This window comes from Lacerta agilis, chromosome 5, assembly GCF_009819535.1.
Source record: "Lacerta agilis isolate rLacAgi1 chromosome 5, rLacAgi1.pri, whole genome shotgun sequence".
In the NCBI taxonomy this organism is placed as follows: domain Eukaryota; kingdom Metazoa; phylum Chordata; class Lepidosauria; order Squamata; family Lacertidae; genus Lacerta; species Lacerta agilis.
Genome location: NC_046316.1, coordinates 10,693,424 through 10,825,545, shown reverse-complemented (window position 1 = coordinate 10,825,545; position 132,122 = coordinate 10,693,424). Strand labels below are relative to the sequence as shown.

Below are 132,122 nucleotides of genomic sequence, written 5' to 3'. Positions count from 1 at the left end.
TTAGCGGAGGGGAAGAAGAAGTGGAAAATTCAGTCTCCCCCCTCAAAAAAAAAAGCATATGTCTGGTTCAATTGTATATTCCACTCCTGGATCAGTTGGGAAATGTGCATGCATCTTTGCATTTATGCATTCCCTCATTCGGCTAGAAATACTCATCTGCTATGGCAGGCATATTGCCTTACAAGGGAAAGAGTGATTTAAAAAAGAATTCACCTTTCTTAAGTGTATCTGACATGTCCGGTAAGGAGTCTGGAACATGGTACCCCAGGAGGCCCAAGTCTGATCCGCAGATCCATGGGGAACCAGCCTCGCATGTCAAGATCCCAGTGCACCCATCATCATAGGTTGCCCCATAACAGCTATGAACTCTTCACAGATGGTTTACAGGGATGGTTACTTGAGTCCACTGGATTGACTGCAATCCCAACAGGTTAAGGTTATGTGTGCCCTTCTAATGGTGAAGTGTATTGTTCCTCTGTGGACCTGACAGTATCTCTGCTGATAATGGGGTCCAGGCCTGCCCTCCTCCTCTGCTTCCTCTCTAGATTTCATCTTGGGGTGGGGACACACACTGAACGTTCCCAACCCTGGTGTTGGTACCTCCACACCACTTTCAACCATGCCTGTCCACTTTGTTTGTAGCCAATGCTGTGGCAGAAACGCGAGCTAGCCTTGAGCGGTGTGCTTACAAAGATTTTAAACATGACTCGAAAAGCCCAGCAGAACTGATGTTCGTGTCAAGTAAGTGATATGGTTTTGTGTTCCTTTCCTCTGTGGCTCAGCAGTTTCATGGGACCTGTGCATAGTTGTGGTAATTGCAGGATACACAAAGTGGGTAGGCCACAGCTGGTTTATACGGCTTCCTCCTTTGTTCTCCCCGTCTCCCTTGTGCTAACCATTTGCTAAACCTGAGATTTTTTGGGGGGGGGCGACTGAAGAATAATGTAACCAGTGGGGGAAGGGGCAAACCTAGGAACTGAGAATTAGGTGCATCCAGGGGACTAATTAGGGATTTGAGAATAAAAGAACGGGAAAATCAGTGGGAGTGTACAAAGAAAAATCAGGAAAGGAAGTTCTGGGCTGGACTGATGGTGGCAACAGGAAGAAGTTGTAGGTCCCTAGCTTACGGGAATACTGTACACATTTTGACAGGCAGCTCTTAGGGAACTTTAACCACTGTTGATTTTTTTTTTTTTCAAATTCCAAATGAGTGCTGTGGCCGGGGGAAGGGGAAGAGTTGGGTTGGCACTCATGTTGAGTTTAACAATTTTGCTGTTGAGGGGTGGGGAAATTCTTGAACAGATGTATTTGTAATAAAATATCAGACAGATTTCTTTTTTTAATATAGCACTTGCTCTGAGACTTTGCAACTTTGTTTTGACTTTAAAAAGAAGAGAAAAGCCTACAGGCAATGGAATGGATTGTTGATATGCTTAACTGCTTATTGCAAAATGTAATAAAGCTGATTTTGGTGGGTGTCACTTGTTGTAAAGTCCCCCTTCCCCTCTTGTGTTGAAGCCTTACACAAACACTCTTTGCTTTCAGAATGGCCCTACATAGTGTGTGTTTTTGCATGCCTGCAGTCTCCAAATGCAAATATAAAATGGAGTATTTTCCTTTTGAAGCAGTTGTGACTGATGGGACTGCTAGATGTGGGGAAATATGTAGTATTGCTCAGCAGTACGCATCAAGGAAATTTATGCAGCGGCAAGAAAACATGCATATCTATTTTGAGTGTTGGATCCTGATATTCTGTGTTGAAGTGCTACAAGTCCCAGACAAAGTGTCAATGTGGTCTCTCATTGTCTTGTGCAGCAAGCAGAGCCCAAGAAACATTCCTAATAAATCAAAATCAGGCTTTTTTTAAAAACAAAAAACAAAAACTTTGCAATTTTGCATTCTCTTGTGCTGCTACAACAGATGTGTTTTATTTGAAGCTCTGGGTACACTTTGGTGGCAAACTCTTGCATGAGTTCTATAAATGAATGGGAGCTGAGCAGGAACATAGTTTACAGTGTTGAATAGAAATCATTCTTTGCAGCTGAAAGAAAAATGCCTTTTTCTCACAAGGTGCGGGGGGGGGGGGCTTAAAATACCAGATACTTTGTCTTGAGCCCTATTATGAATGGAAAATTCCTCTGCTGTTTAGGAGACATTTTTCTAGCTGTCTGCTAAACTGTGGTCACTGTGTAGTTGTTGAAAGGGTCTTAGCAATTATCTCGTCTTTCAACCAAGATTTCTTCGGTAAAGGTTTGTGGTTCTGAACACAGGAATCAAAGATCAGCTTGAGTGTTGGAGCCTGACTTTGGGTTCAGGGAATTCCATCGCAGAAACCCCCTTACCATTTCACATTCCCGTAGCATCACATCATGCAGAGGCAACCCAATGTTTACTCTTAAGTCTACCTGCAACATGGCGAATCATAGCTCCTCTATCAGGGTACCTGTAAGATAATATTTTCAAACGCATGCTTTTGATGCATTTACACTTCACAGCTTTAAAAATATACATTAATGTATTAAAAGGTCCTTTTGGTTATCTCCTCATAGTTGATGAATGCCTTGCAAGATTCTGCTGAATCATTACTTGGAGTCTTTTGTGTCAGCCTCTTTTGCAAAGTTGCATCAGACGTCGGAGGCAAAATGAGCAGGTGAAAGTTTTTGTTGCAGGAAAATTGCTAGAGAAAACCGAGGCGTAAAGTTCAAAGAGCTCTTGTTAATAGGGAAAATAGGTGGCCGAGAAGTGTATGTGTAATTAACGTTGAAATGTAAAGACGTTGACTGTATTAACAATGCTTGGCAAAAGTTTTAGATTCTCGTTTCATCTTTCTTGGACCCTGGTCACTAGGAGAAGTATTTCAATAGGGGATCTAGAAACTGGGATTATTATTATTCAATTTTATTGGCTCTACCCAATGACCTAGGCGTGAGCCTCCCTAGTACCTCCTGTTGTTCACGTTGCTAGAAGCATCTGTGCCTTATATGGCACAGATTGGTCCTTAATCATGGGCTGGACTTGCTTAACTTACACAAAAGTGCAATTGTTGTTTCCCAGAATGAAAGGTCACTGGAAAGTGTGGAACATAATGGATGGAGGTGCTGGCTGTGTTCATCACAGCTTTTAGTATTTCAGCTCTCATGCTGATAAGAGTTATAGAGCTTTCCCTGCCAAGGTCCCTCATTTCCCTACCTTTGCAGGGGGGGGGGGCAAGACCCCCTTCACAGAGCACTTAGTACCATGAAGTGAAACAAATCGCCCTGCCTGCTAACAGGTGAATAGCACTTTAGCACCGTTTAGTCCTTTTTTGATTAACTCTGATATATGGGAACCCAAAGACCTGTAAATGACATAAACGGCTGTTAAAGAGAGCCTTAATTGCTTGGGGTGCAGGGAGAGTTGTACGCACATTGGAAGAAACCCAAGACTAGGTTCACATATAGCATACTTTTTGCCACGTAACTTGGTTTTTTGGTTTTTTAAGTGTGGTTCCTAGATGACCTCTCCGTGACCAGCTCGGCTGCCTTCCCCATCCTTCAGGATTATGAAATTCACTGTTATGACCTAACAATACTTCAAACATCACCAGCAATTACTGATATCCCTCCCTCCCTCCCCCCCCTCTCATAGTACCAGTTGAAAGTGATGCATGGTATCAGTGGCAATGTTCCTATCCTTTCCAGTATTGTCAGGCCAGAATACATGGTGCATATAAATCATATTTTTAAGGAAGTTACACTAAATTAGAATGGTAGGAGGATCAGTGACTAAGTGAAGGTCACAGTAGACAGAAGGCAATACCTTTTGTATGGAGAGAGGGCCTTGGTGTAATGTGGGGAACTCTTCATGAAGATGTGGAATAAAAGTGAAGGAGACTTTTTACTGTAGATCTTGCAAACCCTTCAGAGGATGTTAATCTTGGATTTATAAGAAGCTGTTTTCTGGGAGATGTTCTGGATTTAATTTGAAGCTACCAGCGTTGCAGATGCTGGACAGCTGGTTAGAGAAGACCTCTGAGTAGTGGTTGCCCAGATGGTTTTGTTTAAATCAGAGGTGGTCAACATGGTATTCTCTGGATATTGTTTGACTACAACTCCCATCATCCCTGACCAGTGGTCATGTTCACTGGGGCTGATTGATTAACACCCACCATCATCTGGAGGACACTACATTAGGTGCCCCAATCCAGATACGTTGTAGCTTCGTTGAAGGCTGAAGCCAAGAGAAGTGGTTGGAATTGTAAACTATGCTTGGGCATATATTGTGTTCCATTATGGAATGTGTGTTTCAGGACTGGAAGATAAAAGGTTCTGTTAGTGTTACCAGCAGCCACGTGCAGGGTTGAAGTCACCCCAACAGTTGTGGATGTGAGTCCAACACACATATTTAGGCTGCCTTTGTTTCTTCAACTATGCAGCTATCAAAACTGGTACTGGGAAGGAAACACAATGGATGTACAACTTTTGCAATGGGCTCTAAACTTGTCCTCCAAAGAGGGCATTGTGGAGACGACAACATTGTGCTCCTAGTACTTGAAATTAGAGTATGCACCCTCCTGTGGGGTGGAGGACCAGTTAGGGTGAAGATTTGTGTGGACAGCTGCTGTCAAATTTGTGCTGGGCTTTATCCATTGATTTCGGTCCCTCTGCTAATGGCCTTATTGGCCCCTGCAACATAGCCTTAATAGGACCCTGACCAGGATAGGCATAGTCTCTGAACATTTCATTCCCATTGTCTTTCCATACAGATGATGGCAGGCAACACAGCCCACTATGTTCCTAGTTTGATGATAAGATGTATGCTAAGCTGCTCATGCTAATGCAGAGAGAAAGGGATTTGCCAATAGGCTTTTAAGAGTCACTGCCTTTTCCCACAATGGAAAAGGTGGTCGCTGACCATTTTACGTGCTCATTGGAGTCTGTGCAAATAACAAAATAGTCTCTTACACTGTTTTTGAGGGTGAGATTTGAAAGAAGTCCATCCAGGAGACAGATGACCCAGCCAGGTCCATCTACCAATGCTATCAATATTTGTGTGTGTACTGAAATACAGAGATGCCCTTTTCTGACCATACGCTAGAGCAATCGCAGGCCTCCTAACCCACAAAGTTAAAACAAGTGACAGACAGTTTCCAGCAGTGACTCTTTGTAAATCCTGTTTGGTCCTTTCTTATGCACTGTCGATTGACTCTTTGGGTGACTGGGTTATCAGGTTTCTTCCCAAGCCCCCTCCTCTGTAAAAGAAAGCTCTGAAAAACAGCATGAAGGAAGCTTTCTCTGTGTATTTCAAGTTCCCTATTCAAGTTTCTTTGAAGACCTCCTACCATGTTAGTGCATTTTCAAGCTGAAAATACTCTTAAGGCATTTGAAGTGCTACTGAGTCTCTTCCCTGCCCCCACTCCTCCAGCTTTACTTGGTAACAAATGATTCCCTTGGCCTAATTGTTTTCAAGTTTCCCATTTCTTTTAAAAACTAATTCTTTTCTAGAAAATAGGGAATGTTAGATTTCCGTCTCTGTGCTGGCCCCTTGGTTACACTCAATCCCGTTTGTGGCTTTGCTCCTCTCCAGGGCCAGCTTTATGTCCAGTTCTCTGAGCTGTTTCAGGAAGCCACGGTTGGGGAGAATGCACCGGTGCTTGAGCACTTGATCAATGGCATCAACCACGGTCATGTTCTTGTAAATCATCAGATACGCCAAGACCAAGGCAGCTGAGCGGCTCCGACCCATGGCACAGTGGACCAAAATCTTGCCTGTGGAAGTGAAGAAAAAGAGAGAAATCATTCAGATTCTTTGCCACTGGCACTTCCCCATTTGCCATTGGTGTTGGGCAAATCCAGGGGAGCGGGTGGCGCTGTGGTCTAAACCACTGAGCGTCATGGGCTTGCTGATCAGAAGGTTGGCGGTTCGAATCTGCGCAACAGATTGAGCTCCAGTTGCTCTGTCCCAGCTCCTGCCAACCTAGCAGTTTAAAAGCATGCCAGTGCAAGTAGATAAATGGGTACAGCTGCGGCGGGAAGGTAAACACCATTTCCATGCGCTCTGGTGTTGCGTTGTGACAGAAGAGGTTTAGTCATGCTGGCCACATGACCTGGAAATCTTGTGGACAAACGCCGACTCCCTCGGCCTGAAAGCAAGATGAGCACTGCAACCTCATAGTCACCTTTGACTGGACTTAACCATCCAGGGGTCCTTTACCTTTACTTTTATACTTACACAGGGTCATATGTGAGTGATGGGTGTGGATACCCCCACACTCTTGTGTGCAGGCACAGCACACATGCACAAGGGCCCCCATGTGATCCATGCAAATCGGCAGAGGATAAAGTTATCACCCCCTTCTCCACTTATCAAATGGTGACTGAGGAAGGGCAGTTAGCATCCTCATCAGGCTGTTTGGGTCACCCAACTCAGCGGCACACCTACTTAATATCCCCCCCTTTTTTACTGGCACTTCCAAAAATTGGGTTCTTGGAGGAGGGGGAGAGAAAAAAGCCAGATCAGGCCTTTGCTTGGTCTGGGACGTGGGGGTTAACAGCCCCTGGTTTAACAAGGAGAGGGGGTTTGGGAAATTGGAGGTGGGTGGAAGGGAAGGATGAACGATTTGGATGGGGTCAGAAATAGCTGAGTTATTTTTTGTATTTAGATCGGCTTATGATTTGACATGAATTATTCTGCTATGGCACTGTTCTCTTTCTTTTGCAGTTTGACTTGAGAGGATGTGGTCAGACTTAACCCTTTAAGCACTCTGCTAGGCTCATAAGCACTGCAACTAAAGGAGGATTTCCCCCCCCCCCCAAAAAAAAGATCATGAATGTGTGGTGGGGGTGATTGATTTTGAAAAGCCCACCTGGAGTCAAGGACTGTCCTAGATGAGCAGCTCAGGTACATGGATTTCAAAGTACTCTTGTCTTATTCTGGTCTTGTGGAGGAGCCCTTGGAGAAAGGCAGGTTGGCTGTTGCAGCACCACGGACAGCACCTAGTGAGCAACTGGCTCTTGCAAGGTTTCAAAGTGGATCTAGGCTTATGGAGACGCTGTCCCAGACTCCATTCATTTTTGGGAGAACTAGAATCTCTTAAAGGGGCACACTAATATGTGACAAATGCGTGTATCCAGTTCGCCATGTCTACATGTGGTGAGGAGCTCCAATAGGTGAAACAGTTCTATCCCTTGACCACAGTCGCTTCCACCACTGCCCATGAAAGGGAGTGGGCAAAGCATTCTGGCAGGATTGGAGCGCTTGCCATGAGCTTATGCTATTTTCAGGTCCTGCATTAAGGCAGGTGACTCCAATGCTTAGCATTTAAAACAAGAGGTGCTCAAAGCGGGAGATTTGTTGCCTGCTTCAGAAGGAACTCGCAGTGTTTGGGAGCAGACTGTTTATGCTCTGCCTTCTTCATATACTCAGAGTTTCTTTGATTGCTTGTTCTAGTTTGTGTCCTTAAAAAAAAAAAAAAGCAGCATAGCCACACATGGGAAGGAGTGATGTTGAATGGGGGCAGTTGGGGACGCAACATCCGTAGTAGCTGCAAGAGATTACCTCCTCCCACCCATACGCACACAGGATCACAGGGTTAGAGAAAACACCCATGCCTGGTCATGGTCTTAGGTGTGGCAGGCTCACACACCATGCCAGTTAGGCCGTTGCAGATAATGCCAGGACAGAAGCCCATTTTCCTTACTTGTTTCATTCCGGAGTGCTCTATCAATGAATTCAGCAGCAGAGTAAAAGAACTGGCTAAGATTGAAGGTGGGCAGATCATCTGCCTCCACCCCGTGGTACTCGATGTCCATGTCCCTGTAGTATTCTGGTCCTGTATCTACGTTCCACCGGCCATGGGCTGCGTTGAGGATGTGGGTGAAGCCGGCTTTCTCGAGGCTGTAGCGGTCAAGGGCTGTTTTCCTGTGTCAAAGCAATAAAAGGCTGTTAGGCAAGGGCACTTTGGCTACTTGCAGAGGGCTGCTGGCATAGCTCAGTTGGCATGGCACGAGACTTAATCTCAAGTTGTTGTGTTTATTTATTTATTTATTTATTTATTTACTAACTATACCCTGCCCAACAGAATATTATTAATAAAAATAAAAAGTGATAAAATATCAAACATTAAAAGCTTCCCTAAACAGGGCTGCCTTCAGATGTCTTCTAAAAGTCAGATAGTTGTTCATTTCCTTGACATCTGTTGGGAAGGCGTTCCACAGAGTGGGTGCCACTACTGAGAAGGCCCTCTGTCTGGTTCCCTGTAACCTCACTTCTTGCAGTGAGGGAACCGCCAGAAGGCCCTTGGAGCTGGACCTCAGTGTCCAGACTGAATGATGGGGGTGGAGACGGGCCTTCATGGCTTTGAGACCCACGTTGGGCAAAAGATTCCAGTATTGCAGGGGGTTGCACTAGATGACCCTCGTGGTCCCTTCCAACTCTACAGCTCTTGATTCTGTGCTGCTCCTTTCTAAGGCTGAGCCGAAGGGTGGCTGTTGCTGGAGCAACACCAGAGCTCTCTGGATTTTATGATTCATCACTTTCGTCTCTCCCCACCTCAGTGGCACGCTGAACACAAGCACAATATATTTCTACAACTGTTTGTGTTAAGATGGTTTTCACAGCTCAGCTGTGGCTTATGCAGGTACCCGGATGACACACACATTGAATGTAACTTGTGTACATCCTTTTGGTATTGGATGGGATGGCTTACGCTTTTCAGTGGAGACTGTTCCCGTCAAGTGGCTGGACCGTGAAATTGCCTGTTCAGGGACGCCTGCACTAGCTAGCAAGGGCACTTGCTCCACAAGTTAGAGCAGGGGTCAGCAAACTTTTTCAGCAGGGGGCCGGTCCACTGTCCCTCAGACCTTGTGGGGGGGGGCCAAACTAGATTTTGAAAAAATAAAAATAAAAAATGAACGAATTCCTATGCCCCACAAATAACCCAGAGATGCATTCTAAATAAAAGGACACATTCTACTCATGTAAAAACACTAGGCAGGCCTCACAAATAACCCAGAGATGATTTTAAATAGGACACATTCCACTCATGTAAAAACTCGCTGATTCCCGGACCTCCGCAGTCCGGATTTAGAAGGCGATTAGGCCGGATCCGGCCCCCGGGCCTTAGATTGCCTACCCATGAGTTAGACAGAGCCCCATCAGGCAAAGTGCCATAGCCTCAGCTGACAAAGTATCACAGTGAGTTAGGCAGATGGGCAAACATTTATTTAACTAAAACATATTAAGGGCACAGGAAGGTGATTGCCTGCTAGCACCCAGATCCTGCAGGAACTTAAAATTAAGGAAAGGTGGGACATGCTGGCATCAAATCAGAAACTGGGATGGCTTCTGTAAATCCAGGACTGTCCCTGGAAAATAGGGACACTTGGAGGGTCTACAGTAGCAGGCCATCCAGATTTTCTGTTTGCATCATCTTGCTGTTTAGAGGCAGTGCAGGGAGAGGAGTCTCTTATTGTATCAACTGTAGCTGCAAAAATACTTTCCCCTGAAAACCATTAGATTAGGTAACAGCCACAATAACCTGCTGGTAACCCCATCTTTGGGCTTCCTTGTTGTTAGGGGTTCCTAATAGAAATATCTCCATCCTACCCCACCCCCCAAAAAAGAAGTTTGCTATATTGTGTCTGAATTGATGCTTTCTGTTAGTCACCTGGCTCTGGCCTTTAATTAAGCTGCCGTGTAGTGAAATCCATGTGTTCTTTTAAAAATACATTTTTAAAAATAAGTTTTTCATGATAGGACACCCACTTTTAAAACTTAGGTTGAAAATATAAAGCAGTTTTTAAGCATTCCCGTACAAGTTCAATGTGAGTATTGGTTCCGAAAAGGAGGAGCCCTGCACCACCTATTTTTAAATCTCTGCTTTTTCACAAAAGTGTCCCAATTCCTGGCATTACATTCTTGCAGCTCCCCAGTAAGAGACTTTGGTAGGGGTAGCATCCCATGAAACTCGAAGCTTTGTTTATTACATGTCTGAAAGCGCTTGTAAAAGTTTCATTCCTTCTGGGCAGTGTCTACAACAGCATTCTATTACAAAAGGAATGAAGGGCAAATTAGATGTTGCACCGAAATGCATGCAAGTTTTTGGTGGGTTTATTCTTCTCTTTTTAATGTAAAGCAGCTTTGGGGAGGCTTTGATTTGGAGCACAGACGCAGCATCAGGAGTGTCTTTCCCACCAATGCTCTCTCACTCAAAAATAATCTCTCGCCAAGCTGCTTTTTCTCCATACACAGCTCTGCAGGGGGATCAGTATGTGTACAAATTTCAAGCAAATGCTGACAGAAAACAGGCAGGGAGTGGTTAGAATTGTGAAGAAGGGACAAATTCTCTGATGGGTCGTTTTAAGTCCAAACCTCTAAACCCCCCCCCCCTTTTTACCTCCTGCCCCATAAATACATTTCAATTACCCTACACAGAATCTGCACTTGCGTGTGCACAGCATAATAATAATAATAATAATAATAATAATAATAATAATAATAATAATAATAATAATAATAATTTATTATTTATACCCCGCCCATCTGGCCGGGTCTCCCCAGCCACTCTGGGCGGCCTCCAACAAATATCAAAATACAATACAGAGTCACAAATTAAAAACTTCCCTAAACAGGGCTGCCTTTAGGTGTTTTCTGAATGTCAGGTAGTTGTTTATTCCCTTGACTTCTGACGGGAGGGCGTTCCACAGGGCGGGCGCCATTACCGAGAAGGCCCTCTGCCTGGTTCCCTGTAGTTTTGCTTCTCGCAGTGAGGGAACCGCTAGAAGGCCCTCGGCGCTGGATCTCAGTGTCCGGGCTGAACGATGGGGGTGGAGACGCTCCTTCAGGTATACAGGACCGAGGCCGTTTAGGGCTTTAAAGGTCAACACCAACACTTTGAATTGTGCTCGGAAACGTACTGGGAGCCAATGCAGATCTCTCAGGACCGGTGTTATGTGGTCCCGGCGGCCACTCCCAGTCACCAGTCTAGCTGCCGCATTCTGGATTAATTGCAGTTTCCGGGTCACCTTCAAAGGTAGCCCCACGTAGAGCGCATTGCAGTAGTCCAAGCGGGAGATAACCAGAGCATGCACCACTCTGACAAGACAGTCTGCGGGCAGGTAGGGTCTCAGCCTGCGTACCAGATGGAGCTGGTAGACAGCCGCCCTGGACACAGAATTAACCTGCGCTTAGCATAGCCCACAGAGGGTGATGTCAGAGCCACATTTCCACTGTGATCCAGTCATCACAGGCATAATGATCTCCGTGACTACTGGAGGCCATGTGTCTTGGCATAACTTACTCATCTCCTATGTAGAGGTTGGGCCAGACTTCATTGACATGGGTGTACTTTGGGCTGCCTTTCCAGAAGAGCCTCTCCAGGTCGAATGCTCCAGGGGTGCAGTAGTCCCCATTGGGGTCTACTTTGACGGCTGCGTAAGCACTGATCTTCCCGGATTTCAGGGCCATTGAAGAGCTTGATGGATGACGGTGGAAACAAAATCCAAAAACCTGCAACACCAAGCAGAAGGTGAGGTTGCTGTTAAAAGATCCAAGTGAACAAAATTCTCCTCCCTAGAGATGATATTCTCATTGTCGCACCTTACAATAGGCCTATTAGGACTGCTTTTTTTAAAGGGAGGGATAAGGCTATTTATATGACCATTTTTGACGGATGAAAAGCACCTCTCTGGGTGGCACTTTTTTTTTTGCAGCACGGAGGGGGGTGTAATTTAAACTGGAGATTATGGATGAGAGGCATCTCAGCTTCACTCTGCCCTCAGGCAGAACATATGTTTCTGCTTTGACTCTGGAGGAGCTTAGAATGAAAAATTTAAAATATTGGTCAACTCAACCTCTCGTCTCTGGAATGAAAAAGCCGAAGCAGTGGTATTGCGAGAAAGGTTAGTCAAATATTGAGGACCTAACATCCAAATCCTTTTTGTGTTTCTGAAGGCTTGAGGTACCTGGCTCTATTCAAAACCTTTTTTAAAAAAGCAACAACAGCACCACACATACCGTGGAGCAATTAGGGGTTGTATTTGCCAAACTTCACAAAGTGCTTCAAGTGATTAAAAAGAAATCCGATCCCAGCCCCATTATTTGCACTCGCCCCTGTCTAGGGTGACATTTTAATTTGGGGGGGGGGGGAGAGGAGAAAGTGCTCATTCCAATAGCTGTCTAGGATTGTACCTTTCTGGTTCCCCCTTTCTGAAGTAACCTCCTGGGCCAGAAGTTAGTCAGACTATCTCCATATGTGAAATATGGCTTCCTCCAAGAGAAAGAGAGCCTAACCGGTAGGGTGGCTTATGGCTTAGAATGCTCATCGTGAGGCAGTTAAACTGGTCATTTCCACAGCAAACACAATAATATGACCTACAGCAAGGCTGCTGCTGAGGTAAAGCTAACACACCCGCTTACCTTTCTTTATGGACCCAAACAATGTCAGACAAGCTCTTGGTGGCTGGACTTGTATGGCGAACCTCCTCCCCTCACAATAATGCCCATCTACAAACATGGAATTTTGGCTGTGTCTGCCAATAGGTAGAACTGAATAAATAGGGTTTCCTCACAGGCAGGCAGGGGCTCTGAGCATTGCGTTGAGGTTTCAAAACTCCGAAGCAGTGGCTGGGTTTAAGGGGCTTTGTAAGAAAGAAAGCCTCTTTGCTTGTCCATCGTCTCTCCCCTCGCTGTCTTGTTGAGCTTCCATTAATTTTGGTGGGGATTGAATAGGGCAACTTCCTGGTAGCGTTGTGCCCTTGACTCCTGTAATGGAACCAGATTTCTGGTGCGATGATAATATGATAATTATAATCATATTACAATTATGGAGCAGCTTTTCAGCTGACTTCCAGAGAAAAGCCTAACGGAAGCCGAATGGCATCCCGTTCAAGATGACTCATCCGCTGGGGGAAGATGATCTAAAACATTCTGAGCTGCCATTAGGGCCCTAATTGCTTTGAGTGCCTTGGCAGGAAAATGGTATATTTACAGACAGGCAATAAATCAATGAAGAGAGGATAGAAGTTGACAGTGAGCACATGGAAACTAATGGCAGACAATAAAATAGGCTGCAGTGTCACTGGGAAAATGACGCACCATGAAAACATTTCAAGAAGGATAACACAATGTATGTGTTTCTATGCTAATGCTAGAAGATTGAGCCAAGTTGGGGGAAGAAGGGTGTCTGACATTTGCTTACAGAAAAAAATAAGGCTTCTCCCGGCTTATCAGAGAACACTAGCAGAACAAAAAGATGCTTATCTCTAGATTTAAAATCCATGAAAAGGGCAGAGTTAAGTTGTATTGGGTTGGGAGTTGCATTGATATATATGTCAAGGAAGGCACAGAGGGCCATAAATCAGAACTTGTACAAGAGACAGGTTTAGCTGTAGAATCATTATGTGTAGAAGTATCAGGCCGAAACAGGAAAATGGTAATACTCCCCTAACCCAAGTTCTGATAGTGATTTACAGATGTTTAAAAAGGAGATCTTATGAGAATGACTTCCACTCTCATCAAGTTGATTGCGTAAATGCAAATTTAGTTTATGGTCAAGAGACACATTTGTGTGAGCAATACCCAGGATCTCGGAAGAGACCTCAAATCACTTGGGAGCAATGACTTGAATGCTCCCAGATTTAAAAGGTACGGTATGTGGATGGGAAATTGTTCAAAAAATTTCATACACTCTCAGCTAATTTCAGAAGAGGAAATTTTTCAGATCTGGAATCAAATCTGGATCTAGTCAAAAGAGAGCTGAGTCGCAGATGCTATATTTAGCATAGTGTTCAAGTCGACTCTGGAAAAGCATATATTTAAATACAGTAAAAAGACAGGAAACCGGCAAATAAGAGAGTGGGACTTTTTGAAGAATAAGGTATGAAAGAAATACCAAAGGAAGATGCTAAAATTGAATACACACACAAAAAAATCTGTCTCCATCTTCACTGTAGAAGATGTTTGGGAGAGCCCAGCACCTAAGCCATTGCTTTTGGGGAGTTCACAAAAATAACTGTCAGAGGTGTGATAAAGGATGATGTTTTAAACAAATTTAATGGACAAATTAAAGTAAAATAAATACATGGGTTGGCTGGTGGTCTCCTGGGGTAGGTTTTTCATACCTTGGTAACCAAATTCTATGATACTTGGTTACCCATTGGCTGGTTTGCAGAAAATGCATGGGAATATTGAAGTGTGAATGAGCCCCAATACAAGCTATTGACCAGCAATGGTCTCATGGCCCAGAATTTCTCAAGTTATTAGAGAGAGACCCATCAGGATACAAAACCCAGCAGTTTTAGATAGAGTGAGAGCTGAAGGTTTATTTCTAGAGATAGTTGAAATGGGGGTGGGGATGGCGTTGGGGAGGGTGCTATTTTCTGGGGATTTGCTGTCTGTTTTTAGAAGTCAGCATGCTTCCTATAAACTTATTTATAAATACATTGCTTCCAGGCAGCCTGTTTATTGGACATTCATCCCGATCTGTTTGCCAAAGTTTGCTAGGGAGTTGCTGTTGTATTAATTACCCACCCTTCACCCTAAGATACCAGGGTGGGTTAGAACAATTAAAACACAGTATGAAAAAGAGTTTAAAACAACTTACAATCACAGAAATAAGGTGGGTCCTAAAAATGTACATCTCAAGGGTCAAGGGCCTGGGAAAACAGGTGTGTCTTCAGCATTCCCCGAAAGCTGTGTAATGAAGATGCCACGTGCACCCCTGTGGGGATGGAGAGCCACAACTTAGGGGGTGCCACAGAAAATGCCCTTTCCCAGGCCACCACCCCACGATCTTCTGAGGGTAGTGGAATAAACAAGAAGGCCCGCTCTGCTGATTTCAGCACCTGAGAGGGTCTGTAGGGATGAAGGTGGTCTTTCAGGATTCAGCTTAATGGCCCATGTCCAGCCCATCACCTCCAAGCAATGGTCTAACATCTCAACAGCCTCTCCTGATTCAGGTGGAGATAGAGAGATAGAGCTAGGTGTTATCTGCAAATTGATGACACTTCCAAATCTCCTGATAACAATGCCCAGAGGCTTCATTTAGATGTTAAATAGCACAGGGGACAAGATGGAACTCTGTGGGGCACCACAGGGCAACTCCCATGGCACTGAACAGCAGGCTCCCACGACCACATTCTGGAAACATCCCAGGAGGTAAGAACAGAACCACTGAAGCAAAGTAAACCCCTGGACACTTAAGTCCAGTCAAAGGCGACTATGGGGTTGCAGCGTTCCTCTCACTTTCAGGCCAAGGGAGCTGGCATTTGTCCACAGACAGCTTTCTGGGTTATGTGGCCAGCATGACTAAACCGTTTCTGGTGCAATGGAACACCGTGATGGAAACCAGAGCAGACAGAAATGCCATTTACCTTCCTACCTCAGCGGTACCTATTTATCTACTTGCACAGGTATGCTTTTGAACTGCTAGGTTGGCAGGAGCTGGGACAGAGCAATGGGAGCTCACCCCATTGCAGGGATTCGAACCACCAATCTGATCGGCAAGCCCAAGAGGCTCAGAGGCTTAGACCACAGCACCACCCACATCCACCACTGAAGCACAGTGCCCCCAACCACCACTTCCCTGGGCCGCTGTAGAAGTATATTGTAGTTACCAATATCAAAAGCAGCTAAAACAGTGAGTAGAACAAACGGTGCCATACTGCTCCATCTCTCTCCTGGTCAAAGCAATCAACCAAGGTGACCAGTGCATTTTCAGTGCCATGACCAGGTGTGAAGCCAGACTGGAATGGATCCAAGTCATCAGCTTCTTCCAAGCATGCCCAAAGTTGAATCACCACCACTTTGCCCCCCCCCAGGGGATATTTGACTCTTGGTAGTTGTTTAGCCACCTCCACCAAGGCAGATGGTATCTCCCCCTTCTCCAATGAAGCTTTAATCACTCCCTGGACATACCTTAGTTGGTCTCTAAGGTGGTACTGGAAGGAATTTTTTATTTTTTATTTTGTTTTGACTATGGCAGACCAACATGGCTACCTACCTGTAACTAGACCTACCCAATCAGCCCCCTATGGCTAGCTCTAAGAAGCCAAGATGGACAAGGGTCAAGGAGCCAGGTGGCCAGCTATACTTCTTCAAACAGATTGCCCTCCGCATCCCCAGGTTGCAATAATCTAAACTGATCCAGTATAGATGGAGCAAACCGTGCTCTAAACACCACCATTGGACTTGCTCTAGCTGTGGCATCGAGTGATTTTGTCCCTAAAGCACCTTGCAAAATTGTCACAGCAGGCTTCTGAGGGTGCCAGAGCGATGCCCCGTGCTAAGCACAATGGCCATGTTTAGTCGGGTTCAGACCAAATCTTATGCCACCTGCTCTCTTATGCCAACCCTCCAGGTGGAAAGATGGCTGTTGTTACAAAATGCATTGGCAGGAAGGATTTTGTAAAAGCAGCCTTCTCCAGCATGGTATCTTCCAGGAGTTGTTAGGTTTCCAGCTACCGTCAGTCTCCAGCTAGCATGGTCCATGGTTAGGAAGAAGGTGGGGTCTAGTCCAACAACATCTGGAAGTCACCAGGCTTGGGGAGGCTGGTGTAAAGCACCAGGAGGGATGCTTTACACTGAACTTGCTCCACAAGATAATCAGCTTGGATGGCTCTGTTGGTTAGAGTGTGATCCCCAAGTACCTGTAAAGCTAACTTCACACCTCTTTTTCTTCAGCAGCATTGACTCATAAAAGTCTAGCTCTTTGCACTAGTCCTACACTACTAGGGCAAGGTAGACGGGAGGAGCCAACACAGGGGTGTGTTGTGTCTGCTTCCGTGCCCCAAATACAGATCAGAATGCATGTTAGCTGCTGAACCTTCTGTTGAGGCAGGACGGAGCACCGCCATAGGATCCATCTGTGCCAAAAGAATTCTGTGGATCAGGCTGCCCATGTGTAGCACAGCGGATCAGATATCAATAGGATATGGAGAGAGACTGTGTGTTTGAATGCATACCCTCCAACCTCTTGAGTCCCCAAACGGGGATGTGCATCTGTGATCTGTGTGAGATGATGGAGTCCAAAAGACATGCTTTGGGGGGCGGGCGTCCTTGCGCATTTTGGAGCGCTGCACAGGGTTGCATAATTGCATCTCCCCCCCCCCAAAAAAGTGCATTTTGGGGGGGTGAGATTTCGGCGCGAAATCACATGAGATCACAGTACCCCCCCCAATGGCCACCGTGCTCTTGCATGAGAAAAATGGATGTCCTGTCCCATTTTTTTCTGGGACACTTACAAGGCATGATGAATGGGGTGGGGTGAGAGAGCAAGATTCTCAGTTAAGGTCCTCTTGTATATATTTGAGTTTTAAATGGATGATGCTGAAGCACTGCATTTTTGGAGTATTTGTTTTATTTACTTTTTGTTTCTAGCTCATAATAACTATAGCAACATTTTGTCAACACAGATCAGTTACCCAGTTTCTGTATTCAAGCGGAACCATAGGCATGGCAGGAGAAATAGGAGCAGGTGCAACAACCCTGCTGCCCTCTCAAAATGGCACTCCTGCTGTGGAGACCTTAAAGTGCTACTCTGGTTACATGATATTTTGCAGATCCTAGCAACCACCCAAAGGAGCCTTGTGGCTCACTATGTACCTGTCACTTATTAGGAGAGAAGGAAGGCCCTGGATTTCAATATGCTTATCTGACCAAAGATGTAATATTTGCAAACAATGTAATTTTCATGGCGCAGGGATGACTTTACTTCAGATGTCCCACTAAAACGACAACAACTAAAAATTAATGGAAGATCGATGTCTGAAAACACACTGCTAAGGATCCTGCCAAATTGATTTTGGGTTGATTTAATGGCAAGAAAAGAATCCCCTCTTTCTTAAAACAAAACAAAAAAAGTTAATTGAATCCTTATCATTGGAATCTCTCATATATTGTTTTTGGTTGTTTTTTTAGGGGGAGGGGAAATTCTGAAGAGATTTTTCTGTGTGTGTCTCGTGCAGTTGTAGTTTAAAACGAGTTTGAGTATAATCTCTTTTATGTCACTATTCCTTTACCCTCTGTCCGCATCTCTTCTCTACTCACTTATATATTCTCCAAGCCAGCAATTTCTTTTTTAAAAATTGTTTTCGCACTTGGTCTTCACTGCCAGTGCAAGTGGTTAACGTGAAGCCAGTTCAGCTGGGTTAGCTGACATAAGGCATTAAAATTTCCTGAATGACAGACATAAGCCATCTATAGTAGAAGCAGGGCAACAGAATTCGGTGTAAGTGAAGGGGAATTGAAAGAAAATAAAGAGCTGATGAGCAGGGGAGAAAGGAGGGGAGAGCATCTAAAAGATCCCCAGAGTAGATTTTAAAATTCTCCAAAACAGATCTCAGTTTAGCATAAACAATAAAAAAGGTTTGTCCAATAGGAAAGAAAGAAGTGCAGCTCATTGTATAATATTTTGGAATGCTGAATGACTTCACTGTATTCCCAAATGAATGAATCTCTAATGTTACTCGTGCCTCTGCCCTGAAATGATTTTAAGAAGCCACCAGTTCCTTTGAAAAGACAGCTTAAACGCTCAGTTTTCCCCCTTGCCTGACTGTCCTCTCCCAGTATTTTTTAAGGGAAAGGGCGAAAAGGGAGTCCAGCATTCTCTCATCTTGTCTTACCTGTGACTTTATCCAGGAGCTGTAGGTAGCGTGGATCTTCGGAGTGTGACAGGGACGGCAAAGGAAATCTTTGCCAACTTTGAAACTGGCATCTATTTTTAGAGCAGGATTTGCTGACTGACCTTGTGTGATACCCACTCAAAGGGGAGAATCTTTACATCTGCTACTAAAACGACTCCCTAATGTGACCTGAAACCGGTGGCCTCGGCAGTTCAGCAACTCCAGGCTGCCGGAGCAGATCAGGGTTCAAGTCAGAGAGGCTCGTGTGCGTGTCGTGCAGGCTCCAGTTGTGTGCAAAAAGGCATATTTGGACCTATGCTAGCCTCGGGTCAGAGGCCATATCAGCTATCCCTTTCACAGTACCAACAGTATGTAACTCGTCGGAGCTGCCAGCGTTGTTGCTCTGTTCTTCCTAACGCTATAAGTCTTTATTATTTATCTAATGTAAGAGTCCTTATACGAGCTGGCCCAGTATTGTCTACTTAGACTGCAGCAGTTATCCAGGGTTTCTCCCCAGGGGTCCTACCCAACCCCAGAGCTTGATTCTTTTTAATTTTTTTAAACATTTATTTATTTGGTTTTTCAGATTAAAATTTTACAATCCCACATACAACATAAAAACAAGGTACCAAAGAATCTCCTGGACTTCCCTCCTCCACTTTGTGGGCCCTATTGTTAATCATTTCCTCCTGCATCTTTTTATTATAATCCAAATCTTTTACATCTCCATTACATCCAAAATTCACCATTAAACTACAAATGTTATTCCAACCCTACTAACAATTTTAAGTGTTTACAATGGTTTTTAAGGTAAATTATAAATTTCCCCCATTCCTTATTAAAATTTTGGTCTTCCTGATTTCTGATTCTTCCGGTCATTTTTGCCACTTTGGCATAATCCATCAACTTAATCTGCCATTCTTCTCTGGTAGGGACTTTATCTTCTTTCCATCTCTGGGCCAACAGAGCTTGATCCTTTTTAAATGGTGGCATGAACTGGAGTGAACGCAGGTTCAAAGGCGTGCCAATATATTGATTGTGGGTGTGATGGTACTCTTGAGGCCTTTGCCTACTGCCTGGAAAACCTCTGAGACCACTCACACTCTTCCCCAGGGGAATTACCTCCCCCGCCTCTCCTTGACAAGGAAGCTGTTGTTCAGCTTCTTTTTAAAACTGAAGTGTGTGCCTATGTACATCCTCTCTTTCTGTCTTTTGGAGAGGGGGGTTCTGATCTGGGAGAGGGAGGAGAGAAGCAAAAGAGGGGTGGCACTCAAAAAATATGTGTCCGTGGTCCTAAAAGGGTTAGCAATCCCCACTCAAGAATTTAGACCTGGCGTTTTGACCCCAATAATAATAACAATTTATTTATACCCCACCCATCTGACTGGGTTTCCCCAGCCACTCTGGGCAGCTCCCAACAGAATATTAAAAACATGATAAGACATCAAACATAAAAATCTTCCCTAAACAGGGTTGCCTTCACATGTCTTCTGAAAGTCAGATAGTTGTTTATTTCAAATCAAATACGATTGAATGAACGCACCCACAAAAAGTGTGCCATTTTCCTCTCCTTTCTGCTCCATTCTTGTAGCCTGTTTCCCATCCAGGAAATAAACATTGCTGAATGTGGTTTTGAGCTGCAGCTTTTCGAAAAGCACAGCCAGGTCCATGGTGGAATTTTAAAGTTTGATTAGACGTTCTTGGGTAACTGTTACGGTTGGTTTACTAGCCGATCTTCCTTCAGAAGCCAATGCCGAATACGCCAAGTCTAGGGTCAAGTAAATTGGCTCAACCAGTGAGAGGTTTCAACTCTTACCCGGGTTCCGTTGTTTTTTTTTTTACCAGTCACTGGAGGCTTATGGCATGTTGAATTTATATACAAATATACAGGCTGAGCGTAGGTAGAGGGACAGCTTAAACACTCCAAAGTCCAGTGCTTCCCACATCCAAGGCAGCCAGCACCCCGAAAATGCTGGCAAAGCCCAAAGTCAGCTTTATCTGTGTGTGTCTGTTCAGAACTGCTCTCTGACTCACCCAGCAGATACAGCCCATGGATGCACATCGCAAGAACAGCCCAAGCTATTAGTCTTCTTTTGTTAAGCCCAAGACTCTGGTCAGCTATTATTACTTCAAGGCAACCTGAAATCTGAAAGCAGCATTCATTTAACTCTGCATACAGTAAACCACTGAGCCTCTTGGGCTTGCTAATCAGAAAGTCGGCGGTTTGAATCCCTACGACAGAGTGAGCTCCCATTGCTCTGTACCAGCTCCTGCACACCTAGCAGTTCGAAAGCATGTCAAGTGCAAGTAAATAAATAGGTACTGCTCCAGCAGGAAGGTAAACGGCGTTTCCATGTGGTGCTCTGGTTCGCCAGAAGCGGCTTGGTCATGCTGGCCGCATGACCCGGAAGCTGTCTGTGGACAAACGCCAGCTCCCTCGGCCTGTAGGGAAACTTGTCGTTTGGGCGTATATGACACAGACCACTAACTGCCCTTATCAGAAAAGACCATGCACCAACGTATACCACACCTAACTGGGTGCAGTGAGAATCACAAACACACAGGCCCATTTACTTACGTAGACATGGCATGACTACACCCTACCCATATATGGTACTTTCATATCTTATGGCTGATGAAATGTAGTCCAAATATGATGAAATGTTCCTGTATGCTTTTGTATAAATAAGGCTCTTGCAGCCCCAAAAATCATCAGACCCTTTCAACCCACACTGTTGTGAGACTGATCATTTCGCACAAGACGAGCAGGCTCTCGTCATCGGCCAGTAAAGCAAGATGAGCACCGCAACCCCAGAGTCGTCCACGACTGGACCTAATGGTCAGGGGTCCCTTTACCTTTACCTTTACATAGTGAGCCATGAGGCTCCTTTGGGTGGTTGCTAGGATTTGCAAAATATCATGTAACCAGAGTAGCACTTTAAGGTCTCCACAGCAGGCGTGCCATCACTCTGGTTTCCATCACGGTATTCCATTGCACCAGAAGCAGTTTAGTCATGCTGGCCACATGACCCAGAAAGCTGTCTGTGGGCAAACGTTGGCTACCTCGGCCTGAAAGTGAGATGAGCACCACAACCCCATAGTCGCCTTTGACTGGACTTAACCGTCCAGGGGTCCTTTACCTTTTACCTTTTTTACAGTAAGTATACTACAAAAAAATGCAAGCAGAAAATGGTGGCTATTAAAAAGCTGAAGTCCCCCACATACGACATGACTGCCAAAACATAGGAGCATCCATAGCTCAATGAAAGAGGACATGCTCTGCATAAAGAGAAACCCGGATTTGGAAAGCCCTGGCAAATGGAGGAGCTAATACAGGCTAAATGAACCAACAGAGTCTCAGTTGGTGCAAGGCACCTTAATGTGTTCGTAAACTGAGTGTTTCTGAAATTCGCTGTATTTCCCTCTCCATTTATCTACAGCCCTTTGTTATGACATTTAAATGACATATTAAGTAAACCACAATTCAAATTAAGATAAAAACATTTTGAAGAGTTGCCCAGATTTTAGTAACCAGCAAGTGGTTTAGTTTAGCAAGTTGCAAAACTGGTGTAGGAAAATCACAGAAAAGGCAAATTTGCCGTGGAAGAATTAGAATGTGTTTGGGAGACTGGAGAGCAGTGCAGAAATGCTTCAAACAAAAAAAATATAAAGTATGGTCTATTTTTTACTAATGATTGGCATCAATTACAGAAGGGTTTGTCCTTGTTTTGAAGTTGTTGTAGTTTATTAAACCATTGTCTTAACGTAGCAACCACATTTAGCTAAAATATTTTTACTAACTTTGCTACTTTTTCAAAGCTGCTGCTGCTCTCTGTAATATATATATATTAAAGTCGAGCATTGGTCATTCCAACGGGGTGACCAAAGCAAAAGTGACTCTTTGCCACTTAGTATATGCAGGATCCAGCCTCTTAGTCTGAGAGTCAGACTGGATGTTCTTTAGATACCTGTGGCTTTATTTATGTGAATGATGAAATGTTCCCATTTTCAGAGTTGCTGTATAAATTTTGCTTTTGGAAGCCAGTTGGATGGTATGAGCATGAATAGATTGTGGCTTTTTGTTGTTCTGTTACTGATACCTTCTTGAGTGTCTGGAATATTAAGCTGAAATGGATACTCTTGTTTATCCCTTGCTGTCAAAACAATGCATGCTCCTTTTGCCTCTCTAGAATTAAACCAAATGTTTCCGAGTCAGTCTTGGCTCCAAGGGATAAGCATTCTGCTTCGGAGACAATGCTGTTTATTACAGCGAGCTCTTTCTCTCTCCACCTCTCCTGTTGCTGCCTTGAAAATATGAACAATTTAGAATCCAAGCTGGTCAAGCGACTATGTTATGCCATGTGTTTCCCATTTTTCAGTAGAGTACCGGGATCTGCTTTGTCAGGAAATGCTCTCAAGATCTACACTTTCTGAAGTTGGACACCAGCAACTGAAGCATTCTGGCCTAGCTACCTGAGGTGCCAAACCTGAGCCTTGGTTGTTCCTCTTCAGACTCCAGGTCAGGATGCACATGACTGAGTACCCTTCTATAATTACATAAATACAGTGGTACCTCAACTTACGAGCTCCTCGACTTACGACGTTTCAACTTTCGAATGAGTTCCGGAAGGAAAAAAAAATGGCCGCCGCTTCCAAATTTTTCAATTTACAAAGCGGCGGCGCGATACCTCGACTTATGAGTTTTTTAATGCAGTTTTCTCGACTCACAAAATCTTCGGAGATAGCACCTTTCAACTTACAAAAATTTCGACCTACGAGGGCAAGTTCGGAACGCATTATCATCGTAAGTCGAGGTACCACTGTACTAAGAAAGGCAGTAGTCTTTATTATTATATTATATTATATTGTTCAGATGGCACAGGTATATAGGTCACGACAAAGTAAAAGCACATAAAGGATTTCTAGACCACATTGTGATGAAGGCTTTATATGATGCTTGGGGGAGAAATAAACCGATAATGGTATCAAGAACTCCTTGGTGGCTTTCTCCCCTTGAATCAAGAGCAATTCACAGGGAAAAAAAATATGAATAATGATTGGTTAACCTATAGGGAGTTGGTAGAAGAGATAAGTAACTATCCAAAGCTAAGGAATTTTGAAGAATTAAAAACGGGATTAAATTAGCTAGAAATTCATCAATTAAATGCTGTTTTCGAGAAAGACAAAATAATGAAGGGTTTTGACAATAAAAGATCAAATTTGGAGGAGGACATTCTATATAATAACCAAAAGACTCTTTCAAAAATTTATAAGCTGTTGATAAACTGGAAGCTGAGGAATGAGGAAATTAAAGAGGTTATGAGAAAATGGGACCAAGACCTAGGTTATATGATTGGACAAATGGAAAGAGCTCTGGACAAAACACTTAAAGTTTATGGCCTGCTACTTAATAAGGGAAAATTTCATGAAAATGAAATACAGGTGTTATCTAACCCCTGTTAAGTTGGCTAAAATAAATAAATAAATCTCATAACAATAATTGTTTGGGGGGGGGGAACCAAATAGGAACGACTAAGAAACCAGAGGCCTTTCTGCTGGGCATGACCAATCATGAGATCCCCAACAAAGATAGAATATTTTTTATGTATGCCACAACAGCTGCTAGGATTTTAATTGCTAAAAACTGGAAAACTGAAGAACTACCAACAGTGGAAGACTGGCAGATGAAGTTAATTGAGTATATGGAACTCACAGAACTGACCGCGAAACTCCAAGACCAGAGGGAGGAGAAGGTGCAAGAAGACTGGAAGAAATTTAAAGAATATTTGAAACGACGCGAGAAGTTAGATATCTGAAATTGAAATCAGTAGATATTATAGGCGATAGCATTAAAATGTTAGTTTAAAGTAGAATATAAGAAGATAGAATTGTGATTTTTTCTATTTTTTGCATTTCTGTTAATAATAAGGTGATAGATATAAGATATAGATAAGGATTAAGATTAGTTGTAAAAGAAGAGTTAAAGTAGTTATAAAGTTACTACAGTATATTTGAAATGAATGCAGAAGAGAGGGCGTGAGGAAGTCCCGCAAGTAAGATTATAAATAAGATTAAAATAGTAAAATAGGTGTTTGAATGTAAGGTTTGTTTTTGTTTTTGTTGTGTTTTTATGTATTGTATTAGTTTTTTGTATTGTATTTGGTATTTTGTATTTTGTATGTATTCTTTTTTTGTATTTTGTTTAACTACCAATAAATTCTTATAATAATAAAAAACCAAATAGGAACTTCTTATCACATGTGGTGGTCATGCCCAGAGATAAAAATATTCTGGGACATGACTTACGAGGAAATAAAAAAGTTACTGAAAATCACATTCCTTTTGGGAATCATGACAATTAATATCCCTAAAGTTAAAATAAGATTATTCCTTTATGCTACATCGGCGGCAAGGGTCTTGGTGGCTAAATATTGAAAAGAAAATCATATACCCATCAAAGAAGAATGGTTATGCAAGCTGACCGAGTACTTGGAACACGTGAAGCTAGAACACAAATCTACTACAATAGTTAAGAAAGAATGGAATCATTTAAACAACTACCCAATGAATCAAGGTTCAGCACCTAAGATCTGGTTGTGCCTAGAATAACACTGCAAAAGCAATAGTGTCCTGATACCAAGATGAGAAACCAATTGAAATACAGGAAAGTATCTTTACTAAGAATAATGAACTGTTGTGGTATTGGCGGAAGTCTTTATTTGTTGTTTTGTAGGTAGCTTTGTATGTAGTTCTCTGTGTTTTAATTTAAGAATCTGTAAAATATTAGTCTAACAATGAATGATTTACTGTTATCCTACTTATATATAAAGGTAAAGGTGAAGGGACCCCTGACAGTTAAATCCAGTCGCGAATAACTCTGGGATTGCGATGCTCATCTTGCTTTACAGGCCGCAGACAGTTTTTCCGGTCATGTGGCCAGCATGACTAAGCCGCTTTTTGCCAGGGAAGTGTGTACTGGAACAGAGAAAGCTGTCTTGTATTGAATCAGAACATTGGCCCATCTCATGGAAACGCACCGGCATTGCAGCGCAAATTTCTCCTGATATGTAAGTAAACATTCTAAAGCAACTTTCCCATATATAATGAATTTGTGCATGCCGCCTTCACTATCATATGCATTTTTATTCACAACTTACCCCACCAAGTGGATGTTTGTAAACATTGACTGGAGAATTGCATTACAAAATTCAGAGAACTGTGAGCTTTGGAAAAGATGCCTGTGTTTCTGTTGTTCCATTGTTTTAGACTAGGTGCAGACTAGGTTGGTTCACCTTTCAGTGATAACCCACTTAGATTTCTCTCCATTCCTACACATGCGCGCGCGCGCACACACACACACCCCCATTTAAAATAAATAAATAAATAACCACAACAAGCTGCTCTGGGAAACTGAGGAGGGGGCAGATGGACCTTCGATATAATGAATTCTTCTTCTTCTTCTTCTTTGGCGATCACTTGTAGCCAAGTAAGATTGTCTTCCATAAACATGGCTTTAACAGTGTGTCCTTTGGTGATTGTGGAGGCCAATTCTGGATCCTTCCACAGTGGGGACATAGGTTTCTGGGTGGGAGTTGAGCATGGTGAGGGTTTGCCAAGTGTGCCTTCCTCTTAGCATGTTTCTCCTTTTCATCCTGAGTTTGAGCATCTTCAAAGTCCATGACACATTTGGTAAAGGCTGTTCTCCCATTGGAGCTCTCGCAGGCCGGTGTTTCCCAATTGTTGGTGTTTAGACTACATTTTTTAAAGATTTGCCTTGAGAGAGTATTTAAACCTCTTTTGTTGACCACCAGCATTACGCTTTCCATTTTTAAGTTCGGAATAGAGTAGTTGCATTGGAAGATGATAATCAGGCATCCGCACAACAGGACCAGCCCAAAGAAGTTGATGTTGAAGAAGCATTGCTTTGACACTGATGATCTTTGCTTCTTCCAGTACACTGGCATTAGTTCGCCTGTCCTCCCAAGTGATGTGTAAAAAAATTTGGAGACACCATTGATGGAATCTTTTGAGGAGTTGGAGATGGTGTTTATAAGCGGTCCATGTTTCACAAGCATACAGTAAGCTTGGTATTACAATAGCTTTGTAAACAAGCATTTTGGTTTCCCTGCGAATGTAACAAGTAGCAGCCAATTGGCACTTGGCACAGTCTGGCTAATGCCTCAAACTGGCAGAACTGGCTTTCCATGCACCAGATTCTGGAGAGAACATTTAATGAATCAAAACAAAATGTGGCGAATGAACCTCTGCAATGAACATCTGGATGCACCCAAGGCCTCCGAGTGAAGTTCTGATTGCAAAGATTATTTTTCTCTGGCTGGCAGATTTCCCTTTTTGTATTGCAAAATGTGCTGTTATTTGAGGGGGAAACAATCCCCCCTGCACAACTGCATAGGAAGTTTTACAACTAGAATCACATAAGCTTATCTTAATGGATGTTTATAGTGGCATGGCAGTGCAGATAGCATGCCAAAACCATTAGCCTGAAAAGCATATATATACATGAACTTCCTTATCTTCTGCTGAACGACGGTCAGGTTAAGCGTAAAGTAAATCCATATGCATCTCCAGCGCAGACATGCTGGCTTCAGACTCGTCATGTTACTCCAGCACTGCTATAACTTTCCTGGATTATTGCAGATGAACCCAAGAGCCAAGAGTATTGGTTTTCAAAGAGCCCCATTTTACAAGGTACTCGCAGCTTTCCATCTGGAAGATGTTCATTGCTCTCCACACCCAGTAACATCCCCCTTGAAGTTCTGCCTTAGTGAGCCGAGGATTTCTAGAATTTAATTGCATCATCCAAAGCAATGTTATCCTCGCATCTGAGAGCCATGAGGCTTTTTTTGTGTGCGTCTCAAATAAAATTGAAGGCACACTTGCATCTAAAAGGGTGTGTTTTGGAACACTCTTGGATGAACTGCACCCTATGATTCTGAATGCGTCGCTCAGTCAGAAATAGTATAGGTGAGCTGTGACCAGCTATCTAGACAATTTTTTTTCTTTGTTAAATAAAAGAAGCCTTGAGGTTGAATATATGGGGAATAATTGTGTGTGGTGGACTTGTAAAAGAGTATTGGGAAATGATCCATAATGAACTGGGGGGGGGTGTGTGTTTAAAAGTACTTTCCCCCAAAAAAACCACAGAGTCCTTTCTGTTGGGGATAATTCAGACTGAAATTCCCAGGTGTCAAAAAAGGTTATTTATGTATGCTGCTACTGCGGCCTGTGTTTTGTTAGCCCCAAAATGGAAAACGAGCGAGGTCCAGTGCTGTCAAGTATCCCGTTTCCCCCGGGATTCTCCCTTATTTTAAGCAGTTTCCCGCTGCTCTCCCTTATTTTTTATTTCCCTTAAATTTCCCGTTTTTAATGGAAGCAGCTCCTCCCCTGCTGGCCAGGGACTGGGTGGGAAGACCTCGCCTACTTGGAGAGAAAAGCCTCAGCCCTCAAAGCAAGTGGGAGCCATTCCTGTGCTTACAGGGGGGTGTATTCCTCCCCCTGTATCAGCCCCTATCCGTTGCCGCCGAGCCCCTCAGCCGGCCAATAGGGTAGCTGGTAGGCGGAGCCTGGCTGCCTTTGAGCAGCTGCTGCTTCCTGTCCGGTTTTGATGGAATCAGACAATAAAACAATGGGGCTCCATTGCGCGGAGCACATGGCTGCCCTCCTCTTTGCTGGCTGCCCTCCTATTTGCTCCGCTCCGAGCCCGAGCCCGCTTGGAGTTTACATTGCTGCTCTGCCCACTTTTGCTTCTGGCTCCGCCCACCACTGACATGTGACTGTCCCCGGGATAGGTGAGACTGCTGATCCCTTATTTTCAAATCCGAAACTTGACAGCTATGGCGAGGTCCCAACTAAAGATGAATGGCAACTTAAGCTGACAGAATATGCACAACTTGCAGACTTAACATATAGAATAAGGGAACAAGAAGAGCATACGTTTGAAGGGAACAAGAAGAGCATACGTTTGAAGAAGATTGGAAAACATTTATTTATTTAATAAAAATTATATATATATATATATATATATATGAAGAATCCTTGAGGAAAGGCAATTTGGGTTGGAGCTCAGTGCTGAGGGGGAAATTAATTCTCCCCTTCCACACCACAGTCTTGATCTGGACTGATCCCATCTTTCTCCCTGTGTTGCAGCTACTAGCATGGTATAAGATGAAATATTTATTCTAGGGCCTCTAATTCACTGGCTGCATTTTTGTTGAAGTAAGAGTAGCGAAATTGCAGCTAAGAAGCTCAAATCATATATATGACTGATACCCTTCTTTGGAATTTAAACCAATGTTCGTACTTTAACATTCAAAAACTTTACTTGCATAGATGAATTAAAACATAGTATTTACAGGCACATGCTTTTCTAAACATGGGCTTGCAGTCTCTTCTTCTAACTTCCAAACAGCTGTATTTTCCTCTCTTTCCAGAGCTCAGTACTCAGCCTTCTGTATCTCAGTTAGGCTATGCTTTGCAGCTCCTAGGAGAGATTTCCACTTTTGCCTTTTCCTGCAGCTTTGCTCTTTTTTTTTTCAAGCAGAGAAGAAGCACTCCAACACTCTCTTCAACTTAGCAGTGTTCACAGTGGACTCTAAAACACCGTGATCTTGCTTCACATAAATGGAGTCTCTCCTCCACTAGATACCTCCCATGTCATCAATATTAGCCAGTCACAGAGAGAGAGAGCTAGAGAACTCTCTAGAATTCAGTCACCAACAGATCAATTTTAAATACATAGGAATGCATACAAGCATTTACAATTTCAGTGAATTAAATTACTATACTGAACAATTTTCACTGCGCAGATTGCAGGGGGGTGGGGTGGGGTGTAACTGGGAACATAGCAGGGAGCAAAGGGTTAAAGCCATCCTATCCCCTATGCCATGCTCCTGATCAGAATTGGGGGCTCCAATTCTGGAAAATATTTTGGTAAGTTGGCTCTCAAGGCCAAATGCATTCACAATATTCTCAACTTAAATTACAGGCAGAGGAACATTTCTGGGGCAACAAGCTCACCTTGGAATACAAGGTGCCACGGTTAGTTGGATAAGTTGATTTCTGTGCCATTTATATTCAAATTCTGATGAAATCTCTATTTTTTTTTATATAAGTTAAATTTCTGTGCTGTCCCTCTGTCCCCAAAGGAGCCCAGGGCAGCAAACATCAGAAAGTTAAAACACTACAGTTTTTTTTGGGGGGGTGGCACATATTTAAAACATTTAAAAACCAACCAGAAGTGTTTGAAAACAATTAAAAGACCATCTAAGTACATTTCAAACATCTAAAAACATTTAAAAGCAAACCACAGGTCTGGTGGTTTTATGGTATCTGCAGTTGGGGGATGGGCAACGGGTTATCCCCTTCCTTATCTTGGGTTGCTGTTGAATATAATAAATCCTGGAAGTGGGAAAGAAATGGTTTTATTGTGAAAGACAGCAAAACTGTGAGAGGAGATAGCATTCAAATGCAGCTGTTAATGCATCTTAGCAGAGTTGGCCCACAGAGCACATGCTCAGCATGGGAATTTCAAAGAGCTCAACATCGCTGCGGGGGCTTTGAAGTAGTAATTATCATCCACACACATAAAGATGGGAGATGCTCACAGCTCCACCAGCGAGCAAGGAATGAGTTACTTTGGCTGGCACACACATCAAAGGTCTCAGCTCGTAATTTGCTTAAAGAGATTAGAAGCAAAAAAATATGAGGGTAATATTGAGGACGAGCAAGTGAAGTACGTTTCTCTCTGTACAGAAGGGGCGAGCAATTGAATATCTACTCTGTCTGCAAGTGATTATTGCAAATCTATCTGGAAAAACCTTGAGCAAAATTGCACTTGCCTTTTGGTTTCAGGGAAATCAAATAAGAATGGAAGCCCGATTGTAGAGCAGTTTTCTTTTTAATCTCAGAAGAGGGTACTTGGTTGGGATCCAAATGAAATGGAGAGCTTTTCTCATGATTAACTGAAATCTCTGAAGCATTATCTTGCTGGACCATATATTGCACATCTGTACCTTGAAGCCTGAACCATTTGCACTTTTACTCAGGAAAATAAAAACCTCACTCAGTTCAGTGAGACTTACCCCAAAGTCTCACGGCCCCACGGCCTTTGTCTTAAAATTGTTTAATTGATAACAAGGGGGAGACAATTATGTAAGGACTAGGAAATGTTTGGGACTGGCTAGGAAAATACTGAGAAATTTAAGTAACACCAAGTAAAGGAGAAATTGTAACAAAATAATTGTGCGTTTAGACTTTTACCTTTCCCCATAAATAAATTCACACAGGAGTCAGATTTTTGGCAGAAATTTAGGCCACAACTTTATTGATTACAATCAAGTGAGTGGTTGCATAGGTTCTGGTTCGACTAGCTCCCTGCACCCATGCAGGCAGCACTGTCCCAGAGCCACATTCATAGGACAGCCAAGGATGAACACCAGGGACAGCTGATGGAGGGAACACAAATCAGCCACCCTGTGTTGGCGTATTTAAACTGAGTAACTGCGCAACAAAAGGCATTCTGAGGAGACTGCAAAGTATACTGCAAAGTATAATTAGGAGTTGTTTTAATTAAATAAAAATAACAGAAGTTACATTAACTACAAGAACGCTACAGGAACATGACCCACCCAGGGTACTGAGAGAGGTACACAGACCTCCTTATATACTGTATCCGATTGCTGAAACGCCTTAAATCAATACAAACTTAATATCACCTGCTGTACTGCCCCACAGCTGCAAAACTAGGTCATTTCATTTCCTTCTTTCTTTTAAAGAGATACACATTTCTGTGGAACAGTAATGAACCTTAAACTGTAACCACTCAACACCCTGATGTCCCCTGGACTCAGGCATGGTCCGAACCCCTTTTGGGGTTCGCCAAACCATTGAGTCCCTGGATTCCTTTACCGGAATACCCTTCATTGCATAGGTGTGGCCACGGTCACATGCCACGCCTATCACCTGAACCAGAGCCTATCCGCAACCTTACAAGTTGTGACGATTTGCTACGCAGCAGACGAAATCCAGATGGCACCAGCCAATCAGCCAAGTGGGAAAATTCCTACCGTGCCCCTGCCCCAAAAGCAGGCGACACATGACGGCATAGCAAGGTCAAGCACAAGCCCTAAATATAGGGAGAAGTGGGTGGGTGTTCTGATGCAATAGCCCCAAAGAGGAATCTCGTAAGCCTTGCATGGGTTTTATAAGTCCTGCGATGCTCCTTTGCTGAGGCACCCCATTGGTCAGATTGCACCCCGGCAATGGCGGCAATCAGGGGTTGTGGCTGTTCCAGGATTACCCACCCACAACACTGGGTCAGGTGACCAGGTTGCACCGCAACACGTGCCCTCTTTGAGGGAGGACCCGATTTGTTTCAGTTGAATGAATGAATTAATGTTTATGCCCATTATTGAGACAGGAGATACAATCAAATCTATAAAGAGCCTTGTGGTATGTTAAAAAGTAACAAACGTATTGTACATAAGCTTCGGTGGAATTAAGTCTACTTCATTAGATGAATTGTCACAGGATCAGAAAAGAATTGGATCAAATGGCAATGAAATGGGAAAAGTCAGGTCCCAATTCTGTGTGAACCTTACGATAAGCAAAGTGATCGTTCACAAAAGAAGTAATTGTATATAATGTAAGAATCCCAGTTTTGCTGTGTTAACGGACACCTGTATTGGAATGTGAAACCATGGTCTCTAACACTCCTGTCTCTGGAAAAAAGCTCCTGCTAAAATATACCAGCTAGTCTTTAAAGTGACACAAAACTCTTCATTGTTTTCAGCTGCAACAGATTAGCATGTCTAATCTGAACATAAACCCTTTGAGGAGCTTTATATTCTGGCTTTGTCATTAGGCATCATCCGACGTAATCTAATACCTCATATTAGTTTTGTGCAACACCTTTTGTAACTTGTGTGGCGTTTCACCCCTAAGGGTCCTCCAAGGGTTAACTTGGCAGGGAGGAGATTGACCAATGGGAGCTCTCCAGGCAATTAGGATGACAGAGAAGATAAAAAAGGCAGTTAGAGGTTGGAAGTTAGGCAGTTGAGTCAGGGTTGGAGAGGGATAGAGAGAGGGAGATAGAGCTAGAGCAGGTTGAATAATTAACAGGAGGCATTAGGGATAGTTATTGGAATACTAGGTAGAGAGTTGAAATATACTTATCTGAATAACCATACAGTTACATATACCAAGTCATTTGAAACCATTACGCTTTGTACAAACAATAAAGAAACTTATGTTTATTTTTACCACAATCCGAATCTGAAGTGAGTTATTCATTGCCAGAGTGAATACTGGCTGGTGGCAGCGGATATACCGTATGTCGTTAGGGCAGTTACCAATAGACCGTTAAACGTCCGGGGGTGCTCCTCAGGTCTGAGAGAGTGACCGCGACAACTTGTGGCTCCCATTTTCTCCTAACCAATCCAATCCATGTGTTAAACGAACAGTGACATCAAACCTTAAATAATTCCGTTAAGAGCAACGCCGCAATTGGCCCTGGTTCATGTTAAGTAAAAGGTAAAGGTAAAGGTACCCCTGACTGTTAGGTACAGTTGCGGACGACTCTGGGGTTGTGGCGCTCATCTCGCTTTACTGGCCGAGGGAGCTGGTGTACAGCTTCTGGGTCATGTGGCCAGCATGACAAAGCCGCTTCTGGCGAACCAGAGCAGCGCACGGAAACACCGTTTACCTTCCCGCCAGAGTGGTACCTATTTATCTACTTGCACTTTGACGTGCTTTCGAATTGCTAGGTTGGCAGGAGCAGGGACCGAGCAAATGTTAAGTATAGTAATTTAATTCATCGGAATTGTAATTGCTTTTATGTGTTACTATGTGTTTAAATTTGATTGGTTGGTAACTGAATTCTAGAGAGTTCTCTAGTGGATCTCATGTGATTGGCTAGCATTGGTCACATGGGAGGCATCTAGTGATGGAGAGACTCCATTTTATTTGAAGCATGATGACTGTGTTTTAGAATCCACTGTGAACACTGCTTAGTCGCATGGAGTGCTTCTTCTCCGCTTGAAAGCAGAGAGCAAAGCTGCAGGAGAAGGTGAAAGTTGAAGCAACTTCAAGGCATGGGCTAATTGAGATACAGAAGGCTGAGAAATCCTATATCGTTGAGAAGTAACATTGGTGTTAATGGGAATGATGTTCGCAGTCCTAAGAATTGTTCTGGATGGAGTGAGAATCCAAATCTTGCAAGCAAACTAAAAAGTACTTGATGGAACAACAAAACTTTGGTGGAGCACAGAGGTGGTTGCAAACAAAGAGCAGATGGAGAAACAAAAAAGACGCGCAAGTAATATTCTTATTCTGTTAAGTGGAGGGATGTGGTTTGCTTATTTTCTCCTTCTGATGTTGGCTCCAGAAGAAACTGTTTAGCTGTGCTGCAGATGCCTCAAGGACTGATAAGGGGTGGTCCAAGAATGGCTAATAAGGATCTAAAAATAGTTATGATTCAAAAGTATTAAGTGATGACCAGAATGTCCAGCATAACAATAACTTTGCTGTCGCAAGCAGATGCCAGTTGGGGATGGGGAACATGGAATGAAAATTCGCTTTTGTTTTTCACATCTGTAAGCTGAAATAGCCCAAGTGGAAACAGATGTTGCCTGAAAAACTCTGTCAGAATTATCAAGTAACAGCCAGTTGCCTGGAAAACCGAGCAAGTAATTCCTAGCTAAGGATGGTCGGATCATGTTAAATGAAAAGAGCTTTTTCCCCGCTGGAAAGAAGCCCATTTTGAAAATCATTAAAAGTTGTCAGTTTTGAAGAACTTTTTTTTATTGCAAAGTATTTATGTTACCATATAAGTATTTGCACAGAAGAGGAGCTACAAAGATGTCTGAAAGGTTTACTATGTTTGATGTTTTATTCTGTTTTTAGTCCTCTGTTGGGAGCCTTCCAGAGTGGCTGGGAAAACACAGACAAATGGGTGGGGTATAAATAATAAAATTATTATTGTTATTATTAAGCTACTCCTCGTAGTTTTCATAATGACCTTCAGCTTCTTGGTGGAAAAGTGGGATATAAATATAATAATAATGTTACAAATGTTGGGTGCCTTCCTCTCTCTCGGCTGAGCGGTGGCAAGAGTCCCTGGGGTTTCAGGCATTTACCCAGAGTTTGTGGAGATTTGAGACACGCCAGAGACTGTCGTAGCTATAAGAAATATGCTTTATCCACCCATTTACAGCTTCAGTCTGTATGGAGGGAGTCGAGATCTTACAGCAGGGTCATTTCAGGAGGGGCTTGTACCCCACAGCAGTACAGCCATGGAGTCCAAGGCATCTCTCTCTCTTTCTCTCTCTCCTTTTCAGGTTTATACATTTCACTAATTTTACAATCATTTAACATTTCAAAACTTGACTTCCTTCCCCCCTCTTTTAATATCTTTTGCATATCCAAATTAACTCATTCTGCTCATTTATTCATCTGCTTTAAATATATACTCTTATGAAACTGCAGGTTATTACAATAATCCTGCCAATGTTCTTATCTGTTTACAATTTATCCGTAAATATTCCATAAACCATTTCCATTCTTTTATTTTTAAAAAAATTGTTATCTTGGTTTCTTATTCTTCCAGTAAGTTTGGCCATTTCTGCATATTCCGTAAGTTATTGTATCCATTCTTCCTTTGCTGGGACTTCTGCTTCTTTCCATTTTTCGGCAAGTAACATTCTTGCCACTGTAGTAGCATACATGAATAAGTTTCTATACAGTTTCGGTAGTTCTGTCCCTATAATTCCCAAAAGAAGAGCTTCTGGGTTGTTGTTTTAAACATCCTTTTCAATTCATTATATATCATATCCCAATGAGCTTTAACCTTACTACAAGTCCACAACATATGATAAAGCAACCTTCTTTCTTTTTACATTTCCAGCACTTACTTGATTTAGATTTATACATTTTTGCCAATTTACTCAGTGTTAGATACCATCAATCTATCATTTTCATATACAGTAATTTTCTCTTAGACTATAACATGCTGTAAATTTTATATCCATATTCCACAATCGTCCCAATGCTTCCATGTCTATATTATGACCAATATCTATTGCCCAATGTACCAAGGCATCTCTTCCAGCCAGCCTTCAGCTATCCTGCCCAACATAGATCCCAAACTTCCTTTTTCTTTCCTTGCTCAAAACTCTTTTGCTGTCACCTCACACCCAGCTACCCCGACAACTGTCCAAATCCCCAGGCTCTGTTCACACCTCAGGGCAAGGGGGAAGTACAGTTCTCTTGCATTTCCAATGGCTTTCAATGACCCTGTCTTGTTTCTTAATGGCCCTAGCTTGGCCAGAGAGTTTTGCATAGGCTAGCCCAAGAATTCCTCTGCAGCTTGCATTTCTCCCTTCACATCCCAAATAATCAAAATCCTACCATTTATTAATTTCTAGGGTTTAGGGGGAGGGGTCCCCCCTCAGAAAAAAATCTGTAACAACAATGAAGTCGCCGCAGCTAAACGGTAATGCAGGAGGAAGGCTCGTTTTACAAAAATGCACACGTTATATACCCAATTTAAACCACAATGGTTCTTGATAACTTCTTTAACATCCTAATGGATCTTGAACAAGAGAAAACCTTTCCAGCTTGGGGTTTTAAGTTGCATTCTCGATCACAAGCGAGGTCAAGCAAAGGTGGTCAAAAACAAGAAGACTGGCTTCTGGAAGCAGCCCTTTTGATTAAATAGTCATCATAACCAGATATTGGATCCAGCACCTGAGCTCACATGTAGTTCTCCACAGGTTTGGAATAGGGCATGCAAGAACAATTGCAGGGAAATGATGAACGCTGTTCAGTGCTGTTCAGTGTCTGGAGGCTTTTGGAAGATGGATGGCAGCTAACAGATTGAGGTTGAATCCTGACAAGACAGAAGTACTGTCTCTGGGGGACAGGGGGTGAGCAGGTGTGGGGAACTCCCTGCTCCTGAATGGGGTAACTGTGCCCCTGAGTCATTTTGGACTCACAGCTGTCCATGGAGGTGCAGGTCAATTCTGTGTCCAGGGCAGCTGTCTACCAGCTCCATCCGGTCTGCAGGCTGAGACTCTACCTGCCCGCAGACTGTCTCGCCAGAGTGGTGCATGCTCTGGTTATCTCCCACTTGGACTACTGCAATGCGCTCTACGTGGGGCTACCTTTGAAGGTGACCTGGAAACTACAACTAATCCAGAATACAGGAGCTAGACTGGTGACTGGGAGTGGCCACTGAGACCACATAACACCACTCCTGAAAGACCCACATTGGCTGTCAGTATGTTTCCGAGCACAATTCAAAGTGTTACTGCTGACCTTTAAAAGCCCTAAATGGCCTCAGCCCAGTATGCCTGAAGGAGTGTCTCCACTCCCATCATTCAGCCCAGACACTGATGTCCAGCTCCGAGGGCCTTCTGGCAGTTCCCTCACTGTGAGATGTGAAGGCAGAGGGCCTTCTTGGTAGTGGCACCTGCCCTGTGGAATGTCCTCCTGTCAGAAGACATCTGAAGGCAACCCTGTATAGGGAAGTTTTTAATATTTGATGTCTTATCATGTTTTTAACATTCTATTGGGAGCCGCTTAGAGTGGCTGGGGAAGCCCAGCCAGATGGGGCACAAATTTATTATTATTATTATTATTATTATTATTATTATTATTATTATTATTATTACTACTACTACTACACACGGCACATATTCATGGGCTGATTTTCTTCTGTTGCTCCAGCTTCCCGGTGACCTGTCTTGTTGCTTGCCTCTCATGTCCTCTTCTCTACTGCTGAATTTTAGATTGTAAGCTCCTTGGGAGCAGGGCTCTGGGTTTGTTTGTTTGTTTTGCTGATAAGGTGCCCTGCATGTTGACTGTGCTATACAAATGGTAGCGCCTAATCTACCAGTCAGCTCATCCAAAATCTGGGAACAGTGTCAATTGCAGATAGGTCAGAGATTGCAAAGAAAGCCGGAGAGATTTCAGTGTGGAGGAACGTGATGATAACAGCCAGTCATCGGAAGTCAAAGGTCCCCCCCCCCCCGCAGTTGATCGTGGGGGGGGGCACTATGGCTAATAAGGTGGGATGCATCTGAAACCGTGATAAGAGGCACTTTTATTAGTGCTGCACCCAGTGATATGATTGTATATCTTCACAAAGCCAGGAGGCAGAATGCCAAAAGCTGTCTCCTTTCACCATAACATATGCAACTGATGCAAAAGAACTGAGCCCTTCAGACTGGAGCCTTATATCATAGGGGTCATTCCGATTTTTCTCAGTGCGTGTTTGGAAAGTTAGCTTCTCAACATTCCTGCTACTTCAGCAATTGCTCTTCTGTTGTCTGCCATCCCTACTGGTGAGCAGAACTTGGCAGGGCTGTGTGTTTCCAGCCTTTTCTTCCCCTTCCACTACCCTTTCCCAGTCTGCGCGGGCACATAGGTAATTTTGCACCTGTGTGCATACAACAGTAAGAATTGCCAGTGCTTTTTTTCCCGCCGGAACGCAGTTCCAGCACCTCTCAGATGGGCGCCATTGCGGGCTGCCGCTCCCCACAGTCCGCTTCTTGCCTTTACGTACTTCTGAGAAGTCCCAAACGAACATTGGAAGTCGGAACCGAAGCCGGGCAGCATGTGCGAGTGCGTTTTTAAAAAAGATTTATGATTCCACCTAGCTCCTAGTCATGATTGATCAAGCTACAGGCTAGGGCCAATTCATACTTCCTTTTCTCCAATCCATCTCCCATGTAGCAGTGGTTCTAACACGTGGTTCACTACTGGAACCGGGTATGCGTGGTCCTGTAAGGCCCGGTTCAGGGTGCATTTGTAATCACCACAAATACGGACTGAGCCGTCCGGCTTAACCGGTGTGACAATTGGGGTTTCCCAGGTTCCCGAATCTACCGGCTCTAAGACCCCTTGTGCGACTAAGCAATCAAGCTCCTCATCGATCCTGGGTTTCAGCGCAAACGGGACTCTACGGGCCTTGACCCGGATGGGTTGCACTGTGGGGTTCAGCCGTAGGGAAATCGGGGGTCCGTTGTACAGGCCCAGGGTTCCATCAAACACTGATGGAAACTCCTGGCAGATTGATTCGAATTCTGCTCCTGGGGAAATCTGATTAAGCCCTGAAATGCTTAAGCCTAATGGCCCAAACCATGCTAGGCCTAGAAGGCTAGTGAATGGGCCTTTAGTTATGATGAGGTTCAAATTCTTGGTGGACTTCTTAAACTGGACCTTGAAGGTGCCCATACCCTTTAACTGTATTCTTTTCCTCTGGAAGTCCCGCAGCACTATGGGGGCCGGGCGGAGAGGAGGACCGCCGTCAGGACAAAGCTCTTTCAGAGTCTTAGCAGATATTATGGAGTAGGATGAGCCGGTATCCAACTCCATAGTACACGGGGATCCCTCTATCTTGAGTCACACCCTAAGCTTATTGGGCCCCGGGGACGGAAGTTGCAGTACCCTGGCTGAAGAGGTGGACTGTAACTCCTCCTCTATGAAGGCCTCATGGACACGTTGCTTGGGTCGTGCTCCGGAGGTCTTGGAGCGGCAGACTCGACAAATGTGCCCAGTTTTCCCACAGCGGCGACATGTGGCATCCCGAAACCTGCATGTCTGCCGCTCGTGGTTTTCTCTGCAGCTGGCGCAGGTCCCTTGAGGTGCGTCAGGTGATTGCTGGTTCGACAATGTGCTTGTAGCTTGGGAGCTGTGTTGTCGGTCGGATCTGTCCGAAGCTCGGTGGACATCCTCATTGTGGGAATCTACGGAAGATGACTGGTCTCGCTGTATGCTGTGAGTTCTCACTTTGGCATGAAGGCTGTAGGCCGCCTCATGGGCGTTATCCTTCTCAAAGGCTGTGGCCATATTTATTGCTTCCATCATTGTGATGTCATCTTTTGCCAGCAGCTTGTGGCGGAGACGGCTGTCTCGCACGCCAGTGATGAATCTTTCGAGAAGTCGTTCCTCGATGTCAGTGAATTGGCAATACATCGCAATTGCCCGGAGCGCGGTGATGTATTCACTCACTGACTCTTGCGCTTGTTGCACTCTGTGCGCCAAGTCGTAGCGGCAGTGGTTCTTAGTTGGCTGGGGCGCGAGGTGTCTTGTCATAGCCTGTGTCAGCTCATCGAAAGTGCAGGCCTCTATGTCCCTGGGTGCCATCAGACCTTCCAGTAGAGTGATGGCAGAACTTCCCAGCACTGTCAATAGCACATCCACCTTGTCTGCCTCCCTAGTGAAGCCTTGTAGTCGGACGTAGCTCCTTATTTGGCGGAGCCACTGTGGCCATTCTGCAGGATGGCTCATATCGAAGTCTGGTGGTGGCCGACTATGACTGGTGGCCATCCTCAGACCTGAAGTAGTCGCTTGTGCGATTATGGGTGGTTGCAAAGACGCGGCAGGCACGGTCTCGTTTCCGGGGCTTCGCAGGCGGCTGTGCTGCGTTGCAGTCTCAGGCCTCTGGTATCTAGCGGGAGCTCATGAATCCCATCCTCGTCGCCAATATTAAATATTCACGAAAAGTCAGAAGCCCAATGTAACTTCGTTTATTCAACAGCTCACTCCCATATTAAACAAGAACACACTCTGAAAGCCCCAACAAGAACTGCCAGTTGGCAGTTGGCAGTTGGCAGAGCTTGCCATTAGAACTTTCGTCCACCTACACTACTACGATTGGTTAGAATCATAACATGTGTTAAACCCAATACATAACAGCCACATTTTTTCCCTGCCTGTTGCTTACCTTATCCCTCATTTCACGACCAGTTTTCCCTCGGGGATGGAGTGGGAGGAGCACAGCATGCTAAAGAGACAAGCAGAGGTAAGTCATGGGGGATGGAGAAAGCTGACCAGCGATTCTGCTTCTTCTCCAGCTGTCTCTGTCTGTCTTTGAGGGAAGCCTTCGGAATTCTCAGCCGCCCGTGTGCTTTACATGTGGCTGCTTTGCAATGTGTACAGAGAGTGGCTGGCTTAAGGCTGCCTGCTGAATTTATGACTCAGGAGATACGAACCAGGAAATTTCCAGCTCGCTCTTAGCTATGAGATGACACCGGTGTCGTGTGAGCACGCTTTGTGCGATGCCTGGGAAAGTTCGAAAACCCATGAAATCGTGCGGTTTCCTTGATCCGTTTCCTCGATCTTTGATGATCATTAGAAACACACTGAGCCTTGATTTGAAGGAGGCAGAGTTTGTGGCAACAGAGGGCTTCTGCAGACATCCTTGCTAACTTGTGCATTCGTAATGGTTTTGTGGGAATGGTGCATCCAAAATACCATGCAAAGGGTTAGTTCTGTAGCATAGAATACTGTGATGCCATATATACTGAGCCAGTCCCCACCCCCCAGTTATTCAGTTATCAACTGTTGTTTGAGTTTTAACAGTCAGAGCAGCAAGTGTGTTGTTTTATGCTGCTGCCTGCCTCAGAGCCAGTCGGTAAATACCAGTCGGTCTCAGATACTAATTCATGTAAAAACGTTTCAGTGACATACAGTAAATATTACCTACCTCACTTGTACATTCTATCTGAAAGGAGAAAGTACCACAAGTAAAAGTAATATTATGTTTTAAACTTTAAAACGCAAGTGTTGTCTGGTTCTTCTAGGGGGGTGGGGGGGAAGAGAACTATTAAAAGGGGTCAAGCAGCTCAGGGCAACTCTGTAAAGTATAATTGCCACAGATTTGTGGTTATGATGGCATCAGGGTGGTTATTTACAGCCCTGTTTTCAATAGTGTTCAGAATGGACAGGCTGCTCCATTTCCATTGGTTGCATGACCTGCTGAAATCCTGTAACTTTTTGTCCCACTTTTGTTATACTGTTGTGCATGAGTGCCCCTCCAGAATAGGGACACGGGTGGCACTGTGATCTAAACCAGTGTTTCCCAACCTTGTGCCTCCAGATGTTTTTGGACTACAACTCCCATCATCCCTAGCTAGCAAGACCAGTGGTCAGGGATGATGGGAATTGTAGTCTCAAAACATCTGGAGGCACAAGGTTGGGAAACACTGATCTAAACCATGGAGCCTCTTGGGCTTGCTGATCGGAAGATTGGCGGTTCGAATCCCCGCAACGGGTTGAGCTTCCATTCCTCAGCCCCAGCTTCTGCCAACCTAGCAGTTTGAAAGCACGCCAGTGCAAGTAGATAAATAGGTACTGCTGTGGCAGGAAGGTAAATGGCGTTTCTGTGTGCTCTGGCACCTGTCACAGTTCTCTGTGCGCCTGTAGCGGTTTAGTCATGCTGGCCACATGACCCGGAGAACTGTCTGTGGACAAACGCCGGCTCCCTCGGCCTGAAAGCGAGATGAGCGCCACAACCCCATAGTCGCCTTTGACTGGACTTAACCATCTAGGGGTCCTTTACCTTTACCCATGAGTCATGTCATTGGAGGTTGCATGGGAAAGGAATTGAAGTTATATTTTTTGCCTTTACATTTTCTCTATATAGCGATAGAAGATTTGTTTGTTAAGCTCGGATGATTTCTCAGTGGAACACAAACGGGACAAAAACACCCTTGTCAGTAGGTTTTCACAAACCAGAGGGGGAGGGTGATAGTTTTCAGAGTGTCGGGAGATGATTTGGTAGCCTTTGCTGCAGGGAGCTGTACGCTCATCCCTCAGAGCAATGATTGTACCATATTTGATGGATATCTTGGTTATGACACCTATTACAAGTGTCAAATGCATTACCGGATGCAGAATCCCCATTTCTGAGACTCTCAGATTTCAGATTATATGTGTTTCTGGTCCTTCCTTTGATACTTTTGGAGGTATGTGGCTCATAACTGCCAAAACCTCCGAACCCCCAGAATTTGAGGGGTTTCGGTGCCTTTCTCCTCCAAGATTAGCAGTAGCCCAAATACATTAAGCAAGGTAGTTTTTTAAATGCAAAACACATTATGCACCGTATGAGATGTCATGCAAATTTTCTCAGTTTGTAGAACGCATTTCTAGTTGCAGAACCCGCCTTTTCTTGACATAGATCTTGATTGTACATACAAATGTGATGCAGACACAACCCTTGGCCATGTTCGTTTTTTGTTTGTTTGTTTTTGCTGCACTCAGGAAAGTGCATTTGTGTGCCGCATGCCCTGCCTGATATATGTGGTAGTTTGTTTCACAGGAACTGGAAATTCCTTATGTACCCCAAGCCAATCCCAACCCATTGCCAATGCTACTTAGACAGCTGTAGCTGATGTTAAAGAGTGTGTTTTTCCTTTCCCGGAAGACATGAAGGTTTGACACTGAAGGTACTAGGGTGGTTCTGTGACAACCAAAAGGGTAGTTTATTGGGGGTGTGCCTCCCCAATCCTGGCTCCTCTGATTTCCCCACCCTTTCTGATCTTCTACTGCTTCCTTCTTTGGTAATGGCCAGGGCAATGTTGCTGTGGCTTGTTTCCTGTTTTGTTTCTGAGGAGCACACAGGGGGGGAAACAAAGTAGGCTGGTTGTCACAGCACCATGGAGAGCTCCGGGACTGCAGACAGTGTTCCATCCCAACCCTACTTGCCAGAGATCTTCTGCATGCAAAACAGATGCTCTAGCACTGAGCTATGACTCTTCCTCAGCTCTGGGGACTTCCTTATATCCAGAAACCAAAGTTAACAGTGATTCAGTATAGGCTGATGCTAGTTTTGCTAGATGCTAGAGGGCGGAACTAAGGGAGAGTGATAGGCTGTCAGTCAACAAATCACCTTCAGGTCAGTATGAAACTAATGAGTTTTCTTTCTTTTTGTCAAGTCTTGGGTTGTGTTTTCCTTACAGGGTGGCACCAGTGTTTGGGCAGTTGGCATTTTTAAAAAATCTGCAAACATTTAAATTAACTAACATTGTGCAGATGAGAATTGTTTAGATTGTCCTTCCAGGCAGTCGCTTTGCAATAACCTTCCTTGACAGAATCTAGAGATCAAATCAAAATAAAAATTTGTGACCCGTGAGCTAAAGCAAGGCTGAAATTGAGCTCTCTGGAAGGGGAAAGACTTTTCTTGCTTTTTCCTCCTCTGCGTGTGTGTGCATTGGGAGAAGGGTTCCCGTAAGATAAAAATTGCAATGGGAGTTTATGACCTTAAGATGAAGCAGGTCTCCTGTTTTTTGTTTAGAATCTGTGGTGTTTTAAATGTCTGTGCTGTATTATTTATCCTCCTGGCTTTTGCACACGGGGCTTTATTTGCAGAAGGAAAGTGAGGTAATAAATCAGTCAACTGAAGAGCCAAGGAGGGAGAAAGCAGAGCCAAATAAGTTACTTAACTCACTAAACCCAGATGGAGAGGAAAGAGCCGAGCCAGGAAGGAAGGAGGGAGCAGGAAGGAGCAAGACACTCGCGATGGCTGCCAACTTTTGATTTGGAAATGCTAGTCCCGGGGCAGGGTTAGGGCTTTCAGTAGTGGGGGGTAGCCGGTGGGTAGAGCTAATAGCCAAAGTGTTCTCCGATTGCTCCTGTGGTTGGTGCTGAAAGGCCCAGTGGGCCGAGCGCCAAACAGAAGGGGGGGATCTTCCATAGTCTTTGTTTTAGTGAATAGCAGCCCCCTGAGTGAGACAGGTTACACCCTGGAAGAGGGTCAGTGGGTGGTGCTGTGGTCTAAACCACTGAGCCTCTTGGGCTTGGCGATCGGCAGTTTGAATCCCCACAACGGGGTGAGCTCCCGTTGCTCTGTCCCAGCGCCTGCCAACCTAGCAATTCGAAAGCACGCCAGTGCAGATAGATAAATAGGTACCGCTGCTGCAGGAAGGTAAACGGCATTTCTGTGTGCACTGACTTCCGCCCCGGTGTTCCATTGTGCCAGAAGTGGTTTAGTCATGCTGGCCACATGGCCCAGAAAGCTGTCTGTGGACAAAGGCCAGCTCCCTTGGCCTGAAAGTGAGATGAGTGCCGCAACCCCGTAGTCGCCTTTGACTGGACTTAACCATCCAGGGGTCCTTTACCTTTACCTTTTATCATCTCTTTCTTAATGTGCCATTCCTGTTTGGATGTTGATATTCCAGGCATATATTTCAATTCCCTCTTGCCACTGAGATTGTCACTACACCCACCCACACCCAGCCTGATCTTTATGGGATTAGTATGAAAATAGCAAGGGGAAACATGGGCTCCTTGCGGGAAGGGCAAGAATGAATAGTGCCACCTCCTAGCTGCCTTTAGCTCCATGGGAGATTGAAAAAGACAGCTATCACTGCTGTCAATGTGGAACCCTCCACATGTTGTTAGGTGACAACTCATCCATCTCCTCTGTGAGAGGTCTGGCGGGTGGCAACATGAGAGCAGACTTTTTCTGCAGTGTCTCCCCACTTGTGGAATGTTCTCCCCATGGAGTCTCGCTTGGCACCTTCACTACATACCTTTAGGTGCCGGGCAAAAATAGTCCTCTCCCAGGCCTTTGGCTAATTAGACTGTCAATGGTCATTTAAACAGGGTATGGAGGGGCTGTTTTCATTGGTTACTGTGGTACGTATTTTAGTGTCTTATCGTCAACTGCCCTGTAATGCTCAGACGAAGGGCAGTATAGAAATTTAATAAATAAAACAAAACAAAATTAACTCCCATCATTCCCAACCATTGGCCATGTTCGCTGGGGATGATGGGAGTTGTAGTCCAACAATGGCTGCCCTTGCTGTAGAGCAATTCTTAGAGCAAGACAAATTCAGTGGTGCCAGTAATTCAACCCCACCTTAGGTTGGGGCACCTCCCAGGTGTGGGTCCCAGCCCACCAGCGTGAAGGCCAGTGTGCCCCAGATTAAATAAATGCAATTATTTCACGCTTTTCTGTGCATGGATTCCTTTGAATTTCTCCTGCTGGCTGTGTCCAGCTTACCTCCTTACTGAAATGTGAAATGCTCAACTGACAATGTTATTGCCAGACTTGGAAACAACAGAATGACTTTGTTCAAGCCTTTTGTTTCACCGAATAATGCTATTGATTTATGATCACTTTGCTCTCCTCTATAAACCTCTCCTGTTTTGACTCTGCCACAACCTAGCCTTGCCTTCTTTCCCTTTGTATATTTAATTCTTCTGTTGCAGTTGTGGCCCCTTTCCCCAGTGTCCTCACCTGTCCATGCATCAATCAAAAACATGTATGCCAAACGTCTGGCGTGCCTTTAATCTCGACTTCATTTCTAACATCAAAGAAATACTTAACTATTTTCATTTCACTACCCAGACACCTCTTCTAACACAGACTCAGAGTTCAGGTATTTCTGAAGTTTGCCTCCTTTTGTCTCTCTGACTTTCCGCTTCGTCTTGAACCACAGCACAGGGCACCCTTCAGCTAAAGTTTCAAGGCATCACCTCTTGACCTTCCCCGTTCGCTGGTTAACCGGATGTCAAGATCTCGGAGCTGGCTGAGGAAACCAGAGTTTGGGCAGACTCCTCTGTGTTCTCGCACAGACTTTAGGGCATCCACGAGGGTCTTGTTTTCGCAGATCATCAGAAAGGCAAGCACAAGGGTGGCAGAGCGGCTTATGCCCATGGCACAGTGAACTAATACTTTGCCTGCAAGGGGAGAGAAGACAAGAGCATTGCATATATGTCAGGGTACAAAAAAACCCAGGTTTCTTGGTATGGTATATGTTGAGACTTGCCAGTAGGTCAAGACTGCAAAACCCAGTGGAGAATGTCAGAAATCTTCATGTCATAATCCTGGTGTGCCCTCTTCACCAGCAAATTATGATATATGGATGTTGATTGAATCCCTTTTCTGACTCTTACCAGTAAATATCAGAACTTTCTGTCATTTTCCCTTGGCTTCTTAAAATCTTAAGACCTACCAGTTCATCCAGCTGCCTCACGAAAAGTTGGTCTTATTGTGCAGATGGTAAAATGCAGAGGAGCTCAGCCCCAATTCTGTCCTGTCTCTTTTGCAATGCAGCTACTATTTCCTGCCACCCCAATGAAAGGGAGAGTTCCTAGTTAGCCATGTCAAAGAAGGATTAATTCTCCTGGGGTCATTTCCCTTCAGTGACATGAGAAGAAACCAGAGTCCCATCCCTAATATAGCTGTATAAGAAGGGACAAACAGAGACATCTAGCTGGGTATTCCTTCTGAGGGTTCAATTATCTGAATTTGGTGTTTTAGATTTCAAAATGATTCGGTGTATCTCTGATTTTGAAATGTCAAACGTTGACTTGGCATGTTGAAGAATCTAAGTTTGTGTGCTTCTCTGTTGCAATGTGAGCTTCAAACAAGGAAAGCACAAAAAGTATAGATTGGAAACCTTCGGTTTTCATTTGAATGCCACTATACGGCATAGAGCATAGTAAAGATAGTGTCCGCACAATATTGTCCTCATCAAAATTCTGTCGCAAATTCCTCACCCAAATTCATCCAGATTTGCCATTTCCACAGGGGGGTGGTTGTTGTTTTGAATAGATTTTCCATTGAAAGAGGTAAATCAGGATTAAATGGGGAAATGATAGTTGCATCTCTCATGGACACTTGGACCATTTGAGTATAGAATTGTAGAGCTGGAAAGAACCCTGCGGATCAACAACTCCAATCCCCAGTGATGCAGGAATCTCCACCAGATCATACATGGCAGGTGGCCATCGAACCTCTGCTTAAAACCCTCCAAGGAAGGAGAGTGCCTCACCTCTTGTGGGAGGCTCTTGCTGTCAGAACGTTCTTCCTGCAGTTTCCAAGTAATCTCCTTCCTTGTTTCAGTCCTAGGCTCATTGTTTCAGTCCTAGGCTCCGGAGCAGGAGAAAACAAATTTGTTCCGCCCTCCATGGGACAGCCCTTTAGCTATTTGAAGATGGCTATCATATCTCCTCTTTACCAGGCTAAAACATACCCAGTTCCCTCAGCTATTCCTCACAAGGCTTGGCTTCCAGACCCTTTATCACCTCACCTCACTAGGGATGCTGTGGGATAAGGATTTGCCAAGGCATCCCAGCGAACTCCATGGCTAAGCAGTGATTTGAACCTATGTCTTCCTGGACTGGGGCCAGTCCTTTAGCCACTTGCATCACATACCTGTGCTTTGAACGCAGTAAGGCTGCCAGGACCCCAGAGATGACATAGATTGCCCTGCCTGTTATATTTACCTCTGGGAGAATTCAGCGCTGCTCTTATATACTTAGCAGCCGGGTGGAAGTAAATGCTGAGATCAAACTTTGGATCATCGTCTGCTTCAACTCCATAGTAATCCACGGACAGGTCTTTGTAGAATTTGGCCCCCGTGTCAATATGGAACCTTCCAGCAGCGGCATTTACTATGTGGGTGATACCCATTCGGCGAAGCTGTTCTATGTCACGGGCTATATATCTGCGGGGGAAAGTATTTGGCTTAGATTTGTGATAGTCGCATCCACCCTTCCTCACCCTTAAAGAACACACAACGAATCTCTAGCCAGCCAAGTTCCCCACATCCAGCGCTAATATGCTGTCTACTAACTAGCGTATTAACTGCTAACTTTCTAGACCATGCTAGATTTATATCCTTGTTGGTTTGGGGACCCATTGCTCCCAAACTTGGGTCTCCAGCTGCTTGTGGACTACAACTCCCATCATCCCTAGCTGGCAAGACCAGCGGTCAAGGATGATGGGAATTGTAGTCCACAAGCAGCTGGAGACCCAAGTTTGGGAAACACTGCTGTAGAAAAGCAGGCAGGCTGTATCCACATGGTGCTTTATTCCGTTTTCATGACTTTTCCCTAACTTCCACATTATATCGAGCTTTCGCACCATGCAGAAACCTCTTCTGCAAGTATAGCAGAGCACGGTAAAGGTTTAGTGCTAATTTCCATGTTTCTTGCTTCCAGAGGGGGGGAAAAATCCCTTTGCAAATAATACGGGGAGGAGTGCTAAATTTGCACTGTAGTTGCACGATATTCAGAATAGTTCTGGAAGTGGCTTTTACATGGTGTGAAAGCTTGAACAAAATATGGGAAGCATGACATGCCAAGTCAATGCAGCCCTGGTGTGTATTTGTTTTTTGGAAGATTATGGAAGGGGACACATCAGCTGCCTTGTTTCCTGTGCTGACAATGTGCAACAACCCGCCATCCATATGTTTGGCAGGTTTCTGAGTTGTGCTTTTAGATTTGGAATCTACTAAACCTGTTTGACCAGAAGGCAATGATGCCTTTTGTCGGACTAAACCACAGGTCTTGTGCAAGGTCAAGCCAGGTTCAAGTTCCTAGCATTAATTTCCGAAGCCCTGAACAACTTAGGTCCAGGGGATCTCCTGAACCCTTATATCCCACCTTAACCGTTGACGGGAGCATTGTTGGTCTTCCCCAAGCTGGTGAGGCTCACTTCATAACAAGTTATCGTGTCATCGGCTCATATGCTGCCAACATTCAGCAAGCACCTTCTGTTTCAGCTTTTAAATGCCTCCTGAAAACTTTTTTGTTCCTCCGGGCCTATGCAGGCAATTAAGAATACATCTTCCCATAACGGTTAATTGATGCCTGTTTTTAACTTATTCATATGGTTTTATGTATTGGAATGGAAAAGCAGAGCTGGGAAGAGAGATGTTACTCTTCAGTGTTGGGAAATGCTTTCAAATAGCTTAGATGCCACTGTCCCATTTTTTAATTGCAAAAAAACAAAACAAAACCCCATCCTAGTAGCAGGAACCAAGCTTTTAAGCAACCACTCAGCATGGTGCCTGGATGTCTGGGATTTTCCCAACGCTGATGCTGGCATTTAATTTATTTATTGGAAGGCTCCAATTTGCTTCTCAACCAAATGTTCTCGCATTGGAACACAATGAAGTCGTGAAAACACCAGAAGCACAAAGGCATTAAAAAAAATATTGGGTGATAGCCAGCGAAGCCATCTTTGGAGCAGACCAATTGAAATGGATGGATTTGGTTACTTAAGTCCATTGGTTTAAATGGGTCTGCTCCAAATACAGCTAAAACTGGATATCACCCATTCAATTCATCAATTCATCAAATCATCCTATAAATGCAGCTATGGCAACAACTCCCTCTAAAATTAATGAGCGCTGAGTGCCAAGAGGACTGGAGTAAAAATGGGGGCACCAGCATATTCAGAGGAACACTGAGATGTGTAGATGTGTGTGTGTGTGTGTGTGTGTGGAGGTCTGAACGTGCTCAGTAGCCATGGAATGTATTTGTATATTACCAAAGCATAGTAACATTTGGGGGAGGTTGAAGGAAATATAAGATGACTTATGACTTAATAAACAAAAGCTGCCGTTCATTGTTAGAAAGGCAGCCATCTTTGATATTTTCTTCTTTTTGTATATAATTTTGTATTGAATTTTCTGTTTTACATTTTAAAGTACTCATTTTTACATCCTTAAGATATCAATGACTTCCCTTTTTCTATTTCCATGGCTCATGTGACATATCATAAATCCCTGCATATTTTACAAAAACTATACCATCCATCAAAACTTATTTACACTGTTGAATTTATCTGAATGCTGCCAGCCTTTTCAGATATTTTCTTTTTAATGCTGTCTTACAATAACTCAACAGAAATAAAGCAAAAATCCCTAAAACAAACAAACAAACAGACAGACAGACAATGTCTTTTGTCATTAAAATTTGTTCCAACTGAAGAATCAACCCAAAAAGTCTGGGGTTTTTTAAAACCTAAAATAAGTTAATAAATCCCAGCCGTAGTCTGCCATACAACCCCAGCTTCTAGGCGAAGGCCTGTGGTACCATGCGGAAACAAGGACAAGATGGCACAATAAGCCTTTTGCCTGTCTTTTCCTTCTCTCCGCCTTTGGAAGTTGTTATAACATGGGCAGAATGTTCGCTGTCATACGCTTAAGCCCGTTTACTTACAAATCTCCAATGTAGAGGTTAGGCCAGACTTCATTGACGTTGCCGCGGCAGGGAATGGGCGACCACAACATGCGTTGGAGTTCCCCCATTTCTGGTGTTTCATAGCTCCCCTGGCTACTGGGATTGAGGCTTGAAGCTCTTCGTATATTGGGGCGCCGCAAGTCATCCCCGTTTAGTGAATTCCAAGACATTCTGAAAGACAATGGAGAGAGACTTTCCTCATTGGGCATCATGGTGGCCAGTGGCCTGAGAGTTAGACTGGGCAGAACTTGGATCAAATCCTTACTTAGCTGTAAATCCCATGGAATAACCATGGACCAGTCTTTCCCTGTCAGCCCAATCATGTCCACCACCCTGAACTTCCTAGAGTCAAAGAAATCATGGTACGTTGGGTATCTTCTATGTCTTACTGTTCTTATTGTTCCCACTTTTAACCAGTGCTTCAAAGCAGTTACATATAAATTAAAGATTGCACTGTAAGAGTAGGAGTTGCTACAGATATCTCCTTCCTTGGAGGTTTTTAAGCAGAAGCTGGGTGGCCATCTGTCATGGATGCTTTAGCTGAGATTCCTGCATTGCAGGGGATTGGACTAGATGACCCTTGGTGTACCTTCCAATTCTATGAATTGGGGGTGGGGGGGAGCATTCGAATCCAGGCCATTTTTGGGGATTCTGATTAGGCAGAATCTCATTTCTACCATCAGCAGCAGTTTTGACCCCACTGTTTGAAGGTCTTTCCAGTAAATTTTTATATTTCCCCCCATACCTTGTACACCAATTTTCTTATGACATGATTTAAGAAAGCTCTATGTACTTTAACCTTCTCATACCACAAATATGCATGCCAACCATACCTGTTATCATGACCTTCAAAGGTCTAAAACATCAGTGTTTTTTTTAAATAATATCCATTCCCTTGGCCAGCATAGACAGGATGCCTCATAATATAATCTTAAATCTGGTAGAGAGAATCCTCCTCTGTCTTTAGAATCTATCAACAACTTATATTTTATTCTTGGCTTCTTCCCCTGCCAGATAAATCTAGTAATATATTTTTGCTATTCTTTGAAGTGTCCCCACATTGGTGATCAAGGGTATTGATTGAAATATAACATTTTTGGCAATGTATTCATTTTAATTACCAATATCCTTCCCAATAGCAGTAAGTTCCTCCTTCCCCACACCTTTAAGTTTTTCTTTCTTTCTCTCCAAGTTCTTGTATAGATGTCCTTAAAAATATTTATATTCTTAGCTGTTATCCATACTCCTAAATATTTAACTTTCTTCTCAATCCCCTGGACCAATAGGCTTGCAGTTTGGGGTTGCTGCTGATTCCATTTCTGCTTATAGATCTGGAGATGACCAGGAGTGCCAATTCCATCTGGTATGCCATTGATGTCTTCACCTGGGGAAGTCACTCACAATGTGGTCAGCTCCAGGTTAGATTACTGCAATGCGCTCTTGTTTGAGCCTGACCTGTAAATCGTCCAGAAATTTGGATTACTATCTGGAAGCAGCAAAGCAAGCCACATCATGCCAGCTCCGTGCTAGCTTCACTGATTACCAGTGTTTTTGAGTTTACTGTTCTTTAAAACATTTAAACCCCATTTTTCCACAGGGTAGGAATTTAATTATAAAACAATTCCCTACACATAGGAAAATGAGAGGTTGTGGTTTAAAAGCCAGGATGTTTGCCGTAGTATTTAGTTTCTTTGTACAGTGGAAACTTTGGTATGGAGAAATATTCAGTTGTGGGAGCCCCCATTAAGTGGCACATCCTAAAGTTTACTGCCTCTGAAGAACTAGGCCTTTTGCAGGAAACAGGCTTCAGGGAGACCCCCCCCCCCGGGCCAGGCTAACACCATCCATTTCAAGGAAAGCTCTCTCTTTCCATTATGGCTCCTTTCCACAAACTTCACATCTTGTGGCCATTATTGGGGCTAGTGACTGACTGCTTAACCCGACTGCCTCCCTGCAGCTATAATTTATTGCTTGTTGGGAGTGCAGCGGGGATGTAAGTAGAATGACTCAGCCCACAGTGATGACTGGAGTAGGGCTGGCTGGCTTTGAAAGCCGAGCCGCCGGTGGTTTCTTGGGATGCAGAAGTATTCGAGCAGCCAACTGTTTGTAAGAGAATCTCCCCAGCAGCTGGAATCCAAATAGCGTCTCCCGATTTAGGAGAGGGCTCTTCGAAAAGCAGCTTTCATTCCACTTACATGATTGGTATAAGGTGACCAGATGCAATGGGGTGCAGAGCCAGAATTAATTTGGGTCCCCTGGTATTCGGTGGCTATGCGTCTGTAGTGTCCGTGCAGGGAACTATTCCCTGCGGAGCATGTCTGATCTTTCAAACATATAAGCTGAACTCTCACAACTTCCTCCAAAGAATCTTGGGGGGCTGTAATTTGTTGAGGGTCCTGAACACTCTCCACAGAGAGGTTCCTTGTTCCCACTTTTTCTCTTTTTCTTGCGAGACCATTGGCTAACATGGTTAAAATTCTGCACAAGGGAAACCCAATTTCCCACAGTGGACAGAGCTGCCAGTGAGGTCTCCCAGTGTGTTGAGGAAATTGGCCATCAGCTGCACATCAAGCTAATTTTATTGATTGTGTTGTGGAATGGTCTATAAAACTCAAACTTCTCATTGCTGGTCTCCCTACCACTGCTCAGACTTGGCTCCGTTTAGCCAGCACTTGCACCTACATTAAAGTGGTCTTGCCGATTCAGACAGTGATGTCTGGTGTTCTGCTCCCAACTTTAGCTTAGCCAGAAGAGCCCCATGGAAGCACATCGTTCATGGCTGCACCCATAGGTTAATTGCATAGTGGGAATAAATATTTGCTTTTGTCACCCCCGAACCTATTGCAATGGAATGTAGGTGGCTGGTGCCAGAGTTCTGTTGCTTTTTTTAAAGGAGGGACAAAAAATAAATATCCCCCCCTTTCTCCATTTCCATGCAGCTTTGTCACCCAAAAGATACTCAGGGTAGTTCAATTCACTCTCCATACTTTGTCTCACTGAGCCAGTGTGCTGTATATAAAGAAGCAATGGAAACATGGACCACTTATAAACACCATCTCCAACTCCTCGAAAGATCCCATCAATGGTGTCTCCGAAAAAATTATACACATCACTTGGGAAGACATGCAAACTAATGCCAGTGTACTGGAAGAAGCAATGATCACCAGTGTCGAAGCAACGTTTCTTCCACATCAACTTTGTCGGACTGGTCATGTTATGCTGATGCCTGATTATCGTCTTCCAAAGAAACTACTCAATTCTGAACTTTAAAATGGAAAGCGTAATGCTGGTGGTCAACAAAAGAGGTTTAAAGACTCTCTCAAGGCAAATCTTTAAAAATGTAGTATAAACACTGACAACTGGGAAACAGTGGCCTGCAAGCACTCCAACTGCAGAACAACCTTTACCAAAGCTGTTGGGGCTTTGAAGACGCTCAAATTCAGAATGAAAGGGAGAAATGTGCTAAGAGGAAGGCACATTTGGTCAACTCCTGCCTGGAAACCTTTGTCCCTACTGTGGAAGGACGTGTGGATCCAGAATTGGCCTCCACAGTCACTTTTATGGATTCACTGTTAAGACCATGTTCATGGAAGACAATCTTACTCGGCTATGTGTGATCAGCAAAGAAGAAGAAGATATAAAGATGCAAAGCCCCAAGTGACAGCATAGAGTATCCCAGCAAATCCCATGCTAATGTTGTTTTGAGCTCGCACTCTGACAAATCCAGGGACAAGCACCTAATTTCCCTTGCTTTTGCGTTGCTGAAAGCAATGAAACATTTTGTTGCTGGTTGCATATTTCCTTGCCCAGTTACAAATGTTCTGTGCTATTTTAACACAGATGCATTTAACTACATCTGCATGTGTTATATCTACAATCGTTTATATATACAATCCTTTAATTACAGGCGTTGTTACATCAATATCCATCAAGAGCTGGAACGCCTGGTGTAAAAGTCACCCAGAGGGCTTTGGTGTGCCAAAAGTGAAGTTCAAGTCCTCCGGTGCCGATGATGTCACCGGCATTTGCGAGGAAACACAAACATTTCAAACCTGCTCTGGGAGTTGTGTCCTTCCCTAGCTCTAGGTGTTGCTGAAGTCATCATCTGGAGAAAGAGAGATTCCCCACAGCCTGCTTTTGGTTTTTTGGCAGGAGAGGCAAAGAAACGACTGGCGGCCAGGCATTGCAATCCATTTTCCTCCTCCAACCCGTATTTCCTTTGAAGAGGGTGAAATATTTGGCAGAGCAACGACTGCAAGATGGGACCCTGTAACTGAAGCGGCTGCAAAACTGTCTGCTGAATGTTATTTTGGCTTCCATCCATTTAGAAAGTGCTGTTGAATTACTGCTGAAAGTTTAGGTAAGCCCTAATTTTAGGAAAGTTTCGGGGGTTGTTATATTTAAATAGAAACGTCTATCGAATCACTTTCCAGCTACAGCTAAGAGCCAGTGTGGTGTTGTGGTTAGCTAGTCAAACTGGGACCCAGGAGACTAAGGTTCAAAGCCCTGCTCGGCCATGAAGTTCACTGGGCAACCTTGGGCCAGACATTGTCTCTTAGCCCTAGCCCTACCTCACAGGGTTGCTGTGAGGATAGTATGGTTTTTTGGGGGGGAGGCAGGTGCCCAGCCTTGATCTCCCTGGGAAAAGGTGGGGGCATAAATGCACAAAACGATGAACAAACCAGGATCTGGAATCTCGAGAACTGAGATTGTGAGACAAACTAAATGCGATAGTCCCTGTGTCCATCGAACCCAGATCTGAAAAGGGCAGCCTCATGTAAAAAAGGAGCAAGCGTCTCAAGTGCATGTTAAAATGAAACTCAACCCACGTTGGAAGATTCATTTTTCAAGTGAAGCATCTGGGAACTTTCAAAGGGAGCTTAAAAACAGCAACAATACACAACTTGGATAAGATGTGAAAGTTCTCAGGGAGCCTTCACGCATCCCTGGCAATCTGTAAACCAAATGGCTATTTTTGCTCCTTGTTTTATGTGTATTTTGGTGTGGGCATTTGTATTTTATTTTATTTTTACTGCTCATTTCCTTTCTCTGGAAAGGCTTCTGTCATGGTGAGTTACAATCACATCACGCAGCACACTGCCTTCATTGTGATGTCACTACATAGGACATGGTTTGTGAGATCACAACACACACACAAAATTCATTGGTTGGGGCTGATGAAAGGGAGAGCTTTGAACCAGTGTCTGATACTGGTGACCCAGCCTGAATCGGAGGAGGCAGCAGATGCTGCGTATCAACTTGAGCTTCCAAATTGTCACTGTGGGTAGCAGCTCTGAGCAGGGCATGCGGCCGTAATCCTGTCTCAGCAACACAAAGGTAGGAATGACAGTCCCTGTCACTCAGTCTGAATGGAAGGGAAATGATTGCAGCCATGGCTGTGCTCCCCTGTAACATAAGCCTCTAGGAGGAGGAGGAGCTATTCCCGAGGCACCCTGGAATTAGAAGATTAGAGTGAGCATCGAATAGTCCCAAAAGCTTGTCATTCCTACGTTTCGGGCAAGTGTGTGAACTTATCAGGACGGACCTGCTGGGAGCCTGAGGGCCCTGCCCTGCTTCTCTCCACCTGGCTTGGGGCAGGGCCTGACAGGCTCCATAAAGGAGTGCTGCTGCTGCTGCTGCTGCTGGGCAGAGAGGGCTCCGTTTTTGTTTTGTTTTAAAAGTTGTTTTTATTTTTTTATCTATGTCATTTTAAATTGTGATTGATATTAATGCTGTATTCTTAGTTTTAGATTTTATGAATTATGTGGAAACTGTTTTCCATTTGGTCGTGTACTTTCTGATTGTGTTTTATTTATTGTTTACGACTTTCGTTATGTTGGTAATTGTGGTAAATCTTGTCATGCTGTAGGCCGCCTTGAGCATTGTTTTTAACTATGGAAAGGCGGCATACAAATAAAATATTGATGGTGATGATGACGATGAGCAAGAAATTCCAAGTTCATTCCTTCGTTGCCAGCAATATTCAGTGGGTGGGTTTGTTTTATTTCATCAGCTTGCCGACACTCCCTAAGCCTCTGACCAAGCCGTCACCTGCCTTTGTGAAACACATGTCTAATTATTATATTTTGATCAAAGTTGGAGACAGAATTAATTGAACCGAACTCTAAAAACCTTTCCAGGATGTACAATTTGTTGCTAGAGTGGCATGTGAAAGATGAAATGGTAAAATCAGTTATGATAGACTGGGCAAAAGATGTTGGACACAATATAATGATGGAAGACTGGGAAAAACTGTGGAAAGAAGGTACTAAATTTACAGCATGTAATGTTTTAAGAGAGAATATTATGAAAATGATTTACAGATGGTATTTAACACCAGTTAAGTTAGCTAAGATGTATCATCGATTAAGTAATGTTTGTTGGAAATGTAAAAAAGTGGAAGGTACCTTTTATCATATGTGGTGGACATGCCCAAAGGCAAAGGCTTTCTGGGAGTTAATTTATAATGAACTTAAAAAAGTGATGAAAGTTACTTTCAGTAAGAAACCAGAGGCCTTCCTGTTGGGCATGACCAATCATGAGATACCCAGGCAAGACAGAGTGTTTTTTATGTATGCCACAACAGCTGCTAGAATTTTGATTGCGAAAAACTGGAAAGGTGAAGAGCTCCCGACAGTAGAAGAATGGCAGATGAAGTTAATGGACTATATGGAACTCGCTGAGCTGACTGTGAAGCTCCGAGACCAGAGGGAGGAGAAGGTGCAAGAAGATTGGAAGAAATTTAAAGAATATTTAAAAAACCGTGAAAAATTAGATATTTGAAGCAGAATCAGTGTATAAATGGCTTTAGTTATAAGATGTTAGATTAAAATAGTACACTAGAAGTAATGTTGATGAAAGATGTATGTTATTAAATGTTGTAATAAGTAATAAGTAATATGAAGTAAGTTACCGGTAGTTATTTGAAACTGTAATAAGAATAATTATGATTGATGGAAATTAGTTACAAAGTTACTAAAGTAAATTAGAACTGAACGCTGTTGAGAGAATGGGGGAAGTCCCCCAGTTAAGATTTAAACTAGATTTAAACATTAAGCAATAAGTATCTGAGTGTTCGTGTTTTGGTATGTATAAGTCTTTATTATTTTTAATTCTTTATTTTTATATTTAGTTTGTTGTTGTATTTGATGTGTTTCTATTGTGTTTTTATGTTGTTTTTGTGATTTGTTTAATGTGAAAACCAATAAATTTTTTATAAAATAATAATAATTATTATTATATTTTGAAATGGAAACATGATGTAAACTTATTTTAATAACTTTCAGTGCATTATATGAACTATCGGAATGGGTTGTTGCCCAGGTTGAATACCTGCCCGGGTAGCTTTCCAGGATGGGTGTCCCTATTTTCCCACCCTAGTTACACTACTGCCATGGAAAGTAGAGGGAAGAAATCTATTTCCATATACAGCAAGAAACACTGGTGGCAATTATGTCATTCCCATCTGGATTTCACCTCCTTAGCTTGCCTGTGCTTGTGGCAATCTGCGGTAGGGATGGCAGCAAATTCAGGTTCCTTCTCTGCCACCACTGCATCTTCAGAGTGGCAACCAGCAGAACTCTTTCAAGTTGTCTCCTCCTTTTGGCCTCCTGCCAGATAATTTACCTGAACTCTCCGTACCATGCTGAGACATATTTGCAAAGCACTTTGAAGAGAAAATCTCTTCCATGCATCTGTTACAATTTGGACCCCAGTACGTTTTTGAGCACAATTCAAAGTGTTGGTGCTGCTGACCTTTAAAGCCCTAAATGGCCTCGGCCCAGTGTACCTGAAGGAGCGTCTCCACCCCCACCGTTCAGTCCAGAAACTGAGGTCCAGCTCCGATGGTCTTCTGGCACGGTTCCCTCATTGCGAGAAGTGAGTTTACAGGGAACCAGGCAGAGGGCCTTCTCGGTAGTGGCACCTGCCCTGTGGAACGCCCTCCCATCAGATGTCAAGGAAATAAACAACTGTCTGATTTTCAGAAGACATCTGAAGGCAGCCCTGTTTAGGAGAGTTTTTAATGTTTGATGTTTTATCGTGTTTTTAATATTCTGTTGGGAGCTGCTCAGAGTGACTGGGGAAACCCAGCCAGATGGGTGGGGTATAAATTATTATTATTATTATTATTATTATTATTATTATTATTATTATTATTATTACTACTACTATTACTATATTGGATGGAGGACAAATATATAATATCTTAGACCCTTCTGGTTGCTTCAGCCTTTTGTTGTTGTTCAGTCGTTCAGTCGTGTCCGACTCTTCGTGACCCCATGGACCAGAGTACGCCAGGCACGCCTATCCTTCACTGCCTCTCGCAGTTTGGCCAAACTCATGTTAGTAGCTTCAAGAACACTGTCCAACCATCTCATCCTCTGTCGTCCCCTTCTCCTTGTGCCCTCCATCTTTCCCAACATCAGGGTCTTTTCTAGGGATTCTTCTCTTCTCATGAGGTGGCCAAAGTACTGGAGCCTCAACTTCAGGATCTGTCCTTCTAGTGAGTACTCAGGGCTGATTTCTTTGAGAATGGATAGGTTTGATCTTCTTGCAGTCCACGGGACTCTCAAGAGTCTCCTCCAGCACCATAATTCAAAAGCATCAATTCTACGGCGATCAGCCTTCTTTATGGTCCAGCTCTCACTTCCGTACATTACTACTGGGAAAACCATAGCTTTAACTATACGGACTTTTGTCGGCAAGGTGATGTCTTTGCTTTTTAAGATGCTGTCTAGGTTTGTCATTGCTTTTCTCCCAAGAAGCAGGCGTCTTCTGATTTCGTGACTGCTGTCACCATCTGCAGTGATCATGGAACCCAAGAAAGTGAAATCTCTCACTGCCTCCATTTCTTCCCCTTCTATTTGCCAGGAGGTGATGGGACCAGTGGCCATGATCTTAGTTTTTTTGATGTTGAGCTTCAGACCATATTTTGCGCTCTCTTCTTTCACCCTCATTAAAAGGTTCTTCAATTCTTCCTCACTTTCTGCCATCAAGGTAGTATCATCAGCATATCTGAGGTTGTTGATATTTTTTCCGGCAATCTTAATTCCAGTTGGGGATTCATCCAGTCCAGCCTTTCGCATGATGTATTCTGCATATAAGTGTCCGGGGCAGCAAGATGGCGAACAGCACCTAGTCAGCGTGAGCTCTCTGTTTTTATCTTTTAAAGACTGTTTTAATGAGCATAGAAGCTGGATAAAATTTAGGCACTCCATAGCACTTTTTAGCATTTTTAGTTTACTAATTAGGGGGATTCCTTTCGTTATTGTGGGAGATATCTACTGACCTTGAAGCTTTGAGGCGATTGTGTGAAGAGAGAGATGACTCAGCAACCGCGCAGCCCTGCTGATAAGAGGAGAGGAACTGGGAAACGTACTAGAGAATCAGAGGATATAGAGGATATAGAGGAATTGTTGTGCCTGCCTCTTGCCAAGCAAACGAAAATTAGTGAATTTTTCCCTGGGAAAACAAAGGATATTTTTAATATCCCAGTCTCAAACACCTTCTCCCCGCTAGCAGAGATGACTGACGAGGATGTTATGCTGAAAGTATCCCCTGATAAATTGCTCACTAACCCCTCAAGCAACAACACCACTAAATCAAAAAGGTCTAAAAAGGATACAATCTCTGGTATCCAACCGAAAGACTGCATTAGAGAAGGAGAAAGCTGCCTCTCTGATATATTATTTGAACATTCGACTACTTTAGACCTAGTTGCCAAAACAGTGGACTATATCTTTAAATTCATAAGAGACATCCGAGGATCCCTAGAGAAGATTATTACACTTGTATCCTTAAAAGGTAAAGACAGTCCTCCAGATGCCTTACCTGAGGATAGGACTATACAAATGCCCAGAGCACCTGATTTACCTCACATAATTTCTCAGGCCACCTGCAAACATGAGAATGAACAAACCAAGGAAGAACAACTGTCTATATCTTCTCATAACCTTTTTCTGCAAGCTACTAAAGTCTGCCTAACTGTTTGCCCCTTCAGAGGCCAGGTGATTAACTGGTACTCCAAGAACGATGCAAGGAGGCATCTAGCCGGACTTTTGGGGGTAAATCCTCGCTCCATTGATCTGAAATATATTGATCACATAAGCAGCAGGTCTCATACGCAGAGAGTCCTGCTCTCCTTTGAATCCAAAAAGTTCCCTGCATTTATTATGTCTTTAAGAAGCACTTTAATTAACTTCGGAATCTTTGCTACAAGAGTTTTTACTAATACTAAGATTTGCCCTCTTTTACCTAATTGCTTGCTCAAAAAGAAAGTAGTCAAGCCTGAGGGCCCTCCAACTACCACAATTTCAACTTCTTTGGCCACAGATCTAATCAGCTGGACTGATGCCCCCCTTCCCCCACTGACAAAGGCCACCCATCTGGAGAACTCCATAGAACATGAACTACTTTTATCTTTCTCCCACCTGCCAAAACCAGAACGAGCAGAGATAACAGACAGATTGGATGAGTTACTACTCTGTCTCCGTAACTCAGAGGATCATGCTCAGATAAATAAGACGAACTCCTCCCCTAATCTTGACCAGCCTACACAAGCCCAAGTGAATCCTGCTGTAATGATCTCTAATCCTCAAAATGGCTGCACACTTCGTATGGATGCCAAGTCAGTTCAGGATACAGTGGGAGATTCGACAGCCCTTTGGTCAAACTCTGAGGCAGTGGCAAGGTTGAACGCCCTTTTGGAGGCAAACCGAAAAGGATGCCCCCTACCTGCCATGCATTGTATGTTCCCCTCAACAACCGTAGACCCAAAAGGTCCATCTTCCTCAATTATAGAGCATACCCTAAATGCAGACTCTATGGACCTGTCATTAAGTGACATGCATCAAGACCTATCCCCACAGTTACCAACAAATAAGCCCCAGTCATTGACTGTTGCTGCGGCAAGTGGCGCCCAGAATCTGACTGGCAAGCAATCTACAATTACTTCTTTCTTTCAGCCTATTGCTCCTCCTCGTAGCATGCATCCCCGGGTGGATTCCTCTGCGCTGATTCCGCAAGGGTCAGCATGACCCGAAGGGGAGACCATGAGGACACTTACATTTTTATCCTGGAATGTAGCTGGTATTAAATCTAAGTTGATGGATCCATCCTTTGTCGCTTATATAAAAGGCAGCGGCATCCTTTTACTGCAAGAGACATGGGCTTGTGAGGATTTCTTCTTATCAGGGTACAAGGGCTTCTACCTGAGTGCGAAGCAGGATCCTTTATCACCTGGTAGACCGCAGGGTGGGTTGGCTATTTTTGTCTCTTTGGCCATAAATCTCCAGGCAGAACAAATCAATATTAAGTCGCCATTCATGCTAGGAGTAAAGCTACAAATAGCAGAGGAAGTGTTTGTGGTGATCAATGTTTACCTGTACCCAGTTTACAAGAAAAACCTGGTCGACCAGAGATGGAAGGAAATTCAACTGACACTCGAAACTCTCCTTGAGAAATATCCTGAAGCCACCTTCCTGGTCGCAGGAGATTTTAATGGCCGATTGTCCTATAATGATAAATCCTTATTCACTAAATATGAGAAGTACCCATCATTACCCATTATAACTACAGATCTTTTACCCAGGAATTTTAAAGACAGTGTTGCCACATATGCAGGCTTTAAATGCAGGCAAACCTTGTTGGCTCTTAATTTTTACCTGCTAAATGGAGCTCTCAGCTCTGATTACCCAGCTGAATTTACTTTCTGGTCAGGTTCCCGTGCCTCTACCATTGATTTTATTTGGACATCATTAGATTTGATCCCTAAAATTTCCAACTTTAGGGTGGTAACGAGACTGGAAAGTGATCATTTCCCCTTAGAACTCTCCCTGAACCTGGCTGGAGAACTGGTCACGTATTCCCGTGTGCACTTAACAAACGATCAGTTGCAGATGAGGCCTACTGCCTTAAAATGGACCGATAAAATGGCTCGACGGATAAATGAACTCCTTTGGTCTGACCAACTTCAAGTGACAAGGGACTCCCTTATCCAGGCAGAAGATCCACTGCCAATATATGAGAACTTAGTAGAACTGCTAAAACCAACCATGGCACGGGCCCCGGTAACGAATAGTAACCGTTTTTCTCATAAAAAATGGTTTGATGAGGAATGCAGGTACTTCAAGAACTGTCTATATAATGAATTTTTGGCATATAGGGCATCAAATGATCCCCTGCCTAGTAGTCATCTTATGAACCTCAAGAGAAGATATAAAGCATTATTAAAGGAAAAGAAGCTTGCGGCAGAAAGAAATAATTGGAATAACCTTTTAAAAGCTGCGGAGAATAGAAATCCCTCCTCCTTTTGGCACCTAATTTCCCAATATTTGGGTAGACCATTGACAAGAATAGAACCCCAAATTTCAGCCGACACCTGGGAAAGTTTCTTTTCCGACCTATATGCAGCCCACGCTGTTGGCGGAGGAAGGATAGAATTGGGCCCCTTGCCTGAGTGGGACCCAGTTACCTGCTCTGAAGTGGAAACACTTATAGACCAATTTAAGGCGGGCAAGGCACCTGGAGATGACCTTATATCCATTGATGCCATCAAAGCCAACAAGGATTGGTGGTGCCCACTCTTAGCAGTACTCTATACTTATATTAACAAAACAGCAAATTTCCCCCCAAGTTGGAATTCTGCGCTAATTGTATTAATACACAAGAAAGGTCCGCGCACTGATCCGGCCAACTTTAGGCCAATCAGCCTGCTGAACGTTATTGGGAAGATTTACTCAAGATACTTGCTCAACAAACTAACGACCTGGATGGAGAACAACAATATCATCGCAGAGGAACAGGCGGGTTTTCGCCCTGGAAGATCGACAACAGACCAAATTCTAATCCTGAACCATTTGGCAGACAAGTATGCTGGCAAAGGCCCAAAAGCTCTCCATGTCGCCTTTATTGACTTTAAGCAAGCCTTTGACCAAATTCCCAGGAACCAGCTATGGACAAAACTGGCAGCGACATCTATCGACCGCCGTCTTCTTCTCCTGATTATCAACCTGCATACAAATACCTTCTTGAGAATTAGGTTAGATAATAAGGGGTTAGTTTCCAATCCGGTTGCCACCACTAGGGGGGTAAGACAGGGCTGTTTGCTTGCCCCTGCCCTGTTCAATTTTTATATTAACTCGCTAGTGGCTCATATGGCCAATGCTGCTTTCCATCCTCCAAAATTAGCAGGCCGAGCTTTGAATGTCCTCCTGTATGCGGACGATGCTGCCCTTTTAGCTATTTCCCCCATTGGGCTGAGGAGGATGCTTCGAGCACTTCATGAATACGAGATCCAACATGAGCTCCAACTTAATTATGCCAAGACCAAAATAATGGTCTTTGCTGCTCGACCGAAACTCCATTCGTGGTCGATTAATGGTATTCCCCTAGAGCAGGTTAGCTGCTTCAAATACCTGGGCCAGGTAGTACGATCAAACGGGTCTTTCTTGGCACACAGAGAATATATAGCCACAAATGCATCTAAAGCAGCCTTGCTGATTAGATCCCTGTATGCCAAGAAACAGGCACAAACAGTGGAAGTTGCCCTGAGACTCTTCCAAATGAAAGTCCTTCCACTATTACTGGTGGGCATTGCTTTGGGCTCACGTAGAGACTTTGAAAGATTGGAATCTATCCAGTCACAATTCCTTAGGGCCATTCTCAGGATCCCCCCTTCCGTTGCGGGTGCGGTCATGAGACTAGAGACCGGCTGCCAAGCCTTTAGGTATGTGGCCCTGAAGGCAAAATTATGGCTATGGCTCAAGTTGTGCTTTAGACCGGTGGGTTTGGCCCCCCTGATACTGAAGGATAATTTTAAATCACCATGGGAAGGGGAGGTGGTGGAGGAAGTGCAGAAGTGCGGACTGTCCTCCCTCTATATAGAGTCCATGACTTATAAACACGCTAAAGCGGTGATTGCTCAGAGATTGGGGGATATCGCCAGACACGAGGACATAGCCCGCGTGAAACCTGGGATGTTTCTGGGGGAGCAGGTGTATCGGGCTGCACCAGCCTGTTACCTGGCGGATATCCACTATGTGGAATACCGCAGACTTCTCACTGCGGCAAGACTGAACGTTCTTGATTCAGCGGTTTTGAGGGGAAGATTTAGAGGAGTTCCATATGATCAGAGAACGTGCCATTGTGCTTTAGGAGAGGTAGAATCCACAGAACACATTCTACTGAGTTGTCCCTTTTATAACGATTTAAGGCAGTATCTCATAGCCCCATATTTATCTCAGTTTAGCTCTCGTTTAAGAGAAAGGCAGGTAGCATATCTGCTGAATAAGCCCACTGGGAAAATAGCCTTATCTGTGGCTAAATTCCTCTTCCTGGCACTCAAGTGTCGGAAGCGCAAAATCGAATGTCTCGATGTGGGTTATCTGTATGACGTTTACTAGTGCTGTCCTATTTTTAATTTTTAATTGTGTATCCCTCTGATGTTTTTAGTTCTATAATTTTGTATTGAGAAATGTTTTTCTTCTTTCTGACTATCGGTCGAATAAAGGATTTGTATGTATGTATGTAACATATAAGTTAAATAAGCAGGGAGACAATATACAGCCTTGTCGTACTCCTTTCCCAATTTTGAACCAATCAGTTGTTCCATATCCAGTTCTAACTGTAGCTTCTTGTCCCACATAGAGATTTCTCAGGAGGCAAATGAGGTGATCCGGCACTCCCATTTCTTTAAGAACTTGCCATAGTTTGCTGTGGTCGACACAGTCAAATGCTTTTGCATAATCAATGAAGCAGAAGTAGATGTTTTTCTGGAACTCTCTGGCTTTCTCCATAATCCAGCGCATGTTTGCAATTTGGTCTCTGGTTCCTCTGCCCCTTCGAAATCCAGCTTGCACTTCTGGGAGTTCTCGGTCCACATACTGCTTGAGCCTGCCTTGTAGAATTTTAAGCATAACCTTGCTAGCGTGTGAAATGAGTGCAATTGTGCGGTAGTTGGAGCATTCTTTGGCACTGCCCTTCTTTGGGATTGGGATGTAGACTGATCTTCTCCAATCCTCTGGCCACTGTTGAGTTTTCCAAACTTGCTGGCATATTGAGTGCAGCACCTTAACAGCATCCTCTTTTAAAATTTTAAATAGTTCAGCTGGAATATCATCACTTCCACTGGCCTTGTTGTTAGCAAGGCTTTCTAAGGCCCATTTGACTTCACTCTCCAGGATGTCTGGCTCAAGGTCAGCAACCACATTTCCTGGGGTGTATGAGACCTCCATATCTTTCTGGTATAATTCCTCTGTGTATTCTTGCCACCTCTTCTTGATGTCTTCTGCTTCTGTTAGGTCCTTTCCACTTTTGTCCTTAATTGTGGTAATCTTTGTACGAAATGTTCCTTTCATATCTCCAATTTTCTTGAATAAATCTCTGGTTTTTCCCATTCTGTTATTTTCCTCTATTTCTTTGCATTGCTCGTTTAGAAAGGCCCTCTTGTCTCTCCTTGCTATTCTTTGGAAATCTGCATTCAATTTCCTGTATCTTTCACGATCTCCTTCGCATTTTGCTTGTCTTCTCTCCCCCGCTATTTGTAAGGCCTCATTGGTCAGCCACTTTGCTTTCTTGCATTTCTTTTTCATTGGGATAGTTTTCGTTGCTGTCTCCTGTATAATGTTACGAGCCTCCATCCACAGTTCTTCAGGTACTCTATCCACCAAATCTAAATCCTTGAACCTGTTCTTCACTTCAACTGTGTATTCATAAGGAATTTGATTTAGATTGAATCTTACTGGCCCAGTGGTTTTTCCTACTTTCTTCAGTTTAAGCTGGAATTTTGCTATAAGAAGCTGATGATCTGAGCCACAGTCAGCTCCAGGTCTTGTTTTTGCTGAGTGTATAGAGCTTCTCCATCTTTGGCTGCAGAGAATATAATCAATCTGATTTCGATGTTGCCCATCTGGTGATGTCCATGTGTAGAGTCATCTCTTGTGTTGTTGGAAAAGAGTGTTTGTGATGACCAGCTTGTTCTCTTGACAGAACTCTATTAGCCTTTGCCCTGCTTCATTTTGATCTCCAAGGCCAAACTTGCCAGTTGTTCCTTTTATCTCTTGACTTCCTACTTTAGCATTCCAATCCCCTATAATGAGAAGAACATCCTTCTTTGGTGTCATTTCTATAAGGTGTTGTAAGTCTTCATAGAATTGATCAATTTCGGTTTCTTCAGCACTGGTAGTTGGTGCATAAACTTGGATTACTGTGATGTTAAAAGGACTGCCTTGGATTCGTATCGAGATCATTCTATCATTTTTGAAGTTGCATCCCAGTACAGCTTTCGCCACTCTTTTGTTGACTATGAGGGCCACTCCATTTCTTTTACGGGATTCCTGCCCACAGTAGTAGATATGATAGTCATCCGAACTGAATTCGCCCATTCCTGTCCATTTTAGTTCACTGATGCCTAGGATGTCAATGTTTATTCTTGCCATCTCATTTTTTACCACATCCAGCTTACCAAGGTTCATGGTTCTTACATTCCAGGTTCCTATGCAATACTTTTCTTTACAGCATTGGACTTTCCTTTCGCTTCCAGGCATATCCGCAACTGAGCGTCCTTTCGGCTTTGGCCCAGCCGCTTCATCAGCTCTGGATCTACTTGTACTTGTCCTCCGCTCTTCCCCAGTAGCAAGTTGGACGCCTTCCGACCTGAGGGGCTCATCTTCCAGCGTCATATCTTTTATATGCCTGTTGTCTTTGTCCATGGAGTTTTCTTGGCAGGGATACTGGAGCGGCTTGCCAGTTCCTTCTCCAGGTGGATCACGTTTGGTCCAAACTCTCCGCTATGACCTGTCCATCTTGACCTGTCCATAGCTTGCCTGAGTAATTCAAGCCCCTTCGCCACGACAAGGCAGTGATCCATGAAGGGGTGCTTCAGCCTAGATGAGCTTATTGCAGTCAGAGGGTGTTGGCAGTATGCTTGGAACAGTACGTTCCAGTGTGGTGTAGTGGTTAAGAGCGGTAGACTCGTAATCTGGTGAACCGGGTTCGCGTCTCTTCTCCTCCACATGCAACTGCTGGGTGACCTTGGGCTAGTCACACTTCTTTGAAGTCTCTCAGCCTCACTCACTTCACAGAGTGTTTGTTGTGGGGGACGAAGGGAAAAGGAGATTGTTAGCCACTTTGAGACTCCTTCGGGTAGTGATAAAGCGGGATATCAAATCCAAACTCTTCTTCTTCTTCTCTTTCAGCCACCTATGAACTTGACTTTTGACTGCTGTTATAACTAGCTGAGTGGGGTGTGATTGGTTGGGTGCAGAAAGTGGTAAATATCTCACTAGGACTTTTCCTTTTCCTTAGTGAAGCGCTGAAGAGGGAGTTGTAGGTTTTCTCTTGAGGAAATGGTCCCTGCATTGAGGCAATTCTTCCAAAAGCGAGCTGATCATAAATCCTCTGGATGAATCTGCCAATTTTGGGTTCTCTTAGTTTCTTCCTATTCTCGTCTTTTAAATCGGTCTGCTGTACCAGTTTGTTAATGAAGTCTGCCCAAAAATGTATACGCACACTTCTTCTAATATGCCTGATATTTTAGGCCAACCTTTAACTTATTCTTTGTCTCTTGATCTCTCAGACTTATGATCCTACAACCATTGTGGTTCAAAACTGGTTGAAGCAGGGTTCTAGGAAAGTCGGGCAAAGGCTTGCAAAAGTATTTGGACTAGCTTCAATCCAATTTGTGAAAATGCCTCTGTTTCTAACTGACTTCCAGTAAAACAAGATATTTTTGGCTAGATGCCTGCTGCAGTGTGCTCAGACATAATTTGGATCCAAGTTTTATAGTGAACCCGAGGGCCAAAGTAAGCAGGAGCGCTCGAGAAATTACATCTGTTTGCTTTAAGGTCACATTTCCAACTAGAGTTGGCCGTTCTGAGGGCATATCTATCTGGACCGCAGCTTTAAATTATCCATTGCATATTATTAGCGATGAGTAATTTTTCTCTCTCCATCCTGTCCCATCCCCTCCAGTGTGGAGCAAGGTCTTACAGCTACTCTGTTCCCCACGAGGATTCTGAATATGCTTGTTAAATACCGTGTCAACAGTTTGTGTTCCTTGCAAGACACTGGGGGATTCTTTGTGTCTGTACTTGGGACAATGAAATAGATCTTCCAGCAAAGCCACCCTCTTAAAGGAGGCATCAGTCTTGAGGTCTACAGTGGTACCTTGGTTCTCAAATGCCTTGGTACTCAAACAGCTTGGAACCCAAACACTGAAAACCTAGAAGTAAGTGTTCCGGTTTGTGAACTTTTTTCGGAAGCCGAACGTGCTCCATTTTGAGTGCCACACTTCTGTTTTGAGTATTACACCGAAGTCTGTTTGTTTTTGCTATTTATTTTTGTTTTTGCGGCTTTTTTGTTTTGTTCTTGTGACTGTGTGGAACCCAGTTCAGCTACTGATTGATTGATTGATTGATTGATTGATTGACTGACTGGATTGATTGATTGTGTGGCTGCAGTACATTGTTTATTGCTTTCATTTTATGGATCAATAGTCTCATTAGATAGTAAAGTTCATGTTAAATTGCTGTTTTAGGGGTTGTTTTTAAAAGTCTGGAAGGGATTAATCCATTTTGCATTACTTTCTATGGGAAAGTGCGCCTTGGTTTTGGAACAGACTTTTGGAATGGATTAAGTTTGAGAACCAAGGTACCACTGTAGTTGTTTATGAGTCCCCAGGACAGCAGCGGAGAACTTGCAGCCCTCTCAGTGTTGTTGAGCTATCATTCCCATCATCCCTGACTATTGGCTATGCTGGCTGGGACTGGTGGGATTTGGAGTCCCAATGATTCTCTACTGCTGCCCTAGGAAATATGGTCTTTTAAGAGACTTTCTGACTATTCTATCAAGGTTAAAGCCAACTCCTGTTGCATATATATCCACAACAACCCTATTTCTGTTGACCTCATTTGTCCCTACACTGAGTAGTCTTTTTACTGCCCTATCCCCCAGCATGCTATTTATTTATTTTATTGCCCAACTTTCCACAATGCCTGCTAGCTGATCTGGCAGCAAGTTCAGGTCAAGCGAAATTACAGAGGCTAACAGTGAGAACAATGTATAAATACCTTTCTCAGTTCATGTGCCTTGCAGGGCAGCCCAGGGCAGATTGAGTTGAGCTGCTGCCGTTGCTTTGGATGCAATTGAAAAAGTGTCTGGCTAAGCCTCGACAGTAGAACAGTGGCCTCTTTGCAAAGGTCACAATCGGGCATATGAAAAGGTCTGGGGAGGACAATGTGGAAGTGTGTTCAAATCCCCACTCAGTTATGAAGTTCACTGGTTGATGCAAGACTACCCAGTATCTCTCTCAGCCCTAACCTATTCCTGTGTCTGGACAGCCAGCAACAGTCTCAATGTGTTGATGGAGGAAGCAGGAAGGACTAGACTCAGAAGTGTTTCTCAAACTTGGGTCCTCAGCTGTTGTTGCACTACAATTCCCATCATCCCTAGCTACCAGGATCAGTGGTCAGGGATGATGGGAATTGTATTCCAAAAACAGCCGGAGACCCAAGTTTGGGAAACACTGATTCAGTATCTGCTTTCAGGCTGTGCTCCTGCTACTTTGGCAAGCTTTCCTTCCCTTAGCCAGCCTTCTTTCTCCTTTGCTATGTGATCCCAACCACTCAGGGATTCTGTAGCGAATGTGATGACATCATGATACTATGTAGCCAATCACATCTGGTTTATGTGGCAACAGGAAACTCCAGCTGAGAGGGAGAGTGGGTCTTCCTGGACTTTTCACATGGGCCATCCTAGCCAAACTGGTGGGGGGGGCGATCAAATATGAAAATTTTGATTGACTGTGGCAGCACTAACTTGTGTCAGCCACATGGGGCCTGGGACTCGGCCAACATTAGTAAAGAAACAGCGATTTGAATGTGATATATACATGCAACACCAGATGGCACCAGAGAGCAGGAAATTTCCAAGCATGATTTTCCATACAGATTTTGTTGTTGTTGTTGTTAAAATGATCTAATTTCTGACTTATTTCTAGCGGTTTTCCCCTGTGTTTAGACCCACCCCTGGACAAATATTTTATTGCAAAAGAGGGCCATACATCTTATCTCATAATCAAGGCACTCAGGCTTCCCCACCCCTTTGGAGCAGGTGGCAAAGATTGCTTTCCTCCCTGCTGTTGTTAGTTAGGCATAGAATATGGAGATCATCTTTTGGTGGGAAATGAGGACGAAAGCATTTCGTCTGTTTCTGATTTTATTCTTAAAAGATGGGATACGGTCAACTCCAGAACAGTCGTAGCCACCTGTTCAATTAGGGTTTGTGAACTGAAGCTGATTGGAATTTGACACTCTGTTGCTTTGCGGGGTTTTTGGGATGGCTCAATGGAGGCTTCTCGGATAGCAGTGACACAATCTGTATGCTAGCCCGTGGAATCCCAGATGTCTCCCATAAATCATTAGCATACAGCCCCTGCTACAGTCGAGAAGGCTGAGTGTAGCATAATGCACTAAAAATAATAAATCAAATTAGCACAAAGGTCAAGCCAGCCCAGAGGGACCGGGGATCAGCTAGTTCATCCTTGCAGTGCAAGCTAAACGATGCGGTGAAATAGATGGAATCTCCACCTGCCTCTTCCCGGAGACATAATTCATTATCAAGCCCTGAGATGCAAAGAAGAAAATGTGCCTGCAAGAGAGTTTAGTCCAAGCAATGTCGCAGGGAAAAGGGATATCTGAGGCTCTTGCAAGGGAAGGTGGAAGAGCTGAAGGGGCTAGTTTGTGTGGCAGAAATCGCAAGTTCCTGGCTATCCCAAAACGCCACAAACTGTCTGAACTATACAGATGTGGACATAGGGGCATCTTAGAGATGGAAGCCATGGAGGTGTCAAATAGATTCTAGAACCAAAACGCGTTTGTTTCCAAAAATTCTCATTTTCTAATTATATTGTCAAGTATCAAATATTCAGAGTACCAGTAATTTGGAGAAATGTTGGAGGGTATGGAGTTATCTCCTTGGCTTGGGGGGGGGGGTCACATAACTCCATACCCTCCAACATTTCTCCAAATTACTGGTACCGGAATATTCTCTGAATATTTGATACTTGACAATATAATTAGAAAATGAGAATTTTTGGAAACAAATGCATTATCTCTTTATCTCCTTAGCTTGGGGGGGGGGGTCACATGAGTGAGTATACAACCTTTAGAAGACATCTGAAGGCAGCCCTGTATAGTTTTATTTTATATATATATATGTTGGAAGCCGCCCAGAGTGGCTGGGGTAATCCAGTCAGATGGGTGGAGGATATATTATTATTATTATTATTATTATTATTATTATTATTATTATTATTATTATTATTATTTGAATAGGACGTCCCTATTTTCATTGGAGAAATGTTGGAGGGTATGTAATACTTCCTGGACTTGTGAATACTTGAATTGTGGGAGTAGTACAGAGAGACTGTGCTAGAGATTATAAATACTCTTGGTTTGGTTTCCATCGTTGTGCTTAAGCAATTCTCTGCTGTAAATCTAAAAAACCTGAGCAGTCTGTCTCTTTAGACTCACAGGGAATGTGTGTGTGTGTGTGTGTGTGTGTGTGTGGTGGGGAAACAGAAGTGCCATTTGATTTCTTCCTCCCCACTTGCATTTTTCTTTCTCTGAATAATTGCTCCAATCCTTTATATTTCAATCCTGCGAAATATATTTACTAGGAGGCCTTGTGTGGCAGCGATTAGGACTGTGTGTGATTTTTTAAAAATAAATAAATAAGATGGAATTAGAAGCATTCGGCACTCGGTATCAAGGGAAAGGGAATTCAGGAAAGCAGGGCTGCAAATTTATCACAGTGGCAGCAAGTTGCCTTCCACCTAGCGAAGCCAAGATCATAATAACAGATGCACATAATAATTACCTGCATCTCAAAAGGCAGCTCTGGGACTTGCGACTTCTGCTTCCTGCATCACACAGACAGTGGAAACAGCAGGGTAAAGATGTAACAAAAAGCAGAAGCAAGGCAGCGTTGGTGGTAAGTACGGAAAGGCAAGTGGCAGAGCTGACGGGAGATATCACAAGGCAACTGAGGATTGCTAAGGATAGAGGGAGGAGGGTTCTGCAGCTAGCTGAAGGGACAACATAAAACCCTGCAAATCCATCATAAAGAAGAGCTTTACCTTTCGTCTTGGCTAGAGCTGTGATAAATGCTCAGGGTGACTTGCCAATGTGCAGTTCAGGACTCTGGCAGGTGTAGTGGCTATGGGTGGGAGCCCAGAAGTCTCTGGTTCAAATCTCACTTGAACTCGCTAGGTGATCTTTGCTAAGTGGCTCAACTGCAATGGGGGTGGGATAATATTACTACCCTACCTTTTGGGGGCGCGGGTGGTGCTGTGGGTTAAACCACAGAGCCTAGGGCTTGCCGATCAGAAGGTCAGCAGTTCGAATCCCCACGATGGGGTGAACTCCCATTGCTCTGTCCCTGCTCCTGCCAACCTAGCAGTTTGAAAGCACGTTAAGTGCAAGTAGATAAATAGGTACCGCTCTGGCGGGAAGGTAAATGGCATTTCCGTGCGCTGCTCTGGTTCGCCAGAAGTGGCTTAGTCATGCTGGTCACATGACCCAGAAGCTGTACGCCGGCTCCCTCAACCAAAAAAGCGAGATGAGCGCTGCACCCCAGAGTCATCCGCGACTGGAACTAATGGTCAGGGGTCCCTTTACCTTTACCTTTTAGTGTTCTTGTAAGGAGTACTGAGAAAATGTGAAGTGCTGTTGGCATTTTAAATATGCTACATGAACACTGGGCATTGTTATTATTTAAGGTTAATATCTACAGAGTGTACAGTGCCTACATTTTGCAACCCAGTGTGTCTCAAATAATGTAAAAGTTTGCCTTCGTTTAGGACGGTGTTTCCTAAACTTAGGTCTCCAGCTGCTTTTGGACTACATCATCCCCAGCTAGCAGGACCAGTGGTTGGGGATGATGGGAATTGTAGTCCAAAAGCAGCCGGAGACCCAAGTTTGGGAAGCAATGATTTAGTATCTGCTTTCAGGCTCCTGCTACTTTGGCAAGCTTTACTCCTCTTAGCCAGCCTTCTTTCTCCTTTGCTATGTGATCCTGACCACTCTGGAATCCTGTAGCAAATGTGATGACATAATGATACTATGTAGCCAATCACATCTGGCTCATGTGGCAACGTGGGCGATCCTAGCCAAACAAGGCACAGATGTTCTCTCTGCCTACAGCAGGTCTCTTTCTGAAAGGCAAGCTGATGGTCGCAGCACCACGGAGAGCTCCAAGGGAGCAACTAACTCCAAGGAAGTCCAGAGTTGAATTGATGTCTCACTAGTCCCTCTCCTAAGCTGCACCCCTCTGCCTGAAGAGTGTACATCCTTAAAGGGCTAGCCCCTATCTAACCAGAACGAAAGCACTCCTCTTTCCTGTGGGCAAGCAAGGTGGAGTGGAAAGTACTTTGCTCCACAGACAGTTTGGGATCGTGGCTCAGGATTCCTTGGGGGCCCTGGCTTGGCTGCTGCAGGTTCCTGACCACCAGGCTCAGTATCAGGAACCCAGTCAGGCTCCTCAGCCAGTGGTACAACAGCCCCAGACACGGCCAGTCCCTCCTTCACCTCCAAGTTTGAGGTTCGGGCCACAGCAGCTAACCGCCCTCCCTCTGAAATCACCAAATGGGCAAATGCTTCTGCCTACCCTTTCATACCAAATTCCCAAATGACTGAATGGGGCAGTGCTTTTTGAAGCTACCAAATATGGGTTGCAAAAAGAACCGTGCCTTTTTGGCTCAGCCTTATTTCATACCCTCCAACATTTCTTGGCTGAAAATAGGGATGTCCTATTCCATAATAATAATAATAATAATAATCATCATCATCATCATCATCACCCCACCTATCTGCTTGGGTTGCCCCAACAACTCTGGGCAGCTTAAACATATATAAAAACATAATAAAACATTAAACATTTAAAAACTTCCCTATACAGGGCTGCCTTCAGATGTCTTCTAAAGGTTGTATAGTTACTTATCTCCTTGGATTGGGGAGTGACATAACTCCATACCCTCCAACATTTCTCTGATGAAAATAGGGACCTCCTAAGGAAAAGCAGGACATTCTGGGATCAAATCAGAAATTGGGATGGCTTCTATAAATTCAAGACTGTCCCTGGATAATAGGGACACATGGAGGGTCTGCTTATTTGCGATTCATGCTTTTTTCCGGAGACAATTTGCAAAATTACCTTTGCCTAAGAGTTGCTTCTGCTGCTGTTTTTAAAACAAATTTCTATATAACCATGCTAATTTAGTAGTCTTTGTATGCTGGGTAATGTCTTAACAGCTGCTGTTTGAGACACACAAGCCCAGTTCTCACACGTTGGGCATTACTGTGTTTGCTTGGAGTGGAGTGCACTTTTAGCCCCACCCCTGATGTTAGATCTCTTGTTTCAAAGAACAAGTTGCCTGCAGTTATCTGAAGAAAAACTCCAATGCACAAGCTCTGTGTGATTGGGACACACAGTTGTGCAGATATAGAATGCGGATGGCGCTGTGGTCTAAACCACTGAGCCTCTTGGGCTTGCACATCAGAAGGTTGACGGTTCAAATCCACAGGATGGGGTGAGCTCCCATTGCTCTGTCCCACCTCCTGCCAACCTAGCAGTTCGAAAGCATGCCAGTGCAAGGAGATAAATAGGTACTGCTATGGCAGGAAGGTCAACGGCATTTCCGTGCGCTCTGGTTTCCGTCACGGTGTTCAATTGCACCAGAAGCGGTTTAGTCTTGCTGGCCACATGACCTGGAAAGCTGTCTGTGGACAAACGCCAGCTCCCCTGGCCTGAAAAGCGAGATGAGCGCCACAACCGCATAGTCACCTTTGACTGGACTTAACCGTCCAGAGGTCCTTTACCTTTTTACCTGCAGGCACCCTAATTGTATGGATTGTATGGTCAGGAGCTCATGAACTGGGGTTTCTCTTCAAGCAACTGCAGACAATCTGTAGCTGCTTGAGGAAGGAGGTTTGACAACAGAGGCAGGACAAAAGCACAGTCCAAGTAAACATACCAGTATACTCCATTCATATGTTGTCTGTCTGCCCTCCAGAGTTTCAGGCAGGCCTTTTTCTCAGTCCTTACCTGGAGACACCAGGGATTCAAGCATGAGCTCTTATCATTGAGCTCCAATCCATGAACAGGGCCCCTGTCTGCTTGGGTGGGAGCCGAGGGAAACAATTTTGCAATAAGACTATACCTTAAATAGGCAAACAAACAATATTCAGTTCCATGCAGCTACCTGGGAAAAAAGTAGCCCCATGAGCTCTGTGTTTTATTATTGGGGGACAGCAGCAGCTGTTTTAAAGATGAGTACTATCACTCTAGGAGTCTGCCTGCTATCTCCTGGGCAATGTATCTTTGTAAAGAAATAGGGTATTAGAAATGGCAACATGAGTCATCCACAGAATTCTGTAAAAGCTGGCCCTTAAAACTTTCAGCAATTTGAAGAAGTGGGAAGTGCAAAGCAGTCTTTTTAGGAGACAGGGAACGTCAAGAACAGAGTGATCCTGCAGACCCCAATATGTCTTGCTAAAAATAAACCCTTTGATAGCTTGAGCAGAGGAGAATGTGAAATGCTTGCATAAGCGTGAACATCATGCTGACAATTACTAGAAATTAGTTTGAGTTTCATGATCTTGCTTAGTTTACATACCACATCTTAACATCTTTCCTGTTTAAATAGGCTTGCAGATAGTCAGTTTCCTCACTAGGAGAACGTTTGTAAAGATGCAAACAAATGCCATCAAATAACACCTGCAAGTAAGTCTAATTGAATTCATAAGTGGGTCTTCCTTCTAAGTTGCAAATCATTTTGCTTGAGAACATTCACTATACAACACAGCCCACCAGATATTCTCACCCTCTCAAACAAACACATATACAAAATCCCCGAGAGCTAAAGCAAATTTGTGGGGAAGGATCTTCCCGGCTCTTAAATGTCAGCTTTTCAGGCAAGCAATCTGTTGCTAAACATCTCAGAGTTGAGATGGAAAAACAGGATGTCAACATGTGATATTTAAATTCCAAGTGAATTGCCAGATTTAGGAATATGCTCAAACACAAACAGTGAATTTAAAAGACAATATGGTTGCGTCTGAAATTTGCATTCCTACTCAAGGAATACAAGCCCAATTTCAGATCAACATGGGAACTTCAGTCTTGCTGGTGAGGACAGGTGAGCTGTTACTACTGACTGAGAACAACGCATCTTTGCACCGGGGAGGGGCGACTGTAGATTTTGGCCACCTGCCAAGGGTGCTTTGCTTGAGCTTCCTGTGCTGCAGTGGGATAGACTAGATGACCCTCGGGGGGTCCCTTCCGGCTCTACAATTCTCTGGCAACCTCTCCTGCCACCTACCTTGGAATCTTGCTCAGGAGGACTGACGGAAATAGAGCCCCGTTTCCCGCACCCCATTCTGCCTCGGCCCTGTCGACGCTCTTGTGACAGAGAGGCCCACGAAGGAACGGAAAGCCTTGCTTGTCATGGGAGGCCTTTGCGCTGCGACCACAGACACACCCCAAAGAGGCTTGGTGCCACAACACCCTCTTAACCGTGCAAATGGATGGACGGATGAGGCCTGGACTCTGGATTTCCTTCTGTTTCTGTTGCTCTGGCCTAACCTCTCCCTTGTCTTACGGGCATGTAAACCCCCCCCCGGCTGTTCTGCCCCTTCTCCTTCCAAGCTTTATTTACTTTATTGCATTTGGGGCGGGGGGGGGGGAAGGGGAGTCTGTTTGCCTCAATGAACTTCTGTTTATTTTTCTTCCCCCCCAACCCCCTTTTTTTGTTCTCATCCAAAGCAGTGGCGTAGGAAGGGGGGCACCCCATGTTCCACCCCGGAGGGGGTGACACTCTGGGCGCACCCCCGCGACACCCAAGCTGAGCCCCGCGGCCGCCCAGTAAAAAGCCGCGCTCAGTGGCGGGGCTCGCAAACCTGCGTGGCATGTGCTTTGCAGCCTGAGCGGGAAGGAACAAAGCAAAGTGCCGAAGGAACGAAGCAAAAGGTGCCACTCGGTGCTTTGCTTCCTTCCTTCCTGCTTGGGCTGCGGGCGGAGGGGAGGGGCGGGCTTCTCTTGGGCTGCTGACGCCCCTCCCTGGCTCGCCTCTGCTCCATAGTGCACATGCGCAGCGTCGCTATGCAGGCATCAAACGTAATGACGTATGCGTCGTACGTAGCGACATTGCACATGCACGCTATGGAGTGACTCCACCCCCGGGTGCCCCTGGGTTTGCCGCCCCGGGTGGCGAAGCGGCTTCCTCTGCCAGTGATCCAAAGCAAGATTCTCATTTATGTTTTAGGGTCCTATCCCCTCGACTGACTTTTTAAAAGGGGGAGTTTCTAAGCTCTGACTTATTTGTTGTTGGTTAGGAGTAATAAAGATTGAAAATGTAGCTCACGCAAAAACAACATGTGAACTTCAGCTCCCTGCATCTCTGCAGCATTATGGATTTCTCCTATTTCTTCACCACCACACCACCCCAGATGTCCTTCCTCTCTCAAACTCTTGGCTCAAGCTTTTCACCTCTGTCCTTGTTCTTCCGGACCATCCCCTACTGCAACTTTCTTTTCTCAGTAACCTCCCAACTTATCACATCCTGCTGGTTATATATCCCCCCTGCCCCCACTTTTCCTAGCCTCCTATGCCCCTCTTTCCATAGACTTTTTATTCCTTCTCCGCCCATCTTTAGGATCTGAGCTGCTCAGCCAATGACTGCCTGCCCTGCCCCTCCTTGACATTAGAGCAGCTCAGCCAGTCACTGCCAAAGGCGCCATTAGAAGTCCCACAAAATCTGTTCCTGCTCTGCTTTCGCACAATTGTTTTGAAACCCTCTTCCTGTTACGAAACTATAAACGAGGTATGCAGCAATTTGCCAGGTGCTCTCGCTGCTGAAATCAGGGATTTGAAGTTTGTAAGGATTCACATCTTTCACTCATATTTTTCACTAAGAATAATGGGTGTTCAAAACTCCCATTATTCCAGGCGCATTTTGCGATGGGGAATTTCATTAGCGTGAGCAGTTTCTGAGCCCTGGGCGTAGTACTGCTCTTAAGATTTCAGATTAAAACTGCAGAGTGGAAGGAAAGGAGGGCCTTTTTCTGATTCCACCCCCCCTTCCAGCTATTCTCTGAAGACTGGAGAAGAGACCCTCTTAAGAATATTGGGGGGTGGAGGTGGGCAGGAGAAGGACTAGACCATGTGAAAAATGAACATAATATTGTAGCTGCAGTTCATTCATTTTCAGCTTTTTATTCTTGTTATATATATAAAAAGTAGGCCTACATCTAGACATTCTGTTGTTGCACCCATAGCCTAAGTTTTAAGGTGTCATTTAACTCCTAGCTCTCATATCTCGGTTTCTAACACTGATTCCAGATACGTATCTAGAAGGTCATGCCTGGGGGGGTGGGAATCAGCCTGGCTAAAGCTTTTCTCTCTTCGTATATGTATTTAAAAGATACCCTTGAAACAGCCTGCACTGGATTTCCCCTTCTGCACAGACAGGTTGCCACATATTTGCACCGATGCATGTTTGTGCGGTCCAAATTGCGAAGAAGTGGCAACTCCACAACCAACTCTCTTTCTGAATGTCCTTCACAACAAACAACACGGCATGGCACACAGCTGCAGTTGTCCGACTGCCCCCGCCCTGAAAGCATTGTGTTACCCCGCACTGTATGCACTGAATTTGCGAGTAGCAGTTTGTCAACAAGCTTAAAAGTACCGGTACTTGCCTTTTGGGGGGGATTCAGGTCCGCTGACTGCACTTGACTGTTTTAGATGATGACAACTCTTCTGGCGTTTCTTCCCAGGCTGCTGGTTACACAACAGCTCCCCTTGTCCTGCTGCATTCAGTTTATTCAATTGCTATTTTTAATTGTGTTAATTATAAACCATGATCTGTGTTCTTCCAGCGGACTCCCAAACATTTCAGAGTGTCAGGCAGCTGGGGCAGCGATGGAGAGGAGCCCAGATCTGAACAGATTCTCAGCTATCAATTAGCGTCATCAGGGCATCCTGGGCTATTTGAGGGTCCGCTCCTGCTACCCAGGTGAGAGGATGTGGACATTGAACAGATAGCAAGGCTTGCATATTTTTTATGCCAGCAGAAACTGGGATGGTAAAGAGAGATGTTCTGTCTGCTGTCATATATTTGATTAAGAACAAATCCACAAATGCTTCGAAAGGGGAGACAGCTCCGTAATTGTGAGATTACTGTGGGCTCCTTGCTTTGCCACCTTGTATGCCAAGGATATGACCTCACAAATCCTTTATGAAGTCAGGTGCAGATGGCAAATGTGTATCACACTATGTCAGAGAAGGGCACTGGTGCAGTGACCATCAAAGCTGAAATGGCCATTAAATCATTTTTGGGGGGTATGGGAATCATTTGGAGTAGCTTGCTCATGTCACAATGAAAATCGTAACTGTTGCCAGCCCAACCAGTGAGGGATCACCTTGAAATAAGTAAATAATGCCTACAGCTGTTAATATAATTAATGAGATCTTTTATAGGTCATCTATGGGCTTTCATTCCTATAAATTGCTGGATTTATACTGACATCTGCTGGTGCAAGGGAATCGTGACACCTCTGTTTTCCCACCCTATCCACCAAATGATTGTTTTTCCCCTAATGGATTTTAGCTGGATTATTTCCAGCCTAACAAAGTGGCACTCTAAACAAGTGATTGTTCAGAATCAGACCCTGATTTCTGGGGTGAAAGCACTTCAGGGTCAAGAGAATGTATCTGTGCTTTTAAAGCTACCTTATTTCTTGTCATTTAGGATTGTGGATTAATTTTGAATTGCACTAAACTAAACTCTCACTGTATTATATAGAGCCAGTGTGGTGTAGTGGTTAAGAGCGGTAGTCTCGTAATCTGGGGAGCCGGGTTCGTGTCTCCGCTCCTCCACATGCAGCTGCTGGGTGACCTTGGGCTAGTCACACTTCTTTGAAGTCTCTCAGCCCCACTCACCTCACAGAGTGTTTGTTGTGGGGGAGGAAGGGAAAGGAGAATGTGAGCCGCTTTGAGACTCCTTCGGGTAGTGAAAAGCAGGATATCAAATCCAAACTCTTCTTCTTCTTCTTCTTCTTCTTCTTCTTCTTCTTCTTCTTCTTCTTCTTCTTCTTCTATATTTCATATTGCCAATCCACTCTGTCATAGGTTCAGGGTGGGAATAACTATCTAAAAACATGACACTGTAAAACAGATTATGCCAGGCTTCCTCAAACTCAGCCCTCCAGATGTTTTTGGCCTACAACTCCCATGATTCCTAGCTAGCAGGACCAGTGCTCAAGGATGATGGGAATTATAGTCTCAAAACATCTGGAGGGCCAAGTTTGAGGAAACCTGGATTAAGTTATTAGGTCAAGAATGGGGTATGTGTAGCCATCCAAATGTTGTTGGACTCCAATACCCATCAGTCCCAATCAGCATGGCCAATGATCAGGGATGATGGGATCTGTAGTCTAGCAACATTTGCAACTGCAGCATTAGAAGATGAGTTTGCAGGAAAGGACTTGTTTATTTTTACATTTATTTGTTTATATATTATTTTGCATTTTAAATACTGCTTGCTCAAACTTAAGACCTCTAAGTGGTTGTAGGAATTACTATACAATGTTCATGAAGCGCTACGCAAACAATGTTTTATACAAAAGCATGTACAAAAACCCTTTAAAAGCAAATTCCATTCTCATCTCATCCATAATATGCCTTCACTTGCCTGGCTTTGGCTCATTTGATTTTGTTTTAATGTCTAAATGGCGTGTTTTCTTAATGGCCACTTGTCCATTGCAGGAAACTTCTTTAGAGAATAGAATAGTTTGTGATCCCATTACAAATTGTATATTGGCAATCAAAAACAAACAGAAAATTTCCTTTCAGTCCAGGTATCTATTTTTATTGAAGTTAAAGTACTGCCCCTGCCCCGCCCCTTGCAACTTCAACATTTTTCAAACAAAATGTGCATGGATGAAAACCAGATATATAGCATGTGAATCTGTTGAATGCGTTGGATCTGGACCTTTCCTTGACCAGCGCAGTTTGCAAAACACAATCTGAGCCCCTTCATCTGAATCCTCGTCCAGGGTGATAAGATCTGGAGAAGAGAGGAAGCTCTTCATCTCCAGCAACTGCTGCTTTTGCTTGGAGAGAGTAGGTGAACAAGCAGTAAACAGCAAGGAGGAGGAAGAAAGCAGAGCCAGGGAACTCCAGGGCTTGGCAATGCCCCTCGCCAAGCTGGAGTTTGGGCCTTGGGAGATGCTCCTTGTGTGCTTCTGTAGAAAAAGTTTCTTCTCCCTCTGATAATTTTCTTCTTTGGCGATCAAGTAAGATTGTCTTCTATGAACATGGTTTAAACCAGTCATCCCCAAACTGCAGCCCTCCAGATGTTTTGGCCTACAACTCCCATGATCCCTAGTTAACAGGACCAGTGGCCAGGGATGATGGGAATTGTAGTCCAAAACATCTGGAGGGCCGAAGTTTGGGGATGCCTGGTTTAAACAATGAGTCCGTAAGTGACTGTCGAGGCCCGTTCTGGATCCACAGTAGGGACATAGGTTTCCGGATGGGAGTTGATCACGGTGAGGGTTTGCCAAATGTGCCTTCCTCGTAGCACGTTTCTCCCTTTCGTCCTGAGTTCAAGCATCTTCAAAGCCCATGACACCTTTGGTAAAGGCTGTTCTCCCATTGGAGCGCTCACAGGCCAGTGTTTCCCAGTTGTCGGTGTTTATACTACATTTTTTTTAGATTTGCCTTGAGAGAGTCTTTAAACCTCCTTTGTTGACCACCAGCATTATGCTTTCCATTTTAAAGTTCGGAATAGAGTAGTTGCTTTGGAAGACGATAATCAGGCATCCACACAACATGACCAATACAACGAAGTTGATGTTGAAGAATCATTGCTTCGACGCTGGTGATCTTTGCTTCTTCCAGTACACTGGCATTAGTTTGCCTGTCTTCCCAAGTGATGTGTAAAACTTTTCGGAGACACCATTGATGGAATCTTTCGAGGAGTTGGAGATGGTGTTTATAAGTGGTCCACATTTCACAAGCATACAGTAAGGCTGGTAGTACAATAGGTTTGTAAACAAGCATTTTGGTTTCCCTGCAAATGTCCCGGTCCTCAAACACTCTGCACTTCAATTGGGAGAAAGCTGCACTCACAGAGCTCAGGTGATGCTGGATTTATCTCTGATAATACTGGGGTCAGGGCCCATCCAATGATGCTGAATGCCAGGAGAGTCAGGACAGGTGGGCAGGAGTGCTTCACACAGCACATAGCTGAGATCCTTAGCTGCAGGTCGTGCAGAATATTGGTACCAAGCTGGACACGGGTAGATGCCAGGGTAACGAATCCACAGCACAGGTGACCGCAATTGTGGGCGAAGTTGTATCATGCTTTCAGGATGCAGCATCAACTTGCAAATTAGGTGGGAGACACAATGTGGGCAGGACCTGCAGCACATCGATGCCCTTGCATATTTGACCACGTGTTTGGATGGAGGCTAAGGCATTAGCCCCATTCAGGGAGCAAATGTGCTGAAAACGGTCTGGGTAGACCTAGGTTAAAATTCCTTTTTCAGCCATGAGGCTCGGTGGGTCATCTTATGTCAGTCATCATGCCCCAGCATCACCAACCCCCCCCCCCCGAGTAGTTGCAAAAACAAAACGGCAAAATCACCTTGTGCTCCCCTGAAGAAGGCTAAGACATTTATGTAATAAATCCTGGAGTTCTCCATTCTGCAGCCTATATTTAATTGCAACACATGACCTGTTTTTATTGGCTTTCTCCCTCTTTTTCTGCTTCTCTCTCAAAAAGACAGTGATGATGGCATAACCATTCTATGGCCTTTTAAATGTGTGTGGGACGGGGGTGGTTATTGGTTTGCTTTGATTATGTATTTTGTGTTCTCATTTTGCATTTTTCTGTTGTGAACTTCGGATGAAGGGTGGTATACAAATTAGGGTTGCCATACGTCCTCTTTTCCCAGGACATGTCCTCTTTTTCAGGGGTAGAGTTTCTGTCTGGGTGGATTTTTTTTGAATTTGCCAAAATGTCCGGGTGTGCGGGAGCTGGCTACTTTTTGTGTTGCATACGCAGTAATAGTCAACCAAGTGCAAAACATAGATATACTGTGTGAGTTTTGCATGATGCAGGAAAGGACCATGTCCTTGTTTTTGTATTTTTGGAAGGGACATTGTAGAATGCACCTGCTCCCGCACTCCCTCACTCTCCGCCCCTCCCCCCGCCCCAGGTGCCGGCAAATGTGTCCTCTTTTTTGCTCTTCAAAATATGACATCCCTAAATAACCAGTGTGATCCCACTCAAGTCGAGCAAATCAAGGTTGTACTCTATCGAGGAGCCATCATTTATCATGCATACCTAGAAGTGGAGGACACCGGCCATCTGGTCTGTTGTGTGGGATTGAAGTACAAGCTTTGCAGTTTTGCAGTAATTGTTCCAAATTGAGCGTTGGTGCTGCAGCATTGCTTGTCTTTATAGGGCTTGCATCACTATGTTTTCCTCAGAGAGCCAAGGAACCTCTCTTCTCATTATTTAATCTGATGTCCAAGGCTCGTAGCTGGATGAGGAACCCTGTGTTCGGGCAGATCCCTCGGTTGGAATCCACCGATTTTAAGGCCTCCACGAGTGTCAGGTTTTCATGGATCATCAAATACGCCAGCACCAAAGTGGCTGAGCGACTTAACCCCATGGCACAATGGACAAATACCTTGCCTTCAGAGAAATAACAAAAGAGCAGCATTTAATTGATGTGGAACATAGAAGGTTAAAAACAGCGCAACAACCCCCCCCCCCAAGCTGGAACTCATTGCAACTCAGTTCTGGCTCCTCTCAGGTGGGTGCCATTGCCATTATAAGAGAACAAGGAAAGTGTTCATTGTGAGTTCTAGCACCTCTTTTTCTAGAAAAATAGCACTGTTTAAGTTAAGACAGTCAAGCTTCAGGGCTCCCAAAATTTGGTCCAACACTGATAAGGCCGCTCCACTTCCAGGTGGGGTGGTGCTGCGGACAAGACACGTGGCCTCCACACACAGCAGAGGTTGAGCCAGCCCCCCACCTCATCAGGGAGACCCCAGCTGTGTCACGACCCCTGGCTGGCCAATCTGGTCGCCTGGGGGCGTGGCTTACCCCTTTTTAAGCAGCTGCGCGGCCAGGGGATCTCCCTTCTGGTTTGCCCTCTTTTCATGCGTTCGTTATATTGGCATTGCTATGGACTTTGGTTAGTCGCCGTTGAGGGGCCTGGTAGGAATTTTTCCACTTGGCAAATTGGCACTGGCCATTTGGTTTTCGCTTGCCTTGTAGCAATCGTTACAACTTTTGTAAGGTTTGGCGGTTAGGCATTGGTAAAGCCTGGTTTGGGGGTGGGGAGGTGTGGCCATCACCTGCCCCTCCATTTTAAAGGGTATTCCATTAAAGGAATCCAGGGGCTGTGGTTCCTGTCCGAAGCCTGGGTGGAGGCTAGGGCCATGGCACGACCTTCCAGTGACACTGGGGGAGCTCCGAGTTGGTGTACATCAACAGAGCTCCCCCTACTGGTGGCTTAACCCATGGGTAGGCAAACTAAGGCCCGGGGGCCGGATCTGGCCAAGTTGCCTTCTAAATCTGGCCAGCGGACGGTCCGGGAATCAGCATGTTTTTACATGAGTAGAATGTGTTCTTTTATTTAAAATGAATCTCTGGGTTATTTGTGGTGCCTGCCTGGTGTTTTTACATGAGTAGAATGTGTGTTTTTTATTTAATAGCAACTCTGGGTTATTTGTGGGGCATAGGAATTCGTTCTTCTTCTTTTTTCAAAATATAGTCCGGTCCCCCACAAGGTCTGAGGGACAGTGGACTGGCCCTCTGCTGAAAAAGTTTGCTGACCCCTGGTCCCCTTGTGAGACTTCCTGCGTGGCGGGCAGGAGTCAGATGTAGTCGGTTCAATTCCAATGCCTAACCCAATACCACTCACATTCTGTAACTAATAAAGTTGTGGCCAAAATTTTGCCTATTAACCTAATACAGTATACGGTGTCTACATGTTATTATTCAACACAAAGGGGGAGGCCTCGGGGCCTTGACATGCAATAGTCACCGTGGGGAGGATTTCTCTCCCTGAAGGTACACCTGTGTGAAGATACCCTGGAAAACCATTGAAGAGCCCATGACGGAGGCAGAACGAGACTCTATACAACACCCAGGGCCAATAATGAGATGCAGTTCCTTCTGCTAATTCTATGTACTGGTGGTGAGCTTTAGAAGCCCTGCATTGGGTTATCGTAAAAAGACACCTACAATGAGACGCTTGAGCTACGCATGTTTATGTAAAGTCAGCATTGGCCAATGAGATGGTAAAGATCAAGGTAAAGGACCCCTGGACGGTCAAAGGTGACTATGGGGTTGCAGTGCTCATCTTGCTTCAGGCCGAGGGAGCCGGCGTTTGTCCACAGACAGCTTTCCGGGTCATGTGACCAGCATGACTAAACCGCTTCTGGTGCAACGGGAAACCGTGACGGAAACCAGAGCTCATGGAAACACCATTTACCTTCCCACACAGTGGTACCTATTTATCTACTTGAACTGGTGTGCTTTCGAACAGAGCAACAGGAGCTCATCCCATCATGGGGATTCGAACCACTGAACTTTTGATCAGCAAGCCCAAGAGGCTCAATGGTTTAGACCACAGTGCTACCCACATCCCTACAATGAGATGCTTGAGTTATGCATGTTTATGTAAAGTCAGCATTGGCCAATGAGAAGAGAAGTGGTTTATCAACTTTAAAAATTCTCAGATTGATTGATAGCCCTAGTAACTTTTTATATAGGATTTGAGAGACGGGAATAACTTCCTGCTTTTTTTCCAAACTAGTCTTGCTTCTGCAGCTTCAACTTCAGCCAGACACAGAGAAATTAATCAAGCGACGCTATCCACGCCACCTACTATCACTACCCTAGGAAAAGTTTCGCTTGCTCCAGTTCTGCATGAGAAGCTGCTGTCGAACACATATTAAGAGCGCCATCAAAGATTGACAACCCCACGTGCCACTCCTCCTCCTTTCCTGGAGATCTAGTATAGGGAAGCCCATCCCTGAGCAAGAAAGACCAATTAAGCAAAGCATCCTTAAGTAGCTTTAAGCCCCTTGCTAAATGCGGCAAGATTAAAGGGAACAGCAGCAGCTTGGGGCCCACGCAGCTGGCAACCGGCAACCGAGTGCTTCTCGCCGTTCCTCCTCCCGCTCTCTCCCTCTTACCTCCTGCAGCCTTCAAGGCATTGTGGATGAAATTCGCAGCATCCTGGAAGAAGACGCTGATATCAAACGAGGTGTCGTCAAACGCCTGCACCCCGTAGTACTCGATTGGCAGGTCTCTGTAATATTGAGCGCCCGTGTTGATGTTGTACGGCCCGTCTGCTGCGTTGAGGATGTGGGTGATGCCGAGGCTCTGCAGAATGGCTTTGCTTCGAGCTGCCCATCTGTCAAAAGATTATGAAGGGTCGCTGCGGCTGCTCCTGCTCTGCGTTGACATGGGCTTATTTAAGAGGCCTCTTGAGCCTCAAGGAACCATGGACCATGGCTCCATACAATCTGCTCTGTCAGGCAGTATCAGTTTTAGGGCTCCCCCCACCCATGAGGCAAGGCATAGATGCCAACTCTAATACAGTAAAATATTTGGGGCAGCCCCCCTAATACAGTAAAATATTTGGGGCAGGTGGGTCTCCAATGTTGAGGGCAACCGGGGCAGATTTAGGGGTGCACAAAGGGTGCTCAGGCACCGAGTTTGCTGGGTTTGGGGAAGGAGGCATGATGGTTCAGACAGGGTCCTAGAGTCCTCTCACCTGCTTCCCAAAGGACATGCATGTGTCTGCAACAGAGAGCAAGAGGGGTTTTCCTTGGCAGTGGAGGGACTATGTGAGTATGTGTGTGTAAACAAATTGGGATCTGAACATTTAAATGCCACAAAATGTAATAGTTTTATGTAAAGCAACTTTACAGTGGTACCTCAGGTTACAAACACCTCCGTAACGTGTGTTTGTCGTGACATCACGATGCATGCGCACTATGGAGCGCAGTCCGTCTGGGCTGCGGGCGGGGGCGCCGCCCCTTGACGGAGGCAGCTCCGCCTCGCTGCTGCTGCCACCAGGAAAGGAGCGAAATGGGCAAGGTGGACTCGCGGGTGGCTCTGAGCGGGTGGGGGCGCTGCCCCTCGACGGAGGCAGCTCCACTGCTGGGAAAGGAGCGAAGCTGGGCGCGAGCAGTCGTCGCACGGAAGTGGGCGCGAGCATTCGCCGCACGCTTGGGAGTCGCAGGGGGTGGCGCCGAGTGTCACTCCCCCTCCAGGCTGGAACTGGCTGGAACAGGGGGCGTGCCGCTCTCAACGCCCCCACCTTCCTACGCCACTGCTCAGGATGAGAACAGAAATCTCATGCCAGCAGCACAGTGACAGCTGAAGGCCCCATTAGCTAAAGTGGTACCTCAGGTTAAGAACTGTTAAGAACGAATTAAGTTTGTAAGCAGAGATACCACTGTATATTTTAATTGTATTTAATTGTAATATTATATTTTAGTTGCACTTAGGTTGATCTGTGGTTTTCCCTTTTCAAATGAGCATTTAAAGGTTATGTCAGTTTTAATTTGTCCTTATTTCTGATAGAAAGTTGGTTTACAGAAACAGTTTATACTAGTCTTTTTTGTGGAATTTGGATGTTGAGATCCCAATTTGTTTGCTACTATTTTTTAGGATTTTAAACCTTCTGACTGGTAAGTAACAAGATGCAATGCTTCCGTTTCCTTACGCGTCTCCAAGGTAGAGGTTTGGCCACACTTGATCCACATGGTTGTCGGATCCTCCTCTGCTCCAAACTAGCCTCTGCAATTCAGAAAGTGCTGGTGTCTCGTAACGGCTTCGACTTTCCGAGTTTTGATTCTTGGAGGAGCCGTTTCCAGCATGGCTCATACTTGCTTTTGTGCTTTCATGAGCTTCAGATGTAACCAAAATGGCCTTTGGGAAATGAGAGAGAGGCAGAGGGATAAAAACTTTGTTTAAAACCAAGGTTCCCATGGGGGGGGGGATTTGATTTTTAAGGGGGGCAATTTGGAAGCTTGTTTATACAAAGTCAATGGCTTTTTATGCTTTCTCCACATGAATAGGAACCTGTCTTCAAGGGCAGTCCCATGTAGAGTGTATTCCAGTAGTCCAAGCAGGAAGACAGCATGGACAACTGAGGTCATGCAACCTGGTCCAGAAATGGCTGTGGCTGGTGAACTATTTTATAATAATAATAATAATAATAATAATAATAATAATAATAATAATAATAATAATAAATTCAAAAGTTTCAATACAGCTTTGTCCACTGCCTTAATTACCACAGAATGATCACTCCAATCCTCAATCCCATTTCACTGGCATGTTGGCTCGCCAAATATCCCCAATAGGAAGCCAACTGGCGTAAGTTGGCCATGAAGCACTCCTAGCTACAGAAAAGTGAAAAGTTTGAATCCAGGTGTGCTCTCAAATTATGAGCTGGATTCTTCGAGGGGAGCATAACCTCTCTCCGAGTAGGATGTGCACCTAAATTCTCAGACACATGAACCACCCACTCACAGCACTTCTGTCCTATCTGGGTTCAGTCTCCGTTTATTGAGCCCTCCATTCATTCCCTCACTGCCCCAAGGCACTTGTTCAACACTTTCACAGCCTCTTCTGTTTCCAGTGGAATGGAGAGGTAGACCTGCGTTTCGACAGCATACTGATGACTCCATGCTTCAAATCCCCATATGGCAGCTCCCAACAGTTTGATACAGACATTAAATAGCATAGGAAACAAAGTGGACCTTTGTGGGATCCCACAGCCCAAAAGCCATGAGAAATAGAAAAATTTTATTGTCACTGTAACACATATTTACAGTGAGATTAAACAAGCCAAGCAATGACCCCCTGGTAGTTACGATGCAGGTAGGAACAGAACTGTTTTAATAAGCACCACCAGGTCCCAGGTCCTTGAGTCGCTCCAGAGGAACACCATGGCCAATGGTATGTCTTCTTGAGAGGTCAAGAAGAATCAGCAGAATGACACACACCCCGCCTCTCTCTCCTGATAGAGGTCATCAATCGGGGAGACCAAGGCCATTACTGGGCCTGAAACAAGGCTGGAAGGGACCTAGATCCTCTGCAAGCATACCTGCAGCTGACTCTACAACCTTGTCCATGAAAGCAATATTAGAAACTGGATGGTAGTTTCCCAAAACCTCTGGATACAGAGAGAACCTCTTGGAGAGGGTTTGTATCACTGCCTCTTTCAAGGTGGTGGGCATAACTCCCTCCTGCAGTTGGGGAGAGTTGTTGCTGTTGTACCTCTTTGTGACTTAATATTCCGTCTTCTTTCTGCAAGTTCCTTGGACTCTCTTCTGGGCTTCCTTGTGTTCGCTGTGAGTAATGTGTTCCCAGCCTTATTCCTCCTCCTCGCTCTGTTTCTCTTCTTAGTCGCCGACGTCCAACACGGGGATAAACAGCGCGCCTCCTCTGCGAGCTTGTGGATTAAGTTGCTGATACTCTGTTATTTTAAGTGCTTGCGGTTTTAAGCCTCGCTTCAAGCAGTGTGGGCAGCTTTGCATCCTGTAATTGGAGGAGAAAGAGGGAAAGAATACCTTCTAGGTAACTGCAGGAGTTTCAGGGTGAGATTACACCAGCTGCAGGCGACTAAAGATTATGAAAATTCAACCCAGGAGGAGGCTTGTGGCAGAGGTGCTCCCCAGGGCTTCCTATCTGTAGACAGAGCAGGATTGGGCCAGGCTCTCAGCTTCCTATCATTGAGTTAGCAAAATCATTTCAGCAAGTATTTCATGGCATTGCAGAAGGTTCAAAGATAGCTCCTTGGCAAATGGCCTTCTGCACTGCTACTAAAATACAAAGGCTATTAAAAGCACGGGTGAGCAGAAAAAGTGGATCACTGACACCAGATTACCTTTTGCAGTATGATTTGTGTGCATGCGTTTGGGCGTCTTGTCTCAAACGTGCATACCTAACAAATGTTGTGATCCACCCATAACAGGTAGGATGCCGGTGGCGCTGTGGTCTAAACCACTGAGCCTCTTGGGCTTGCCGATCAGAAGGTTGGCGGTTTGAATCCCTGCGACAGGGTGAGTTCCCATTGTTGCGTCCCAGCTCCTGCCAACCTAGCAGTTCGAAAGCACGCCAGTGCAAGTAGATAAATAGGTACCGCTGCGGCGAGAAGGTAAACAGCATTTCTGAGCACTCTGGTGTCCGTCATGGTGTCCCGTTGTGTTAGAAGCGGTTTAGTCATGCTGGCCACATGACCCAGAAAGCTGTCTGTGGACAAACACCAGCTCCCTCAGCCTGAAAGCGAGATGAGCACCACACCCCATAGTCGCCTTTGAGTGGACTTAACCATCCAGGGGTCTTTTACCTTTTTTATAACTTAACTTGTACCCATGAAGCAAGGTGTCACTTGAGTGAGCTTCAAGGAAGCAGCTTACCAGTCTAGTCTTCCTAAGCATCACCCACTGTCGGAAGAGTGTGAATCTTTAACAATCCAACCCCTGGTCTGCAGGGTTGCATTTTTCCTCCTGCATGCGGCCATCCCCACCCATGTTCTCCTGGCAAGTCACTTATGGTCGAACACAGAGAAGTCAAACCACTTGGCCTGGACTGATTGAAAGCATATGGTAAGGGTACTTATCAGAATGGTAAATTAGGCCAATACGAATATCCCCATGCCACCGAAGAGGGGCTGAGGCAGGGAGAGAGTGGCTTGCCTAAATATTGCCTAATTGACTAGAGATTTAAACCAGGTCCCCCAGTCCACACTCTTAAAGCAGACAGACTTACTGCGTCATGTGCTGAGCTGTTCGAGACCGTCTCAAATTTGACAGCCTCTTCTCTCTGCCCCCTTCCCTCCATCCCATAAGGCTTTGCCAGTGCCTTGTCATTGCCTAAAAATATTGCATTTTACAAGGCAGCCGTGGAGAACAGGTGCTAGAGATTGCATTTTGGCCACTAGATGTTGCTCTGCAACCGCATAAGAAATGAGAGGAAGCAATAACCGAAATGGCTGCTGTCGCATACAACGATAATTCCCCAATTTCAACACTGATAGCATGGCCTTCCTTGTTCGGTGTCCCTGTTCATTGTTAATATGTAGGTAAGATCAACAGAGTTCTGAAAATTAGAATTACGGTACCCGACTAAAGACAGAATTCTGTGGGTCCTGGTCATAATCGTAGATTCTTGAACTTTCATTTGCTGTGAAGCCCATTGGATTCATAGATTTAATTGGACCACTGTAAAGCTTCTGGATTTACTGTTTAACCGTATGGACTAAATTAATGTTACCAGATTTTTTTCAAAGAATCCGGGAACACTTTTTTTTTTTTAAAGAGAGAGAAAAAAGTTTTTGTTTTTTTAAAAAAGAAGTAATATCTTCTCTTCTGTAGTCTCCTCTGTCGTGCAGCCTTCCTCTGGGCCCCGGCCTGCTCTCTTGGAGTGCTAGCCACTGTGGAGTAGGCTTGGGTCGCGCTTGGGCTCCGCCATATGTCCTTGCCCTCCTCAGCGACGGCAGCAGCAGCGGCGCAGCAAGGTCGGGGCTCCCCTCTTTTTTCTCATTCCTCTTTCTCTCTCTTCCTTCTCCTTCTCTCCTCCTTCCCCCGGTGTTGGTTTTCCTGGCCCCGGAGCGCCACTGGGCAGTTGGCTGGGTGCTCTCACTCCCAGCTCGATTTGGGTTGCGGGGGGGGGGGTCAGTGGTTCCCCCAGTTGATGCTCCGGGCATCCCCGGTCCCCCCTCGGCAGTGGTAGCGGCAGTCTCAGCAGCCCAGAGCCAGCCTGGTAGTGCAGTTGGCTCTGGCTGGCTTCAGGAGCTGCCCGCTGCTGTGGCGCCCGCCATTTTGCCTCACCATATGATGTGTCTTGTACCGTTGAACCAATCACGCAACATTCATTCCCTACTAATAAATCTACAACACTTAAAATATAAAACCGGGGATATTAAATGAAAACTGGGGACATTCCGGGGACGGATTTTGTCCGGAGCCAGTGTGGTGTAGTGGTTAAGAGCGGTAGTCTCGGAATCTGGTGAACCAGGTTTGCATCTCCGCTCCTCCACATGCAGCTGCTGGGTGACCTTGGGCTAGTCACACTTCTTTGAAGTCTCTCAGCCCCACTCACCTCACAGAGTGTTTGTTTCGGGGGAGGAAGGGGAAGGAGAATGTTAGCCGCTTTGGGTAGTGATAAAGTGGGATATCAAATCCAAACTCTTATTGTTGTTGTAAATCTGGGGACTGTCCCCAGGAAACGGGGACGTTTGGTAACCATAGACTAAATGAAATATGAATTCAGTTTGTTTTTCTGTATTTCTCTCTCTGTGTTTCCTATCCTTAACACTATATAATGTCATGAATTTAGGGCAGGCATCCCCAAACTCGGCCCTCCAGCTGTTTTTGGATTACAATTCCCATCATCCCTAACCACTGGTCCTGTTAGCTACGGATGATGGGAGTTGTAGTCCCAAAACAGCTGGAGGGTCAAGTTTGGAGATGCCTGATGTAGGGTATTAGATGGGTGCCAGATCCGCTCTAATCCCCCTGCTATTTCCTAGACTTTACTCTTTCCTTTGCTGCACCCTATGTGTGCTGAATGACTACATCCCCACCCATGTCGACCTAAAGGTGACTAATGGCAGGCACTGCAAATGACTCAGACGTCCGAACACACTGGAAACTGGCATATTGTGTTTGCTTGGAGGCCACCATAGAGCTGAAAAAATACATGGGTGTGGTGGAGGGAGAGCATGGCTTGGGTGTTGTGGCAGGGAAATTGTGAGCAGTTCATGGGCAGAGAAAGCATGACTCAGACACAGAATTGGCAGGCAGCTTTAAAAGCCATGGGTTCTCATCATACTCTTTGTTCATTCGCTTTTCTCTCTTTTTTTAGTGCAATGGTATTTTGATCCAATGGATCGATTTTAAAACTTTTTAATCAATGAAAAGGCCTTATTAAGAAAGCAGCTCTTTGACGTGTTTTTTGTTTTAAAAAAATACAAGTATTTTCAAGAGTGCAGGTAAGAGCTGTCACCGCAGCCCTTATTTGCCCTTATCTTCTTGCAAATCTTTTAAGAGTTCTCTAGTGCTTGTAAAAGAAAAATAAACAGGGTGTTGTTCTTTTTTAAGAGTTCTTTGAGCAGTGCCAGCTAGGTTGTAGGGCAGGGGTGATCTGGCAGACATTGTCAAAATCATTTTTGGATTATAAAGTCTCCCAAAACTGGAAAAGTCCAGTTCATGAGAACAACAGTAGTCTCAAATATACTGTATTTTTCTGTGTATAAGACCAGGTTTTTTTTCCTAATAAATTATGTCAAAAATTAGGGGCCTCTTATACACAGGTAGTGCTGAGGCCATTTTCTTAAATCTGAGTCCCCCAAAACAGGGGGTGTCTTATACATGGGGGCGTCTTAGAGATTGAAAAATATGGTATATGTTTATTTGCTATTTTGCTCATGATGGGACTTGTTTATTGCTTTTATTGTTCTGCGGTTATTATTATACGGTATTTTAATGTTTCATCGATGTTAACCAGTCAGAGAACACTGTTTCTGGGTGCCCTATAAATGTTGCTTAATAAATATTAAAGTTGTGAATATAGTCTCCCAGCCTGAAAAAATCCAGGCAGGGAAAAAGACAGACAAGACGAAGCATCTCACCATAGCGTCTGGGGTTTTGAGGAATGTTAAATGATCCTTTAGCCTTGAAAGTAAAGAGGATAACTTCTCCCTAGGCCTATTCGCGCTGGTAGTAAAAGGAGGAAGCTGGGGTACTACTAATTCTGCAGTGGTTATGAAGTGTTCCAGCTGCTCTGGGCCACAGTGATACAGAGCAGAGATATTTATAATGCCAACCACCAGTTGTGGTGTGCATCTGACTGCACTGCGCAACAGATGCAGGGCACATATATGCCTGCCGATATTTTAAAAAATCCAAAGACTTATGGATAAATCCAGTGGGAAGTTCTCTGTAGCAAAGCCTACAGGAATGAATTGGAGCTGTGTTTGATCAATAGGGTTTACCGCGAAGAACTTTCTGCCACCGTGGTTTAGGCTCCTTTCTCCTGCAAACCAGAAGTCCCTATCCAAATCTCGCCGTCACACATTCCCTGTCAGGCTTCAGGGAATTGGCTTCCTCCCCCCATGGCAGTAGATAAGCAGAACAAAGGAAAAGGAGTCTTCTTACCAGTTAGAAACTTTAATAATCAGCGAGAGAACAAAGAACCCATCTCCTAGTATGGCGGTGCTCCCAGTTAAGGATCACACCCCCTTACGTTCCTATTAATCCACATCACTTCTACGTCTGGAAATCTGAGCTTGTACCCTCTGTGCTTTGTGTGCTTTCTGTTCTGCCACTTTCTCAGCTCTTCTTGACCTTGGGGAGAGTGGAGGAATGCTTTTCAGAAACACTGAATCTGTTAACTCTCTCTCTCTCTCTCTCTCTCTCTCTCTCTCTGTGTGTGTGTGTGTGTGTGTTTCTTCTCCCTAGCTGTTCTCCATCCAGCATTTCCCAGCTTCTGCCTTCTGAACTATGCCCCTCTGCAAACCACTGTTCCAAATCTATACTGTTCTCCTGTTCCTGGGAAGATCCAGGATCCAGAGCAGGGGGAGGGGGAGGCTCCCACCATTCCTCCTCAGTGCAGCCCCCCTCAGCACGTTTCTTGACATTCCCTGATCTTGATCCAGAAGGATTTCCCTTTCGATGTGCCAGAAAATAAAGGAACCCAAAGCAGCCATTTCTTCCCAGGAGATAAGTTCCTGGAGCAACTAGGAAAAGGGACAATTCCAGGCACAGCGACACCAGGCAGGTAACATGCATGAGATGATGACTTTCTTGTCTGCTCTTGTGTGTGTGCAAATGCGACTTGAAATGCAGCAGGGGGAAATGGACTCACTGCCTTTGAAGCCATGAATGTGCACTTAGCCTTTGCTGGCATGGCACAGGCTGCACAACACCCACAGCTTTGTCATCTTAGTGATGTCATCTGAGGTGGCCACCTCACTACCTCATGGAAGGACCAGCCCTGTATTTCCCCAGAAATCCACCCACCCCCTGGTATTTAACACCAGTCAGATTAAATCAAATAAACAAGGAATATTCGGTGTTATGTTGGACGGGATGCCAGGAAAACGGGAATTATGTTCACGTGTGGTGGGGGTGTAAATATGTACAATTTATTTTTTATTTATTTTTTACACGAAGTGTTTAAGGAGATAACAGAAATCACTGGGTTAAGGCTGACTGAAAGTTGAGAGGTAGCATTATTACCAGTTTACGATGGGGTGGAAAGTTCGCAGGCTGTGAAGGATTTGCTCACAAATTTATTGACAGCTGCATGAATTGCTATAGCTAGGAAGTGGAAGGGGCAAGGAGAATATAAAATGGAAGAATGGTATAAAGAGGTGTGAGATATAGCTATTAATGATATGTGCCATTAAGTTAAGATGGGGAATACACAGGATTTTGAGGAGATATGAAAGGTGTTTGTAGAATTTGTACTATTAAAATGGAAAAGGGTCAAACCATCGCAAGAGGTGTTGACATTTTGGGAGGTTAGATAGTTACAATGGAATGGTTTCGGTGATGGGGTGCACATTTTTATTCTTATTTATTTATTATTATTACTTGATCAAAAATAAAAAAATAGAATTTTAAAAAAACCACCCCCAGTAACACATTACAATTTTGAGATCTAAATGCATTTCCGTTCTTTAGATAACTATTAATTCAGCGCAAAGGGCTTTCCAGCAGTAATGGCTAGGATTCAAAAAGCTCCTTACTTGTACAATCTTATACATGTCTATCTAAATATAATGACTTATCTTTGCAGAGTTGTTGTAAGCCAGGATTAGTGAGATGCTATATGTGAGCGCTCTCAAAAATCTGAAAGCGCTTTGAAAGCTGCATGTGAGATGCTCTATGGGGGCACTGTGGCCCCTTCTCAATCTTACAAGTTTCAAATTCAATCTCCCTTAAAGAGATCCAGAAAATTCAAGCGCCTAACCAGCATCTAGATGTTCTAGATCAGGGGTCAGCAAACTTTTTCAGCGGCCCACTGTCCCTCAGACCTTGTGGGGGGCCGGACTATATTTTGAAAAAAATAATAATGAATGAATTCCTATGCCCCACAAATAACCCAGAGATGCATTTTAAATAAAAGCACAGTATTCTGCTCATGTAAAAACACCAGGCAGGCCCCACAAATAACCCAGAGGTGCATTTTAAATAAAAGGACACATTCTACTCATGTAAAAATACGTTGATTTCCGGACCTCCGCGGGCCGGATTGAGAAGGCAATTGGGCCGCATCCGGCCCCCAGGCCTTAGTTTGGGGACCCCTGTTCTAGATGTCAAGGTCTGCTTCCAAACTAAGCATTCAAAATTCCTGTCAAGATAAATAACACAGCCTCAAGCTTAATTGCTCAGATTGGCAGCAAAAGCCAAATTCTCTGTCAGATGTCGTCACTTTGCCGTTTCGCTTTCTTCTTCATGTTACAGGAGCTGACACAGCCTGATCTTGTACCGTAGCTCCAGATCTAAGTCTTGCAGCTGTTTCAGGAACCCTCGGTTTGGGGAGATGGCTCGATTCTGTAGGACTTTTCTGACGGCGTCAGCCAGGGAGAAATTCTGACAGATCATGAGGTAAGCCAGAACCAGGGCTGCTGATCTGCTTCTGCCTAGAATGCAGTGGACCAAGATCTTTCCTGGAACAGAGATGGAATGATTTAAGGAGTTGCAGTAGGGGATTTTTGGGGTTCCTAATTTGTATTAAAGCAATCCAAATTGTCAAGTGGCTCTGAAGCTTACTGGGTGACCTTGGGACAATCATTCACTCTATCTCTCAGTCTGACCTATCTCAAAATGGCTGCTTGTCTGCCCCGGACACCGGCAACCCATGCTATGCTGCTGCTAATACCTAAAACATCAGTGCAGCGGTTCCATCAGGGCAGGCACTCACCATGTGATAATATTTTTTAATTAGTTTTCAATTACAATTCAATAATAGCCTCATCATAACAATGCCAAATTATAATACAATTATGAATACCAATCGTTCAAATACCAAATTATATAATTTAGGTGCCCCCCCCCCGCGTGCTAGAATGGATGGTTTGATGATTTTCTTTACTTCTGCGTTCCAAAATCTTATTAATTTCAATTACATTCCAGTCAAAATAATAATCCTTTATACAACAACGGCAATATTAATAACTTCTATTTGTGTTGACACATTAAATGATTTATAAAACTACAAGGGAGGCACTCAAACTATATCCTTGTTCTTCCTATGTGTGGCAATTATTCTGTCTGTGGTGTTTCTTCCTGTCCTTGTAAAATGTTCTGTCCATCATTGTTGCTGTTCTCCATCATGCCTTGGGCGGAGCTAATAGCCCATTGTTGTTTCAGAAATTTCTGCATTGCTCCGTCCCGAGGCACTCACCGTTTGGTACACTTAGGGCTTTGGTGATGAATTCGGAGGCAGGGCGGAAATGTACGCTGATGTCAAAGTCTGGGGAGTCTTCTGCTGCTATTCCGTAGTAATGGAACTCAGTTCCGTAGAACGTTTGGTTTCCTTTGCTTCCCCAGGCAGTGTGTGCTGCATTCAGTATGTGAGTGATACCCCGTTTCCTTAGCTCTTCCTTGTTGTGTGCCGCTGTGCTGCCGAAAAACAGATATGAAACTGGGCAGGTTAGCAGAAATGAATCCCATGTCCTTATTTATTACATTTATATACCACCTTTATCTTCTAAGCATCTCAAGGTGACTTACAGGGTTCTCCTCCTCCCCAATTCACCCTCACAACAACCCTGTGAGGTAGGTTAAGCTAAGAGATGGTGACTAGCCCAAGGTCACCCAGTGGGCTACATGGCTGAGTGGGGATTTGAACCCTGATCCCCCAAGTCCAACACTGTAACCATTACAATAAGAATGGCAACTTAAACTGATGGAATATGTGCAGCTTGCAGATCTCACATATAGAATAAGAGAACAAGAAGAATGTACGTTTAGGGAAGATTGGGAAATGTTTGTTGAATATATGGGCAGTGGCGGAGGAAGCCTCTGTGCCGCCTGGGGCAGTGGGGCAGCGGCACCCCCCTGGGGGCAGGGCGTCACGACGTCATGACGCATGTTGCGATGCGCAGTCCATCCGGCCCGGTGCCGCTGCTCCCGCAGTGACCAGGCAACCCGCCGAGCGGGCCGCGGCTTGTGGGCTGCCCTGTCTGTGCTGCGGAACTTCTGGGCATGTGCAGTGCATCCCGCCTGGTGCTGCTGCTCCCGCGGCGACCGAGGGAGCCGCCAGGTGAGCAGTGGCTCGTGGGGCTGCCCCGTCTCTCCGTGGAGCAGTACGGACGGGGTGCTGGGCGGCGGGAAGTGGCAGGAGGGGCCGGGGTGTGTCACCTCCCTCCCCTGGAACCTGGGGTGCAGCGCCCCCTACGTCCCCCTTCCTACGCCACTGTATATGGGGGGAAATTGTGTCTGTTTGGAAACACTGGCAGCATTAAGATAAATTCAACAGTGTAAATAAGTTTTGATGGATGTAATAATGGAATACTGAATGGTTTAGTTTATGTAAAATATGCAGGGATTTATGTTGTGCAAAATGAACCATGAAAAGGGAGGAAGGGAAGTCATTGATATTTTAAGGTTGTTTAAGTGAATATTCTAAAATGTAAAACATATATTTAATAAAAATTATAAAACAAAACAAAACAAAAACACTCTATCCGTTATGCCACACTGGCTTATCTTATCATGGTGCAAACAGTGATACAGGGCTTAGTTTCCGCTGAATGAGAAAGCTTTGGAGATTTATTATTATTATTATTATTATTATTATTATTATTATTATTATTAAATATGTAAGAAGAGCAGAGTGAGTGCATATGCATTCCTTTCAGCAGGCAACACAACGGCTAATCCCACTTCAAATTCCTAGAGAAATATCATTATCATTATTGCCACAGCTCCCAGACCCAAAGCTGCATCTTCATTTTTTCTGAGGTTTGGTGGGCCAAGCCTTTCCTGTGGCAGGCCCTGTCCTGTGGAACTGCCTGACAGTAGAGGCTTGGTAGGAACCATCCTGCCTACTTTCAGATATCTGTTTAGAAAATTGCTATTTAGATATGCCTCTGAAACATGAATTCCTTGCCCCTCAACCAACATTTTTTAAAGTGCTTCTCCTGGTGTTTTGGTCCCATGTTCTAAGTGTGGTATACGTGGTTCTTCCCTGCATGTTATCCTCACATGGGGTGCGGGTGGTGCTGTGGTCTAAACCACTGAGCCTCTTGGGCTTGCTGATCAGAAGGTTGGCGGTTTGAATCCCCGCAATGGGGTGAGCTCCTATTGCTCTGTCCCAGCTCCTGCCAACCTAGCAGTTCGAAAGCACGCCGGTGCAAGTAGATAAATAGGTACCGCTGCGGCAGGAAGGTAAACGGCATTTCCGTGTGCTGCTCTGGTTTCCATCATAGTGTCCCGTTGCACCAGAAGCGGTTTAGCCAGAAAGCTGTCTGTGGACAAACGCCGGCTCCCTCGGCCCGAAGCAAGATGAGTGCCGCACCCCATAGTCACCTTTGACTCCTCAGAACAACCCTGTGAGGTAGGTTAGCATGAGAAACTGTGACTGGACTTTCCCCTCTGAAATCATAAAGGGCAAGAAAAGATATCTGGGCTTCAAGTTCTTCGGAAGCCTGTGACTAATCCTTTGTATATAGCACTATGGTCTCTGAATCGAGATTTGCAGGATTTTCCTGCAAAAGCTGATGCAATAGATAGAGGGCACACTTTGAACCGATTATCTGGATAAACCTCCTCCAGTATGGAGAATCACATTCGAAGGTCACAAATACCACCATGTGGCATCATTAGCGCAGGGCATTCTCTGTGTCCTGCCGTGACCTGCCTGCTGCCGAGTTGCACTTGGCACAGATGAACGGCTTTCTGAGCCCAGGGCTGTGGATGATATTTTCATATAGATGTAATCATAATTTCATCTGGACAGGAAGGACACACACACACAGAAAGTCGCCATCCTTCCTTTTGAAACAGACGTTGCATGTGAAATGTGCCGATTTTATACTAGGTCTACGACTTCAGAATGAAGACAGGCTGCACTAACAGAATAGCTCTTTGGATTTGTAGTTTTATTTCCATAACGGGGAAGCTTCCTTTCATTCATGGCTCCTTGAACATATGGATAGGGTAGGGTCCTGATGTTACGACAATCCTGTGGATTGCATAAGCTTCCCCTGGCAGGATCTCATCCCATACTTATTTCAAAATGATTGGCGCTGATCTGAAAGGCTCTGGGTTGTGCTTTCAGCATCTCTTTCTGTCCTATTGATAGTGCCAGGGAAAGTTTAAATAGAGTGTAGGGTAGGATCAAATTCCAGTAAGGCAGATCCGCCTAGAGTAGTATGAATCACCGAATCAGATATCTTCATTTCATAAATTAATACTGATGTATTCCAGTGGGGCAGTTTTGTTGCAACTTATGAGAATCCTGCAGCTTCTTAAAGGCTAATAAGATTTATTGCAACAGGAGCATTTGTAGTTAGAGGTTCTTCTTTCAGTTGCATGTAACGGTTGGTCTAAGTAGATAGCCGTTTCCCCCTTGTCCCATCCTTTCTAGACGTGGGTCGAGCAGTTTTGCAATTGTTACGCTGATTTCCCCTGGGAAACACACTTTTTACTGCTGAATTGGAACGAATGGCAATTCACGGAAAACACAATTGCTGTTTACATACCCTCCAACATTTCTCTGATGAAAACAGGGACATCCTAAGGAAAAGCAGGACATTCCGGGATCAAATCAGAAACTGGGACAGATTCTGTAAATCCAGGACCGTCCCTGGAAAATAGGGACACTTTGAGGGTCTGTGTTTGGTCCAATTCAGTTGTAAACTACAGGGAAGCAGTGGGGCAAACGGAAGTTACACAAATTAGATTATGATTTACAGCAAGAAAAACTGTTTACAATGACAAAAGGCCAAGGAAAGATACAGATATTAGCAGATGCAAAATATATATGAGTATGAGATCCAAAGAGAATGGGTGTGAGTCTTCTGCAACTGGCAGTACCTGATTATAAATGAGTATAGCAAAAATAGTATAAACTCCCTGAAATGGGACAATTACTCCAGATCTCTACCAAGTCTGAGTTCCTTTAGTTGCTAAACTAATGGAGTCTAGCTCAGTAGCTTCTTGCTGGAAAGAACTTCTTCTTCTTCTTCTTCTTCTTCTTCTTCTTCTTCTTCCTCTTCCTCTTCCTCTTCCTCTTCCTCTTCCTCTTCCCCTTTTACTTTTTTTAAAGTAATATTTTCTATTCCATAGGGTAGACTTCAGTGTGGTCAGATCTACTTAATTCTGTTAACACTGGATTTGTTTGAATGCTGGCCAACACTAGCTTTTAAATGGTCAGATGAATTAAATAGTCTAGGAGCATGCAAAGGGAAAGGTTCGGTGACAGGGTATAATTCTTCTTTCCGATAAGAGGCTGAGGCGGCAAATATCGGAGGAATCTAGATGATTTATTTAGCAGGCTTGGAACATGTGGTCCTAATGAATTATTGCTGCTCACTTATTAGATGTTTTGACCAATAGCAAGCGCTGCATTGGCATCTTAAATAGCACAGCTTTATACAAAATAGGCTGTTAACAGCTAGTAACAGGAAGTGACCGACAATGGAGCCAAATGATGTGGGCAGGATTCCTGCATTGCCGGGGTTGGACTAGATGACCTTCGGGGTGGCTTCCAACTTCCTGCGATTCTATGGGACTGGGGCATAGGGAACTAATGCACCATGACCATATGTGGTTGTTGCTGTGGTTGAATGATAAGGGAGCTCCTCTGTGACGTCTGCAGCAGAGGTTTGAGTCCCAGGTGCTCCATCTTTTGGGGCCCTAACAGTTCTCCCTTCCACTGTCCTGTCGAGTACTATGCTAGCTGATAGAGTGGGGGCTTGGTAGTATCGTTTAGTATTTTGCTTTTTTTAAAATAGGAATTTATTGGATTTTCAAAATTAAACAGATTACAAATACACCCAATACACACAATACACACAAAACAGCACAATTAATTAAAAATCCTTCACTTCTTTAAAATCCTAAACTTAGGACTTCCTCGCAGCCTCTCTTATGCGTTCATTTCTAATCTTCTTTAGTAACTTTGTAACATTGTAAAATCTTGTTTCTTTCATCTAATCTTAATCTTGCAATTTTAATCAACATATCTCAAATCATATAATTTATTCTTATCAAATAAAGTATCAAATTCCAAATCTTAACTTCTTATATCCTTTCTTCACTTAACTTAGTAAAGCAACAACCCTTGTTACTTCTGATTCCAACTTCAAAAATATAAAAATCAACACATTTTAACAAAAACCTAAGTATTTCTTCCATTCTCAAAATCCGTTTTCCCCTCTGATGTCGGAGTACCGTGGTCAGCATTCATATTACATCTCTTAAATCCCATTACCCCCCCCCCATCTCACCATCCAATGCTGGACTGGGCTGTTGGGGGAGTGCTCTGATCATCCCAAAGTCATTTGCTGCCTCTGCCCCTGATTGGTGACTCTGGCTTCCCATCCTGGGTTGAGTGGGCGTCAGAGGAGACGGGTGTGCAGCAGTGGCATTTCTGTGATAACGGCGAGTATAGGATTGCTCAAGCCAGACAGTTTGGTAGGGGATAATGTAACTTGGAGAACTTACAGTCACATGACGCCGTATCAAATTTGCAAGAACACGGAGCGTTGTTTTTTTGCGGACGGCTTTAGTTACCCTTTAGTTTCTGTAGGCTTCAGGTCAACTGAAATATTAGTGAGAAATCCATCTGCACCGGAATTTAGAATGATACATTATGACATGTGCCAGTTGCCATGACTCTAGTGTGTTTGCTTTTCAGAACCTCTGCCTTCAGCCATGTGACTTCTTGTAGATATCTAAATCATTTAACTCTCTAGCATCTTTCCTTGAAAACAGAGGCTCAGTCTAGTGGTTGCGTATCCCTTTCAAGAGCAGAGGTTGGGATCAGTTGAGCACATTATACTCTAAGCTATTTCCTACCTCATGGTTCAGATCTGATTTTTTATTTATCAAAGGTTGACAAGCGCATGCTAACTGTATAATTAGTCCACCGTATATTTGCCAATATAAAATGCAGATAATCACTCCAGAGCAGGATAAAACAATGAGTTGTATTTGTAAATTGCATATGAATTCTTGGTGCATAAACACATAACCAATCAATAGAATATTCAGACATACAATCTGTAACCAGGCCCACAGCCTGTGTTCCTGAGAAACTCAACCTTCAATTTAGAAAGTCCATCACCGCTCATGTTTCTTGAAGACGTGCATTTTAAATTCACCAGTATAAGGTTTCAGTAGCCACTGGAATTTCTGTACTCTGCTAGGATACCTCACTTGGCTGCAGATTTCTGAGTTTGAATACCTTTTCTACATTCCTTGCATCTTTCTCCACCTGTCTGCATATCACACCCTGTTCTCATCCAACTGTAAATTCTTCTTCTTTTTAAAAAAAATCTGTATCTAACACAGGACATACTGGGCACCCCAAATGCAGAGGGTGGTTTGCGTCACTTGGGTGTAGATAGGACAGGTATTCTGGGCAAAGAAAGTGGGTTCCTTCGCTAGAATTTAGATTTTTAGTTTTAGCACATAATTAAATTGCTGGAATAGGACCATCTGTGCTGATCATTCATTCCTGCCCCAGTAATACACAGATTTTTGTAATGTGCTTTCTGTTATGAAGGTTGTCCAGGAATCCCCACCCCTGTTGAATGACAGAGAAAAACAAGGGAAACAAACCCTTTTCAGGCTTTATCTTCAGCATGCAATGTGAATTCATTGGTTATAACATTACATTACCTTCCTTTTACCCCACGCTCAAGCCGCTCAAGTTCTGGGTCACACTTACATGTTGCCTATATAAAGATTGGGCCACACTTCATCTATCTCATTTAATTCCATCCTGCAGCTGTCCATCACATGCTCCAACTCTTTGACGGAGGGTGCGGCGGATCTGCGGCTGTTCATTTTGCAAAAGGAGACGGTCATCTTTGGAAATGGGTCGTCCGCTGTCATGCGATGATACACGGTCGTTGCAGAGCCCCAATGAGCTCCAGTTACCTTTCAACATTTGACAGGGAGAAGCAGGTGCGCCTCTTGAGAGATGTCTTCTTTTCGTCCCCTGCCCACCCCCATGCCTAACGTGGGAACAGCCTTTGCTGACACGGCAGCACAAAATGCAGTAAGCACGAGTGGAGATCAACATCCTATTTTCCCTCTAAAATGGAAAAACAGTTGTTTTGAGTTGAATTATATTATTATGTACTCCTCTGAAGATCATTATGGAAGATCTTACAATCATAGAGTTTGAAGGGTCCTGGAAAGTGATCTACAGTGGTACCTTGGTTCTCAAACTTACTCCGTTCCAGAAGTCCGTTCCAAAACCAAAGCATTCCAAAACCAAGGCACCCTTTCCCATAGAAAGTAATGCAAAACGATTAATCCGTTCCAGACTTTTAAAAACAACTCCTAAAACAGCAATGTAACATGAATTTCACTATCTAGCGAGACCATTGATCCATACATAAAATGAAAGCAATAATCAATGTACCGTACTATAAAATGAATAAGACAGTATTGTAGATGATAAAAATTAAAATTATATTTTTTCCTTACCTGCACTGATGATAGTCATTGTTTGGATGGGGGGCTTTTATCCATTTCCGCAGTCACACAATCAATCAATCAGTAGCTGAACTGGGTTCTGCACTGTCACAAAAACAAATTAACAACAACAACAAAAAAACCTCAAAAACAAAAACGCAAAATTAATAGCAAAAACAAAAGCCCAAACTTAATCTGTTCCGGAAGTCCATTTGACTTCCAAAATGTTTGAAAACCATGGCGCAGCTTCTGATTGGTGCAGGTGCCCCGGAAACAATAGATGACAGCCACACTGGATGTTTGGCTTCCCAAAAAGGTTCAAAAACTGGAACACTTACTTCTGAGTTTTTGGCATTTGAGAACCAAGGTGTTTGAGAACCAAGGTACCACTGTAGTTCAATCCCATGCTAATGTAGGAAATCCATTGCTGCAGCATTCCTGATAAGTGGCAATCCAGCCTCTGCTTAAAAACCTCTAAAGAAGGGGAGTCCACTTATTTCCAAGACAATATTCCCCCTATTGAACTGCTTATTTGTAAGAAAGTCCTTCCTAATGGAGGAGAGGGATTTATTGGTTTGCCAAGAGGTCGCTGTAGAGGTTGCTTTTGGTGGGTGGTGGGGGCTCGCCTTGCCTCATGGGTGGACCATGCTAACACCCCTCGAAATAGCCATTATTTCTGAGAGCATGGCTACTATTAGAAAAATACTACAATGAACACGTTTTAATGAAAACGTTCCGGGACAGGGAGGCTTGAAAATAACTTGTGTTCCTGGTCATCAGCGGTTTGCTTCTTTGTATGCTTGCTTAGTGCTTCATTTGCTGAGCTGAATGTCCAAATTTCTCAGTTGCTTCAGAAACCCTCGGTTGGGGAAAATCCACCGATGTTCTTTCACTGCCTGAATGGCTTTAACCAAAGAGAAGCGATGGTAAATCATGAGGTATGCCAGCACCAATGAAGACGACCGGCTTATCCCAACTGCGCAGTGCACTAAGATTTTGCCTGAAAATGAAGTAAACCACATTCTTTAATCATCTTAAAAGATGGCATTTTTAAACTACAGAGAAGACGGAATTCAACCATTTCTGAAACAGGTACATTTAACTTTCTGCAGTTAGTAATACAGGATAAATTTAGTCCCCAATTCTGATATTATCTTCATTTATGCCTAAATGTGAGGCCCTACAGCACATTGTTTGTGTCAAGTTAATGGAAATCTTCTTGGGCGTACTTCACAGTTTAGGTAAAATCAATTTTTGGCAGAAATTAATAATTGTTCAGATTTTCAGTATGTGTGTGTGTGTGGTCTTTTTCTTTTAAAAATGTTTAGGGGTACTCTCATTTTGACTCCAGAAAATCACCATTTTATAGTTCGAATTGGGAAAAAATAAATACAGTAAATGGACAAAAGTACAAAGAACATGCATTACTCATGTTGAAATACTGCCCCTCAATGAGGCAAAACTTTCATCAGTAAAACACCACACATCCACATTCCACACTGCTTCACACATTAAATGCTCGCTTCCGTCTGTGACTCAGGAAACACTGGGAAAAGAAATGAAGCTGCCATCAGGGGTAGCAACAGAAGTGATGATTCACCATGCTAGAGAAGCAACCAATTTTTAAAAAATGTTCAGTTTCTTCCCCTGTTAGATTCACAATATGTTTAGGGGTATGTGTACCCCTGCTTCCCCCCCAGAAAAAAGCACTGTATGTATGTATTTGTGCGTGCGTACGTTTAACAGTTTTCTTTGTTGAGTTCTGATGAATTCAGTGCTGGGATGAACAGCAGTTTTAAAATGTAGTTAGGACAAGATCCCATAATTTAATGTCTTATTATGTGAAGAAGTACTTTGTTTGTCCTGAACCTTCCATCATCTGACTTCCTTGGATGTCCCTGAGTTTTAGGGTTAGGCACTAAATCCATTAAGCAAGTGTGGTCTAGTGGTTAGGGGGTCAGGCTAGGACCTGGGAGACCAGGGTTCAAATCCCCACTCAGCCATGTAGCCCACTGGGTGACTTTGGCCATTCACCAATTCTCAACCTTAACCTGCCCCACTGGGAGGATAAAATGGGGAGTGGGGAAGAATCATGTAGTCCATCTTGAGCCCCTTGGAAGAGAAGTAGGGTATAAATGTAATATTTAAATAAGACCCCAGTACAGAATCCCCTGAAGAAGAAGAGAATAATAATAATTTGGATTTGATATCCCGCTTTATCAATACCCGAAGGAGTCTCAAAACAGCTAACATTCTCCTTTCCCTTCCTTCCCCACAACAAACACTCTGTGAGATGAGTGGGGCTGAGAGACTTCGAAGAAGTGTGACTAGCCCAAGGTCACCCAGCAGCTGCATGTGGAGGAGCGGTGACGCGAACCCAGTTCCCCAGATTACGAGCCTACCGCTCTTAACCACTACACCACACTGGCTGAGCCACTTTCCCTTGAGACGGTAGCCCAAATAACCCTCAGGGTACCACTGCTCTCGCACCAAGGGCCTCCTACTCCCCAAGACCCGATCACAGCAACGGACAATGCACCCAGCAGAAAACAGAAAAAAATCTGACTATTGTTTGCAACACAGAGGTTTAATTGTTTGGTTACTTTTTGCCCTTGTTTGCCAGTTCATGGTTCCTGACCTTGGACAGAAACACTGTCATCCCTGCCTGGGTACCATTAGCCTGAGAATGCTCGCTGGACTTGCTTACTCCCAAAAGGTCTGTGGGCTCAGCCTCACCAGAACTGGACAGATCTATAAAGACTGGAAATGAATAAACAAGTCTAGACATGGGTTTACGCTGGAGTTAGAGCGAGGCAATTCAAACAACCCAAACAGCAAGGGAAAGGCAATGAGAAGCTGCAAGGGAGGACTAGGTCTCTCTGAAGCAGTGCTTCTTTAAAAAAAATGTCTAGGGGTACTCTCATTTTCCTACTCATATTGAAATACTGCCCCTCAATGAGGCCAAACTTAGATTCACAAAATGTTTAGGGGGATACGTACCCCTGCGTCCCCCCAGAAAAAAGCACTGCTCTAAAGGGTATGGAAGGCACATCGACTGAACTCTTTAGCCTCTTCAACCTTCAGCCATGTGTCTCCGCAACTGTGGGGGCTAGAAATGGCTTTTTAAAAGAAAAAAAATAAGATGATATATTCAAGAATCCAACACTTTGTTCCAGATTCTGTGTGGCATTCTGAATGCACAAACAGAAAAGATAAACTGCTTCGGGCTCCTTAACAATTAATTGCAAGACTTTCTTGCAAAAATCAGATAACATGTTAAGGTGCAATTTCGTCCATTCATGTGTCAGAAAGCCCCACTGGTTTAAATGAGGTACAGTCATGTCTATCAAGGTACTGGACCCAACCAGATCCCAGAATGATGCATTCCTTGGAAGGAGCATTGACTTGGCCGCAGTAGTTACATTGGGGGAGCTCTTAAGGACTGCTAAGAAAATGCTGAGCCGTTCCATGGACGTATACTTACAGATCTCCTAAGAAAAGGTTAGGCCATACTTCATCAGCATGGTTACAGGAAGGCCTCCCAGTATTCAGGAGCTGTTCTAGATCTTTAACAGTGGGGGTCTCAGCTGTGGATGTTCCCGAGCACTCAGGGTCTTTGGGGAGTGAGACATACTCTTCAGCCATCCTTATTAAAGTAGCAACTGTTTCCTCTGAAACCTGAGAAAGTGGTGCAGACTTGCTTGTTTAATGCGCTCTCTCAGCCTGTGCGCTTGTCATTTTGAATTTATTGGACAGGTGCTGGGCAGCAGCAAAGCAAGCAATGTGTTAAATCAAAGCTTGGAAAGGAGGTGCCATTTTTGCACACCCTGAAGGCAAACAGTCATTCAGCAATGGCCACTGTCGCACACACAGGAGCATGATTTCTTCCAGAGATGATATCTCCAGTCTTGGGAAACAAAAGACGAGCTTGTTAAAGCCTTAATGACACACTGAGCAATAAATATAGGACACAATATAGATTTTAACTTCTGGGGAAAACTCTGGAAAAGCTAATTTTAAGTTTACAGCATGTTATTCTTTGGAGGAGAACTACCCGGTACTTGAAAATGAATTACAGATGGTACTTACCTCCGAGTAGGTTTGCTTAGATGTATAAGACTGAATCAGATAAATGCTGGAGATGCAAAGAGGTGGTGGGAATGTTCTTTCATATGTGGTGGGCTTGTAAAAGGGTTATTTATGTATGCTGCTACTACTACGGCCCATGTTTTCTTAGCCCAAAAATGGAAAATGAGTGAGGTACCAACCAAAGAAGAAAGGCAACATAAGTTGACAGAATATGCACAACTTGCAGATTTAACATATAGAATAAGAGAACAAGAAGAATATACCTATATACTTGAGTATAAGCCTAGTTTTTCAGCACATTTTTTGTGCTGAAAAAGCTGCCCTCGGCTTATACTTGAGTGAGGCGGGCGGTGGGGGCGGCGAGAAAGAAGCCCTTTCTCTCCGCTTGTGCTGCCACCCACTCTCCCCAGTCAACTATTCCTTAAGAAGCATACAAGAACAGCGGTTCTTTACTCTCCCCAGGCAGCTTGTTCCATTCCTGAACTGCTCGCATAAATGCAAACTTGCCAAAGGAGGAAGAGGAAGGAGCAGCCCAAAGGGCTGCTTTCGGGCTGCTCGTTCCTCCTCCTCCTCCACAACGGCAAAGGTGAACCGGCTTATACTCGAGTCAATAAGCTTTCCCAGGTTTTTGTGGGAAAATTAGGTGCCTCGGTTTATATTCGGGTCGGCTTATATTCGGGTATATACGGTACATTTAAAGAAGATTGGAAAACGTTTATTGAATATATGGGGAACAATTGCATTAAGCTGAAAAAGCTGGCAGGATTAAGATAAATTCAACAGTGTAAATAAGTTTTGATGGATGCAATAATGGAATACTGATTGGTATATTTTTTGTAAAATATGCAGGGATTTATGATATGTAAAATGAACCATGGAAAGAGAAGAAGGGAAGTCATTGATATCTTAAGGATGTAAAATGAGTATTTTAAATTGTAAAACAGGCAATGAGTTTAATATGTCTTATGCACAAAGACAAACCTGTTAATCACAAAAAGTAAAGTCTGATTCCAGATTGTAGAGCTAAGTCTTGACATATGGACCAGGAGATTCTGAAATACATGGTAATGGCGAGGCAGAACAGTAAGTGGATTATGATGCTTCCGAAGATCACTTCTTCTCCTAGCTGGCTTACTGATTTTGAGCAACACAAGCAGCAAAACCGTTATTTATTAAGGGTTCTACACTCCTGCTGTGCTTGCTGATATTATATTGCTCATCAGTGAATCCACCTGAGCCAACAATTTAAAACGCAGGTGCACTATTTCATATTTTAGAGCAGGTTGGGGGAATTTGATTTCAGAAGAGAGCAAGATTTCAACAAGGTCCAAAGGTGTGGTTGACACTTGGAAACATTCAAGGTTAAATTGCAGAAAAGCAATATGTTTTAAGAGCATTTGCTGCTGTTTTTTTTAAAAAAATACAAAATAGCTCAGTACAGCAACACTTTCAATACGAATGTCTCCCTCAGATACCGTACATTTCTTTATTTTTAAACTGATGAATTTGTGGCTTCAGCACAACAATGGCTGATCAAGTTGTAGAACCAAGGATTTAATGTCACATGCTCTGAAATAAAAGGGGTAATAACTCATTACCATGCTGCCTAAATATGAGACAGTTCGTACGTCTTGGAGGATAGGTCTATCAATAACTCTAAGCCACGATAGCTATTTTAATCCCCACAGAGAAAGTTTACTTCTGAAGACTAGTTGTTGGGTACCGCAAGTGGGAGAAGGTTGTTCCCTTCAGGGCCCAGTTCTGTACTTCCCAGAAGCATTAGGTTGACCACTGTTCAAAACAGGATGTTGACTTAGAACCACTGATAGGTGCATTTGAAGGTAAGCTCCCAGCGCCAGTCAGCTGATTGGAATACTGGAACGTGCTCTACGTGGGGCTACCTTTGAAGGTGACCCAGAAACTACAATTAATCCAGAATGTGGCAGGTAGATTGGTGACTGGGGGTGGCCGCCAAGATCATCTAATACCAGTCCTGAAAGACCTACATTGGCTCTCAGCAACCCCATAGTCGCCTTTGACCTTTACCCCCCTGCACATATTTTTATTTCACCATACCATAGAAAATCTGATTATTATTATTATTTTAAAAAAAATAACGAAGTCGAAAGGAGAGAGCACAGGCTGATATTTTGATGATGATAGAAAAAGACAACGAAGAACACACTTTAATGAAAACATTCCATGACATTGAGGCTTGAAAATAACCTGCTTTCCTGATCTTCAGGCATTTGTTTCCTTGCTTTCTTGCTTTGTGCTTTATTTGTTGAGCTGAATGTCCAAATTTCTCAGTTGCTTCAGAAACCCTTGATTGGGGAAAATCCACCGATGTTCTTTCACTGCCTGAATGGCTTTAACCAAAGAGAAGCGATGGTAAATCATGAGGTATGCCAGCACCAACGAAGACGACCTGCTTATCCCCACTGCGCAGTGCACAAAGATTTTAGCTGCAAATGATGAAAACATGTTGTTGTTTTTTAAAGCATCTTTAAAGGTGGCGTTTTAAGCTACCAAAGAAAGAGAATTCAAATGTTTCCTAAACAAGTATACTTTCAACAATTGTTTTATCTAATCCCAGCAGCTCCGGTAATTCTGAATAAATTTAGTCTCCAATTAGGGAGCTTAGTCTCATTTATACCTAAATTGTGGGGCTCTACTCTACACAGCTTGTGTGAAGTTTTGGTTAATTGAGATCTGCTTGGGCTTAATCTACACTTGCAAAACAAACACACAAGGTAAAACACAGGTGAATTCCTTCAAAATAGGTTTCGTTTGGTGGTGTCTGTAAACAGGCAAAACCTCTTTCTTTTTTCTTTCTCTTTTATTGCACAATGTAAACTGTGTTTTATACCCCATTTATAATTTTATAATTTTACTCATTTCATTCGCCCCCTGATTTGTTGTTTCTTTTGACTTTATTATCAAAAGCTCCTTGTGTCGAACTTTTATTAGCCGGTTGCTGTTTGTTTGTTTTCTCTGTGTGTATTGTTTGCTTTTCTTGTTTAATTCTTTTTTAATAAAACAAAACAAAACTGGCATGGGGTAAAGGTTGTAATCATTACCCCATTTACCTGGGCATAACCAGCATTGAATTCACTTACAGTACTTAGTAAAGGTAAAGGGACCCCAGACCGTTAGGTCCAGTTGTGGACAACTCTGGGGTTGCGGCGCTCATCTCGCTTTACGGACCAAGGGAGCCGGCGTACAGCTTCCGGATCATGTGGCCAGCATGACTAAGCCACTTCTGGCAAACCAGAGCAGCGCATGGAAATGCCGTTTACCTTCCCATCAGAGCGGTGCCTATTTATCTTCTTGCACTTTGATGTGCTTTCGAACTGCTAGGTTGGCAGGAGCTGGGACCGAACAACGGGAGCTCACCCCATTGCGGGGATTCAAACCGCCAACCTTCTGATCAGCAAGCCCTAGGCTCTGTGGTTTAGACCACAGCACAGTACTTACTACTGGGGTAAAATTGGTTAAGATTGGAGCCCAGACCTCCTCCTCCCAGCACTGCAGCCATAATTTCATTTGGGAGTCCTATGAGCTGGGAAAATCAATTGGATAGTACTATTGCAATTGATGAAATGAAGAAACAGGAGAGGGATGCTATCCGTTGCACCTGATATGGAAACGCTGAGTAAGAACCGCCAAAGTCAGGCACAAATACATTGAGGTTGAATCCTGACAAGACAGAAGTACTGTTTTGGGGGGACAGGGTGTGGGTGGGTGGGGGGACTCCCTGGTCTTGAATGGGGTAACTGTGCCCCTGAAGGACCAGGTGCGCAACTTGGGAGTCATTTTGGACTCACAGCTGTCCATGGAGGCGCAGGTCAGTTCTGTGTCCAGGGCAGCTGTCTACCAGCTCCATCTGGTATGCAGGCTGAGACCCTACCTGCCCGCAGACTGCCTTGCTAGAGTGGTGCATGCTCTGGTTATCTCCCACTTGGACTACTGCAATGTGCTCTACCTTTGAAGGTGACTCAGAAACTACAACTAATCCAGAATGCGGCAGCTAGACTGGTGACTGGGTGTGGCCACCGAGACCACATAACACCACTCCTGAAAGACCTACATTGGCTCCCAGTATGTTTCCGAGCACACTTCAAAGTGTTAGTCCTGACCTTCAAAGCCCTAAATGGCCTCGGCCCAGTATACCTGAAGGAGCATCTACACCCCCATCGTTCAGCCCGGACACTGAGGTCCAGCTCTAAGGGCCTTCTGGCGGTTCCCTCACTGAGAGAAGTGAAGTTACAGTATAGGGAAACAGGCAGAGGGCCTTCTTGGTAGTGGTGCCTGCCCTGTGGAACGCCCTCCCATCAGATGTCAAGGAAATAAACAACTATCTGACTTTTAGAAGACATTTGAAGGCCAACCTTTAGGTTAAAAACTTCTTTAGGGAAGTTTTTAATGTCTAATGTTTTCTTGTATTTTTAATATTTTGTTGGAAGCCACCCAGAGTGGCTGGGGAAACCCAGCCAGATGGGTGGGGTATAAATAATAATAATAATAATAATAATAATAATAATAATAATAATAATAATAATAATAATATGTTGTTGTTGTTGTTGTTGTTGTATTCTATTTATTGCTCTGGGAGAGTTAAACATGACCTTAAATATCTGCTCTTTAAGCCCATGAGGCTTTAAAGTGCAAACCCAACAGCAACACCAGAGCTGCCAATCCTCCCCTAGCTTCCAGAAAGAAATGGCAGTGAAGTGCCAAAATCACAACACAACACAACATACAGTAATATGAACATTTGTGATGCATGTTGATTCCCTACCTCCTGGTGTGGTCAAGGCTTTGTGTATAAATTCTGCCGCGGGGTAAAAATATGGAGTCATATCAAAATCAGGAAGGTCATCGGCCGGTACACCATAGTATTCAATTGTTGTGCCGTAAAAATCATGGGATTCGTGGCAAAATATTTTGCCGTGTGCAGCATTTAGAACATGGCTGATGCCCATTTTCCATAAACCAAATCTGCTGTGTGCCGTAACACTGAAGAAAAGACAAAACAGAAAGTGAGAGGCAGACAGATAAGGAGACGGGTCGTTTTCCTTTCAGGCTTTCCCCTCTAACTTGTGGTCTGCGTCCACTCACATTCTATGAAGAAAACAGCCCACGTTAAGGAACAAAGATTTCAGTAAGATTTAATGAATGAATATTCAGAACATAAAAAGAGCCTGCTGGAATAAGCCAGTGGCCCATCTAGTCCAACATGCTGTTCTCACAAAGGCCACCTAGATGGGAAGCATGAAGCAGGATCTGAGCTCAACTTCATTCTCTCCTCCTGTGGTTTCCAGAAATTGGTATTCAGAATCATACTGTCTCAGACTAAGGCACAACACAGTAGCCATTGATAGCCTTGCCCTCCATGAATTTGTCTGATCGTCTTCTAAAGCCATCCGAGTTGGATGCTGTCACTGCCTCTGTGAGAGCAGATTCCAAAATTTAACTTTGTGCTGTGTGGCAAAGGGCTTTATTTTGCCTGTCCTCGATATTTGAAAATTCAGCTTTGTTGGAAACCCCCATGTTGTAGTGTTAGGCACTGAATCTTTTGTTTGTTTGTTTGTTTTGTTTTTCAGATTAAAATTTTACAGTCCAACAGACAACATAAAAACAAGATTCCAAGGAATCTCTTGGACTTCCGTCCTCTGCTTTGTGGGTTGTGTTATTAATCGTTTCCTCCTGCATCTTTTATAATAGTACAAATCTTTTACCTCTCCACTGTGTCCAAAATTCACCATTAAACTACAGGTGATATTCCAATCCTACGTTAGGCAATGAATCAGTTCAGCACATCCATGGACTTGGGAGCAACTGTGGTGTCATGGTTAGGGTACCCGGCTAAGAACTGGGAGATCACGGTTCAAATCTCCACTCAGCCATCAAACTCAATGGGTGATCTTGGACTCAGCGTCACCGGAAATGTGACAGATAATTGGTTACTGGGAATGAATAAACAAGTCTAGATGTGTGTTTACACTGGAATCAGAGCTAGACAAAGCAACCGAAACCGGCAGGGAAAGGTAATGAGAAGTCACAAGGGGGGACTAGGTCTCTCTGAAGGGGACAGAATCCACACTGACTGAATTCTTTCACCTTTTTCATATACCAACTGCATGGCCTTCAGCCATGTGTTGCCGCAACTATGAGGACTAGAAATTGCTTTTTAAAAAGAAAAAGAAAATAAGAAAGGTGATGCACTGAAGAATCCAACATTTTGTTCCAGATTCTGTGTGGCATTCTGAATGCACATAAAATAAAGTACATAAATTGCTTAGGGCTGCGTAACAATTCATTGCAAGACGATTATGTGCAATCCTACCACCAGTTGTGTGTCAGAATGCCCCACTGATTTAAATGAGGTATAGTCATGCATAACAAGGTACTGGACCCAACCAGATTACAGAATGACGCATTCCTTGGAAGGAGCATTAACTTGGCTGCAGTAGTTACGTTGGGGGAGCTCTTCAGGACTGCTAAGAAAATGCTAAGCTGTTCCACAGAGATATACTTACTGGTCTCCTAAGAAAAGGTTAGGCCATACTTCATCAACATGGTTACAGGAAGACCTCCCAGTATTCAGGAGCTGTTCTAGATCTTTAACAGTGGGGGTCTCAGCTGTGGATGTTCCAGAACACTCAGGGACTTTGGGGAGTGAGACACACTCTTCAGCCATCCTTATTAAAGTAGCAACTGTTTACTCTGAAACCTGAGAAAGTGGTCCAGGCTTGTTTGTTTAATGTGCTCTCTTAGCCTGTGCGCTTGTCATTTTGAATTTATTGGACAGGTGCTGGGCAGCAGCAAAGCATGCAACGTGTTAAATCAAAGGTTGGAAGGGGGGCATTTTTGCACACCCTGAAGGCAAACAGTCATTCAGCAATGGTCATTGTAGCTGAAAGGCAAGTCTGCTGAAAAGAAGAGGAAATACACAGGAGCATGGTTTCTGCCAGAGATTATCTCTCCAGTTTCATGCGTTCTCTTGCACAGGAACTATTACCGGTAATTCCCTCTCAATCAAGCACTCTTCATTCAGACATTATTGCCATGGATTGGACAGGCATTTTTTATTTTTAGGTTTTTTCCTCTGGAACCCTGGCTGCCAAGCTGAGCAGCAGTGCGAGAAAAGAAGATGTTGCAAGCCTTAGGTGGGCTTTGCAGAGCATAAGATGAAGCTTTTTCTTTTTGCAAAGGGTGATATCCATTAGAAGAAGAAGAAGAAGAAGAAGAAGAAGAAGAAGAAGAAGAAGAAGAAGAAGAAGAAGAATGAATGAATATTCGGAACCCAAGAACAGCTTGCTGGAATAAGCCAGGGGCCCGTCTAGTCCAACACCCTGTCCTGAGATTATTTTTTTGATAATAATTTTTACTAGTTTTCAATTATATTCCAAAAATAGCCTCATTATAACCTTACCAATTTATAATAAAATTACTAATACCAACCATTCAAATACTAATTATATCATTTAGGTGGCCACCCGTGTGCAAGAATTGGTGGTTGATTTTATTTTCTGCGTTCCAAAAATCTTATTAATTTCCATTACATTCCGGTCATCATCATAATCCCTTATACAACAACTGTAATAGTAATAACTTCCATTTGTGTTAACGCATTAAATGATTTATAGAACTACAAGTGAGGCACTCAAACTATATCCTCGTTCTTCCTGTGTGGGGCAATTAATTCTGTCAGAGGTGTTTCTTCCTGTCCTTGTAAAATGTCATCTCTACCTTTTCCTGGTTGTTGCTGTTCTCCATCATGCCTTGGGCATCCCGTGCTGAGATTTAATGCTGAGATCTTCGGAAAGATGCATTGCACCACACGAATTATGAGTGTAAGGAGCAAGCAGAATATAAAAGGGAGGTGCAGGATATAGCTATTAATGATAAATTAACTCGTGCCATTAAGGTAAGCTGGGGAATATGCAGGAGAAATGATTTCGAGGAGATCTGGAAGGTGTTTGTAGAAGTTGTACTGTTAAAACGGAAAGGGGGTCAAACCATCGCAAGAGGTGTTGAAATTTTGGGAGGCTGGGTAGTTACAATGGAATGGTCACATTTTAATTCTTATTTATTTATGATTATTACTTTGTCAAAATGAAGAAGAAAACAAATACAAAAAGGGGGCAAGCAGAATATATAATGGAAGAATGCTATAAAGAAGTGTGGGATATAGCTATTAATGATAAATTAACATGTGCCATTAAGGTAAAACGGGGAATACGCAGGAGAAATAATTTAGAGGAGATATGGAGGGTGTTTCTTGAACTTGTACTGTTAAAACGGAAAGGGGTCAAACCATCGCAAGAGGTGCTGACATTTTGGGAGGTTGGATAGTTACAATGGAATGGCCACATTTTTATTCTTATTTATTTATTATTATTACTTTGTTAAAATAAAATAATGATGATTATAATAAAGAAAACAAATCCCCCCCTAAAAGATGCATTGCACCAGACTGCTGATTATTTGCTTTAAGCCAAACATGAGTACTATAATTACAGGCTGCACGCGAATCCTCCACGCCCATGCGAGGCGGGGAACGTGGGCGTGGCTCCCGTCGACCCCGCCCACCTCCTCTCCCCATCTCGTCGCCTCGTTTGTTTGTTTTTTTCTTGCGGAAGCTGCGTCATTGCCTGGCATCTCCTTTTCCGCTACGTGGCCGCGACCGGTTGGTGAGTGGGTGGGCCGGTTGCCTGGCAGGGTCGAGCTGCTTCGCCGTCGTTGCCGCCGCCGCCGCCTCACAGACGCCTCAGTCTCAGCGACCCCTCCGTGCGATGGCGAAGGCGCACCGGCGGCGGCAGAAGAAGCGAAGCCCTCGGCCTCTCCCTGCCGGAACGTAGTGGAGCCGCGTCGCCCGGCAAGGAGGGAGCGGGTAGGTTCCGGCTGGCTCGGCCTCGCCGCCAAGGCGCTTTCGAGGGGAGTTTCGGCTTCTGAGGGGTGTGTGAAGGGGAGGCGGCAGAGGCGGGTTTCGTTGGCTAGCCGGCCGGCCGGCTCTGCCTTTCCACACTGCTGCCGTGTGGAGCCCAAGGGAGCTTCCACAGCCGGGAGCAGTCTACCCTTCGCAGGCTTGGCAGCTTTTCCCGAGGGAGCCGAAGAAAAGGGGTGGCGGGTTCTATCTATCGGGGCGCGGGCTTTCCTATATTTTATATTTTGAAGAATGTTAATCGTTTCTGCAAGATACCTGATTTTGAAAAATGAAATTAGAAATTGATTGATTGATTTGGGGGGGGGGGTACAAATAGGTAGCCTTGCCTAAGGGTGCAAAGTAGCCAAAGGGTGCAAAGTAGCCTGGTCTAAGGGTTTAACTGTGTTGTTTAGCTTATTTCTTTAGTTGTTTTGTTAGTAGCGTTAGCATAGATGGTAATTGTTTATTTGGGATTTGGGATTGTTTTACCGATGATTTGTTCCATTATGTTATTTTTATCTTTTGTTTGTAAGCCGCTTTGGGATTGAATAAAAAGCGGCATGGAAATAGAATCAATCAAAATAACATTGTCTAAGGGTGCAAAACAGCCTGGACTAAGGGTGCAAAGTAGCCTAGTCTAAGGCTGCAAAATAGGCTGGTCTAGGGGTGCAAAACAGCCCTGCTCCAGCACTGGGTGGGTGGCTATCTCTGCCTTGCTTGAAAGCTTCTTGGGGTATTCTGGACGGGTAGGCTGGATGACGCTTTGTTTATTATTTATTATTTATTTTCATTTGTTGAATTTATATACCGCCCTATACCAGGAGGTCTCGGGGCAGTTCACACAATAAAATCAGAATATAAAACCACAAAATGCATAATCAGAAGAAAAACAACAACAACCCAATAACACGTGCCACACACCCAAAAAAATATCCCAAGCTTTATAAGTCTAATCCGGCAAGTTTGTTTTTCAGAATTTGTTTTTTGCAGAAGGTGCAGCTTTAAATTGCTCACTGAAGAGCAGCTTTGTGTCTGGGAAGCAGCCTTTCCAGGGCGGCCAGGATGATGGTGTGCCAACAGGGGAGTGGCTGCTGGTAGACTCTTCTGTGTGATCGCCTTGTTCTTTTTCTACTTTGAGGAAAGCCTGGATCCATTTGCTTCCTCCTTGCTTCTAAATCACCCCATAGGGCTCGTTGCAGCCCCTGTGGGTGAGCATATGTTCAGTGTTAGAAACTGAGACAGGAAAGCTAGGAGCTCAATGGCACCTTAAACCGAGGTTATGGGTGCTGCAACGGAATGTCTAGGCACACTTTTTTATTAACAAGAATACAAAGCTGAAAATGAACAAACTGCAGCTAAAATATTATATTCATTTTTCACATAGTCTAATCCTTCCCCTGCCCACCCCCCTAATATCCTTAAGAGGGTCTCTTCTCCAGTCTTCAGAGAGTAGCTGTAAGTGGGGAAGCAGAAAAAGGTCCTCCTTTTCTTCCACTCTGAAATACTAGGTGCAGTACTGTGCCCAGAGCTCAGAAACTGATTGCATTAATGAAATTCCCTGCCGCAAAATGTGCCTAGAAAAATGGGAGTTTTGAACGCTGCATATGTTGTAAGGGTACTTGACCAATGGGGCTACAACTTTGTTTTTATTTTACGCCCCTGGACCTTTGAATGGAGTACAATTGCAGCTTTCCAGAATACCAGGTTCCAGGAGCAAAAGAGCAGGAGATGGCAAATAATCACTCCCTTCTGAGTTTCAAGAATACCTGGCTAACTTTTGTTGGAAACAGTCTTCTGTATGAAACTGTTTTGGGGTTTGATGGCATGGATAAGGCAGGACCGTCCATGGATATGTGAAATTGCTTGGAGGAAAGCATATCCTCCCAACCTATTAGAGATAAAATATGGGCTATGCCTTCAGGATTGTGGTGTGCCTATTTTGCCACACCAGGGATCACTGCCTTTGAGATGCGATCTTTTACCCAAAAGTTGAAGAAGTGTGCATTGCACACAAAAGCTCATACCAAGAACAAACTTAGTTGGTCTCTAAGGTGCTACTGGAAGGATTTTTTTATTTTTTATTTTGTTTTGACTATGGCAGACCAACACGGCTACCTACCTGTAACCAAATTTAAATGTTCAACATGCTGTTTCACAACATGTGCTCTGGCTGTTGCATTTTGTACTCTATAACAGCCTGTATTGTATTGGCATTTGAAGTTCAGTGGGTTTTGGACAAACTTCATGTTGCATGAAGCAGTTAAAACAATTAAGTGTTGCAGGAATCTTTTAAACTGCAGTTTGCAGTTGCAGAGGCAATTAGAATTGGGGTGGCAGAGAATATGAAGGGGAGAATATGAAGGAGTTTTACCGTTTAGCTTTAAACCAGGCTTCTGAGGGAAATTGCCTCCCAGCTACTATTTGGCATGGGAGGAGAGCTGCTAGTAGTGCCAGCAATCAATATTGTATCTTATCTGAGTATCTTCATCAGCTGTAAAAGCTTTTGTTCTTTGTTCTCAGGCTGCTGTAAAGGGAGATGGTGAAAGGGCTTTAAAATAATTAGAATAACAGGGCTGCAGCCTGCAGGTGAGTCCTGCCATCTCCTCTGTAAGGAAGTCTTGCTGGGACAACTCCTAACTAATGCGAGGGTTTATGTGACAATACAGGTATGTGCATTATACTTCACTGCACAAGTTGATCTTGCAAATCATAGAATCATAGAGTTGGAAGAGACCACAAGGGCCATCCAGTCCAACCCCCTGCTGTCGGAATACACTGCGTGGATCCATTAAAAGATCCGCGGTTAATTGTTTATTTTAATGGTTATTGAGAACTACTTTTGGTACCCTTACGCGTGAAAGCGAAAGTGAAAGTAAGAATGAACAGTTGGTTTGCCAATAAGATTAATCCGCCTTTAATTTATAGTCCCGGTAATGTTTCAAAGTTATCAATGAACGTTAAATCTGCTTCACGCCTTTTTGGAGGGCAGCAACAGTGGTTTTATTGGTCGGGGCATTGTTCGTGATGTCACATCTGTTCCCTAATAAAAGGCTGAGGCTCCCCGCTTAGGCACGTTCAGTTTGGGTTAGTCAATAGTCGTTCATCGTTCTTTTACGTTTGTTTAGTTAAGGTCAAGTTTAGTTTAAGGGTTTTGGGAGCGGGCTGGATGGGCTGGATGGGTTTTTCCTTTAGTTAAAGTTCAGTTTGCGGAAGATATTTCGGTGAGATTTTAGTTAGGCTTTTAGGTTTAGCCTAGGGCGGGGGTCTGCAACCCGCAGCTCCGGAGCCGCATGCGGCTCTTTTGCACCTTTGCCGCGGCTCCGGGCAGGGCTGTGCATTTAGCGCCGAAATGTAGGGCGCGCTGCGCCGCGCTGCTGGCCCGCCTGCGCCCACCCACTTCTCTACCTTGCCGGCGGCTGTGCTGCTCATGCGTGCCTCGTTTCGTGCCAGCGCAGGCGCAGCAGCAGACCGCAGCAGCTTCCCTCCTTGGCGCCTGTCCCGGCGCTTGTGTTTGGCTGCTGCTGGTGGAGCTGCTGGCTGCTGCGATTTGACGAGGCGCGGCGACTCGACGAGGTAAGGAGGCAGCTGCGGGCTGGGCCAGGGGCGGCGGGCGAGGGGGAAGCCCTCTTTTTAAAAAGTGGAAGGGCCCGGCTCCAGGACACGTGGCAGTCTGGGAAGGAAAAGGAAGCCCGGCTGTTCAGCTAAGGGCGGCCCAACGGGATGAGATGGGTGTGGGGAAAAGCTCAGGGGATGACCGGTCCCGGGCTCTGTTTCGGGGGCGCGCAGGAGACTTCCCTTAAGCAGTGTGGCGAAAGGGGCCCGAGCATGGGCGTACCGACAGGGGGGCAGCGGCCCCCCTAGAAGCCCCCTGCCCCCCTAGAAGCGGGAGTCCCATGGACTGAAAGAAGGGTTTTATCCATTCTGAATGAATGTTTTCCCGCGCCTGCAGGGGGGACGTGATCAGCCCCCTGCTTCAGCCCCTCTCAGCTGCCTTGCCCAGCCCCTCTGCTGGCCAATAGTGATTGGGGCAGTGTGCATGCTGTGTGCTTTTGCATAAGTTTGCTAAACTTTTAGGGTTGCATTTGTGCTGTTCATGGGGCGGAAGTATTCTGGGGGGTTGGATTTCCCCTTCTAGATTTGCCCCTGCAGCGTCAGGCGTTCGGACGGTTCCTTTAATACAGTGCTTGTTGTTTGGCTGGGAGGGGGAGCATTTCGTGATATTTTGCCATTTTGCCTTCATTACCTGCTCTTCATTACCTGTCTAAATTGTGCTATGAGCTTCTGGGTGTTTATATTTTTGTGGGCCGCAATGGTTTTGCGGCTCCCAGAATTTTCTCTCTCTTCGGAAACGGGTCCAAGTGGCTCTTTTTGTCTTAAAGGTTGCAGACCCCTGGCCTAGGGCTAGATTTGCGGAAGATATTTCGGTTTAGTATTATTTAGTTTAGTATCGCGGAAGATTGGGCGCGCAGGGACTGAGAGCTCAGGGAAACTTAGCTTAGGGCAAGAAACGAGCCTACGCGGGTTTTGCCAAAGCCACTAAAGATATACTCGGTGTCTGTCGTTCTTTGGGGAAAAGGGGGTAAAGGTTCTAAGGATTTTTTTAATTTTAACCAAAACTTAGATAACGTCCTTGGTTTGGTTTTCCCAGTTCAGATTCAGGGCATCCATTGGTTTTCGAGGCATCTATTAGTTTTCGAGGCATCATTTTAGTTCCGAGGCATTCATCAACTCACGCACCTTCGGAGTCATTTTCCGTCTTACCTCGTGCGTGGGCAGCTTAGGCTCACGCACGGGGAGGTCCAGCACCGAACCCCGGCACCCTGCCAAGCAGGAAACACCATCAAAGCATTCCTGACAGATGGCTGTCAACGTAAGGAAAACTTGTGGCAGCTTGCTTAGCAGAGAATCAAGGGGGTATTCCCAGCTTTTTCCTGTTGTGTGAAATGAGGAAAGACCGTACAGTTCTGCTTGCTCTAGTCTAGTGTATATCTGCCTTGCTGTTGAGCTGATTCATCCTGCGAATCATTGCCATATATTATTAAGTAGACCTGTAGGATGATGATGATTAAAGCACAGCTATTACTTAAAAATTGGTTTTGTTTTTTTCCTTTGTAGAGTAGGGAAATGTATTGAGGATGTTACCGCTTATCAATATCACATTTTTTTGTAATGTATAGATTGCATTATGCCACTCATTCACACTCGTAAAACATTTAACATTTAGAATGTAAACTTACGGTAGATTGTCACAGTCAGCAGTGGCTTTTCATATATACCCAAGTAGACATTTATTATAGACATTAACTTGTTGTGTCTTTTGTTTGACCTGGCCCTTAATGTTTCTTAATCCTTCAACTTGCTTGCAGTTATTTTGCTTGTTAAATGGTGGTCCTCTGTTAATATAAGGTCATGGGAGTAATTCTGCTATCTAGAGTTGGCATATCACTGCTTCAAACAGGCATGAGAAATCAAATAGTGTCATTAACTTTGAGAAATTGGAGGAATTGAGCTTTGTTCCCCTGCCAAGGATTTCTGTGTATTGTGCAGCATTCCCCCTTTTGTATCAGCTGGATGTGAAAAGTTTTGAAACTTAGATAGCTTCAGGTGTGAACATGTTCTCTTTCTACAGTATATTGGCAAGCTCTCCCTCTGCAGGAGGCTCAATATCTTCTTTCTCTTGAAAGTCATATCGGATTGGATACCTTGGTAACTAAATATAAAAGAATGATCAGTGTAACCAGCCAGTGAAGACACGCAATCCAGTTTTATAGCACAGTATGTACTTTTTAACTGACTTCTGAAAATTCAGGTATAACTTGTGTTACTTATATATATATTATTACAACATAGCTTGCCTTGTAACATCACTGTTAATAAAAGCAATTTAAATAAGTAGACAAGCAAAACACCCAAAGCAGCAGTCATGTACCCATTGCAAATGGCCTGGACCATACTGAATAAGGTTAAAAGCAATAGGTTGCCACCAACATATATCAGTACAGTTGTTTCAGAGTTGGTTGTAATACTTATTTAGGTGCAGTTAACTTAATACAGTAGGTGTTGCATAAATTACCGGTATTCCGTCTTGCTTACTGTATTTTGTAAAAGTAGGGGTATTTATTCCTTCCATAACTCTATTCCAGCCCTTTATATGTACTGGCAGTGTGTATTTTAATGAGTCTTTGTACTTTGCTATAGTTGGCTAAACTTTATAGTTGTAAAACCAATTTACACACTTGCCGTATTTTTAATCAGGCAGGGGGCAGGAATTTCAGGAAGAGTATTGGATGTATTGGAAACAAGAAGCATTTTGGAAGGAAACATTTGATGGCTTAAATATTTAACATTGCTGATATTTTGAATTCTTACTATTGCTCTGCTTAGAAAATCCCCAAATACAGGATGTTTAGCCTAAACCCTCCACAGATCTCATAGGAATTCAAATAAATTCAAAATCTGGATGTTTTGGTCATATTTGGCTGCCATAAAATAAAATTTGGAACCTTTCCCAGGTTGTAGCTGTTACACATCTACTGCATATTTGAAATTATTATAATTGGTAGCCTTACTGCTAAACGTGACTAGTCCCAAATGATGACTAAACATGATAGATACTGTCTCTGATACTGTAATCCAGCTTTAATTATTAGAAACCAAAACTACAGGTAGATAGAAATTCTTTGGAACTGTTTGCAGTTTCTTCTGTCTGAGAGCTGGGGGATCACATACCTTTATAGGAGCTAAAACTCACAAGACACTAAGTAGAAAACATTTGTGCCTGTCTTTCTTTGGCTCCCCCCCTTTTGATTTGTCTCTTTGTTCCTGTGCTGCTGGCTTTGTTTCAAGTGCAGTTATGAAGATCATCTTGGGAAAGGTGGGGCACATTTTGCTTGAAGTGGGGACAAATGTATTGCTTGAAATAGCATGGCGGGATGCCTACTCCTCAGTAAATTTATTTGGAAGAGCAAGCCGTGGTATTTACCTAAGTAGCCAACATATATAGCACAGTGTTCCTTCTGATGTCTGTCTAGATGTAGTTGGTTCTACTTTGAGGTACTGGTCTAACCCTGTGTAGATCTCAGCAGGTGAAACTTGTTTGCAGGTGTCATCAACATGGTTTCAAAAGGTCCACACCTACCTGCAGAGTGCTTCCCTGGCATCCACAGAGTTCTTTTTCCTCACTGAAATTAGGCTTGGAATAAATATTCTGTTGCAGTCAGTAGAGCAGGTTATGGTGTAGGCTTGGTTACATGTATTTCCCATGACAGTTTCTCTGCAACCAGTGTTCAAAGCTCCCATTGTTCTAGGCACATTTTGCGATGGGGAATTTCATTAGCGTGAGCAGTTTCTGAGCTCTGGGCGCAGTACTGCTTCTGTGTTTTCAGATTAAAACTGCAGAGTGGAAGGAAAGGAGGACCTTTTTCTGCCTCCCCACTTCCAGCTACACTCTGAAGACTGGAGAAGAGACCCTCTTAAGAATATTAGGGGGTGGGCAGGGGACCGTGTGAAAAATGAACATAATATTTTAGCTGCCGTTCATTCATTTTCAGCTTTGTATTCTGATTTTAAAAGCGCGCCTAGACATTCTGTTTCTGCGCCCGTAGCCTAGATTTAAGCATGCCATTTAGCTCCTAGCTTTCATATCTCGGTTTCTAACACTTGTTTGCAACTGTTCATGAGCCTAAGAGCAGGAGTTTCCCTCGTTTATTGTGATGTCTCTGGTTTACAGTACAGGTTGACATCTACTATTTTTCTACTGTTGTGTTTGTTTGCTCTGCAACAGTATGAAATATTTGATAACTGTTCCTTAAACAAGATTTGTAATATGCTTTGAGTGCATGTTCTTATAGAAATGTAGGGTAGAAATTAAATAGCAAACCCCTGGTATAGAGCTACTGACAAAAAGTTATATGGGAAGTCCCATTGAGAGGGCATGATTTCTTCAGTCATTTGACCCTCCCACCTTTCCAATGTTTGGAATTCACTGTGGACTTACTCCCAAGTACAAGACTTATCACATGTGACCTTTGATGTATGAGCGTATGTATGCTTGATCAGCATTGTGAGTGGCTCATACTGTGTGAAAATTGAAGGATGGTGCTCCTTTTCCTGCTTTGCCAAGCAAAGAATCTGTTATCTGACATCTCTTCTAAAGGAGTCCTAATTGAAGCATTTGTGCATCAAGAGCGTTTGTTTGGTCAACCCTTTAGGTATCTGTCTTCTGTTTTTTTCTGAAAAATCTTGAGAATAATCTTCTGGTGAGTCTGTATTTTATTTTTCTCTGAACCTTTTGTCTGCATTGGTTGAAGTAAGGATTAGGGATACAGTTGTACCTCAGGTTACGAGCTTAATTCGTTCCGGAGGTCCGTTCTTAACCCGAAACCATTCTTAACCTGAGGCGCGCTTTCGCTAACAGGCCCTCACGCTGCCGGTACGCAATTTCTGTTCTCATCCTGGGGCAAAGTTCACAAAAGAAGGACTTTTTTCTGCCTCCCCACTTACAGCTGCTCTCTGAAGACTGAAGAAGAGACCTTCTTTAAGAACACTAGGGGAGTGGGCAGGGGAAGGACTAGACCTTGTGAAAAATGAACATAATATTTTAGCTGCAGTTCATTCATTTTCAGCTTTTTCATTTTATTCTCGTTATAAAAAAAAGTGCGCCTGGACATTCCGTTGTTGCTCCCATAACCTAGGTTCAAGGTGCCATTTAGCTCCTAGTTTTCATATCTAAATTTCTAACACTGACTTGGAGACATTACTGTAAAAATGGCACACATTTTCCTAATGGTTAACAGACACTGAAGCCAGAATCAGGGTATACACAGGCTTACACTATCTCAGAAATGGCTGTGCTTAGTTGTCTATCCTACCACCATGGTTTTCCAATTCTTTTGAAGCTTTTTCTTGTTTTTGTTTTTTTATTATGTATATTGTGTTCTCGTTTTCTATTTTTCTGTTGTGACCCATCCTGTTATCTTCGGATGCAGCGTGGTATACAAATTTTATAATGAATAATAATAGCAATAGTAATATTACAGAGCTACAGGTAATAGAGATGGGTTGGGTAGAAAACAAAGGAGATGCTGTCTGGAAAGGCTAAACACGGCACAGCAGAGGACCTCCTAGTTGGAGATGTGCTGTTCCTCCATAGTGAGGAAAGGGCACATCTCTTTTTACTGCCCTGCGTTGCCTTACATGGTCAACTTCCTCACTGAAGTCAGGGATCAGAATGAGTTGGGTTTGACACTTTTACGTAATATATCAGGTTCAAAAATAGCCACTTGCTTAAGATGAGTCAGAATTGTCCCATGACTAATTGGCCAGGAAAGTTACTTTAAAATGGGGGTCAGGGAAATACAGTTCTTCCACGTCATCAGAATGCCACCCATTGTTTAAGAAAGGTGTGGGTGGGTGGGCAGGCCAGAAAAAAATGCTTTTGTAGGCGAGTAAATTGATTTAGAATACAGTTAGTCCTTCCTAAGCAGACAGTCTAGTCACCAGTTGGGAAACACTAGGTCTCTGGGCTGCAAAAATTAAATCTGAAAAGGGTAAGCAGGAGTAGCTGATCTAAGCAATACAATGTAATTTTGTTACTTTATAGGAAAGTCTTTATGAAGTACATTTTAAAGCTATATCCCAGAACATTGAGAACTTGATGCTATATTGATGTGGGCACTGTCTTCTCGGTCTTTAAAACATCCGATTTTCAGCAGGTAGAGAAGATGGAAGGCAACAGCCAGCTTTGCATTCAGCGTTGGTCTACCAGGCATGTAGCCAAATGGCTGAAGGAAGAAGGCTTCTGTGAGTATGTGGACATTTTGTGTGACAAGCACAGATTAGATGGAATTACATTACTGACGCTGACTGAATACGACTTGAGGTCTCCTCCTCTGGAAATCAAGGTTCTAGGTGATATCAAACGGCTCATGTTGTCAATTCGCAAGTTACAGAAGCACCACATTGAAGTTTTGGAAGAGCTTGGTTATAACAGTGATAGCCCCATTGGTTCCCTGTCCCCTGGGATTGGCTCCCTTCAAGGAACAGACTGGTTTTGCAATGGCGAGGTTCAACGGGATTGTGATGACTGTGAGCCTGTCGCTGATGTGAACACTGACCAGTATCAGTATGCAAATGGAAAAAACAAACATCCTACGCGAAGACTGAACCCAGAGTATTGGAAGACAGCTTTGAGTTGTATATATGTTTTTATTGTGTTTGGCTTCACATCATTTGTCATGGTTATCGTGCACGAGAGAGTTCCTGACATGCAGACATATCCACCGCTACCAGACATATTCCTAGACAGGTAAGTGCTTTAACCTGCTTAGGAAAAAGTGCTAAAAATCAGAATTGCTGAACTGTTGAGGCCAAACTAGGTGTTTTGCAGAATTTTGTGTTGCTTCTCCCATTCTTAATTTTTTAAAAATATATATTTTTATTTCACAAAATAAGAATTGATAAAAGTATTCTTCTTGGTTTTTTGTTTTTCCCCATGAAAGCATGTGCTGTAAGCACCCTGGATACTGGCAAAAAAAACAAAAACCCCACCTTTGGGGAATTCATTGACCAGCTCTTTCCCACTTTTTTGTGAAAATACCTCAAGGTCTATGCAAATCCATGAAATATGGAAAAGGCCTAGATCACAACATCTGCACTGCTTTTCCCCTCCCTGGATTCAGAAGCTCATGGTGGACTTGTCCCCAGTTGAAACAAAGTAGGGAATTCTTTCCAGTAGCACCTTAGAGTGTGCGAAAGCTCATACCAAGAACAAACTCAGTTGGTCTCTAAGGTGCTACTGGAAAGAATTTCCTACTTTGTTTCGACTATGGCAGACCAACACCTGTAACTTGTCCCCAGTTCTTAGAGCATGCAGTGGCTAGCCATGATGTGTGACTTAACTGTCTGTGGCCTGATTTGCAAATCATGATAAGCCACAGTTCGTCTTTAAAAAATGGTTTAATTAATTGAGACATGCCTTGTCCTTGCACCCACAACACCCTCCAGTCTCTGGTCACTGAAGCTATACTATGGTTTATTGTTTCATCTGAACCCATAGCATGGTTTGTTTGTTTCAAAGAAGCCATGAAAGGTAAGCAACAAATAAACCAAAGTTTGCCCTTGCTTTATTTCTGTCTTATCATGCATGGCTTGATTGAAACAAATAAACCACAGTAAGATTATACCGCAAGAAGAAGAAGAAAGTGGAATTTTCCAAAACAATTTTATCAACGCCTTCAAAACACTGAGCTGCCCTACAGCAGTGATCTCAAGAGCTGGGGTGAAATTGTCCTTTCTGTAGCCACAGTGCATTATTATTGACTTTCGGTCAAGAAATGTAACATTTACAAAATTTGATACTAAATGCGGGCATTATTTGTTTTAAGAACTGCTTTTTTAAAAAAAACCCAGCAGGGAGCAAGAAGAGAAACTATTGAATGCTAGATATTGTTTTAGAATAGAATTACTGTCATCAGGGCACCAAGGAAGGATTTAGAGTAGAGACCATAATCAGGAAAACAAGGTCAGAAGATTACAATGGTCTCAGTGACTGGCCTTTGTTATTACTCTTTTAGCAGCAAAGGCATGTGACTGCAGAATAGCTTCAACTGAAGCGATTGCATATTGTTGTGATGTTACAGTGCACATATTCTGTCTCCAAGCAGTATGGGTTGTGGGCAGTGATTGCAAAAGCACTTGAAAACAAGGCTAAAAGGTTAATGCATAGACTTCATAGGCCAGCAAAAGAGCCTAAACTTTCCCATGATTACCATTTGCCAAATAGTAGATGGGATAACAAGAGGGCAAGTGGCTTAATAGAAGAGGAGTTGTTATTGAAGATTAGGTCATCGGTAGCTCAGATTTTAGTTGTTAAATTTATCTCTTGGCTCTCATGTCCTTTGCAATGTTCCTTTTTGTGATTAGAGGATGTTTTGAGTGATACATTGGTATCTGTTCCATTCTGTGCTTTTTTAAAACAATCTTTACGGAAAGGACAGTTAAGAGCATTTTGAAATGTTTATGGCTGTTTACTGGCAGTGTTTGAAAAATTAAGTGTTCTTTTACTGCCCACAGTCACCACATTGCTTGGGTTTTATCTTAAAGCTTTTCTAGAATGCACAGTCCCTAATCCGGGTGTTGTCTTAAAAAAACCTTCTTGTTGTCAATTTACCAGTACAGTGGTGCCCCGCTAGACGAAAATAATTCGGTTCTGCGAAAATTTTCGTCTAGCGGGTTTTTCGTCTTGCGGAGCGGCAATGACAGCCGCGCTCCGCAAAAAGAAAAAAAAAAGACGAAAATTTTTCGTCTTGCGAGGCAGCCCCATAGACGTTTTCGTCTAGCGGGGCAGCCTTCCATTAGACGAATGCCTTCTTCTAGCGAGTTTTTCGTCTAGCGAGGCATTCGTCTAGCGGGGCACCACTGTATTGAAAGGCTGTAGATTTTATCTAGGTAAGTAGTTGCACCTGCTCTCCCTAAGTCCTACATGGCTGAAGGACAATAAGCTGCACTCTTTATTTGGTTTCATTCTGCTAGCAGAAGGCAGAAAGCTTGAGAGGAAGGAACTGGGAGAAGCGGTGGGAGCACCCCACTGCCGAAAGGTTTGAGTGAGCCCCCTCCCCACTTTGTGTCATGCACACTTCTCCAGAGCCTGGCCAAAAGTTATCCATGCTCTGGTGACCTCCAAAGTAACTGCCATAATGCATTACATGTGGGGCTGCCTTTGAAGGCCTATTGGAAACTGTGCTAATTGGAACTGGCTGCTTAAATTGGAACAATGGTGCTTCACTGGCTCCCATTCTGTTTCTGCACACAATTCAGAGTGCTTGTGCTTATCTTTGAAATGGCTTGGGATCTGGATATTTAAAGGGTTACTTGTTTCTGTGTATGTCTGCCCATGCAAATGTCAGTTTGGCTGCCCTTGTCTGGATGCCCATGCCATGGGAGGTGAGGTGGTATCTGAGGGCAGAGCTTCCTCAGTTTTGGCATCTCGCTTGTGGAGTTGTTCTCCCCAGGAGGTTTGCCTGGTGCTATTTATCTCCTTTTGATACCAGGCAAAGACTTCCATGTCTTCTCAGAGTTCAGAACTTGATTCTGGGTTTTGTGCTGCTGGTGACTTTCTGTTCCTAGTGGTCTTGTTAGTTTGGACCCAGTGATGTTCCATTTCATAAATATATCCATAAAAAAGGAATGAATGTCATGACAATACACTATTGAAACAAGCTTAGCTTTTTTCTAAATGGAAGTAAAATATTGTATGTTGGATTGGATCACTTTCTAGGGCATCATTTTTTTTTGTAAATGGAACATTTTCCAGTGTAAATTACATTGTTCAAATCAGCGTAATATTCATCCCCCCTGGAAAATCCACATTACTGTTCAGCTCTTTTTTAGGTATTTGTCCTCTTGATTTTCTTATTTGTTGTATGCATTCTTAGTCTCCCTGCAAGTATGTGCATTGAAGGGAAGGTTATCAATTTGTAAAATAAGAGGATGATTGAGTGGTAGAATGAGCTGGTGAGGGTGCAGCATTGAACTGCTGTTAAATGAAGAAACAGGCATGAAATACATTCATTAAATGGTGGGCAAAATGTGAAGGAAAAGAAGGGAGCGTGTAGAGAAGTAAATATGCAGAAGAAATGGGCCATAATAGTAAAAGGAAAATGTATACTCAGCTTAGAGAAGAAAAGATCTTGCAGGAAAGCACTGAAGTTCAGAAAAGACAGCTGATTTGATTGTGTGATAAAGCATCTTTAGCCCCAGTAAACAGTATTCAAATTTAACTGTGGAAAACATAGCTTTGAGTAGCAGGCAAGCTTAGGTAGATGCTCCATTAAAATGTATGAAGATTTTGATTTTGTAATTTGGCAAAAGAGTATTGAATCGAATTACCTGGCATTTACTGCTTCTCCTATTGAAGAGAGTGATTATGCTTAGAATGCAGACATGGA

General features: G+C 44.0%; 6 protein-coding genes across 14 annotated transcripts; 1 reads left to right on the top strand and 5 right to left on the bottom strand.

The window, feature by feature from the left end:
* Positions 1 to 5,258: 5,258 nt before the first annotated feature.
* On the bottom strand, positions 5,259 to 18,748 carry DUPD1 (dual specificity phosphatase and pro isomerase domain containing 1). Of its 3 annotated transcripts, XM_033148515.1 has the most exons (5): positions 18,600 to 18,674; positions 14,582 to 14,698; positions 11,279 to 11,487; positions 7,679 to 7,899; positions 5,259 to 5,747 (listed from the first exon to the last, which is right to left on the bottom strand). In XM_033148515.1, exons 2-5 carry the CDS (start codon positions 14,615 to 14,617, stop codon positions 5,497 to 5,499), a joined length of 717 nt encoding a protein of 238 aa, XP_033004406.1. In that variant the 5' UTR covers positions 14,618 to 14,698; positions 18,600 to 18,674; the 3' UTR covers positions 5,259 to 5,496. The 3 variants fall into 3 exon arrangements, with proteins under 3 accessions (XP_033004406.1, XP_033004408.1, XP_033004407.1); XM_033148517.1 differs by lacking the exon at positions 14,582 to 14,698 and having other exon boundaries at positions 18,600 to 18,748; XM_033148516.1 differs by lacking the exons at positions 14,582 to 14,698; positions 18,600 to 18,674 and adding an exon at positions 12,397 to 12,502.
* Positions 18,749 to 45,672: 26,924 nt separating this feature from the next.
* LOC117046542 (dual specificity protein phosphatase 13-like) lies at positions 45,673 to 86,756 on the bottom strand. 4 transcript variants are annotated; one of them, XM_033148521.1, is made up of 4 exons: positions 86,661 to 86,756; positions 50,361 to 50,552; positions 47,637 to 47,857; positions 45,673 to 46,085 (listed from the first exon to the last, which is right to left on the bottom strand). In XM_033148521.1, exons 2-4 carry the CDS (start codon positions 50,549 to 50,551, stop codon positions 45,862 to 45,864), a joined length of 636 nt encoding a protein of 211 aa, XP_033004412.1. In that variant the 5' UTR covers position 50,552; positions 86,661 to 86,756; the 3' UTR covers positions 45,673 to 45,861. The 4 variants fall into 4 exon arrangements, with proteins under 4 accessions (XP_033004412.1, XP_033004409.1, XP_033004410.1 ...); XM_033148518.1 differs by lacking the exon at positions 86,661 to 86,756 and adding an exon at positions 79,136 to 79,331; XM_033148519.1 differs by lacking the exon at positions 86,661 to 86,756 and adding an exon at positions 51,614 to 51,709.
* Positions 83,546 to 91,320, bottom strand: LOC117046543 (dual specificity protein phosphatase 13-like). 3 transcript variants are annotated; one of them, XM_033148522.1, is made up of 5 exons: positions 91,258 to 91,320; positions 89,764 to 90,024; positions 88,202 to 88,407; positions 86,661 to 86,881; positions 83,546 to 84,144 (listed from the first exon to the last, which is right to left on the bottom strand). In XM_033148522.1, the coding sequence occupies exons 3-5, from the start codon at positions 88,360 to 88,362 to the stop codon at positions 83,933 to 83,935; spliced, it is 594 nt and encodes a 197-aa protein (XP_033004413.1). In that variant the 5' UTR covers positions 88,363 to 88,407; positions 89,764 to 90,024; positions 91,258 to 91,320; the 3' UTR covers positions 83,546 to 83,932. The 3 variants fall into 3 exon arrangements, with proteins under 3 accessions (XP_033004413.1, XP_033004414.1, XP_033004415.1); XM_033148523.1 differs by lacking the exon at positions 91,258 to 91,320 and having other exon boundaries at positions 89,764 to 90,062; XM_033148524.1 differs by lacking the exon at positions 91,258 to 91,320 and having other exon boundaries at positions 88,202 to 88,412; positions 89,761 to 89,958.
* A 5,482-nt stretch (positions 91,321 to 96,802) lies between these two features.
* On the bottom strand, positions 96,803 to 104,756 carry LOC117046538 (dual specificity protein phosphatase 13-like). The gene is made up of 3 exons (XM_033148510.1): positions 104,401 to 104,756; positions 97,903 to 98,120; positions 96,803 to 97,165 (listed from the first exon to the last, which is right to left on the bottom strand). The coding sequence occupies exons 1-3, from the start codon at positions 104,565 to 104,567 to the stop codon at positions 96,954 to 96,956; spliced, it is 597 nt and encodes a 198-aa protein (XP_033004401.1). The 5' UTR covers positions 104,568 to 104,756; the 3' UTR covers positions 96,803 to 96,953.
* A 755-nt stretch (positions 104,757 to 105,511) lies between these two features.
* On the bottom strand, positions 105,512 to 115,979 carry LOC117046540 (dual specificity protein phosphatase 13-like). Its single transcript, XM_033148514.1, has 3 exons — positions 115,787 to 115,979; positions 114,046 to 114,263; positions 105,512 to 106,155 (listed from the first exon to the last, which is right to left on the bottom strand). Exons 1-3 carry the CDS (start codon positions 115,945 to 115,947, stop codon positions 105,968 to 105,970), a joined length of 567 nt encoding a protein of 188 aa, XP_033004405.1. The 5' UTR covers positions 115,948 to 115,979; the 3' UTR covers positions 105,512 to 105,967.
* A 2,017-nt stretch (positions 115,980 to 117,996) lies between these two features.
* SAMD8 (sterile alpha motif domain containing 8) lies at positions 117,997 to 128,567 on the top strand. Of its 2 annotated transcripts, none has more exons than XM_033148512.1 (2): positions 117,997 to 118,143; positions 127,887 to 128,567. In XM_033148512.1, the coding sequence occupies exon 2, from the start codon at positions 127,899 to 127,901 to the stop codon at positions 128,484 to 128,486; it is 588 nt and encodes a 195-aa protein (XP_033004403.1). In that variant the 5' UTR covers positions 117,997 to 118,143; positions 127,887 to 127,898; the 3' UTR covers positions 128,487 to 128,567. The 2 variants fall into 2 exon arrangements, with proteins under 2 accessions (XP_033004403.1, XP_033004402.1); XM_033148511.1 differs by having other exon boundaries at positions 118,070 to 118,143; positions 127,890 to 128,566.
* Positions 128,568 to 132,122: the final 3,555 nt, after the last annotated feature.

Bases quoted from the DNA above. Each gene is read 5' to 3' on its own strand.
- LOC117046538 (XM_033148510.1), bottom strand. From the start codon at position 104,567: ATGACAGCGGACGACCCATTTCCAAAGATGACCGTCTCCTTTTGCAAA. The intron at 98,121-104,400 runs GTAAGTGTGACC...GTTTTTCGGCAG, and splicing joins AATCTTTATATAGGCAACAT to CACAGCGGCACACAACAAGG. The intron at 97,166-97,902 runs GTGAGTGCCTCG...TCTCTGTTCCAG, and splicing joins AGCCCTAAGTGTACCAAACG to GAAAGATCTTGGTCCACTGC.
- DUPD1 (XM_033148515.1), bottom strand. From the start codon at position 14,617: ATGTACATTTTTAGGACCCACCTTATTTCTGTGATT. The intron at 11,488-14,581 runs GTAAGTTGTTTT...TTGGTGTTGCAG, and splicing joins CCCACCTTATTTCTGTGATT to GTTTTTGGATTTTGTTTCCA. The intron at 5,748-7,678 runs GTAAGGAAAATG...TCACTTCCACAG, and splicing joins AGCACTCCGGAATGAAACAA to GCAAGATTTTGGTCCACTGT.
- LOC117046540 (XM_033148514.1), bottom strand. From the start codon at position 115,947: ATGGCTGAAGAGTGTGTCTCACTCCCCAAAGTCCCTGAGTGTTCTGGA. The intron at 114,264-115,786 runs GTAAGTATATCT...TCTTTTCTTCAG, and splicing joins AACCTTTTCTTAGGAGACCA to TGTTACGGCACACAGCAGAT. The intron at 106,156-114,045 runs GTAGGGAATCAA...CTTCATTTTCAG, and splicing joins AGCCTTGACCACACCAGGAG to GCAAAATCTTAGTGCACTGC.
- LOC117046543 (XM_033148522.1), bottom strand. From the start codon at position 88,362: ATGAGCCATGCTGGAAACGGCTCCTCCAAGAATCAAAACTCGGAAAGT. The intron at 86,882-88,201 runs GTAAGGAAACGG...ATCTTTTGACAG, and splicing joins AACCTCTACCTTGGAGACGC to ATGGGCAGCTCGAAGCAAAG. The intron at 84,145-86,660 runs GTAAGAGGGAGA...ATTTCTCTGAAG, and splicing joins TGCCTTGAAGGCTGCAGGAG to GCAAGGTATTTGTCCATTGT.
- SAMD8 (XM_033148512.1), top strand. From the start codon at position 127,899: ATGGAAGGCAACAGCCAGCTTTGCATTCAGCGTTGGTCTACCAGGCAT.
- LOC117046542 (XM_033148521.1), bottom strand. From the start codon at position 50,551: ATGTCTTGGAATTCACTAAACGGGGATGACTTGCGGCGCCCCAATATA. The intron at 47,858-50,360 runs GTAAGTAAACGG...TTTCCCCCGCAG, and splicing joins AACCTCTACATTGGAGATTT to ATATATAGCCCGTGACATAG. The intron at 46,086-47,636 runs GTAAATATAACA...CTCCCCTTGCAG, and splicing joins AGCGCTGAATTCTCCCAGAG to GCAAAGTATTAGTTCACTGT.